General features: G+C 44.3%; 3 protein-coding genes across 9 annotated transcripts; 1 reads left to right on the forward strand and 2 right to left on the reverse strand.

The window, feature by feature from the left end:
* Positions 1-13,528: 13,528 nt before the first annotated feature.
* fam49bb (family with sequence similarity 49 member Bb) lies at positions 13,529-37,219 on the reverse strand. Of its 2 annotated transcripts, none has more exons than XM_069159611.1 (11): positions 37,132-37,219; positions 27,028-27,110; positions 25,688-25,809; positions 24,488-24,593; positions 20,270-20,409; positions 18,653-18,730; positions 16,432-16,548; positions 16,252-16,331; positions 16,047-16,173; positions 15,888-15,958; positions 13,529-14,381 (listed from the first exon to the last, which is right to left on the reverse strand). In XM_069159611.1, the coding sequence occupies exons 2-11, from the start codon at positions 27,098-27,100 to the stop codon at positions 14,318-14,320; spliced, it is 978 nt and encodes a 325-aa protein (XP_069015712.1). In that variant the 5' UTR covers positions 27,101-27,110; positions 37,132-37,219; the 3' UTR covers positions 13,529-14,317. The 2 variants fall into 2 exon arrangements, with proteins under 2 accessions (XP_069015712.1, XP_069015713.1); XM_069159612.1 differs by lacking the exon at positions 37,132-37,219 and adding an exon at positions 33,700-33,805.
* Positions 37,220-49,245: 12,026 nt separating this feature from the next.
* Positions 49,246-51,634, forward strand: eef1a1l3 (eukaryotic translation elongation factor 1 alpha 1, like 3). The gene is made up of 7 exons (XM_069159635.1): positions 49,246-49,415; positions 49,516-49,695; positions 49,832-50,128; positions 50,224-50,374; positions 50,542-50,798; positions 50,881-51,115; positions 51,204-51,634. The coding sequence occupies exons 1-7, from the start codon at positions 49,272-49,274 to the stop codon at positions 51,311-51,313; spliced, it is 1,374 nt and encodes a 457-aa protein (XP_069015736.1). The 5' UTR covers positions 49,246-49,271; the 3' UTR covers positions 51,314-51,634.
* Positions 51,635-51,642: 8 nt separating this feature from the next.
* On the reverse strand, positions 51,643-112,515 carry asap1b (ArfGAP with SH3 domain, ankyrin repeat and PH domain 1b). 6 transcript variants are annotated; one of them, XM_069159616.1, is made up of 30 exons: positions 112,428-112,510; positions 111,124-111,250; positions 91,947-92,019; positions 88,128-88,273; positions 85,481-85,555; positions 84,979-85,028; positions 84,698-84,827; positions 79,750-79,835; positions 78,116-78,191; positions 76,610-76,696; positions 75,988-75,996; positions 75,545-75,645; positions 75,314-75,383; positions 71,899-71,986; positions 71,583-71,631; positions 68,328-68,494; positions 66,002-66,135; positions 65,693-65,784; positions 65,401-65,587; positions 63,263-63,348; positions 62,376-62,491; positions 62,213-62,280; positions 60,953-61,060; positions 59,305-59,527; positions 57,442-57,510; positions 55,474-55,552; positions 55,281-55,345; positions 54,661-55,196; positions 54,045-54,167; positions 51,643-53,896 (listed from the first exon to the last, which is right to left on the reverse strand). In XM_069159616.1, the coding sequence occupies exons 1-30, from the start codon at positions 112,451-112,453 to the stop codon at positions 53,822-53,824; spliced, it is 3,321 nt and encodes a 1,106-aa protein (XP_069015717.1). In that variant the 5' UTR covers positions 112,454-112,510; the 3' UTR covers positions 51,643-53,821. The 6 variants fall into 6 exon arrangements, with proteins under 6 accessions (XP_069015717.1, XP_069015720.1, XP_069015716.1 ...); XM_069159619.1 differs by lacking the exon at positions 57,442-57,510 and adding an exon at positions 56,699-56,860 and having other exon boundaries at positions 112,428-112,507; XM_069159615.1 differs by lacking the exons at positions 57,442-57,510; positions 112,428-112,510 and adding exons at positions 56,699-56,860; positions 111,813-111,987.
* Between the last annotated feature and the right edge of the window lie 2,913 nt (positions 112,516-115,428).

Consider the following 115,428-nt stretch of genomic DNA (forward strand, 5'->3'; position numbering starts at 1 on the left):
AACAAAACAAACAAAAAACCCTGACGACAGTGAAACTCACGAGAAAATACAAATGCAATGATAACGTTTTCTAGTGGGTTTTTTTTTTGTTGTTGTTTGCTGAGAGAAATCACCCAACAGCCTTTCTTTACTTGGTAACAGTCCATCTTGGTGCTGAACGACGCTTCAAAAGGAGGAAGATCGCGCCATCGCCGACCATCTGGACAGCTCGGAGGTGAGGGATAATTTTTCGGGGATGCATACCAAGGACAGACGGGACGATGCAAGACATTATTGTTGGTGAAAAATAAATAAATAAATAAACAAACAGGGAGCCGGGTGTTCGGCTGCACCACCCGAACAACCGCTCGTCGTTTAACCCGGTTCGGCCACCGGAGGAGTTTCAACACGGCTGTGTTTGCCGAAAACGGTCTTCAGTCCATCTGATGTGAACGTCTTTGGACTGCAGGATGAAGTGGGATCAAACCTTCCCGCTAATGACTTGCTCCCCCACCCTCCCTCCCTCCTCCCCTCCCCCTCCGCCCCGGGGGGAGGGGGGGAGGGGGGACTGGGAACACAAATGAATAATAAATCAAGCACTTCGGAGAGGTGCGAAGGCTCGAGTCCCGTAGGGCAACAAATGGCTCATCAAAGCGCCGTCATCCTCACCGACGTGGCTTTAGAGAGTCGGGAAGGCGTGACCGGAGCCGCTGTCGGACCGGGCCATAAGATAATGAGCGAAGGTGAGGGCCTCGAGATAACTCTGATGTGGCAACAGTGTCTGTTGGAGTAAGGGAAGCGTGTTGTTTTCAAAACAGGAACACAGGTGGTTACTCCCGGCGGCGTGTACGTTCAAGTGATACACAAAGCTGCTGGGCTCGGGCGACCTTTCACCTTTAGGACAACGGTCCAGGTAAACAGTTGTCACAGACAAACGTTGTTTGATGCTCCCCGACCTCGGGACGTAACGACACAGTAGTAGAACCAGAACACGTCAGTCTTTCGAAGATTTCGTCTCTTGAACGTGTGATAAATTAGTGAGTCCACGTTGAGTAATTTGAACATCCACCCTCACCTGTCCCGCCTTGGTGGTTGTAATAAGGAACCAGGGCAAAATCTAAATAAATAAATGATCTGGATATATATATTTTTTTTTTTTTTAACTCATTTTACCTTCATCAGAAATACATATTTTCCTTTACATAAGTTTTCCCCTCATTGCATGCAAGTGGCTCAGATGTAACTATACACCTTTACCCTATTTTAGTATGTGCAGATCTGAGAACATGCAGATTGCCTCCACCTTTCTCTCCACCTACTCTTACACCACTTGCCTGCAGCTCAAACTGCCAGCTCGATAATATAGAAAGCCCCACCCTGCAAGTTGACGAGATATTATTTGAGATTATTCTGTGTTTTTGAGGCTGTCAGACTCCCATGGAGCCCATTTTCCACTCATTTCACTTATGATCTGCCTTATAACATAAAAAAAAAAAAAAAGAAACACCACATGGACATGTTTAACGAGGTTAAAAACTTGATTTTCACTGAACATTAATAAGAAAAGACATAAGGAATGACAGCAAAAGACGTGCACAGAAGAAGAAGAACGGATACAAAGATAAAGGGTATAAACTTGTCTCTATGACCACAGAAAATGACGCCACCTTGAAAAAGGCACAAACAAACACCAACAAAAGGACGGCAGGAATACTGAATGGAAAAAAGGAGCGGCATTTATTTCCAGCCGTCTGTGACAGGGCGTCAGGAATTAAATGCAAATATTTACTTCCAGCGCCGTACTGCCATAAAAAAAAAAAATAAAAAAAAAAGTGCGGTCGCTCTCCTGCAGGGACGTGCAGGTCAAGGACACCTTGTGAGCAGACACAGCGAGCTGCTGCTGATGTCTTTGAGGCCGGCGGGCGGCTCGCGGATCCGGGCAGCAAGCGAGGGGAGATCTGTCTGACTTTGGTGTGAATAAAACATGCCATGGCATGTTGGTAGCGACGACGGAGGAGGCCTCCTGCATTATTCATGTGGAGTAGCAGGGCAAGGATGAGAGGGGTTGGTGGTGGTTGGGGAGGGGGAGGGGGGGGGGGGGAGGGCGGAGTTGTAAATGAGGAAGGAGAGGAAAAGGAAGAGGTAAAAGAGGGGGGGTGGGGGGGGGTCCGCGGGGGGCATGCGGAGGTGTAAGGGTGTTGCCAGGCTGTAAAGACCGGAGAAGGTCGTCCACCCAGCAACTGGGCTCAGTCGGTTATTGTCCCCACCACCACCACCACCACCACCACCCCTCCCGAGGCCGCTCTCACACACAGACAACCATCTCCCTCCTCAACGCCACCGTGAGCAGCAGTTTATGTTCCTGACAACACCGGCAGAGCAACGAGATCGACCCGGGCTTCTACGCTGGCGGAAATTAGAAAAGGGAAAGCAGCACAAAATACCTTTCATTTTTAAAAGGGCAAGAAAATCGTCAGCATCATCAGAAGCCAACTTCAGCCTCATTTTACAGCTAATCAATACCCGTGTCCTTTAAAAAAAAAAAAATATATATATATATATATATATATATATCCTCACGTCGCGTGTGCGATAAGTGTGTCAGAGAGTGATGAGGAAGGGATGCGCGTGTCTTTTAGCGGCGGCGGTGCTATCCCAACCTCGCTAACCCCAGAGACGGGGTTCTCCCATAAGAGCTGAATCAGTGTTTTCTCTCCGCAGCGCAGCAGAGAGGAGGAAATGTGTTCCTGTCAGCAGCTCTTCTCCCAGTCAGGGAGAGGCCGACGAGCCAAAGCTGATGCTACTGCACCACCTGCAGGCTCATGATCAGATCAAGCGTGCCTATGTGTGTGTGTGTGTGTGTGTGTGTGTGTGTGTGTGTGCGCGCGCGTGTGCGTTACGCAGCGGGTGTAAATAAGTCAAAAACAATCTTGACATGGGGAAGTTATCTGCCAAAAGCATCGTTAGAATATCAAGTCAAGAAGGCAGTTGCCGAGTTTTCCGTCGCTCTGCGTCTGACCTACATGTGGAGTTGTGCGGAGTCATGATATGAAATCTCATTTAAAAAAGAAAAAAAAAAGAAAAGACGCTTTTGTTCCAGATTATCGAACGGAAATATTGCGGGGTGGGGTTTTTAGCGCTGGTCGCTCGTGTCCATTCATTTCTCCGGTGACACGCCCGGCGGAGTAATAGGTCAGTGATTAAATTGCTGCTGGTGAAGATGCTGCTCTGCAAAAAAAAAAAAAAAATTAGCATCAGCAAATAGGATGCTGAGTTAAAAAAATAAAACAGGCAAGTAGGACTACCACTAATGATTATTTTCAGTTTTGATCAACTGTGAGTGGACTGTAGAAGAAAAAAAAAAAGATGATGTCTTTAAATGTCTTTTGTGGGAAAAAAAAAGTAAAGATATTCAGTTTACTGTGAAAGATGACAAAGAGAAGCAGCAATTCAGCCGTTTATTTTCACTACTGCTGCCTAAACATGGAATCGATTATGGAAACGGACGCCAAATCCATTTGATTGACGAATCATTTCAGCTCGACAAGAAAGACCGTTTCACGTCTACTTCGATCTTACCTGCAATATTCTTTTAACAACGAGCGAGACACTTACTGAAATAAAACTTAAAATAACTGGAAACAAGTGCAACTGTCACACCCCGTATGTGCAAAAACATGCTCACCCACCAGTTTTTTTTTTGTTTTTTTTTTTTAAAGCTGGACACGAGTTGCGCTTCCCTTTCTAGTAACGTAAGATGACTCCGGCACGGAGAGGAGCGGAGAGGAGCGGAGAGGAGCGGCGTAACCGGTGCCAGCAGGGCTTGATTACAGTAATGTGAACGCTCAGTAGCAGCTGGAGCTCCTCGGCTGAAGTCAGCAGTGCACTGCACCGGCTGACACGCCCCTCCCTTTCCCCCACGGCATCAAACAACGCACACGCTGCCTTGGTTGCCGGCTCAATATAAATACGCTCCATCAGCCTTCGGAGGCAGCGTTTGCAGAGCAGAAGTGTGCCGTGTTGTTGTTTTTTTTTTCCAAAATTTGTAAATCTAAACAGATTAAAGGGATTATCAGTGACACGATCGGAGCCACTTTCAACTCGATAAAGCTTTACTCTGCCCCGAGATCATCGAATTCATTGATGGGTTGTTGTTTTTTTCTAAGCACGGTGAAGCCCTTCAGTATTGTAAATGTCATCAGAGTTGACGGAAAGTGATCTGCACTGCATAAAAAAAAAAAAAAAAAACAGTTCAATGAGCAGATATTTACAGAGAGGAAACGGTAACGATGTTTCCACGTCTCGTGATCACATATTTCCTGATGCTGCGATCACAAAAAGAGAAAACTGATTACGGAAATAATATGTCCGCGATAAGTCAGAACTGTTTAGTTGTGATCGAGCAAAACGTATCAGAAATCATGTGAAAAGGGGAGGGGGACGTGGGATGACACATTCACGGCATCTTATGATGAATTTCAACGAATAGATGGTTATTTATTATCACTGAATGCAGAATATTATTCACACATTGTAAGTGCAAGTAAGGCAACAGCTCGACACTTTGGCAAATGTGAGAAATGTGGAGCCACTTTTCTCAGCTTTTACTTTACTGCCAAAAAAAAAAAAAAAAGTACAGTGGTGTGAAAAAGTGTTTGCCCCCTCCCTGATTTCTTTTTTTTTTTTTGCATGTCTGTCACACTTAAATGTTTCAGATCATCAAACAAAATTTAAACGTTAGTCAAAGATAACACAGAATGCAGTTTTTAAAATGAAGGTTTTTATTATTAAGGGAGAAAAAAAAAAATCCAAACCCACGTGGCCCTGTGTGAAAAAGTGTTTGCCCCCCTCCTGTTAAAACATAACTGTGGTTTATCACACCTGAGTTCAATTTCTCTAGCCACACCCAGGCCTGATTACTGACACACCTGTTCTCAATAGAAAAAAAAAAAAAACTGTGACAAACATGCAAAAAAAATAAGAAATCAGGAAGGGGGGCAAACACTTTTTCACACCACTGTATATTTGTTCTTTTTCTTTGTTTTTGTACCTTGTAGGATATGGGAACTCAACATTGACCTTTAAAAAAGGTGTTTCTAGGCAGATTTTGTTTTCCTGGGACAGAGCCAGGCTAGCCGCTTCCCTCCGTTTCCAGTCTTTATGCTAAGCTAAAAGCTAACTGCGTCCCGGTTCCAGGGTCGTGCCGACCGCTGTCAACCCCGCCGAGAAAAACCGAAGGGCACATTATAATGCCCTGAAACGCAACTTTCATGAGATGTAAAATGTTACTCGGTGAGCTTAAGAGGCGCTGTGAGACACGTTTTTTTTTTTTTTTTTTTTTTTTTTTTCTGTGACCTTCGGACACGGTCGTTCCAGCTAACTTCAGCTTCCAGCTTCATGACAACGTAATGTTCTGCTCTTCAGCGACAAGGTTTATTTATTGAAATATGTCACAAGACGCTGCTTCCATTCAGCTAAGCTGATCAGCCGCCGTCTCCAGCTCCGTAAAGCGTTACAAGGGTCTTCGACATTTCCACACCGTCATACCTCAGACTTCCTGTTACCAAAAATAAAACAAACTGAACTTGTTTCACCACTTCACCAGAAAAAGGACAGCCCCCCCCCCCTCCCCCTGGAGGAGCACGGTAACCTCGGTGAGACCACACCAGCAGATTTCACACAGGGCCGGGCCTCTCATTTGAATGGTGGACCGTTCTGTCGGATATTACTCAGTGACAGGATGGCTGGAGACAAACCTTCGACGGTGGAGACAGCGACCACAGTTGCACAGTCATCAGGACTCGGGGGCCATGATTTATGGGCCGACAGAAAACGGTCGCCTCCCTTCAGGACCTCCGTCCGAGGGAAATTGCAATAGGCAGGGTGTATCAAAACTGCGAGTGGAAGTGGATGTGGGCTTGACAGTTTTGTAGACATGGACGAAAAAAATAAAAAAAAAATAAAAAAAAATGAAGGTCTTAAAAGTCCAAACAAGGCATTAATCTGACCAGACCTTCAGGTTATTCTTGGTTTTGAATCAGAACACATTTGTTGTGAATGACCTGATGAGAGTTTAGCACCTCAATACATCCTTCAAAGCGAATCCATCGCTTGTAAATAATGGCTTTGCTCATTGTTTTTTTTTTTTTTTTTTTTTTTTTTTTTAACCATATTCACGGTTCATGGCGGAGCTTTGTACATTTTGTAATGAATTGGGAAACATTTCTCCTCAGAAAAGACAAGATATTTTGATTCTACTTTCTCGTAGGCAAAACTTATGGTCATAATCAAATGTTAAAAAAAAATATAAATAATCATAATTACTGTGGTTTTTACCGACCGTTAGAAATAACAACATCCGCCTTTGGATTGCTAGATTATGAAAAAATAAATAAAAAATAAATAAATTTGGCCACTCTCTGAAACATGTTTTAGGTGGGCGTTGCTACGGCGACGACGCAATACACAGTTGAAAAAAAAAATATATATATATATATATATATACATGATAGGTGCTGTAAAATGCTGTTTAAGGTGATCTTTAAGGGGAAATCTTTTCTTTTTTTTTGGCTCTTGTTTAACACGCTCAAAAAACGCGTCACGTCATGAACTCACGTGGCCTCGTCACTTCCTGCTCCACCTGTTTTGCACGTGCTGTTAGCCGTTAGCTTGCTCCTCTGCTACCTCGACAAACGTCAGCGTCCCCGGTCACCGTCCGACTGGCGTCCATCAATCCCACGCGCCGCCGGTCCTGGTGTGAAGTTGGCGATTCTGACCCGTAACTTTTTGTTCTTCTTGATGGCTTCATATAAAAATATCCAAAAATTTAAATTAAAAAAAAAAATCGTTCCTCCGCGCCGCCATTCTCTTCAGCTGTTGCGCCTGACCGTGATTTTTGACGTCACTTCCGGCCGGAGAGAACGTTTGGAACTCAAGATGCGCTCTTAATCACCCACTGAAATCAAAATTATAATATGAAGGTTTAATCGCACTTTCGCCCATTTGTATTTACTTTTTTAATTTATGGTTGTGGCCGTGAAGGTCCTCTACCATCCGCAAGGGGCGGGGAGGGGGTGTGGGGGAGTTGTTGTGGCGCCCCGGGCACCCCTCCTTCCCTCGGCCTTGATGGTACGTTCCGTTTGAGCTGGGGAATAAAAACTCGGATTTGCCAGTTCGCATCAACAGCAGTGAAAAGCAATGGGCCACTGTTAAATCAGCAAATCTTCTTATTGTTTCACGGAGGTCAATTGGTCTTTTAAAAGAGCTTTGGAGCCAATTAAGACAAAACAAGTCATTCTTAAACATGTGAATTTACAAACTGCCAATTAAGTCATTTAAACTCACCCCACATGGGGGTCAGCAGCCGTCAATATACCTGCCAAATAATACAATATATATTACTCTGATATAGACCTTAAGTACTTTTACTTTTGGTTCTATACGTGTGTTTTAATACTTATCTACACTGTTGCAGTAAGACAAAGTTCGAGTTCTTCCTCCACCACTATAAAGTATGTTGTTTTTTTAAATTAGAAACCGATACCAATATATTTAGTTAATTAAACACTTTAAGACCATTTGATTTTTTTTTGTTTGTTTCTGCAGCTTTGAACGGCACACTGAACAAACTGCATCAGCTGATGAAGAGCATGAGAAACAATTGAAATGAGCGCACGTGTTCAGATCATTTTGATTCAGAACCAAGAATATCATGACAAAAGTGTCTCTGCGTGTTTGCCTATAAACGAAGCGAGCTTTCTGTGGCACGCCGCGGCGTCCCGACGAGCTGTTGTGCTCAGTTTGTGTGCTGACCAGCAGGCCGGAGGTCAGCGGGGTTCAACGTGCACGGCGTCGCTTCCACTGCTAACGAGGAAATGAAAACCACTGAGGGTGGAACTCACACTTCCACAGCAGCTTCTGACAAAGGTGTGAAGCATGGACACGCGTGTAAAATGTAAACAACACTGCAGAAATAGCGTACAGGTGAGGTTCACAGTGTGGCCGATCAGCATCCGGGGCTCAATGGCACCACTTACTGCTCAGAATAATCAGATTATTTTAAAATACACACAAAAAAAATGTTGTTTTATTGTATTTGACTAATTTTTTTTTAAAAATCCTCCGTAACAGTAGAACTGAATGTCGGTGCCCGTACAGGGAGGTGTCAATGAATTATTAGGGTCAGATGACTTTTAAATCTAATAACAATGTTTGTGTGCAGAAGTTGACTGAAACCAGAAGAACATCTTTCTCTTGCCGGCAGTGTGTTAGAGGAACTTGGGCCGTGTCCTCGCGCTCCAGTGTAGCAATACTTTCACTGACACTCTTAGTTCCTGATAAAGCGCTGAAGCTTTGCCCAAGCAAATGGTCCTATCTGCTCAACGGACCGAGATTACAGCACCCTTGGTTCAGTTTCGCTGGCATGAAACGTGATCCTCAATAAGCCGTTGATGTTTTGACACGACTGATTAACTAAGACTCCCCCGATTAAGGCAACGTGCAGGAGGAAGTGGGATTTTGAAGGGAGGGGGAGGGGGGAGGGGAGGGGCGGGGAGGGCTGTGCATCTGTGGCAGTGTGTTTGTGTGTGAAGAGGGTGGTCTCAGAGGATAGCCGTTGTCTTTCTCAGAAAAGTGAACTTGTTTCACCCAAGAGACAGATGAGCAATGTGTTAGGGCCTTGTGGTTTATGGACGGAGCTCAGTTCTCAGGCTGCCGGGGTTTTCACTAGAATAAAAGAAGAAACTCTTTACTTGGAAACAAGTGACAGTTGTGTCAGTTCGCTGCGACGCACAATGGTACAAATGTCAAACCGTCGAGCATCACTCAAGACTAAAGGTGTCTTCGGAAAAGGATGATATCTCTGACTCTCTGTGGCATCTTCAGTCATTGTGAAATATACTTCAGCAGCCACAAGCTGTAACACAGTAAACCAGGTGGTGTCAACTGTCCTGAAGCCCTCTGAGCGACTGCAGGGTGAAGAGAGGGAAATGCTCTCACATGAGGTGTGACCAGCAGCACAATTCACTTCCTCTGCACGTTCCTCCGTTACGGCGCCGAGCGTTAACTCATCTTCAGGAGGCCGCCGTGTAAAGGTTGCGATAAGAACACGACGTTTTCGTCTTATCTTATTCGCAAAGGAGGAATATATCCTGCAATGTTTTGTTTTTGATTCTCTTAATGTTAGAGGTCACAGGATCCTTGGGGAAGAAAGTGAAGGCTACTTGTTTATCGGTATTATTACGACGCAGCTTTTATTTCTCGTGGAAAATTGGCGTAAAAAGAAAATAAGAAAAGAAAAGAAAAGAAAAGAAAAGAAAAGAAAAGAAAAAAAAAAAAGGAAGAAATTTACACAGGTGCTTCCATAAGATCCACAAGATCTCAATCCAAATGAAGACCAGCACACCAGTATGATCAAATCATCAAAGTTAGGAAACATCTTTTGAAAATATAATCTAAGCCAAAAACGTTTTTGTTTTTTTTTAAGTTTTACTTTTATTTTGTCCTTTAACTGTGTATACCATTAGAAATAGAAAAACGACTGCCTCCGTAGAGACTAACTAAAAATTTATTTTTTTTAAAAATGGAAATCTTATTAAAATCCAAACAAATCAAGAGTCGGCGTTCCAACTGGGTCAGTGCAGAAAATTGAGAAAAGATTTGTTAAATTATTTTTTTTTTTGCACAAATTCAGGTGCAAAGAGGGAAAAGGAAGATAAAACAGCTCAGAAAGGCCCCTACTGTGATCAGAGGTGCAAACACATTTCATTTCTGGCACTCTGCCTCTCGGTGTCCGTAACCGAGCACACTGAAATTAGGCTTGTTTTTGTCACTTCGTCTCCTGTTGTCCAAGGATGTGCCAGCTCAAAACACAATGAAATCACAATACCAGTACCTTCCTTACCACTGAAAAACAACAACGTATTTCACCGTTGTTAATGCAGTGAAATATGATGCAATATGATGCAGTTGTCGAGGTAGCAGCGTGAACAAATCCAGTAAGTCACATAAAGAATCACAGATCACTTTCAAGACCATAAATTCAAAGGACAAAGGAGGCAGTCCAAACATTCATGGTCAACATCCCTGTCAGGAAACACGCCTGATATGATTTCATATTTGCCATTTAAGGCCAAGTGTTGCCTCATTAAATTTTCAAATACCTTTAATAAAAAAAAGAAAAAAAAGAAAAAAGATTCAAGACTATATATTCTCTTATTTGCTTTGTACGCTGCTTCTCTTCTGCACCTGAACCTGACAACTGGATGTGGGAAGTGTCGCCGTCCTCCCTCCCAAACCAGCTTCTAACGTCACAATAGTGACCGCATCCAAATATGAATAGCCCGAATATTCAATGAAAATACACTCGTGCACTCAGGCTCACATAAACATAAAGACGATAAAATGTGTTTTTACAGGACTTTTCTAAACAGATTTACAGAGTTTAACCCCGGAATTATAAACATTTCAAGACAGCAATGAGGCAAATAAAACTGTCCATAAAAATGACACAAACGTAAAAGTAAAATAAAATATAAAACAGTATAAATAAGTTAGAGACAATAAAACAATAATACAAAAAACACATAAGAAATGTTGGCAATAAAACTAAAAAAAAATAAATCTAAAAAAACCCCATTTGTTTGAAGACGTGACTTGAAAGACATCACAAACAAAACCCAAACAAAGAACAATCTACGTTTGTGCGTCACTTCAGTCACCACAACTGAAAGACTGATTTATGAAAAGATAGTCTGTAAACTGTAGAAAGTATGACGCTTTTATCCATCGTGTCATTTTTCTCCCGACACTGTCAAAGAGAAGTCCCTTTAATCCCTTAAAAAAACATCCCCAAATTCAGTCAGTCACAGCTCCGCACATGCAAAACTAAAATAAACAACATCGTGGATGAAACTCAGATCGGTTCCATTTTATTTATATATAGTGGCAAATCGCAACACACAAGTACCTCAAGGCACTTTACATGGTAAAAGTTCTGACAACGTAACAATTCAACAATTCCCATACGAACAACAGCTGGAAGGACAAAAATCGGAACTCCGGCAGAACCGGGCCCAGAGGTGGGCGGGTATCCGCCTCGACTGGTCGGGGTGAGAGGAGAGCAGAGACGGAAAAGAACAGCATAGAGACACAGAAAACATCAAACTGTTGTGGGGTGCCAGAAACACGCAGCTCTGGAGATACTTGGTCAAAATAAACGCGTTAAAAAAAAATTGTTTTTTAAACTACAGGAGCAAGAAGAACTGCATGGAGAAATAAAATTTAAAAAAAAAACAATAAACAAAACAACAGGAGGGAGATGGCGTAAAGATCACGAGACGCAACGGTGGCATTTAAATGCATGGAGAGCAGAGACAGAAAAGAACAGCGTGGAGGTACAGCAAACACGAAACTGATGTTGGGGGGGGGGCAGTAATAGACCAGGGATACCCGCCAAAATAAAAGCACAGAAATATAGGAGAACTGCGTAGAGAAATAACAAACAATAAACAAAACAAAATAAGAGAGAGAAGAATACAAAGATGATGAGTGGCATATGAATACATGGAGAGTGAAGGAGAGAGAGGAGACTCCTGGGAGAAGCTCGCGGACCTTCAGGGTGGAGGAGGTTCAGGCACCATCTTCATATTTAATAGCAACTGGAAATCAATACATGACAGACAGCAAAGAAGACAATAACTTCTGTTTGGCAGCCCAAAAGCCAATATTCACAGATCCCCTGATCCTGCAGCTTCCAGCATGAATCTGTAATAAGATCTGAGGTGCATTTATCAAGTTCTTTAAAAAACTTGGGTCAGTTTAGATTTCTCAGCTCCGGTCACGCCTCCTTATCTGTGCTCCGTGTTCGGACGCGCTTTTCAGGGCGAGATCAATCTTAAAACACCTCCGAAGAAAGGTTGACCCTGTGGCGCCAGATTAAATACAGCAGCACCCCCCACCCCACCCCCACCCACCCACCCCTCACGGAGAGGGGGGGTTCATTCATCTGGGTAGCAGAGTCGCCGTCTCCGCCTGCAGCAGCTGATGATGCAGCGTGAGCGAGAGCTTCTGCAGCGACGGCGGGAGATCAGCTGGCAGGAGAACAAGGTCGCCGCTGCCCACCGAGAAGAAGTCACGGCGACTTAACAGGCAGATTTTTCCGTGAGCTCTGCGGGCTCTACAACCACATTCGAGCTGCATTCATTCATTTTTTTTTTTAAAAAAGAAAGAAAATACAACAGAAGCTACACCCCATCTCCCCCCTCCTTTTTTTTTTTTTTTTTTTTTTTTTCTAGAACTCTCTCCCTGAAGGACTTTAAAACTCAACCAGGATTAAAGCACTCTCCTTCCTCCCGTCTCCTCCCTCTCGTTTTCCCTTCCTCTCTCTCCCTGTCTGTTAGTGCAGCGATGCTGCAGCGGACACACCCATCCACTCTCTGCTGTCTCTCTTTGACCCTGAGAAGTTGTGCTGATGGTGCTGCAGTGGCCACACTGGAGCGGGCCTGAAGCAAGACCTAAAAAAAAATTTTTTTTTTTAAATAAAGGGAGGCTGAAGAAATAGAACGAAAAAGAGGAGTGAAATGGATTAAAAGGGCGTTTCGGTTGGTTTTTCTGATCAGCAGGAAACCTTCGATTTAATGTGGAGGGAACAAATAATGGATCCTGAAAAGCTTCTTTTTTTTTTTTTTATTTTATTTTAATGAAAAAAAGATGAGCACTTGTCATTGCCATCATGTAATTATGTTTCTTAATGAGCCATTAACTGCAGTAGACTGGAAGTGGTCATAAAAGGCCAAAATAGGACGGCACAAATGAAAAATAACATTCAGTGAATGTGCAACTGGAAAATTGAATGTTTTTCATTAGCAGGAAGAAAAAAAACATGACTTGTCTGGTTACTCAGCCTTCACAAGGGTGGATCTAAAACATGGATGTTGACTCATTTAAAGGTTTTCTTTTGGGGGGGGGGGGGATAACACTCCCTCGAGGTAAATGTGAAGACGAGGCTTTCTAATTCAGTACTTTCATAATTGTACACCAAATGTGCCTTACAATGTGTCACTTCCTGGTTTTTGACCAACGGGCACGGTGCACACCAACCGGGATCTACCGTTTCCTCTCAACTCATCAGCACAACACAGTAAAAGTGTGCGAGCTTGGATTGTTTTGAAGGCAACTTGCAGTTTAGATTTTGGACTTCAGGATATTGAAGAGACACCCTTCTCTTAAATATTGATATTGAAACTCTCTTTTAACTCTTTCCACGAAAGCGAATAAAAGGTATTTCGCCACTTATGTCAAAATTAGTTATTTGAGGTACTGAAATGAAAGAAGCCGATCTCGTTTCAAAGAAGAAACATCTGCCCGCGCCACATTTAATCGAGGCATCTGATCTGAAATGTGTTTTCCTCGCTGCCCGTTTTCTTGGTCAAAAGAGAGAATCTCGCTACTTTTCACGCGAGAAAAAAAACAACCAAACCTTTCGCAATGAAACTTCCTCTCAGCCATCCGGAGACGACTCGAGATAAGAGGACAAACCCAACGAGGCGGCTTGTAGAAAACAAGAGTTCTCCTTTTAATTTCTTCAGCCACAACATACTGCTCATTTACAGTACAGACTCCCAATTTAATCTTGATTTTGCAACACATCACAGTTTAAAGTTTTCAAATGAAAAATACAACACAACTATGAAAAAGAGGACATATGCACAAATTAAAACCTATAAAAAATATAAAAACAGTATCTTAATCTCATTTTGACAAGTACCATTTCAATAACAAAACATTTCATAATGCATAACAGAGCAGACAATGAAACTGAACCATTAGTTTTCTTTTTAAATAGAAGGAAAAGACATCATTTTCATCATGCAGAGGATGTAATTAAATAACGAATCAAACAAAAATAATATATACTTCTCTATATATCTCTCTCTCTCTTTTAAATTTTCAAGTCAAAGCACTCGGATCCCTTTTATAGGGAAAAACAAGACAGGTTGAAAAACACCGGAGGATCCGCAATGCTTTCATTAGCTGCCATCGTCGCATGGCCTTTTATCCAAAAACATTACATCTCCGCAACATCTTTTTGGCACAGAAAAAGACGTTCATAATGGCAGTAGCATTTTGCATTATAAAAGAGGGCGGAGCTGGAGCTCTTTTTTTTGTGTGTGTTTGGTTTCCATAAAAAAAAAAAAAAAAAAAAAAAAAAATAGAAAAGAAAAAACAACCTCCCCCCCCCGCCCAAAAAAAACAAACAAACGGATAAAAACATTCTGTGCAGCGACATCAGTCAGGAGAGCGAGTGGTGTCTCCCCACAGCAGTCGCAGCAGCTCCGTCCTACTGCAGCATGCTCTTGATAGTCTTGTTGGTTGAGTCATCATTCAGATGCTTGGTTGTGTACCTGCAGGGGAGAGAAGGTGCAAATTAGCAGCGCAATATCGTATTAACTTAAGCACCAAGCTATTGTCAGCAGAGATATGCTTCAGTTTTCAAAATAAAAGTCTTCTTTTGGCTCAAAAATGTCACTTGCAGATGATGCATCACTGCCGCGTATTTATTTACGCGGCAATACTGATGCATCAGCTTTTCACCGTCGTATCATTTTGAACTATTTGTAAACTATTAGTCCAGTGGTTCCCAATCTAGGGTTCAAGCCCCTCCAAAGGGGTCAAAAAATAAATCTAGAGGTCGTTAAAAAAAAAAAAAAAAACGGTTCAAGAAGAAAACACAACTTTTGCCTTTTTTTTTTTTTTCTTTTCAAACTTTTTTTGTATTCCACCGAATCCTTTCACCTCTTTGGCCTCGAAAAGTTAATTAAAACAAACCATCTGATGGGAAATCACACTCCGACGCACAAAATCCTCTGGTTTCAGCTTCTGAAATGATTATTTTTGCGTGTTTTTAAATCAACTGAATATCATTGAGATTTAATGTTCACCCTTTTTCTTCTTTTTTTTTTTAAATAAATGAGATTAAAACCTTGGAATGATTTTTTTTTTATTCGCTGGACTCTTGTGGCGTAAACAGAGAGCAGCACACAGTTATTCAACTAGTTTGTGCCCCCTACAGAGAAGATAAGAAACGACTTCTTCTGTTTACACACCGGAGTTGCAAAGTACAGAACTATTGCTGCCGTTACATGTTGTTCTGTCTGCAGACATTTTACAGACTAAATGATTCATTAGGAAAATGATCTGCATATTAATCATTAATGAAAACAACTGTTGGCTGCAGAGCCGCTTTGACGCAACTAACAAACATCTTGAAACATGATTTAGGACCGCGATCGGACACAGCTTCATCTGAACAGTATCAACGCCCTTGAGCAGATCTACTTACGTCCCACCACCGCACGCACCTACAGCATTTGCTCACCCTTCTGATGTAATCACAGAGAAGACAATCTGTCGGCTTTCGCGCGAAAAATGACCTCGCCGCGGCCGGCCCCGCCCTCCAGGCCCCGCCCTCCAGGCCCCGGCACGCGGAGCGATCGGAGGTCGGCGGAGGAGGCGGCCGCGAGCGTTGGAAACGGGTCGGGGTGTCGGACGCAATCGGCCTTTCGACACCCAAACCGGACGGAGAGTCACAGCTGACCCGAGTCCTCCCCACGATGGAGCGCTCCGGAGGAGGATGAGTCGCGGCGCTGGAGGCGCGGAGGGGGAGGAGTAGGAGGAGGAGGAGGAGGAGGAGGGGAAGTGAAATAAACCGAGAGGTCCGTCCGCCGCTCGTGAACGGGCACCGAAAATCATCCGGCGAGCAGCGCGAAGCAGCCGTTTTCCCTTTTTTGCAGCGAGGAGTGCGCTCGCTGCCACACTGCAGCCACAATCACATTACACGCTGGGCAGCAGGAGGAAAGGAGGAGGAAAAAAAAAAAAGAAAGGACAATTTCATTTCAATGCGAGCTGACCTGAGAGCGTTGAGAAGGCCTTCTACGCTGTTCGGAGGCTGATCTTTGAGGACTTTGATGCAGCCTTTCATCTGCGGACCCAGAAAGCAGCACGTTAGCGTCGGGAAGGAGGCGGCGAGCGGGACCGCGGAGCGTGAAAAAAAAAAAAAAAACACTCACGTCGATTTTGGACGACTTGGCGAACGCTCCCACGGGATGGACGTAGTCGTACAAGATGATGACCCCGACCATCACCCGCAGGCAGAAGGACACCGTCTCCTCGCTGGTGAAACGGCTGCGGTACTCCCTGGCAGGGCGAGCGGGAGGGATTAGACGCGTGCGAGTCCGGGACGGGATATTGAAACGGGCGCAGGAGGTCACTTACGGCGTTTCCAGCATGACTTTGCACACACTCGCCATTGTGCTTAGGCAGTCTGTCGTGTTCTCGATGGGCAGGTTCTTGTTCTGCGGAACGATGAAAGGAATGAGCTTTCATGGAACCGCTTCAAAAAAAAAGAAGAAGAAGAAGAAAACAACAACTCCCTGCTCGTCCTGAGAGTCTCACCTCGGATACAAACTTCGTTGTGCCGTCACTTAATGTCTTCAGCATGGGAGTGGCGTCGGCGTAGAAGAGAGATATCCGATTGGCCAGTTCATTGTTGACTTCATTCTCACCGTCTGCCTGAGAAATCATGAAAAAAATAAAAAAGAAATAGAACATTTTAAAAACTTCTTTCTGGTAACAGGAAAGTGTGTTGTTTTTTTTTTGTTTTTTGTTTTTCACCTCCAAGCCAAGCATCACGATTTAACCTGGTGGCCTTTTTGTTCTTTGTTTTTCCACCTCTGACCTCATTAAATGCATATAAGGACTTTTACTAGACTGTGAAATAGAAAGCAGAAGATTTGCTGCCAGTGGAAAGGACCCCTTAACATGTGCAAAAAGAAAAAGTAAAAAAAACACAAAAGGTGCCACTGATCACGCGTGTGCGTGTGCGTTTTCAAGGAAAACAAAACCCATTTGCTTCAAGAGAAAGATTTCTCTCCCGTCACAAATGAATGAGGCAGAAGACATGAAATATCACCCGGAAGCATTTGAAGTTTTGTTTGGCATCAAGCGGCTTCAATGGATTTGTTTTTGTGCAAACGAAAAGCCGTTTCATTAAATCAAATCATGACAGGAAAACACTGATATGAACCCGATCACCGAGCCCTCCCGCCCCTCCCGGTCTCCCAGCTGGCTAACGCATCCTGCTGCTTCAGACGCAGCGAGACACTGAAAACACCTGGCGGATAACAAAAGGATAAGGCGTCTCTTGAACAGCCTGTTCTAAATTTGTCTGCGTATTTAAATAACAAGAACACTTTCTGCTTTTCAAGAGACAGGATATGAATAACGGGCCCCAAACTTTCGAACCAATTTCGTGTTTTAACAAATGATGACACGTGAGCTCAAAGACTGTTGTGAGCGGGACGGATGCGTTTCATCTGGGATGTCTCCGTGAGTCAAGTTGTCTGAGCGGTGACTAAACCCGCGTTACTGACTGAGCTCCGAGGAGCGACGGCAGCCGGAGCGTCTCCCCGGCAGTGACAGGTCCCTGACGACGACTTGTCAGAGCCCATTTGCCTAATGGCACATTCGGGTTTGAAGGATTAAAAAAAAAAAAAAAAAAAAACGTCCCGTCAGCCGCAGCCGGGTCAAAGCGGAGAGCGGCTCCGGTTCATTCTGCTCGCACGCCAAGAAACGCTGGAATCGAGCTTCTTTTTTTTTTTTTTCCTGCTGCTGCAGAGGATCTTTCAGACACGCTTGAACGACACAGGAGAGTCAGTGGGTCCATAAATTACAATTTTAAGAGCCGATGTTCACAAAAACAAAATATAGAAAACGTCCTCCGGCACGCAAAGAGCACTTAAGGACATCTTCTCTCTGAGGTTTAAGGTCTCGGACCTTTTAGGGTGCTTTCACGTCCGCGGTTTGTTTACTTAAACGGACTGCACCTCACGTCAGCGGTGACGAGACGCCAACGTAACGCAGAGCTTTCCGAGCTTTCGCACATGCAGCGTATTTTCTTGGTCCAAACCAAAAGCAGAAAACGACGCGCTGTCGCGTTTTAGTCCCGGTTCACTTCGCATGCGCCATTTTTAACACCGAAGCGAAGGGAGTCTGGGATCGCTTCTGGAATAACGCGCTGGGCTAAATGTGCTCGTGGGATTTGTGTTGTTGGTATTTATTTTTTTTTTTTAAAATCAGCTGAGAACACTGAAGTCCTAATAACGGAGTTAAAACAACAGCAGGGATTTATGACCGAGCATGAATATCACACCCCCGACTTCCGGTAGCGTCACCTTTTAAGCAAACAGTTGTTTATTTACACATCAGGCAGCCGCAGAACCACACGAGTCGTGTTTCTGACCGCCTGATCAACCCAAACTTTTTTCTTTTTTTTGCGACCTTATATCTAAATTTCAAGCTGCTAACTGCTCCACTTTGGTCAGCAGCTCGTCTCTAACTGTGTTTGTGTGCTGCAAAGAGATAACAGCAGGAAGCGCAAAAACGTGTTTTTAGGGTCGTTTCCTGCAGCAGCTGGGTGAGACCGAATCCAAAACATTGAAGCCTGCGAAACCAAAACAAAGAGCGTCGAGGCGCCAAAAAAAAAAAAAATGCTCTATCGAGTTGAGGAATGAAGCACAAGTAGGGAGTGATTAGGTCTCCGCGTCTCCGTCCCCACGTGGGACACTTCTCTATTCGCAGCGTCCTCGACCGCAACGGAGGGGCTTGACGTGCTCACCGGTACGTTGTTGATCCGCATTCGGCTCAGGGTTCTCCTGTAGTAGCTGAAGTCGTTCTGAATGGCAGGATTTGTCATCTGGAAAATAAATAAATAAAAAGGCATCTTAATACAGAGAGAGAGAGAGAGAGAGAGAGAGAGAGAGAGAGAGAGAGATAAAGACTTGTCTGTAGGTGGCACAGCCTGCAGCGGGACAGTCGGCTCTGGATCAAACACGGCATCGTCGTGACAGGATGTTTTAGCCAACAAGGCAGAAACGTAGCTTTGGGGGGAAATGACATAAAAAAGAGCACTGATACAATAACAATTTCATTTTGCTGAACTGGATTTGAATCGTCTGACACTCATCCCACCCCCCCCCCCTCTCAACCCCCCACCCACATGCCCTCTCCTCCCTCTTTACAGTCGAGCGGAGCATCGGCGCAATTTCTGACCAGAGGGTTAACAATTACGAAGCTGACAAAACACTACAAAGGGTCTCATTAAAGGAGAGGCGAGGTCGGAGAGAACGCCGGACGAACGCGGGACTGGAAAGCCTCGGATAAAAGGCCACGAGAGTCGGTTAACTTCTTTGACACGGCTCCCTGCGAAATATGAATCGTGTGGTCTCAACGTGGAGCCAAAACTGGTCACTTAAAAAAAAAATAGAAGGAAGCCGGCCAACCAGAGCGCTTCTTTCAAACGTCACCACCAGCGAAGGCTCATCATGTGGTTAATTATCCTCATTCCTGTGTGAGCCTGTCACAGTCAAAGCTGCACTGGCAGCATGCTAATCCCCGCTACAATAGACTGGTACTCGGTCTGTGTCCACTGTGTCCACCAGGAGAGACAGGCTGCTTCGCCAGGGAGGGGCTGCACACCGCCCAGACACTTTAACTAGGTCAGAAGCCCGTGTATGGGTGTGAAAGATTGATGAATAGGCCTGGCATGGCACCTTGTATGCCCCCCCCCCCACCCACCCTCCTACCTTCGTGTTTTTTTTTTTATCTTGCCAGCCTGGGTAGTGGGCACTAATTGGGACGTTGCAGCGAATCGCCTCGGGGAGCTGAGTGGTTGTTTTTTTTTTTTTTTAAAGTTTTCGTGTCAAAGGAGCAACGCCGCAGTCCCCCCCCCCCCCCCCCCCCCCCCCCACACACACACACACTGTCTGAACCGATGAGCACTCACACAGCTCTGTTTTTCTGACAATGGGGCGTTCGACCAATGCTTCGATTCCTGGTGTTTTCTGGGTTGCACGTCTGCAGTTTGCGTCTCGACTTCGAGCCGAATCGAAGCGCCGGAAGTTTGCTCCTCCAGTCAATGACAAAAACCTGCCACGGTGAGCAGAAGTCGACGACGACGACGACTTGCGGACTTCTTTCCCCCGCAATAACCCTCGTTAGCCATTCCACTGACGCCCACTGTGTTATAAAACAGCCGAGCGGTGTCAGGATTCTAATTAAATGTTAATCACGCGCTCACCGGGGCTGCCGTTTGAAACCGCAAAGAGCTCAAACAAATTAAATAAATAAAAATCAATTCGGGGGGGCATCGGTATCGCAGCAGGGGAGCGTCGGGGCCAAAAAAGGTGGGGCTGACGATGGAGGACACGTCGGAAGAAGCGAGACAAAGTCGTACTTTCAGCTCGTCGAAGCGCAGAGTGAAGTGCAGGATCTCGGCGAACTGCCTGGCCAGCGCCTGCTCCCGCTCCAGGTGCTGAGTCGGGTCGCTGTACGTCTCGCTGGTCAGAGCTCCCAGGAGGCTGTGCAGCGCCGCCTCTGTGGGGTGGGAGGGAGGGAGGGAGGGAGAAAAAAAAAAGAAGACAGATTTGTGTGATGAATGTGCGGCGCTGTCAGAGGACGAGAAGGTGGGGGGGGGGGGGGGGAGAGAGAGAGAGAGAGAGAGAGAAAAATGCGCCTTTTAGTCAGATATATCGACTCATCTTATAAAGGCCTTGAGGTGAGACACTTCAGCTGATGTTTCGTCTTCCAGGTCATCAGTTAGAGCTGCTGAATAGTTTAACGCTTGTTTTTTTTTTTTGTCATTCGAGCAGCCAGTTAACAGCTCCGGTGGCACGGCATGCAAACGGTGCAAAGGTCAGAAGGAAGAAGAAGAAGAAGAAGAAGAAGAAGTGATGGGGGTCGCGGGGCACGGCGGTGAACACTCTGGTAGAAAATGCAGAGGAGCGCAGACACGGGCGAAACGACGCGGCGGCTGCTGCTGCTGCTAACGATTATATTTCTTATTGATTAACCGGCCAATTATTTGTGTAGTTTCTATGATTTGACCAGAAAATTAACGGAGTGTGTGCTTGTTTGCTGCTTCTCTCCGTTTCGTCGCAGTGAAAGGGAATAGCCTCAGATTTTAGACCGCTGGTTGCGTCTCCTGCTGCTCTGGTGAAGTGAAATCTAATCAATAATCACGTAATTGGAAAAAAAAAAAAAAAAACGAATATTATACAATTGGAATGATTATGTAAAAATAATCATTAGTCGCAGTCCCAATGCGTAACAACGAGGTATAAACTGAATGTGTGTTACACCAGCAACCCTCAAACTGCATTGACTTTCATACACATTTGACCTGCATCAACAGCAAAGTCACATTTCTTTCAATACCCCCGCAAAGTTTGCCTCAAAAGAGCTTCGCAATCGGTGCGGCGCAAAACACCCTTTACTCGCCCACCCCCGCCCAAAAACTGGAAGGAAAGTCAAACGGCGAAATGGATCCGACTCGGTCAGAGGACCTGCTCTCGACGTGGATTACGGCGAGATGTACGCGAGCAGAGCCGAGGCGTCCTGATTAGGGCAGCGACAGATAATGGGGCAGCGGTGGTGCCCAAACTGCCCAGGGCCCAGTGCCAGTCTCTGGAGGGTGGAGGGACAGGGACGGGGACAGGGGCAGCCCATCCCCCCCCCCCCCCCCGCCCCCCCCCAGAGGCTTTCCTGCTCAGATGCAGATGAGACATGGGACTAATTATCTCATTGGCATGAAATGAGTGTGTGTATGTGAGGGGGGGGGGGGGGGGTGCAGGGGACCAGGATTGCATTCAAGCAGGATTACACTCATTGTTTTGACAGTAAGTAAATACAAAGCCTGCGCCCATGCCTTGACACGGCATACCCATAGACCCACCATTCGGCATGCGTGAGGAGCAGCGGCAGGGAAATGAGGAAAAGATGAAGTGAAATATGGTGAACAACTTCCAGGAAGAGTACGATTATTAAAACAGACATGTCTTGTTCAAACACCTAGTTTTGAAAAAAAAAAAAAGAAAAGAAAAGAAGAAAAACGAGAAAACCGTCAAAGCCCAGAGGGAATATTTATTTATAGATGCAGACGGTGCTCAGAATTCAGTCTAGACGCTGAACGAGTGGCTTCAGCAGTGATATAACCCAGACCGGCTGAACATCTGACGCAATAAGCTGCGCCGAAACGAGCCCTTTAAATAGATCGGTTCGGGGTGTATTTTACAGTTCTGGCCGGTTGCAAACGACGACGCAACATGCTCGACATAACCCAGAAGATTCGGGGCCGATTCGGGGCAGCGGCCTACTCAAGATAACCGTGAGAGGCCTTTTAGGAGACGGACGGCGAGCTGGCAGTGCGGCGCGGTAAATTGAGCACGTCTGCCATTCGGTAATGACTCCCATCTGCTCGGGCCGGCGATCGCAGCGGAGCAGCTGATTAAAAATGGCCTTAGTGGTGCAGGTTTTTTTTTTTTTTTTTTTTTTTCTCCTCTCTAGATCGCAGTCAAAACAGAAGTTAAGATGGAGCTGCTTTCAGGGACCTCAGAAATGAGTCACTCTAGTATGTCGGGAAGTCGGGGAGGGGCGGGGAGATGTCTGATCTCATCAGGTCATGGCGGAGCAGGCGAGCAGAATGAGGGCATGCAGGCGCTTTACTCGCCGAGAGGGGCGTGTCAGAGGACGGCGGGACTCCAGTCTGGATACCCTGCAGTCTCTGACGGACCGCACTCAAAAAGTTTCTGTTATTATTGTTATTATTATTATTATTATTATTATTATTATTATCAGATCTGAATTTAAGTTACAACAAATCTACAAAATCGCAAACAACCGTGTCACTGATCGGTTTGTTTCGTTTATCAAACATTTTTTTTTATATTTGCTCGTCAGATTAATAATTTAGGTGCTTTTCTTTGTCAAATTTATATTTCAGTGTGAAGTATCATGGCGTCGAGCAAGGTGCGCGTGTCTTGTCCTGTCAGCAATATTCGATCATTTGAGGTGTCCATGGAGGAGCCTGTAGTTTGAGCAGGATTAATGTGTCCCTCAACTTTACATCCGTCGTCTGGCGCTTATTGGGAGTCGGGTTGCCGTGGCGACAGGTTGAGAAAGGTAACCTTCCTCTAGTCTGAGCTTTACAAAAATACTTTTTACGCAACTGGTTAATCATTTAAGTCTTTTATCAACCGAAAGTGTTAAACTGTGCTCATTCCAGTTTCTCAATGTTAAGTGCTTTACTGAATATTAGACGGTTTAAACGTCGGACAAAAAGCGACATAAAGGATCCGTCCGTTATCCTGCCGAGTTCATCCAACACGAAAACACAGACACCCATTCACACCTACAGCCAATTTAGAAATCAGTTTACCTGACCCGCACGTCTTTGGACTGAACAGTACTAATCGCTGCACCACCGGGCCGCCCCGATATAAAGACACGAGGTTACATTTTGAGTAGGTTTAATGCCAGAAAACTTATATTGTTTTGTCATAAGTGTTAAATTGAAGTGTAATTTGGGTGTCAGTGCAGGAAGTAGTTACAGGAGCATTTTATTATCAACAATTATTATTATTATTATTATTTTTTTACATATTTGCCTGCTTCAGCCTCTCGTGAGATTTCTGCCGATTTCGGGAGGTTTGTTTTGGCGGGGAAACGTCTCCCCTTCTTTTAAACGCAAAGCGAATTACGTAATCCGCTCTCCTCTGCAGTCGCGCTCTGGAAATCCCTCCACCAGCCTGCAGTAAAAGGACTCTCAGCTTCATGGGTATCGGGCGGGACAGCGGGGTGCGGATGCCGCCGTGGCCCCTGAAGCCAAAAGTCAAGGCAGTGAAATAGAGCAGCAGCGGAGGCCGGGAGGTGACCTACTTTGTTGCATAACAGCCGTCGCCGGGCTGCGGTCGCCCGCCGCCGCCGCCGCCGCCCACCGCTTCCCTAGACTACCTTCTCCTCCGCCGGGATCGCGGGGTCGAGGGCGTTGAGGCACGTCGGCCATGGCTTCGCCCCCTCCTCGCCCTCAGGGTCATAAGAAGATCAGGGAGCAGTAAGCCTACGTCCCACCCCCACTTGCATCCACGCTAATTAAATAACCTGCGGTGCCATCCTGCACAGAGGTCAGTGCAGCGCAAGCAGCGCGTGGAGAAATGTGCGGCTGTGGCGGGTTTTCAAAGCGTGTTTGTACAAGGCCGCCCGTGCGTGCTGTGCGCGTCTGCGTCGCAGCTATGTTGACTTTTACAGGTCAGCGGTCGATACTGCAGATGCACTTGCAAACAATTAAGGTCATGTGCGGAGGTTGTGTCTGGGCGAGGGCGCGACAGAAGACGTTTCTCATGAAGGACGTCGCCTCTCGTCCCTCGCGGGTATCAAATTGGGAACTTCAAAACGACAAGCGGCATTTAAACGTCCCGGCAGCTCGCGCTAATGCACATTACAGAGTGCCGGCGTCACTCACGGCATCGCTTTGAGTTTGAGGGAGATCTCTCAGGACACCCGAGCTCGCTCCGCTTGAAACAGTAGATGTGTGAGTCTCGGTCTTGGAGCCAGTGATGTAACTTTTTCTGTCCTCCATTATAACGTTCTTGTGGAGACAGAGCAGGCGGGTACATACCTAATCTCTGAGAGAACTGGTAGAACTTCTTCAGTTTTCCCACCAAGGGAACCACAGCCGCCCACGCCTGCTCCTGTAACGCCTCATCGTTCGGGTTCTGGATGGCCTGGAAAGAAATACAACGAAATGACTGGTTCGGAAAAAGTTTGGAGGTCATGACATATTTACATTTCATCGGTAAAAAGTCTATTTATCGGAAGGTTTAAGTCTAACGCAATCAATGTAACCTGAATTTGTGTGGAGGAGCTCAACTGATTTTACACAGCAAAGGTTTTGGAGTGCGTATATGAAAAGGCCTTCAGTGGCTCCAGAGGGAGCCGCGCCGAGTTCAACTGGGTATGAAGACCACAAGTTTGAAAGTGAAACAGATGTTTCGGCTGTGAAGTTAGAAAGACCTGGAGCCCGGCCCTCATCTCCACTTGCGGCTGGTGGTTCAAGGAACTATTAGCTGCTACTCTTATAAGTCTGAATCTCCAATCAAACAACTGGAGGGTGTGTTGCATTGTGGGTACTGTAGGAACCAGCTTTTGAACAAAAACAACAACGCAGTGGAAAAAAATAGACCTCCGATCTTGTTTATCTTTTTACTTTTACTGAGACCTGAATGTATTGCCAAACGATTGAGGATTTTTAAAAAGCTAAAGTTCCCTTTCTTTTGGATATAAGAGATGGTAAAAACATTATTTTCCTCCTGAACTTGCCATGAAAGTTGAATAATGCAGGGATCCTTAAGGCGATTTAAGGTACTTAATTCCACCCTATGGTCACAAAGCTACTGCTCTCCTTCCTTAGTTTGAATTAAGAAACACTGGAAGCCATAATGGGATGATGACACTTCTTCAGCCTCACATTAAATACATTTAATTGCTTCATTTGTAGGTCAGGGCTTAAAGAAATAGACTGAGGCAAGTCCAAACTGATTTAATAACTATGCGACACGTGTGAAGGTTATTCATTTGACTTTAAAGCTGTATTAGCAGTTATATATGGCGGACAGACTGGCCAAGGGGACGCAGTTTGTCAGAAAGAACGTGCAATGTATGCTGCAAATTACAGATCAAAAAGATGATAAGATTAGAGGGAAATCATGATCCAGTTTCCAGGCAACGATCCTAAATGCGGCTGTTCCGTAGTGTGACGAGACAGTCTGCTCTGACTCTGCAGCCGTCAGTCAGGGGTGAACAACTCCATCAGGTGTACCTCTCTGATCTCCTGCCCCGCTCCCTTGTAGGCCTGCAGCTCATCCAGGATCTCTTTGGCGTCCTTCAGCACCACGTCCACCTGCTCCCACACCTCTCGCTCCGCTTCTGTGGGCTGGGCATCTGCAAGGGACGACGACGACAACAACAACAACGACGACAACGACGAGGTCAACGGGGCAAATCTGATCGCAATCTAATCCACATCGACTCAACATACGGTTAAATACAGCTCTAGGAAATCCACCAAATCCTCCGATATCACAGTTTAATAAGCAACTTCCTATTATGTAAATGAAAGTTCAGTGAAATCATCTCATCTCCCCGCTGCTTCCCATTAAGGTTTGACACCGCCTACTTTACCGGCTGTGAGAAGGGAAATGGAGCAAGAGAAGAGAAGACAAATGGAGAGGGGTTGTGCGCACTCTTGTAGCTTTGTAACCGCTCTGGGTATTGAGTTGGATTTGTTTCAGAGTTTTTATTTAGGCTTGAGAGACGTGGCGGTGCAGAGGGGGGAGGGCAGCACCGTGAACCTTCCTCCACCCCCTGGAGCGAGAACACCTTGCCAAGTGTGATGACTGCAACGAACCCCCTGCTTAAGAAATACATAAAAACACAGCTCATATTAGCTGCTATTGTCTGTCAGCTGCCTATTCTATTTCTTATTATCATTTATTTTCATTTAAAATCATGATTTTTATTAGGTGTGAGCCCTTCTGGGTCTAACAGCCTTCTGAAAACATAACTGCAAGGCTGAAAAAGTGGTTCATTTAGAGAAAACTTTGGAATACTTAGCAATGATGAATAAAGGCATCTCCAGGATACAGCACTGTGATGTTCTTTTAATATATATATATATATATATATATATATATATATATATATAAAAACACCTAGAAAGAGTGTGAGCTGTATGAGAAATTGTTTTCTCTGAAGGTATGACTGCGTCTCTGGGTTTGCCAAGTGTGAGAATAGTACAGTACAGGTTCAAGCCGTGTTAAGGGGGCCTTAGGCTACACGGCAGCTGAACTTCAGTGCTTGAGATTTGAGGAGGGGGCTCTGCTGCAACTCTGCCCTGATTGATATTCTGCACACACTACAGCATGGAAAAGGCAGGTTGATGGAAAAGTGCAGAAGCTCTAGTGGTAGATTTGATTCTTTTTGCCGCTGGGAGGAACATAGTGTAAAAGATAAGGGGAGGAGGGGGGAGGGGTGTGTGTGTGTGTGTGTGTGTGTGTGTGTGTGTGAAAAGACTTAAGAGTTGGGAGTTGATAATGTTATGGAAAGATATACGCGTGATCAATATCAGGAGTGGGAGCAATTACTTGAAAAGAAACTCACTTTCAAAATCGAGGAAAAAATTGGGCTCCTGTTCCAGATCTGTGCATGTCAAAACTTTTAGTAGGTTCCCCATGTTATGATACCTGTTGAGGGGGAAAAAAAGAAAGAAAAGAGTGAGACAAATCAATAAAAAAAAAAAAAAAACAAGATAAAGAAGAAGAGTGCAGCGGTAAAGAGAGCAGGTGGTGAAACAGTGCTGTATCCATGGCACCTCCTGCTCTGCTTCACTGCTCCGGTGCCTCAGACGTGCCCAGAGCTCAGACACCAGCACCCCCCCCTCCCTCCCTCTCCTCCCCTCCCCCCTGTGAGACTGTGTGTTGTTTGTGTGTTGTTTGTCTGTGTGTGTGTGTGTGTGTGTGTGTGTGTGTGTGTGTGTTTCCTGCGCCCCGGCTCCTACCAGCCAGATGTCAAACCAAAAAGTACCAAAAATAAAAAACGCAGTTTGAGTTTTTCTGCTTTGCTGAGCTTCTTCCCAGCATTTGTACCAGTTTACGGGCAGTTGCATGCAAAGCAATCCATTTTACTGTCCTCCACAGGGATACCACTTATAATCTAATCTCGCACGAAGTAGGCAGCTCTTTGCCGCACAATAATGCATCCAATTAAACATTCATGAAGGAAGTTGTCATGTAAATGTGTGTACGAGAGAGTCTGCTCTGTTCATAAAGTTCAGCGTTTGTATGTGAATCGGACCTGCGGTTGTATTTGCGGGCTCTGAAATTGACCTGATCATGTCTGCAGGAAGTGCAATGCAGTGTCTTGGTTAAAAGGGATGAAACGCGACGGCAATATTTAACATGCCTTAGCAATGCAAGTACTTACAGAGCATGTGGTGGAGTAACAACACCCTCATATTTACAGCAGGAGTACAGCGCAACACGGCAACACAATACAGGAGCCCGCAGTTTATTAACACACTATTCAAATGTGTTCTTTGAGCAGAGTTGGACAACAGATGGGGGGAAAAAAAAAAAAGTTCTCCCCATTGATGCCAATTTATCATACGAAGCATGCAAAGCCTTTAATAATGAAGCTCCATTTTACATTAAAAGATCTCCGAGTAGAAAAGGAAGCGGAGCCTTCAGCTCCTCTCGCGCGGAAGCAGCTCCCAGTTTGGGTTTGCGAGGCAGACACAAGCTTCTCTATTTCCAGGACGAAGCATAAAACTTTCCGTTTTCATAAAATGTGTAATTAGCCTATTCATTTTGCTCTCTCTCTTTGCATTTTTACACCGCTAATGTCGTTTAATATTTCGCCGACATTGCTTTTTAAATGTGGTTGTTTCTCTCTGTTTTTTCTGTAATTGTAAAGTGTATTGGGGCTGTGCTTCATGGTGATTTTGCACTATGAATAAAATTGAATTGAAAATAATTAAATCATTTAAGCTATAAAATTAAAAACAAGAAGGGCGCTCGGAGAGCGCAGACCTCCACCAGGGCAAATAAGCCCACTCTTCTTTGTTATGAAAATCTGAACCCTTTTAGCAATTTATACAAAATTCAGGCTGGTCGTTTTTTTCACAATCATGTAGACAAACAGAAACGGGACAGAAAGCATAACCTCGTTATGGAGGTAATAATGACCTTCACACCGCGCCAAAGCTTGAAGGTATCAGCTATTGTGTCCAATAAATATAATATAAAACCATCTATATATATATATAAAAAAAAAAAAAAAAAGGATATTTATTCAACAGAGTTAGGTGAGAAACAAAGAATGTAAACAACTTCTCCACTCAGTATCGTTTTTTGTTTTTTTTACTCTGTTAAGCAACTTAGACTTTTAACATTAGGTCCTTTAAGGTAATTTAAAAGTGACTAACCAGCAGAGGAGTGCGCAGGGAGCCGATATGATCCTCCACCAAAACCGACTGTGCACCATGAGGTGAGCCCCGTGGGTTTCGACCTAGAAAATGACTAACCGAGCAACACACCACTGCTACGCAGCATCTGTAGTATTGCCGTGGCCTGTCGAAACTTTCACACTTAAAGTGGATTTGAAAAGCGTTCAGTAGCATCTGTGCTGATAGTGGCCGAACAACTGGACCGTTGTCACACCTATGAGAAGTAGTAAATGATCCTCAGGTTACAGGAGAGGACGACGGGACTGTCCAGAACTTTAGCGGTCGTACTACACCCACATCTCCCCCTCCGAGCTACACAACACACACACACACACACACACACACTGTACATCTGTACACCTCTCAGCTGTGAGCAATGAAAAGTGACAGACTGGCTGCGCTCTGTCGACCCTCCGACTCCTCGAAAGCAAAGACGCGTTTCTGTCCTCAGAAGCGGAGGTCAACAGACATATGACAAGTCGGGAGATCTGCGGGAGTTCGTGGGGAGAAAAGAGGTTTCAGGCTTAACCCTTGGTGACGGAGCGGAGACGGACGGGATGTTCTTTGAGAGGGCGAGAGAGAGGGGGGAGTGCCGAGCCGTACTTTGGCAGGCAGATGTCACCTGAGATGAGTGACAGGTGAAAAGCCAATGCGGGTGAGTGAGGGGCCGGTGGTGGTGACAGGGCAGCTCATGGCAACGCGGGTAATGCGGGGAGACAGGGGAGGTGCTGCGACAACAGCAAAGTACACGCTCAGCAGTCAGCAGCGCAGGGTTAGACGAGGTGGCTTTTAAAATGCATGAGATGCATTGGTGGGCGGAGGGAAGGAGGGAGGGCACGTGTATTCTTGAATACCTAGCAGTGGATCATGTCCTCATTTTTTTTTTTTTTTTTTTTAAGGAGAGAATGTTTATGATGAACAGGCAATTTTTCCCTGACTGTTTGAGCACGAGTTCAGAGTTGGAGGCAGAACGAAGACTGACGAGGTATTCCAGATTATTAGCATCTATTAAACGTCATTTTAAAGCCCCAAAAAAAACCAACCTGAAATTCTCTGGTTTCTGCTTTTCAAAAGTTATTTTGATATTTGCCTCAGGATGCCAACAGATGACATTTTTCTGTATTTTTTTTTTTTGTGGCATTTCCAAGACAAAATAAGCAATATATTGATCAAAAAATGTATCATCAGATTGATTATATACAAATTCCATCACATCCAATGTTTTTTTTAACTTTTGATGTTAATGTGGTTACTATCTTTTTCCGTTGCAGCTAATTGCATTTCTCATTTAATCCTGCCCCCGGCACGAAAATAGGATTATTTTCTTTTCTTCTCTTTACTTAAAAAAAAGCTCCTTTAACAACCGTTTCTTACTCGTCAAACCGAGCGACCACCTGCAAGGACCCACCTGCCTTGTCCAGCCCCGTCTCCTTCCCCTGCTCTAATGTGACCTGAATGTCTGACTGTGCCAACGCTGGCACCTCGCTGGCTGTCGGAAAGCAGCACCTGATGCAGCCTCAGAAGGGATGAGACCTGTCACTGACCTCACCCTGCTGGAGGATGTGGGCACTGGCCGTCATCGCCGGGCCCTTCCTCCGGTCCTCTACTGCCACCTTCCAGCCGCTCGCTGACTGGACTCGCCCTGCCAGGCTGGCTGGCTGGCCGGCTGGCCGGCAGGCAGGCAGGCAGGCAGGCAGGCCCGGCGGCCCGGTCTCGCAGGGATTCATCGAGGGCACTGGCAGCCCCACCGATGCCCCCTCGTGCCGTTTGAAACGAGGTCATTTTAAGGACGGGGGTTTCAGGGGCTGCATTTCAAAGTCCACCAGAGTCCAGAGAGTCTTCAAGTGCACCAGAAAAATAGCAGATTACACTTGTAAATCTGGCAGCTTATTATATCTCACTTTTCCCGTTTAAAATTCATCCTGAGAGTCATTTGCAAATCACATTCAAATTAAGTTTAAAAACCAAAACCGACTTTGCCGCTCATATGGACTCACTTCAGAGGCATTTATGACAATTCGTACTACTAAGTGTAACTAGTTGCTTAGTGATGTGAGTACAGTGACAGTGTGGATATATAGATACTGTGTCAGAGAGAGGAACAGAAGCTCCCCCCCACCGCCCCTCCCTCGGTGGCTCCAGTAGCACCAAGGAGCCCTGGCGGGTCCCGGGCACCACAGAGAGCCCGACGACAGCCTTGTTGTTGTTTTGAACCCCCCCACTGAGCCATCGCGTGCTCTCAGGGAGGGAGGGAGGACTGCTTCCAGGGCCCGGGGCAGAATCTGACAAGCCGGAGCCCGCGCAGCTCTCCCATTGGCTGAGCTGATCTACCCAACAGCTCACTGTATCCATGGAGTCCAAAAAAATTTGGTGCCATTGAAAACATTGCAGCAGCCAATCAGGAGCAATCTCCGGGTGAAGAGCGAGTACAGTAGTAGTAGGACTTGAAAGCACATGAATATATTAATACAGATGAGGTAATGCGCCAAAAACAGCGGATTAGTCGGGGAGTGAAGTCAACTGGAGACGATGGAGAAATGTTTAATTCCACCACTGAGCACTTTGTGTTTTTATTCGATTTGACTTTTCTGTGCAGCTCAGCAAATTCACATTTTTATGATTCTTTGTTGGGTTTTTTTTTTAAATGAAAATAATGAATAATAATAAATCATATACTGACGAATATGAGCAAATTATTGCATTTTAAGTAGAGATAAATACAAGAATACATGTTGTCGCTATTACATTTATTAATAAAATGTCATAATGTTGGATGCATAATAGCAAAAAAAAAAATAATAATAATTCAAATTAAAAAAAAATTCAAATCCTGAATATTTGCAGGTTGCAGATGGTGCAGAGGAGGTTGAAACTTATTTTTTGGGGGGGAAGAAGACACCAAAACAGTGCCACGCCCATGCAGCAGCCTGACCTCTGGATGGCACTGCCTTTTAACGTGTCTCCCCCGTGCTCCGCGCCGCCTCCTTTTATTAAAGCGCACCGACAAGCAGGCCACAGCTGAAACCGAGCACTGCGGCAACGTCCTACAAAAACACGGCTCGGGGGCTGATGGCTGGCTGATGAGAGGGGAGGGATAGTGCTGACATTCCACTACTCGGCTGCAGCATGAGGATCCACGTGCCCCGCTGCTTTACTATGGAAGGAAAAACAACGCCCTCCCTTCACCAGCCTCGGCTCGGAGCGTCACGTGGGCTCCGCCGTGGACAGGCTGGGAGCTCGCCTTGGGTGTAGGAGGAGGAGATGGGAGGAGGGAAGAGGGAGGAGAAGGAGGAGGGAGGAGCGGGGGGGGTATGGGGCGAGGCAGGCAGACAGCCGTGTGTGTGTGCGTGTGTCTGTGTGTGTTTATGTCTGAAATTATGTGGGTCTGAAAGGGGGGGGGATGCGTTGCTCGTTTTTTTATCATTATACAAATATTTGAATTGAAAACAATTTTTTTTTTTTCCCCCATGTAGCCGAGGAGGTGTGTTGGACATTTATCGCGTGCGTGGAAGGGGAGGGATTTGAAGCGTCACACTGCGGCAGAGGCGGGCAAGAGCAAGGCAGCTTTAAACTTGACCTAGATTTCCCGGGTGACATGCCACATCGCATTAGCCCACTCGGCCAGACCTGGACCCGCCGGAGCTCGCTGACACTGGCCCGAGTCGACAGGCAGAAAATGGGGGAGCACTTCCCAAATGGGGATGGCATGTATCAACCCCTACAGTTCCCCCCCCCCTCCCCTCCTCAACTTCTCCTCACACCACAATCTCCTGCCCAGCTGACTAAAAATGGCTTAGCGGGGGTGAGTGGCGACAAGGAAAGAGGAGGAGGAAGAGGAGGGGTGGGAGGAGGGGGCGGGGGTGGGGTTATTCCATTTGTTTGTTTATGGGGGTGAACTGATTACCTCGTAGCCACGCCTCTGTACGGCTGCACCCGCGTAAACATCAGATAATACCTCCCTCACCCAGATTCAGGCAAATCAAAACAAACCCTCAGCAAGACTGAATCATGACAACTGACGGTGACACTTGAGGTGACGTCCGGTATCGGCTGTCTCATCTTTATTCCTGCGACTAAAAATACTCCCTCTATTAAAAAAATTTTTTTTTTAAAAATTAAAAATGTACAAAGCATCACCACAACCGCGATGAACCCAATCACACCACGTGAAGAGGAAACGCAGAACATGAAACCGGCGGTCGGTCCGGAGAAGCAGATCAGAGAGGAGGATGAAAGTGGGAGCGCCTCATCCTCGGCTAAGCTCCTCTCTCTTTGGACGGCACCTGATGAAAGTTGGAAACCATGGCAACAGGCACATACACAAGAGTCAGCTAAAAAAAAAAAACGCCGGCTCCCATTGAAACGGAGCTCTATGGAGAGGCTCTCAGCGCTGCTCTTCAGCCACACCGATACAACACTTTATACCATCAACACACACACACACACACAGACACCCTGCTCAGTGTTCATTTCAGATCAATGCATTTAACCGAGGCTGCAAGTGGACTTGTGCGCCAACACCACGCGGGCCTCTATGATCATCTCAAGTGAGGATGCTGCTCCGCATTCAAAACAAGACTGGAAATATTTAGTGACAGATGAATCTGAGAAATACGAGGAGATGTAGAGAAAAAAAACAAAAAACACTCGGTGGTGTTCGTATGAACTTTACTGCAAATTTACCACTTTGATTCTCCGCTTTGAACATCTGCCTCTGAAAGAAGCCTTACCCCACCCACCCACCCTCCCTCCCCTCCCTGCCCTTGTAAGTCCTCTGACTCCTTCCTGAGATGTGTTAGGGAATCATTAAGGGGGGCATATTGACTCACTGTCGTCGGTCTAAGCAGCACTCTCCCTCCGGGGCAGCTGCCTCCTAAATCCATTCACACACAGATCTGCCATTCTTCTGCAGAAACAGCCCCGAACCATCATCACTCGACTGACCTTCTGACTGAAAGTGGCTCACCAGCTTCAGCGCATCTTTAAAAAAAAAAAAAAAAATCTCACTTGTTTGTGTCAGCGCTCGGTCGGGAGCAGACCTGTTTACATTAGAGCGCGTTAAGACAAATAGAGCCGGACTTAAATTTAAGAAACACAGTGAAACGTGACCTGAAATGTATTTTTTTCCTGCTCAGTATTTACCCTAACAGGATTTTGGGTGGGGCACGGAGGAGGTTTTTGGAAGGATGATAAGTGTCAGATTGAAGAGCGCCGGGCGTTTTCATTCAGTAGGAGACGAGTGCCATCTGGAGGATGGAAACAGCTGCGCATGCAAGGCGGGGAACATTTCAGGACAACCACTCCCCAAACCTTAAACCAGCATGTGGTGGCTTTATGGATGCTTCTGCTTACAATTTACAAATGCAAATCACAAGTGACAACTTTTAACAATGAACTGAGTTTGTCGAAATCTGTCGCCTTCCACAAAACTCTTTCGGGAAATTACTACAAAGAATACAAATTTCTGACTTGGACAACATGTCATCGTGCTTAGACGAGGAGAAACGCTGAGATCCAAGAGCACCATCCAGTGTTTACATTAGGCCATTTCAGGAGAGGTGCTCATATGGTAACGCACGTGAAGAGTATAAGTGTTCATTCTGTGTTTCAAAACTAGTCTGCCAGGCATTAAGTTTTTCTACAGGAGCGGCGGCAGTCGGCGAACTCCTCAAGGAAGCCTGGGCAGGAAGTTACACGGTGTCAACCCCCCCCCCGGCGGCATTAATAATAGATACCCGAGGAGAAGCTGGGAGCTTTTAGCTGACATAACAAGCCACTGTGCATATTACACCCACTCAGACGTATCATCTCCAATTACATATTCAGAGGGTGGGGCGGCGAGTGGGAGGCCAGAGCATCTTCCGTTATGCCGAGACAAGTCTGGATAGCTCTGAATGAGCGGTGACATATTATTATGCATTCTAATGCGAAAGCGAAAAATACAAGTTTCTGTCTCTAATATGGTATAATTTTAGAGCTATAAATCTAACAAAATACACTATAGTTTCAGTGCACAGTCCTTCTTCACCTGCAACACTACCAGGCTTCCCCAGCTGGGGGCAGTGTCGGCCTAAATATGAGAGTAAAAGAAAAGCTTCACCTCAGGCTACTGTACCACACCTCCCCCTGGCTTAGCGAGGCTAATCCACGCTGTTTCTATTCACACAAAAACTCAGGCTGTTGTGTCAACTCAGCCCCATTCTCCATGTACAATGCAACGCGTATACTGTTCCCCTGTCCCGCCACAGGGGCTGTGTACTGTGCGACAACCTAAATAGCTCGGCATTCGGGCTATTTCAGTGAACGGATTTGAGTCTTACTGACGGCACCACGGCTTTATGGCATGAGCCTAAACACACGCACACACGCATTACGTGGGGACACACTGACTTCGTGATCCTATATACGAACCACCTGAGGCCGAGCTGTCAAAACGTCGCCGCATTCCAGCACCAGAGCTCAGCCAATCGAACGATGGCTGTGTGTCATGGTAACAATCTCCAAGGAGACGCAGAGGAAAATACAACAGGGATGGGCAGACGCGCGAGGAGGGCGAAACGGTGGTATGTTTAACGGGGCGAGGTGAAGTAAAAGACAACCTGAGGGCACAGAAATGGCTCCTTTTTACTTTGAAGGGAAATGTAAACAGGCTCGCTTTAAAACTACACAACGGTCAAATATTCTTGTCCAACATCGGGCGCATGTTGGGTCATCCGGGAGCGTGAATCCAGTTAAAAGGTCAAGACCACAAAAGTAGCCAAAACATCTCTGATGTAACTGTACGAGAAGAAGCGTGGCGTCCGAGCTGCCAGCTTGTCGTGTGAGCGGTGACCCTGTGACCCTGTTACATAAACACGCTGGCCTTGAGGGGGAACAGGAAGCTGGGAGCACCTACATTACTCAACTCCCTTTTTATGGCCCACAATGCACTTCATTTCCTGAGCCGGCATTGCGCATACACCCACAGCACAGAACATTAAGGCTATAATAATAGGCATAGGTGCACCACAGGCGGTCTTGCATAATGACATGTCTGTATCTGAGCACACGGGCTACTAATGCAGCTCTGAAATGGGAGTTTTTCAACATGTTTAACTCTCCGTAAGATCATGTGAGGCTCATAAATCGTATTATCACAGGCCATTAGATGACTAGTTATGCAAGTAACTACACTAAAACCCTAAATTGTACAGGAAGAAGAAAAACTGTCACAACTAAAAAAAAAAATTAAAAAAAAACTGGCAAGGTTTAAAGAATTATTTAAGTAAATGCACCTCTAAGTCTTTTTCTTTGCTAAATTTAGAGAGCAGGAGTTGAAATGACACGAGGGACAGGATTTAAATTCGCATCGGCTGAGACTCAATGTCCACAGAGAGAAATGTAATGTTACATTCAAACTCAAGTACCAAAAAGTGACTAAATTTCCCCCTAAAAATGTGATATATAATTTTTTCTAGTTGGTATGGAAACTGAATGAGCTGCATCCTCTAATCTCTGGGCCAAATGTATACAAGGAGCAATAACAGAGTGCCAGTAATGGAGCAAACAACCCGTCTTTGGGATTTCAACCAAACTTTGCATTGAAAGCAAAGCAGTCACGACAGAAGTCATCCAATTTTTTTTTTTCCCCTCCCACCTATACCGAGCACACATAAGCATGGAAAAGACGACCAGTGGAAAGAAAACAAATTAACTGACTGAACTGCCATTTAGAGAATCGCCTGCATTCATTCGGAGTCCTTCAGCAAATACGATGACTTATACTGGTTTGAAAACAATGAAATAAAATCGCAGGCGCACCAACCTGACTGATGTACAGTAATTTGCATTTTAAACAATCTTCTATTCAGACATAGTGGTCGATTCAAATCAGGAATGAGTAATGTCTTTCGACATAAATAAGCACGTAAACAACTAACAGCAGACATGTAGATCGTTATCTGGGATGGAGGGGAAAAACCTGTTGCATGAAAATAACCTAAAGGTCAAACTTTGCATTGATGAATATGCAGACACTTGTGGCCTTAAAAGGAGGGGGGACCTTTTTACCCGAACTATGTCCTTTAAACAGTAATAAGATACCCACAGTATGTGTTCATTGAAAAAAAAAAATAGCCTGGATGTGATCACAGATGCAGACGAAGTGGAGAGGATTCCAGTGAATACTAAAAATGATTGCGGTCCACTCAAATAATCCCCGTCAGGTAATTATGTAACAACCGTGGCGGGCCTACAGGTAAAGACTTGGTATGAGGACTTACCGGCAGTGGAGCCGTGTGACTGGCGGTCAGGAGCAGGGAGGCCCGGCCTGGCAGGTGGCCCCGGGGTCACAGTCCTCCAGCTGAGGTCAGCCTCTGAAACACACGGCAACGATAAGAAATCATCAAAACTCTGGGAAAAAGAAAAAAAAATTAAAGAAAACAAATTACTCCTTAAGTCAACTAAATCTCTTGAACACACAAGTTCTCGAAATGAAATACCTGAAGAAATACTTTTTTGCATTCTCACTGGAGAAAATGACATTTAACTTGCATTTGACAAATACGACTGGTGCACAATTCACACATACTCGTTACACCCAAAAAAAAAACAAAAGATCGCATGTCATTTTGGTTCCCTTTTTAAACTCGCTTGTAAAACACAAAATAAATCACACAAAAGGGAAATATATTGTTACCAGAGACTTCAGATAACACGTTCAGTGTTCTTCTGGCCTACTGTATCTACCTCGTGTGAAATACAGGCTGATTGTAGAGTCTATAAAAAAAAAACATGGAACAAGCAGACTCAAACAAAAAAGAAAAAAAGCAGACCACTTCCTATTGTGTAACACTTCCTCTGATTCAGCTCAGGTTTTCGACAAGGCTCCCCGCTTCCTCCCGTTACGCAGCTACGACACAATTGACTCAATCCAGCTCACGTTTATGTGACAAAAACAACCAAAAAAACTTAATTCGAACTAAATGGGCAGATCAAAATATGATTAAAGTATTGCGTTTCTGTCTGAGGGAAGGGAGGAGTGCCGTTTTAGGATTCAACACTGTCTGCAACCACCGGCTCGTTTTGCAAGTTGTGCTGCCCTGACAGAGAGGACGAGCTCAGTAGACTGAGACCATTAGGACCAAGGCATCTCTGCCCTCGCCGGACTGCATACAAATGCACGGCCACAGCGGCGGTGTTGGTCATGCGTGAATGTGATCAGACTTCAAACCCTGAAACTTCAAAAAAAAAAAAAAAACTAGAACGGTGAGAGCTGCGGCGGAAGGGAACATGATGGAATAAGACACCGTGAAAAGGGCATAAAAAAATTTAAAAAACGACAACTGAATGCTGAAATAATAATAAATACAAAAAAAACCATCTTTGTGAACCTGGAAAAAAAAAAAGAAGAGGGACCGCGACTCGCTCCGAATCCAATAGAGGCGCCGTGTCACAGGGGACGTGTCACAGGTGACATCTGTGGCAGGGCATCACGGGAGTCAATTATGCAGCACATCTACAGCTGGGGGCCACGACATACGGCCAAATCGGTGCTTGATTAAGCACACAAGGTTTCAGAGGTTGCGGTTAAGCCTGCGGTATTTGGAGCAGAATATTAACATTTAAAAATCCTTCTCACGCTTCAACAGACTTGTATTAAATCACGGGAGCAATTCGTGTTTTGCTTTTATAACATCACGTACTTCGAACTAAAAAAAAAAAAAGTTTAAGTTGAGAAAGATTCGGTCAGTTTTTTTTTTTAGTTCTTGGCACTCGTCATTTTTCCAGTCCCGGTCCCGTAAGATAATCAAGTCTGACATTAATTCTTCTCTTACTTTCAGGAAGAAAAGCCACCAAACCTCCTAAATGTTCTTCTCTTAAGAACATCAGTCTCATAAACTTTGCATAAATACAAAACAAATGAAGTCAGCAAAATTGAGGAAGCATTCAATGGCACCTTTAAGTACTTGACAATTTTTGGTACTTGGTACTTACTTGTGTATGTCCCACACAAAACTACCACTGTACTGCTGTTGGATTGAAGCTATGAGCATTTGAATTTTTTTTTTTAATTTGTGTGCTTCAAATAGGACACAAAAACAACATTCATATTTAGGTCAAATAACCAAACAAAGCCAGCAGATATGTTTATGGGTGTGGCATTCAAATGTTACAGTCATTTCCGGTAAGTGCAGAACAGCAGTGCCCCGTTAACACGCGTGTGTACGCGAACATGGAAGTGTACTAAAAGAAGTGCATGAATTGAGGCTCAGCAGGAGTGTTGACCTAAACAAGAGTCAAGTTAGCATTTCTGTGAGTAGAGCTTTTGCGCTACATGCCAACCCACACACACACAAAGAAAATGCTAACAGAGCTGAAATTAGCAAGTATAATGTTTGGCCACATTCATGTCGTCATGCTTAACATTTGCAAATTAGCGCTAGACAGGAAGCAGAGCAGAGGCTGATGGGAGTCTCGTTAGTTCGGTCGACCTGACGGGCAAGTTAAGGAATCCAACCGGAGTCGGTACGACTAATCCTGAGCGCCCAAACTTCATCAACGCGTCAGTGTCGGCGATGTCACAAACAAAAATGGAAGAGGAACATAAGAGTTGTATAAAATTTCACGACAATCCATTAAATAGTTGAGATATTTCAGTCTGACCTACATTTCTATTCCTGCAGCAGAGTGAATGCTTTTTCAACGCTGCTTTAATCTCTTCCACAGCTAATATAATAAATCAGAGCTCTCCATCTCCGTTTTGTTTGAAAAAAAAAAAAAAAAAAAAAAATATATATATATATATATTTTCCAGTCTGCTATAAAATCGATTACGTGCTTAACAACACCACCGCTCCCAACCGTCCTCGTGCTTTTGAGGTTTATGGCCTCGCGCTGTGTATGTAGGCCCGCTGTCATTCAGCTCAGTGCTGCTGCAGGGAAAAAAAAAAAAAGAAGAAGAGCCACATGATGAGATCATTCAGAAGCGTGTGCGTATGTGCGTGTGCACGCGTGTGTGTGTGCGTGTGTGGTGATTCAGCCTTGCTCATTCCTCCAAGCAACAATTACATCCAGGCAATCAGAGTAAAAAAAAAACTACAGCACAGCTCCCCCGGTGTCACACGTGTGGGGGTGGGGGAGGTGGGGGTGAGGGAGGTGGGGTGGGGTGGGGTGGGAGGCTTTGGTGTTCAACCTCGGCCGTGTCGGCTCGTCACGTGAGAAGTTCTTTAACCTAACAAAAGGTTTGAAAGGAGTCGTTTGAGTCAGAGGAGGAGATGAGTAATGGAAGGATGTTACGGTTTAAGAAACACACAGCATGCTTATGTTAAACAGTCAGAGAGGCAATAAAGTAATGGTTTCATTCTCTAAACTGAATGCTCACTTCCTGCCGTGCTTCTTATTTCCTTAAATTTGATTCGTCGCTTCCTCGTCGCCTACATATCCAAACTGGATTTCAACGGGTTTTCTTGTTGTTGTTTTTTTGTATCGGGAATGTTTGAGACGATTTTCATGTTAAAAAAAAAAACACATCACGAGCGGCGACGATCAGAGTAGTAAACTCGCATCCTCGGTTTGTCGGAGCAGTAAGCCGACACTGACAAAGGGCTCGGTGAAGGCGGGCCAGCATGTGTGGCCCTGCTGCCGACTGCGTGTGCAACAAAACAACCCAACATGTGCTGCATCTGAGTGCAGAGCAGGTCACGAGGTAATCGATAGCATCTCCATATGAGGGCGCGTCCAGCTGTCACGCACATGGATGAAGGCAGATCTTCTTTTCCTTCTTCTGTCAATCGTATGTTTACATCCACATCGCACAATCGAGATTATTCAGCAGATATAAAGTTACCAGGTTGCCGTGGAAATGAACACGTGCACATTTTCATTTGTTTAAAACCCGTTTCAGGTCTTCTCGCTCGCACCGGCTTCAAATTTGAATTGTAAGACGGACCTCGTCGCCTCCGGATTATTTCTTTGACCGCTGCTTCAAAAGGTTGGAGATTCATTTTCATTCATAACCTTTAAGGCCACAGATTTGAAAGGACCCTCGAGTGCCTGGGAACGAACCTGCGCGATGCAATCAGAAATACCCAAAGCCAATGGACCTTGTCATGCAGGTCATGGTGTCCAAAGAATGACTTTCACTCACACCAGAGGAAAATGTCCATTTATGTATATATATATATATATATAAAACACACTTTAGCTCTAAAATTACATCAGTATTTAGACATACGGTTGCAGTAATACAAATTTTCATTTGTTTTTAGTTAATTTGGGTGCATAACTGTAAAATTCAAGGCTGTATAGCGGAGAGTTTTACACTTATACAGCATTTAGTATGTAATTGTGAAAATAAAAGTCATTTTATACACAGACAGAGAGGATTCCTTCAGACTTGTGTGTGTGTGCGAGAAGATGACGACCAAAATGAGGTAAATAACACTGGCATTTAAAAAAAAAGAAAAAGAAAATCAGTCCTTGTGGTCTCAACACCACCGAGTGAAACTTTCATTAAAACTTGGGTTGCCATGACAACTTGTAATGTATTGTATAATGTATGTAAAATGTGCCTAGGATGGGTTTAAATAAATGTTGAGAGTGGGACAAAACAGGTTTATATGACGGTTTTGGGCGAGGGGAGGGTGGAGGACGGAGGGTGGAGGACGGAGGAAAGAGGAAGGAGGATGGAGGATGGGTGCGGGGGCAGCGCAGCAACAGTTTCATGCAAAAAAAACCAACCCACTGAATTTTCTAGCATGCTGATTTGCCATCTGTGGTAACGCGCCGGCTCCACGTGTTCGCCGACATGCGGGCGGCCACGCGAGGATCTCACGGTTTTAACGAGCTGTAATGAAATCGTCACCGCGCGCTTTTGATGATTTCACAGGTTCGTGATTTCTTGTAACGAGGCGGAACGATCGCCGAATCTGCTTTGAGGGTCCGTGAAAGGAAAAAATCCTCAACGCTCGAGAGTCTTCTGTAGATTTTTCTTTGCCCCGAAGGTTGTTTTTTTTTTTGTTTTTTTCTCCTGTGCATGTGTGAAAGGTGTGGAGGCAGGAGCACGCAGGGTCACAGCTTTTTCCTCTTTTTTTTTTTCCCCTTCTTTCGAGTAGGCCACGTTATTTATAGCTCGTATGTTGGGAGATTCAATGCGAAACCCACTTTGCTCTTTACTCCGAAGACGCTGCTGCTGCACATCATTAAATGAAAGCATCCTGTCGGAGGCCTTCGGGCCGTCTGCCTGCAGGAGGAAGAAGATACAAGGCTGCTCTCTCTTCTCGTTATGTTCTCGCTCAGGGCTTCAGATAAGCCAACATCACAGCACGGAAGTGAGACGGTTGAGAGGGATGCTCGAGTCGACCTGCGCGGCCAGCGCTGCAAATCAGAAACCGGCGCGCACGCACACACACGTATCAAAAGTATAGCAGTCGAGCACAAAGCACCAAAGCCAAACCCCCACCGCCATCTCTCTCTCTCTCTCTCTCTCTCTAACTCGTTTCATAGGGAGAAAAAAAACCAGTCGTCATGTGTTTTTTTTTTAGCACACAAACAAATCTGTCTGTGGGCCAAACGGCAGCGACTATGGTGACGCTTGCCACACGGCAGCAAATGAAATCAAAGCATTGTTTGCAATGCGTGTGATGCTATATTTAAGCAGAAGTGTCTTGCGGAGAAAAACAAAACAAAGAGGCTGCGAAAGGCCACGCAAACCGAAAGAGATTAAGATAAGATGAGGGGAATGTTCAAGTGTCAAACGGATGTAATCAAAGAGAGTGAAATCCATGAAATCAGTCAAAGCCAATGCTGCCTTTTTAGAGAACACGGACAATCATCTGATTCATTTATGACACATCCATGCCATAAATCTAAACGTCGGCTCGCTAATAATTCAGCCGGGTGCAGAACAAGTCAGCTTTTCCTGCCGAGTGACTCAAGCAAGTCAAACTCTGATCTGCTTCTGGACAAGAGCAGACATGCAAAAGCGATGGAAAGGAGAATTGTGTGCACTCAAGAGGCAAAACGAGATTTCTCGTAGCACAGAGCAGTCCATGAACTCATGTCTGTGCCAATTGTCGAAGAGTGAACTTTCCATAACTGTAAACAAAGCAACGCACTTAACTAGATAGTGAATGAATAAAAAAAAAAAAAAGAATAATACTGCAATTATGAGTCAAGTACCTTTTTAGTAACACAGTATGGCTAAAAAAAAAAAAAAAAAAACATTCCTGAAAGTGAGTGATGCCGAAGTGGGCAGAGCTCCTGGATTAAGCCGGGTCATGATAATGGTGTTAGAGCGGCATGCTGAACAGGCCAGATCAGTTAGAGGAAGTTAATCCAAATAACTGCACAAACAGCATTACGCCAGGGAAAGGGATCAATACAGCTCCTTTCCGCATAAGACGCCACAGCTATGCATGCTCACTTCAGTACATGAAATACAGGCGGGGGGTGTGTGTGTGTGTGTGTGTGTGTGTGTGTGTGTGTGTGTGACCTGTGGTTTTAAACATGTAGTTATATTTCAAAGCGCTTGCATGATGTCACACGGTTGCTCATGTTATTAAAAATTGTATTATTTACTTTAAAAATATATAATCGCAACTACAAAAAGTGTTCTAGATTGGTTAAGTCATCTTAAACATAAAAGCTTTTGGCCACCGCCCCTTTTTTTTGGGGGTGGGGGGGGGGAGGAGCAAAAGGCTCTTTTCCGCTGCTGGGAACCGGTTGTACTTTACTCGAGTACTCGCTTTTGGAGGCAGCAACTTCTCTGGATGTAATTTTCCACTGCAGCTACTAACTAACTAACACTTCCTGTTCGGGATGCCGCGTGACACCATCACGACGTCATCCCAAACGTTACAGGAACGGACGCAGGATACGGAGGGGACGCTGTACTCGAGTCTGCGCTGTACCTTTTTTTTTTTTTTTTTTTTTTGTGGCCGTTTGTCGCGGCAAGAAGTGTTTAAAGATCGTGCCGATTCTCTCCGACCGATCAGAGGCCTGCGGTGTTTTTGCGTCCCCTTTTAGTATCGCCTCAGTTCTATTAGAACGGATGACCTCGGACGGACGAGAGTCGGGCTGAGTCGTTACCGGCGGATGGAGAGGAGCCCGACTCCTCGCTCGCTGCGTGTCGTCACGTTACGTTGCGCCATTACGCTGCGTAATAAAATGACGTAAGATCACATCAGCAAGTCGGAATAATGCCATCATTACCAAATGAGGAACCGCGAGGACGTAATACGGCACACCCGTACCGAGCTTAGTGATACTAATCTGAAAATGACATCTTGAATTACAATATCAAATTTGACTTGACTCGCACAGCTGGTATCATGAAACATATTCAAGTATTCGTCACACGCTGCGTTACAACTCCACACGAGCCGAACACGTTACAACAATGACTCGGCTCGACCGGGCGTTCGGCGCGCTGCCGGGAACGCAGTGTATCACGTCGTCCGAGTGTCAGCTGGAGAGTAGAGGGAACCTCATACCGGCGATAACTGCAGTAACCCAACCTGAAAGCCGACGGGTCAGTGACACGGGGTGTGTTCAAGGGAGCAGGCTGCATGTGTTGGGAGAGGCGGGGGGCGGGGGGGGGGGGGGGGGGCATGACATTCCCGTCATGTCAACAATGCATTCCCTAAAACTTAAACTTAAGTGCTTCCTCTCTCTCTCTCTCTCTCTCTTCCCCCTTCTTCAAATCATAAATAAAATGTTTCCTCGTTCTGACGTGGCCCGTTTGCAGACCTGTGACGAGAATACACCTGAGCAGCTTCTGCCTCTCGAGGCCCCGCGGGACACGCCTGGAAACATCATCAATAATTCACATTAACCACCACCACGCTCTCTCCACGCTCGCGCTATCGCACCAGCTATAGGTAGCCACGACTGCCCGGACTAGAAAGCACTTTTCTTTTTTTTTTTTTTTTTTTTGCAGGAGAAAGCATGCAGAGAATCATCCTCTCATGGGCTCGCTCTGGAGCTCACGGTTTCAGTGGATCAGATCAGAGAGGTGCATCTTGTTTATTTTTGTTTTTTTTATGTTATGACTCTTTTTGATCGCATTGTCTGCAACACACACACACACACACAAAAAGCAGAATTGGATTGAGTAATACATAAAAAGCCAGACAATCAAAAGAGAATGCATCGGTTACCACAGCATCGGTTACCACATTACACCTCAATAAAAATGTTTTAAACTGAAAAATATATATACAGTTTCCTAATCTGAAGGGCTCATAACATTTATTTACAATGATATTGGTGACGAACAGCAGCTTTAAATTTGTAAGAAAGGTCAAGCCGGAGCACACATGCAAGCCCAGACCCGAATTAAACTGCAATTTGTCGAGCCATATTCTCATTTCACGGTTCTTTCACAAACCAAGATTGAGAAAAACGCTCACCATTTAACTTCCTGAACCCATAAAAAAAAAAGTTTCACACCAGGTTTCATGTTCTTTGTCGCGAGTGGTTTTTTTTTTTCACCTCAGTAAAATTCCTCACGCAATTCACGTTAATTCTGCCGTGACTTTTACACTCCAAAAAAGGAGAGATTTCTTCATTTGTTATTCGATCCGTTCACAGGGAACAGACAGGGATCGGGACAAGTTTAAACATCTTATCGCGCCAGTCAGGTACCGTCAAGTCTTTCAGCTCGTCTTCAGAGGTCGAGACTGAAGAGGAGCAAATCGCAAGTGAGTAAAAAAAAAACTCAGATAACCTGGAGGAATTGTTTTGGGTTTTTTTTCTTTTCTCACAACTGTATCTGGTTTGCCACAAAGATCTGAGATGTGGACTGATTTTCACACCAGATTGACTGACGCAAAAAGATGCACAGAGGAGCCTCATCACCCACTTCGCCACACAGACACACCTTCTTAGAGCCACGCCTGAGGTGATAGTTCTGTTTTTGAAACTAAAAGTCACCGTAAATAGCCACAAACTAAAAGCACGAGTCAACCTGACATGCAATGACATCAATTCTGCCATCTTGAAAGGTAGTGGTCAAAGTGGTTGGGAGTAACTTTTGAATTGCCTACAGAGCGGCTACTTGTCTCGTTGTCTAAAGATAGCTAGATAGATAGATAGATAGATAGATGGATAGATGGATAGATAGATAGATAGATAGATGGATATGCACCAGTAGAGAACGTGAGACCGTTGAGACACTTTCCTGGCACGCCATCAAGAAATCCGTCGCTCTGGACGTTTTCACTTCCACTTTCGGGCACCTATGTCGAGACTGGGCGGAAAGGAAACGACACGCACTTCCGTGCTACGGTTCTGCGATCGTGCAGACAAGTGATGCAAAGACAGTAAGCCAGTTTTAAATCAAATGGTGTCGTCTCAGTAGATCGCAGGAACAAAGTGGTGGATTGTAAGCCAGTAACTTTTACGCTTCTTTTTGTGCCACAACATTTGATAACTGAAGCTACCAGTCATTTAAAAAACAAAAAAAACAAAACAACGACACTATAATAAGCATATAAAGCATGCAGTAAGTTAAACTACACATCATATTCAACTGCAACATTAAATCGATGGTTGCATCTTATTGCTTCAGTAATAAAAATAACTTTTGCACTTTTACTGAATTTTGGACTTTTCCTTGTAGAATATGTATGCTTTAATACATATCATATGGTACAAACCTAAAAAGCAAACGATTTTTCTCAACACATAATGAAAAAACTGCAATCTTCAAAGTAACTACAGCTGTCAGTCAAATGTAGTGAAGTAAAAAGTACAATATTTACCTCTGATTTATTGGGAGTGCAGGTATAAAGTTGCATAAACTGGAAATACTCAAGTAAAAATACCTCACATTTGTTCTTAACTGTATTAATTACCTTCCACCACTGATATGTGTTAAGTAAAAAGTGTATTTATGTTTTTCTACCTGTATTTCCTCTCCTGAAACCGCTCTGGTAACTGAGGTGTGGGGAAGTCTTAAAAGACCATTTTTATATTGTAGTAATGCTACTTTTACCAAAGTAAATGATTTTTAATACTTATTCTGAACCTGCACTGCAGGATTCACACTTTTAAAAATTGCCCAAATATATATATATATATATATATATATATATATATATATATATATATATATATATATATATATATATATATAAAAACCTGCCCCAGCTGTCAGTATGTGCATTTCCTTTAATGCAGCTTTGATGATACTGCATGTGACCGAGCAGTCTTAATCCAAGCCATACGGTTAGTTTAAAACCGTGCCCATAATCTCGCTGTACGGACAAACACAGCTGATAGCCGGCGGTCGGTGATGCGTTCGCGGGCCCACGCGTGTAACATTCACTGCCTCCGGCCAATTAAAAGAGACAAATCCAGCTCGCGGTGTCGCCTAAACGTCTCCTCTGAAGAAACCAGCTCTTAAAAAAAAAAGGGGAAGTTAACGGTCCGTCGAGGATGTCGCACATTACTCCGGATATTTCCCACTAATTTTTTTTTTTTTTAATTTGATAATAACTTAACAATACGTGAGGTTTGACTCCACCTGAACGCGTTTGAGATTTTTTTTTTTTTTTTCTAGGAACAACATTTTAACACTCAAAACAAGCTCCGGTTGAATGGCAACCGGTGGGTAACAGAGAAGATAACAAAAAGAGTGGAGATAAAGTAGTAATTAATGCTTTTTTTTTTGGTTGTTTTTTTTTTTTTTTACCTTTGATGCGCGCAGGCAAAACACGGGAGTCGATGTCTGGATACCACGCTTGAAACAGCGGTGCGGAGCTGAAAGGAGAAGAAAACCGATTTGCCGCCGCTGTTTCCGGGTTGGTCGCCCGGCGTCACACTGGCCGTCAAACGAGAGGGGAGTTTGGTTTCATCCCCCTTGAAGCGCGGACGGGGGCAGTTCCCTCGCTGGAGGTTAAGCCCCGCCCGTTCGGCTGACAGCCGCTGAGTTTTTTCAACTATCACTTTCACCAGACTGAACTAGCGTGGAAATAATGTTTTACCGCCGTTTAAATTAGGATTATTATTATTATTTTTTTTTTTTTAAACGTCAGAAGAAGCTCAGGAATAACGTCTTTGAACCACGTCAAAAGGTTTAAGTTACTCTACCGGAGTGTCGTTGGGCAAGGAGCTAATTCAGAGCCTCCAGGAGGCGCTGTTAGGTTATATGAACTCCTAATTAATGATTGCCTGTTTATGCTCAATTTACTTTCACCTAATCTGGAAAAAAAAAAAAATGCAGAATACAGATTGATTGAATATGACAAGAAATTCGCGCTATTAATTATTTTTGACAGTTATAATTCATAAATAGGGGTTGGGCAATACCACAAAGTTTGGTTTTGATCTTATCCAAAGTAATACCAGGACCACCTAATATCGAAAATGACAGGTAATGTAATGCAAGATGGTTTATGGGCTATTTTTAAGATATTTTGAACAACTATCTAAATATTAGACACTTCTATTTACTCATGCAAATCACAATGCATGTTTTGAGCGGTGTCCATAATGTGAATCATATATGCATAGACTATATATTTTGAAGTCAAGAGATGTTCATGCATGTATGTAACGGCAGCAGCAATTAAAATATTGTCATACTAAGAGCACAGGAGGTAAAGGATTGATTTTTAATTGATTTAGTTATGGCCTCAACTCTATTGACATTTAAAAAAACAACACTTTGCATCTGTACTGTAGATCCTACGGGGATCAGTCCATCTGCCTCTACCCATAAAAATAAAAGAACAAATTTAGAAACCAAGTATTGTTTTTTTTCTTGTTTTGCACCATTAGTGACGGCATCTTCTTCTACTATCTAATAATAGTAATATCTTTACCCTCATATTTGAGCCTCAACAGCTCGCGTAAAAACAAAAAAAAAACTCCTCAATCAGCAGCACAACTCTATTTCTGTTTTGGTTTCTCTTCAAATGCTTTCGTGGCCGATCGTTGCTTGCGTGATAAACAGGGAGAGGCTGCTGAATTAATGCTGCTTCAAAGGCTTCCCGGCTCCAGATGACGCGACACACCTGTTTGTAATCTGAGCTCAGGAGGAGCTCCGCGGTTGAAGTCCTGAACCGGCGGGTCGCTGCACGCTCATCAAACATTTGTTAATTTCAGCACTTCTCACTGTTGTCCACAAGAAATATTTCTAAAGAATTCTTCAAGCTTTTAAAAAAAATATATATATATATTTTGTTTTGCTCTTTTCACAAATTGACACCAATTAAGGTTAATTAAGCAGCACACCTGTCTCCAGTTATGCGAGACCCATAAAGGCCTCGCGAACGAGGCCGGTCAGACCTATTTGATAGAAGAATTTGAAAGAGTCACGTCGGTGATCTCTTTCTTGTCTGAGGTCTCCAGTTTACCTGAACTTTAAAAAATCATCACTCGACCCCGGGGTTACCAAACCTCCAAACCTCCGGTCATGGCGAAAGAGAAGGCTCACGTTAACGTGGTGATCATCGGCCACGTCGACAGCGGCAAGTCCACCACCACCGGACACCTGGTCTACAAATGTGGAGGCGTCGATCAAAGAAAAGTGGAGAAGTTTGAGAAAGCTGCGGCTCAGGTGAGGGAACGAAACGGGAACGAAACGGGAACGAAACGGCTCTTTTAATGTTAAAACTGTCGTTGAACTTGTCGTTTTTTTTTTTGTTTTTTTTTTGCAGATGGGGAAGAGCTCCTTCAAATTCGCCTGGGTGTTGGACAAGCTGAAAGCTGAGCGCCAGCGAGGGATTACCATCGATATCTCGCTGCTGAAATTCAGCACTCAAAAATACACCATGACTATCATCGACGCTCCGGGCCACCGGGACTTCATCAAAAACATGATAACCGGGACGTCACAGGTTAAAAATAAATAAATAATTTTATTAAAAAAAACAAGCACCACTTATTTTCTTGTGTGCACGTCGTGTTTTTTTTTATCCTATGGAAGAAGAAGGAAAAAAAAAAAAAAAAAAAATGTCATGAATGTCATTTCAGGCTGATGTCGCCCTCTTGGTGGTCTCCGCAGCTAAAGGCGAGTACGAGGCCGGTGTGTCCCGGAGCGGACAGACCAGAGAGCACGCGCTGCTGGCCTACACCCTGGGCGTCAAGCAGATCATCGTCTGCGTCAACAAGCTGGACGTGACCGAGCCGCCTTACAGCCAGAACCGCTTCGAGGAGGTGGTGCGGGGCGTGAGCGGCTTCCTCAAGAAGATCGGCTACGAGCCCGCGGCTGTGCCTTTCGTTCCCATCTCCGGCTGGACCGGGGAGAACATGATCACGGCCACTCAGAAGGTAAAAGGTGTCTCCGGATTAAAAACAACAACAAAAATCACCCTGAAGTTGATGTGCAGTAAGTTTTTTTTAATAAGTGACGTGTGCGTGCGCAGATGCCGTGGTTCCAAGGCTGGAAAGTGAGACGAAAGGAAGGGATCGCAAGTGGGAAAACTCTGCTTGAGGTCCTGGACTCGATTCATCCACCTGTGCGCACGATCAACAAGCCACTGCGGTTACCTCTGCAGGACGTGTACAAAATTGGAGGTAAACTGCGGTCCTGTAATTTGAATCAGCGTTTTGTCTTGACTCGAGCTGCCGCATCCTTGATTTTTCAGGCCTCAAATCAGTTGCATGAAGTCCAGGTGTGCAGCCGTGTGTCTGCCAGAGAATCTCACCCCCACATCCCCTTTGTTTTTTGTTTTTTTTTCCAGGTGTTGGGACCGTCCCAGTGGGCAAGATTGAAACCGGTGTCCTCAAACTGGGCATGTCCCTGATGTTCTCCCCCGCCAAGATCACAGCAGAGGTCAAGTCCATCGAGATGCACCACCAGGGGCTGCAGACGGCTCTGCCGGGCCACAATGTTGGCTTCAACATCAAGAACGTGTCCGTGAAGAACCTGCGACGTGGAGATGTGGCCGGGAACGCCCAGCAGGACCCTCCGTCGGACGTCCACAGCTTTGAGGCTCAGGTTGGGTTCAGAAGGGAGAAAGAAAAAAACAAACTCGGCTTGTCCCTTTTTAAATAAATAAATGGATGTTTCTGTCCTCCAGGTGATCATCCTGAACCATCCGGGCAGGGTGAAAACCGGCTACTCTCCCGTCCTGGACTGCCACACCGCCCACGTCACCTGCCGCTTCGTCGAGCTGAGGGAGAAGCTCGACCGGCGCACGGGCAAGAAGCTGGAGGACCACCCTCAGACGCTGATGTCCGGCGACGCCGCCACGGTCAAGCTGGTTCCCATCAAGCCCATGTGCGTGGAGAGCTTCTTCACGTACCCTCCTTTAGGTACGGCCTCCCGTTTTCAACTCCAAAGTTTCCCCCGCGCCGACTTTGTACGTCTTTGTCTGACGAAACGACCTCTCGTCTCCCGCAGGTCGCTTCGCAGCCAGAGACCTGAAGCAGACGGTCGCTGTCGGCGTCATCAAGTCGGTGGAGAAGGACCAAGGGTCCAAACCACAACCCAAAGCCCAAGTCTGTATATAAGTTTCTTTTTTATTTACCGGTATTCTGGTAATACTGCTTCACGTGTTTTATGAAACAGTTTTATTTGGTAAGATGCTTTTTTTTTTTTGTGTGTGTGTGTGTGCGTGTGTTGCGACACAACGTATTTATGTTGTCTTTAAAGTATACAGTGTCCCTGCGTTGATAAGAAGTCCAAAAGAGACGGAAAAGTTGGATGGTTTATTTTGGTTGAAATGAAATAAAACAGTTTGGAGGAAAAAAACTTTATCTGGAAAATTGTCTTTAATGTTGTATTAAGGTGGAAATGCTTTTTGAACGTCTCCAAAAAGTTGAAATGTTAAAGAATTTGAAACTGCAGTAAACCTTCAGTTTTGAACACAGCTTTTTTTTTTTTTTTTTTAAATAGTTTGTCACTAATGTTATAAAATCAGGATTTCCTTCAGGTTATTGGGTTTAGTTTCCAAACTGAGCTGATAATTGAAGTTTAGACTTTTTTTTTTTTTTTTTTTTCATGGCAGACTCGTCACAGTAGGGAAAGCATGGTTGGAATTAATGATGGTTCTCTTTCATTAAGTGTCCCTGTAAGCCATGAAAGCAGACCAACATCCTCCCCCTGAGTGGGATGCAGCGCTCATTAATGCATCCGTGTTGTCGCTGCTGTGAGAAAGGTCAACTCTCAACGATGACAAATGTTACCGTGTACAGATCCATAATTCGATTCGTTCAATCCATAATGATGCATCATATTTTTTTAGTTTATCGTACCGTGTGTTTACGTGAAGAGTGGCTGAGAACTGTGGCTGCAAAATAAATGCACAAAGGCTTAAGTCTAAGCTTTTTGGTACTACTTTTAGGGCCAAGATAATTTCTTTAAGAGTAAAATATTGTAGATGTATCATCCATTTTAAAATCATGCAAAGTACCTAAATATCATACTCCAGTACAGTACTTAAATGAACAGATTGGTATTTCTTAAGTCTTTTTTATTTTTTTAATCTTGAATCTGACTTCAATAAGCTGCTTTCTTTCCCTCTCATGCAGTGTTTGAGATTCCACTGGAAGGCTATCTACTACTTATAAAAAAAAAAAAAAGAAGAGCAGGCTCGGGTTATTTTTTTTTTTTAAGTACAGCACTTTTAATGATACAATGGGTTGATGGGTTTGTTCCTTAACACGGGAAGAGCTGCAAGTCAGTGAGGACCGGGTGAAGTTACATCGGCTCTCCGGCCGTTTCTTTTTTTTTTTTGTTTTTTTTCCTTTTTTTTTTTTTTTTTAAACAAAGTCCCACCCTTCGTCTAAAAGACATCTCTGGTTCACAGGCAAACCTGGAAATGCACCGAATCCAGTAACATGGAATGATAGTACATGACTCAAACTTAAAAACGTAAAATTTCAAGCTCATGAGGTTTTACAAGACACTGAATTGTGAACACAGGTTGTCGTGAAGCCCGTCGGAAAATCAAGTTATTGCTCAGATGTCCTCTTTTAGAGTTTCCCCTCCGTACTTGTCGTTTTAATAGTGGCTTTTTTCTTCTTCTTCTTCTAAACAAAACAGGATACCTTTGTGTGTAGTTCCTGCTTAATATCGATAGTGGCTCTTCAAAAACCCTGAGGTGAGCGTCTTTGAACGCAGCGCTCCACTCATTTCCAGTCATTGTTACACCGTGCACGGAGGAAAAAGGTCAAACGGACTGCGGGGATGGCGGCGAGTTCGCACACGGAGCAAACGTACAGTGAACAGTGTAACAAGGAGTTAAATTAGTGACCTACAGTGAACCACAGGCTTTGATACTCCACCACAGTAGCAGCAGGTTTTTTTTTTTTTTTTTTTTTTTCTCTCTCTATACTGTAAAACAACCATAATACGTGTACACACAAAGCAAGCAAGAACGAGGAGTACATTTAATGGGAGAGGGGAGGGGAGGGCGTCAGTGGGAGACTCCCGCCTCTTCGGTCAATCATGGTGGCAGAAAACGGGGGATGCGAGACACAAATAATGACATGAACTATTTCACATTCCGTTTCATATTTGTCCTTCTTCCAGAAATATAAGCTGATAATTACTTCGAGGGCCGGGAAAAGTAATACAGATAAAATTCAAGCTCTAACCGCCCTGAGGCTTAGTCTGACAGGCAGAGAGCAAATGGTACATGTTTTGTACAATAAAACATGTATATACACTCACACACAAATATATATATTTACATACATATATACACAGGAACAGCATAAACATAGACTTTTAAGGTAAGTGCTAGGGTTTTTTTTTTTTGTTTTTTTTTAAGAGTGGCTTTAGTCACAGCCGTGCTATAGGGTTAAGATAATACTGGTAGAGAGGAAGAGTTACACACATTCTTTGTACAGCATGGATGAGGCATCCATGGCTGGATGAGCCTTCTTGGGGTTTCTTCTTTGTTGTTGTTGTTTTTTTTTCTTTAGGACACTTGTCTTGTGACAAGGGGCGTTAATGATAGCTATTTACAGGACCTCCCAGTTTAGGGAGAGGCGTAGTGCAAGTCTGTCTGGCTGTCAGTCACTCAGGATGTGCACAAAAGACATGGGGAACACCCCTTTTCTTTCCGGGTCTCCTTCAATGTGCCCGATCTGGAAGTAAAAAGGGAAAAAAGCTTGTCAAGAAAAAAACAAGAGTTTCGTGTGTTTTTTTTTGGGGGGGGGGGGGGGTTTCTGTTTTTTTTGTGGCGGTTCAGGAAAACCTTCCAATGAGTGCTAGAGATGTTTAAACTGTACTCACCCACCACTCCTGGTCCTCTTCACCTGTAACTATGATCACCTCGCCTTCGACAAACGTCAGTTCGTCGTCATTGTCAGCCTGGCAGTCGTAGATCGTCTTCACCCGACGGGCTTTGTTCTTCCCCTGGACACACACACACACACCCAGGAGAGCACAACTATTACAGCTGTCAACACAAACATCTAATGGGTTAACTGAACTTTCCTTTAGGTTAATAGTCAAAGGTGTCCAGAGAAATCTATTCTAAAAATAGACCTGGAAAAAAAGCCGATTCACATAAAACTTCATCTGGCTCACTTTGTGACCAGCAGGTTCAGAGATGATACACTTTAAAGGTCCCGTATAGTTATAAGTTCAGATTTGTATTTCTTATTTTGATTATAAAGCAGGTGAAGGTGCTAAATGCTAAATACTGTGGGAGTGTCAAAATGCTCAGTCCACGAAGATAAGCACACCGTTTGACTGTTTGGACTTCCGAAAGTTCGTGATGTCCTCCCAAAAACACGGGCCTTAAAAGTCAGTACCTGCGGGATCTAATTTACACCGAAATGTTATAAGATTGCCCTCATAAAACGCCAAAGTGTGTTTGATTAAATCTCAGCCAATATGCTCATACCGTGTTGATCTTCCTCGGGAGGGGCACAGGAGTCTCTGCGGTCCCCGCCGGGGTCCCGTTGGTGTCTTCGGCAGGTTGTTGAGATGGAGTCGGGACGTTCGCCTGCTGATTCGGTGACGGCGAGTCTCTCGGCTGCGGCTGAGTCTGAGGTGGAGGCGGCGGTTGCGATTGAGGCCTCGGCGTCGACTCCCCCGGAGGCGGCCTGGGAACGGACTCCGCCGTCCCCGGCTTGGGGGGGATGTCGGCGAGGTGCGGCTTGGGAGGGAGGTCTTTGAGCTGGGGTTTGGGCGGCAGGTCTCCCAGCTGAGGTTTAGGAGGGAGGTCGGAGAGCTGCGGCTTCGGGGGAAGTTCTCCGGGCTTGGGGGGAAGATCGGAGACCTGCGGTTTGGGGGGCAGGTCTCCCAGATGAGGCCGGTCCGCCAGAGGGGCCTTCTGAGGGGTTTCAGCTGCCGGCGGGGACTTCTGGAAGACCTCTGGAGGAAGGCTGGGCTTATCCATAGACGGATGGTGAATGGTGTCAATCTTACGCAATGCCACTGGAGAGAAAACCGCACAGTCAGTAACTTCACTTCAACGGCTTGCATTCAAATTAAAATGTGCCAAAAAAAACTAAAACGCACCTTTCTGAGGTAGTTTGGGAAGAACCCTTGGACCGAGTGTTGACTTTGTGTTGCTTGAAGTAGTGCTGGGAAAAGATTTTGGATGAATAAAAGACCAAATGAAAGAGGAAACCCGCCCCTTCTGACCTGGAAAACATTTTCGAGAGAAAAAAAAAAGGCTCCGACATGCACGGAGAATTTCTGTCTGTGGTACCTCTGCTGTTGAGGAATGCCTTCAAACTTGTTGGAAATGGGCGACATCTTACTGACCGGAGGAGGGGTGGAGTCGCTTCCTACAATAGCAACAATCGATGGCGACAAACAGATTATTTGACAGCGTTTCAGAGCAACAACCGAGAGATTAATTTGATATAAATGTTGGAAGTAAATCAACATGCTTGTGATGGTTTAAAAAAAACAAAAACAAAAAAAACAATGAGGGAGGCGTCGTCTGGCTGAGCTTTCCATGAGCCCGTGCCGTTTGGAAAAGATGAGGTTGTTGTGCAATAAAGTGCCATCGTGTAATTAAGTGGTCGTGTGTGACACAAACATAACAGAGGACAAATGATAACAAGCACAGCAACGCTATAAATATTCCAATCGAAGCCATGAAGGACGTGAGTGCAGGTAAAAAGAGTGAGCGAAGCTTTATTTGTTGACAAATTTGATGTTTTTCTAACAAAACCCAGAGTGAAACAAACACGTTTGTCTCTTTATACACTTTGAAAGTATGTTGGTGACTTGTGCTTAATTTGTGGATGTCAGCAGGATCATTTTTGTCTTGTAAAGTAGTGAAATACTTCCTCTATAGCGATGCATTTCTTTAATACAGGGGTTGCCGTAGTTACGAACTTAATTTTCTATGATATATATTTTTTTTTGTAAAGATTTGGAAACTTTTATGTTTTATATATTAGTCAATAATGAGAAACATTTTTCAGAAGCACCCTTAAACAAAACATAAAATGTGCTCAGCTCGGTAAATCTTCAAACTGCATAAAGAGACATAAAAAAAAAAAGGAACAAACTCTGTCAAACTCCGGGTAAAATTAAACACAACTTAAGCTCTTAACAAATCTTTATACATGTAAACGTGTCAGACAGACGTTTGGCGAGAAATATTAACTCGAAGACCACTTACAAGCTCTTTTCGGAGCTTCAAACCACTTGTCACTGTTTAATTAACAAGTGGAGTTTGCTCAGTGGTCACATGACCAACAAAACTTTGGATAACAGATTGTAAGCTCTGGAAGAAGCTAGAGGCGGACTTAAAGTTAACATTATTTTGCCAAAATCTCTAAAAATGTTCTTTTGTTTTTTAAAAAAAAAAAGGAAATTAATTAAAAAGTAAAAAGTCGCACATCTTTGGAGAACCATGATACGGAGCCCCGCCTGAGTGAAACCAGCCCTACTGTTTTTACGTGTGCTTTGCATCTCACCCCCAGTTAAGCCCCCTTTACTGTGTGGACTGTGAGAGAGCGGGCTGGGTGGGTCGGACAGGGTGCGTTTGTGTCCAGGAGGGGGGGGCGGAGGTCTCTTCTTGGACAGGGTGGAGCTGCCTCCTGGTGTGAGTGCAGAGGGAGGGCCGGATGGGGGAGGAGCTGGAGGAGCGATACACAAGACACATGAGGTGACCATAATAATGAAAAATAAAAAAACTTTCTGTTGATCCCCGAAAACAACAACAACAAAAAAAAAAAACAACAGCCAGAAAATGTAGAAGGAGAAGATGATGAAGTATTGAAGAGGAGAGGAGGAGCGGACAGAGCGTGGAGACAAGTCAAGTCAAACTGTCAGGAGTGTGCGGACGGGAGTGTAAAATAATAATGATAATTTAAAAACCAGACACTATTTTGTTGGTGTGTTTTTTGAATCCTCCGAAGCAGTCACTGGTCACGACTATAGAGAAAAGCAGCTAATAGAGAGCTCAGCCAGAGAGGGATCAGCTGTGGTTGAGAGTTTACAGCTCAAGGATGGTGATGGCGGGACAAAAATAAATTAAATAGAAATCATGTAGGCAAGAAATAATTAAGTGGAGACCGAGCTTGCCTACATGGTCCCGTTATTCACTTTAAATAAAAGGCCACCACCCGGTAAATCTGAGCCGTAAAGGAAGAAACAACTGAGGGACAACTGTATGTGGGAGGGGGTCGGGAGGGGAACGTAAAACCAGGATATTCACTGATGTATGGTCGAGTGCCAGCCAGTGTGGCGTAGTGCGAATGAGAGCCAAGGAATGCCAAGTGTGGAGCTGAAAGAATAAGAGAAACAAAAAAAGAGAAAGAAAACAGAGCGAGATGAGGAAGGTGGGAGAGAATCGAACAGTATGTCAGTCTTATAAAAGAGCTGCTGCTTCCACACACGGGAAAGTAACACCGTGGAATCTTCTCAGTGGTGAAGCAAAGCAGAAAAAAGGAAGGAGGAACGGTGTGAGGCCGGACCCCCGGGGTGGAGAGCGAGCTCTTCAGCACCCGCCGGGAGAGAGGAAGAGGGAGAGAGAGAGAGAGAGGGAGAAAGAAGGAGAGAGAGAGGGAGAGCCGCTGAGGTGCAGCATCTGCAGAGTCAGCATGTTACTCCAAATGCATGTCGGTTGTTTATCCTCTTATTTCATCTTATTTTTGCATAAATCAAACTTAAAAAAATTGACTTGTTTCCAGTGCCGTTGGAACTTTTTAAAGGATCTGAAACGACGGCTGTGACCGATCATAAATATTCGTATCCAACTCCAAGAACTAATCTGAGTTGCTTTTAATGGAGCCGGGAACTAAATTTAGACTCATCTCTCAGTACAGAGATGAAGCGAACGAAGAGCACAAGTCTCTGGTGTGAATTTCTCCATTTTTTTTTTTCTAAATTAAGCATTCAAACCGGGTTATTTTGAAACTGTTCAAATCAACTTTTTAAGATTCTTAATTACATTTTTGTTTATAGTACTTTTATAGCTCTAACTATAACACTGTAGCTAACTACCTTGCAATAAAAATGAACCTTGAGTTAGCATCGATTGCCTAACCCTATCTTGAGATGATATATTTGTGATAAGCATGTACACTTTGGCCCTGTCTTTGTCTACTTTTTTTAAGATCCATTGTTAGAAAAAGGACGTCTAACTTTGATCGCATATCTGCCACATTATGACGTTATAAACAGCATGTGAGGGACGAGCCAACACTCAGCTGAAACGTGTTCTCCTGCACTGGAAACAGGTGAAATTTCACACCCTTTGCTTTAAGAAAAATAAGATTTCAATGTTCAATAGTGGATCAAACAAGTGGTTAAGATGGATGTTGGCAGCTTATGCAGTGTTTTCAACCACGTGCTGTTTCCAAATATCTAAAACAGAGAGGGGGAGTGTTATTGTTAATACTAATACTGCAGCGGCAGCAGGCCCGCAGTGTACTCTGTGTGTACTCTGTGTGTACTCTGTGTGTACTCTGTGTGTACACCAGGCCGAGGCTGATGAGGAATGCCTTCTCCTGCAGCCATGTTTTCTTAAAAGTTTACTGTGTAAGCAAACTTAATGACACCTGCTTCCCGCCTCCCGATCTCTATGCTGACAAATTGCATACCACTGCAGGGTGTGTAAATGTGTGTGTGTGTGTGTGTGTGTGTGTGTGTGTGTGTGTGTGTGTGTGTGTGTGTGTGTGTGTGTGTGTGTGTGTGTGTGTTTGTGTGTGTGTGGAGGCTGCCTGATAGCACACAGAAGAAACTATCCAGTGGAGTGATTACGAAGCATTCCTGTCCTGGACATAATCAAACATTAACAAACCGTGATTAAAGTCTATTTCACACCCTACCGTGCCTTTGCAGTCACCACACACACACACACACACACACACACACACACACACACACACACACACACAGTAGAGCATACACACAACCTTTTACACCATTTGACATTTGCAAAAAAAGAGATATTAGCGGAAAATACGATCTCCTGAGTTAATTGACCAATTGGCGGTTAGAAGCTACAAACTGATTCAAGTGGATGAAACTCGTCTGCAGGTGGATGCAGAGGACACTCGGAGCAGGCAGGTCTGACCTTTGCCCTGGTTCCTGGGCGGCAGCGGCGGCCCGTCGGCCACCGGGGAGGAGCTGAGGTCGGTGGAGGCGCTGTACATCTGGAAGGCGCTGTAGGAGAGACGCTGCTGCTTGTCCCTCTGGCTGATGAAGCCCGGCAGGGAGAGCTTGTCGTGGGGGGAGAGGCTGGAGGAGTGGCAGAAGCTCTGAGGCCTCGGGGAGCGGTCCTTCTTGATGGGACTGGGCTGGAGGAGGAGAGGGGAGGAGGGGGGAGGGACGCAAGGGAAGATGAAGTCCTTATTCTCTCAACCTGCAGACAGTGTAACCTGACGTGCGAGAACTCGAAACCTCGGACACATTTCAAGGAAAAATCCACTCGTGCTGTGTGATAGTCAAGAAACAATATTTCTAAATGTCCAACTGTGGTTTCCAACAGCACCAGTTTCACGTTAAAGTATAGTCGGAAAAATGTTGTTGAATTTTAGAAAAAAAAAATAAAAAATCAAAATTCACGCAAACTGAACCCAGATTTAACCGACATGTCTAAACGTCTGTCGACGTCTAAAAAAAAAGAAAAAAAAAAGAAAGAAAAAAAAAAAAAAGTTTAGTCTTTATTGTTCATTGTAGTCGGCTTCCTTTCGCTCGACGCTGTTATGTCTTCACGCACACGTTTCCTGGTTGGTTTGTTGAAGCGACTGCAGCACAATGAAATTATGCATCATGGAGATCTACCGTTATATTCAACATGTGAAGTTTGGTTGTTGCAAAATCATCGATCTGGAAGTGAAGTTTCACTTTGGATTCTGTAGAACTGCGGCCCACAATACGTCTGCTTATGCTCCAAATGAACAGAAAATCGATCTGAATCAAATAAATTGAACCCTGATCTTGGTAACGTTAAAGGAACGCTCTTATAAACCCAGGTCACACTGATGTAGTAGATTGTAGGTCAGAAAATCTTTTTCGTTTACACATCTAGATGACAAATAAATCAAGTTTGAATGAGATTTAAATGACTATTTTAAGAAGTTAGAATCTGCTTCTGAGGATTTTTTTTTTTAAATAAAAAATAATACCCAAAGTCTTGATATATTTTGACCTAAAAAACACCAGATAGATGAAACTTTCTGGCTTTTCCACAGCAGAAACCCTGACAGAGACTCAGGCTGCATTACACCGAGGTGAACCGAAGCTACTCTGAATAGAAGACATCTGCATCCACTGTTGATTTCTGCCTCGTCGTGCATGAAAGTTCAGTCGGTGAGGATCTACGGGGAAACCCGTCTGATGATGATGATGATGATGATGTGGGATTGGAAACATCTTACTGTAACACGTCACGTGAGTTCAGATAAGAGCAAAAATAAAGCAAGAAGCACCCCGAGAAGATAAAAAGGGAAACTAAAAATAAACTGAATCCACATGAGCTGTAGAGAAATCTCTGATGAGTCATAACTGAACGTCGGTTTAACTCAGATGCAGGTTTCTTATTATTTAAATAGCATGGCACAAAAAAGAGAAATGAATGTCTTTAATTGACTTTTTTAACATGTTTTTATGTTCCTAAATATCAGTTTTTATGTGAAGCACTGCATGTAGTTTTCTTGCTGTAAATAAACTCTTGAGCTGCATTTCCTGTATGAAAGGTGCTGTTCAAATAAAGTTGAAACCTTGTCATCCAGGTCGTCATCGCTCTCGTCCATCTCCTCCAGTCTGAGGCTCCACTCATACTCCACGTGGATGTGAGGGTTGAACTTCCCCTCGGCAGCCTGCACAAGCTGACAGACACAAACAAATCAGTTATAGACATGCAGCCCTACAATCCATCTCCCAAACAAACAATTATGAATTAACGGAGGTTCCCACGACAGCCAAAAGAAAATCTGGAGATGCAGCTTTTGTCGGTTCTGCTCCAAAAGTTGTGTGGAAAACACTTTCCGTAGATATCAGGGGAGCTGGTGCAGTAAATACTTTTAAAAGAAAGCCTAAAACATCTCTTTACTTTAGCCTTTAACTAACTACACCTGAAGCTCTTTTGCCTTTTAAATGCGTTCTGCTTTATTCTATATTATAACTCTGTGTTGTCTTGTGTTTAATTTGATCTGTTCTAATGCCATAGATGCATTTTTCTTATATCTAAAACACATTTTGACATCCTTTGTCTGTTTTTGTGTGAAGCATGTCATTTTCTTGCTGTGAAGCACTTTAAGCTTCATGTCTTGTATGAAGGGTGCTACACAAATAAAGTTTATTATTATGATTAATATTAATTCAATTTTTTTAGTAAATTACCTGTCTTATTTAATTGTATTTTTTTGAATTGTCTATAAAACACACATTTATATATACAGCTGTAAAAATAGAAAAAAAAGAATAGAAAAACAACTGGCTGGCATTGGAAAAAAAACTGCTTCAAAACAACGACAATGAGATGAAGGTATGTCGAAACTGGCTGCTCATATAAATAAAGGCCAAACAAACACACAATACACTGACGTCATAGGTTACAGCGACACTGAGTCAGGGTGTTGACACTAAACACACATCAGTCATTCTCCCTTTCTAAATATGAGGAAAATATTCTGTTTATAGAGGAAAGGAAATGAGAAGTAGTTAAAAATTCTAACGTACAAATAAATGTACTTATTATTATTAGAGAATCTACACTGTATTTAATGTGTTTTCTTTGTCTGCTTGCTCATATTTGCGTTAATAGCAAACATACATCTGCCATTACTTCCACTCTGCTGCCACTGTTGCCCGAGGCTGGAGACAGACCTTAGACTGCCATCTAGTGTTCTCACCGGACCGCACAATAACCGCTCCGCATACAGTCTCTCCGAGAGACTTAAAATCTATCTGACCACATTAGTGTGTTTTGTGCACGTTTTATTCCGTCGACTGTGATGTCCGGCGGCTCCCCTACTTACTGCCTCCTCGCACTGAGTGTTCCTCAGTCGCCTGGCAACATCCAGCGCCGTCTCTCCGTTCTGATTGGCTAAAGGGGCGAAGGAAGGGATAATCAACAGTTAGGAGCCTGATGCGTGCGCGCGAGGAGACGACGCGAAGGATGAACCTCGGCGTGGGACTCACTGATGTCGGTGGCCGGCTTGCCCCTCAGGAGTAACTTGAGGCACTCGGGCTTCTCGTACATGCAGCAGTAATGCAGGGCGGTGTTCCCCCACTCCGTCTGCTTATCCAGGTTACCGCTGGGGTTAAAAAATAAATGCATAAACCAGAGTGAGAGCACAGGTCACATGCCTGAGGATGTTTTCCCACAGTCCTGCAGCTGCAGGTTAATATGCTGTGAACCAGGATTTCGTGATTTAGCACGAAAGAGAAGACACATTAGACGTCTTTGAGATGAGGCGAGCACTTAAATCACTCATAAAAACAAAAATCCCAAACTGTGTATCAGACAGATGCTCAGAAAAACAAGCTGACACAGTTAGAGCTGGTAAACTATTCTTAGATCCACTGCATTTCCCCTAAAAATTAAAAAAAAATAAAAAGCCAGGAAAAGTATTCCAACTAACGAGAGCTAAGCGTGATATCGCAGGAGCGATTAATTAATGAGAGGGTGTTCTTCTTGTGGAGGCCGTGTGCAGTCGGAGCAGCGGTGGGTAAACAATTGAAAAGAGGGGAATAAATTAAGGCAGAGAACAAGTGCTTGACCCATTTCTGTTTGCCTTGTGGGAATCTGAGCTGAGCTGAGCTGTGCGGCGCTAAGCTCTCTCCTCTGCACTTCCACCGCTTCCTCGCAGACCGAGGAAGACTCGCAGCACACAGACGCATCAAATTTAACAGAGCATCCCACAAAACTGTGTCGTTTAACACGGAGTTTTCCTCTAAAGCGGCGATGTGTTTTCAGTAATGTTGGCGGCTTTTTAATTCACCGAACCGACGCGAATCCAACACGAAAATAATTGTATTTAATGTAAATGAGTCCAAAAAAAAAATTTTTTAAAAATTAAATGTACCTGTTCTGCACGAGGAAGTCCACCAAGTGCAGCGAGGTCTGGTCAGCAGTCCGTACGGAGTAGTGCAGTGCCGTCTCCCCGGATTCCTGCAGGGGGCCATCAAACACAGCAAAGACATGGTGAGGCAATCTTGGGCAGCATCCATTCTGTATTCTCTCCCCGTCTCTGTGTCTCTTTCAGCATTTTAACAAGCTGCAGTAAACAAAATGGCTCCTAAAAACAATATTTCTGCAGGCATGACAGCGGGTTTTGTATATTTATGGGAGACTATTGCGTTAATTTGAACTGATTAGACGTATTAAAACTGGACCCGGGTGTTATTCTGTGAGATAAAAGGTGGAAATATATGAAAGTACAATACATTTACTGTGTTTTTGTGGCATCTGTAGGGTAAAACAGAGGCTCTATTTAACCATGCACTCCTGTCATGCCTCTCTGTCTTGGTTTGGGGGGAGAGGGGTTGGGGTGTCACCGCGCAGCCCTTCCGATGTACTGACAGCAGCAGATCAGATATCGGTGAGTCAGACTTCATAGCGCAGACAGCAGCAGCAGCAGCAGCAGCTCCGTCACCAAACGCCATCCACTTTAATTCCACTGCAGCGTTCTTCACTTAATTTTTCATTAGAGAACGCCCGTGTTTTTTTTTTTTTTTTTGTGTGTTATAAAACCGTGACCCATTTACGTCAGATTAAGTCTGATCATGCATGTTGTTTACGGTACAGCGTCTTCACCATCCACTGCTCGTCATTGCACTTCCACTCGTGGGGACCGACAGCTGCGGCGTGAAAAAGGCAACAAAGAAACAAAGAAAAACAGAAAATAAAAAGCAGACACATTGGACTGAGCCGCCGCAGATGTCGCCCGTCTTAAATCAGATGGTGCCCCCGCAATGTGGCGGAGGTTGCTGGCTACCACCACCTGCTGGTGAAGCTATCCTCGCATGACTCACATTTTTCCAAACCGTTCCACCCATTTCCGAATAATTCAACCGGCGAGGCAGAAATGTGTCAGCGTCGGTCGTCCTGCTGGGAATAAAACCTCACGCGAGGGCGAACCGCTGCGGCAACATGTGCGGAGCTCCCGGCAGGAGTTTCCTGGGCTGCGTAGTCCGGTGTGAGATCATTATGTGTGTGATGGAAATGTACTGTATATGTGTTAGTGTGAATACGTGGAGGTTACCGGGCCAAGCTGACAGATTCCAGACATATTTTCGCACTTCTTTCTCTCTCTCTCGCTCTCCCCCCCCTCCCACCCCTCCAAGTGGTATCAAGAAGTGCAGATAGTTTTGGATTTCTTTCTTTCTTTGAAACTTGCACTGATACTCATTGAATTTAAATTTGCATATCAAAACATTTAACAGCGCTCCTTTTCCCTGTCATGATTTACTGTACTTGCATACAGGGGCTTCAACTATTCATCTAATCTGCTTGTTTTCTCAAAACGAGAAAAATACCCAACAGCCAGTCAAACCTAAAGTTTAGTTTTTCAAATTGCCTCTTTTATCTGACCAACAGTCCAAAACTGAGCAATATTCATTTGCTTATTATGGAAAACCCGGAAATGTTCACATCTAATGAGCTGAAAATGACTTTTTTGGGGGCATTTTTACTGATAAAAATTTGTAAACACGTTGTTTAACTACATGCAAATATCCTTAAAATGAGGTGTGGTCAGGTGCATTGTGGGTGCACTGCTATCTTAAGGAAGCTGAACGTGATTGGACCAACAAAAACCTGGTCTTAAGTCGCTGGCGTAGAATTTAACCGTTTTTTTCAAGGGCGCCGTATTACGACAGTATGAGATAGTACGTTCCTGCACAGGCGGGCGCAGCAGACAAACAGGGTCATGCAGCAGTGCACAAACATGCGAAAGATTAAAAAAAATTAAAATAAAAAGATTAGTGAAGTGAAAGATTATCATTCTGCAGAAGCTAGCCAATCCGTAGTTATATTAGTCGTACACCAAGGTGCAAGCACATCTGGCTTTTAAAAAGGAAATCAGAGATGACGCTCAGCTCGAAACACGATTAATTAAGGGACGGTAATACAACCCATTTGGTCCCGGCACGTCAGATAATCTGCCGTCAAACTAAGAAAAGATGATTCCGACGCTCCCCGATATGCACTCGTGCCACTCACCGGTCCCGTCTCGGGGAGCAGCTCCATCAGCTCCACCCCCTCCGCGTAGACCTGAATGAGAGACAGCAGGTCCCTGGACTGAACCGCCTCGAACAGCTCGATCATTTTAGCCGCCGCGGACGTGCACGTCTTCCTGGCGTACTTGTGGTCCACATACTTCGCGTTGATGAACTCCTTCCTCACCGTCCTGCGGGCAAACACGTTTTGCGGGGTTTTTTTTAAACAAATTTTTAAAAGGGTGTTTTTCAGAGAAGTCGTTCGTTCGGGTGCGAGAGGCGCGGAGAGTACTTACATGTCGCTGGAGGGAGTTGGCTTTGGCGTAGGGGTAGTGAGGTTTCCCTCCATGATCTCATTGAAACTACTGTTCCCGACATTCTTGGCCAGCTGGGTGAGAAAGAGGGAAACGATCAGCGTCGGGGCAGAATAACATCGACGTAGCGGAGCGACGTCCACGTGCGCCGCTTCGGGGGTGAAACTCGGCTCCGTCCCGTCCCGTCCTTTTCCGCAAGTCTTTCATTACTTCTAATATTTCACTGCAGGTGAAAGTAGTGAAGGGCGTGCCCCGAGGAAAGCTGCTCATTCACTCGGCTGTCTGACTCACCAAGAGTTCTGAGGTTCCTAGCTTGTCCAGCTCCATGGACTGGATGCGGGAGATGTGGACCCCCATCTCTCTGTGGATGCCGGAGCACTCGATGCAGGTGAGGATCCCCAGGTTGGTGGACAGCCACTTCGGGTCTACAAACAATGATAAAACAGTGCGAGTTGCTAAAACGGAAATACGAATTGAGCTAAGTTAAAAGAAAAACAAAAAACACATTGTTATGCATATTGAACATTGAGCTACAATCTGCAGTTGAAAGCTCTAACAGAGAAAGTTGCCGGCTCTTACTACAAATCACAGACATTTTATAACTAAGAAATCCCGCAAAGTCGAGTCAGTAAACTTTAATATATGAAACGGGGAAACGAGCTCAGTCAATATTTTTTAAAAGAAAGCTCAAAACACATCTCTTTACTTTAGCCTTCGACGAGCTACTCTCGAAGGTCTCTCACTTGAACTACCGCGCCGTAAAAAAATGCACATTGCTTATTCTATATTTTAAGTCTATTTGTGTTTAATTTTGTGCATTTTACCTTTTCTTATGCATCTCATTTTCAGTTCTATATTTTTAAATGTTCCTTTAGATCTCTTTTTATGCGAAACACTGCGTGTAATTTTCTTGCTGTAAAGCACTTTGAGCTGCATTTCTTGTATGAAAGGTGCCATACAAGCAAAGTTCATTATTATTATTATTTCATTATTACTTCTTTGCACTGATTAGAGCTGATGACACAAGTCTATTTTTACACATTAAATTTCCTTCTAAATGAAGTGGACGCTGAAACCAAAGCCTGTTTTATTGATTTCCCTCATTAATCCACTAGAGGACGGCGCCAGTGATCACCTCACACTGCAGGACGGGAGATTGCGTAACCTACCGCTAAGTAAAGGGCGCGAGCGTGCTGCGATGCGACTTCACACGGCAGCGTCTAAACCGCTGAGACCGACCGGGACCGCTGCCTGACGCTCGGAGATTGAAGCGAGCCTCAAACTCGACTGCGGTGTTGTGACCTCGGCGACGCCGCGAGGCGAGGGGATGCTGCTCGGTCTGAATCCGGCAAGAGGGCGCCGGGCGGAGGCGGGTGGAGACGACGGCCCCCAATAAAACCCAATGAGTCACACACACGCGCGCGCACACACACACACACACAGACAAGCTGGCGACGGGTCAGAAAGTGCATGTTAAGCACGACGGGTGAGTGAACGGTGACCTCTGTAGCTGCTTAATGCTAAAGCTGCAAATCAGTGACGTATATGTCGGACGAGATGAGATGGGAGACCTATTTCTACTCGGAGCGACGGGAACGAAGAGGCGACCTTTGAAAGTCATTACAAAACGACCTTCCGACCACGGAGCTGGTTTTATGTGTCGAGCGAAAAAGGCGTTTTTAGAGCTCGGTGTCATGTCCTCGGGGGGGTGGGGGGTGGGGGGGGGGCAAGACCCACATCTGGAGCATGTGTCGCAACTGAAGCCATGTATACGGATGGATGTGGCAGAGGGAGGACAGACGTGACAGATGACCCCCTCCCCCTCCGCCCCACCACCCTCTGCAGATCGCAGGGGTCGACGGAGTGTGTGTGACTTATGTAACGACGTGACGTAATGATGTTGTTCCTCAAAGCCTTGAAATCTCTCCTCCTCCACCCTCCTCCACCCTCCTCCACCCTCCCCCTCTCGGTGCACAAAGTCCTCCCGTCGGTCGGCCGCCGCGCTGCCGTGTGTGTTTGTGTGGAGCGAGCTGAAGTGTGCGTGTGCATGCGCGTGTGTGTGTGTGTGTGTGTGTGTGTGTGTGTGTGTGCGTGTGTGCGTGTGTGTGTGTGTGTGTGCGCGCTAAGTGTCAGAGGGCCTGAATGTCTGTGGCACTCCTGAGTGCTGACTCTTTGTTTCCCTATTGCGGGGGAGGATCAGGATCGGGTTGTGCCCTGAATGCTAACAACGCCAGCGCACGCACGCACACACACACACACACACACACACACACACACACACACACACACACACACACACACACACACACACACACGCACACACACACACACACACACACACACACTTGTTTGTTCGAAGGCCGTTGGGGGATTTGCAGCGTAGCTCGCTCAGTTGCCGTCCGACTGAAGGACGCAAGAGTTCAAGGCAGCCGCGACACTGCAGAGACATCAAGACTGCCGCGTGGCTTTAAATAAAATATTTGTCCACAGCTGAATCGGAAAGTGCTGATAGCGAAGGTGTTTGTTATTTTCCCTCTCGTAAGTTGACGAAGCACAAAACAGAATGTGTGCGTGTATAGAGAGTCTCTCCGGACACACACCGGCGGCGGCAACACACCTGAAGCTCCACAGTCGCAGCAGATTTCGTTGCCCGGCATGCGCAGCACGTCTTCTATGATGGCTTTAGTCAGGTCCTCCAATCCGTCCTCGCCGCCGCTGCTCTGCTCGCCTCGAAACGCCATGTTTAAGGCCTCCTCCTTACTGTTGGTCAGCACCGAGATCCAGCTGCGAGAGGGAACACATCATTCATAATGTTAGAAAAAAAAAAAAAAAAAAAAAAAAAAGCGATGTACAGTTTTACAGTTCCTGTCACTGAGCACATTTTGATCATTTTTATCCGTAAAATATTTCTCTCCTGTAGAACCAGATCTCAGTTTGAGTTGGGGAGGCAGAAACTTTTTAAGATTAGGAATACAACTTTCTCTTATTCAATAAATCTTATAGTTGAAGATGGTTCAGGATCGCCTGAAGTCAGCCTGCGTTTTTTTTTTTTAATTTATTTAAACGTGTGAACTTTTTGTTTTACCTTTTTAGTGATTGTTAAATTTTCTTGGACCATGTGACATAATGATTTTACACTCAAGATAAAATTGAATTGATTTGAATTTATTCCGAAATCCTTCAAAAAAAATACAAAATACAAAGAAGAGCAGCAAATCCTCACAAAAAGCTAGAATGACTGGGTAGTTTTTCATTTTTGCTTCAAAACAAATGCTTAAACGATGAATCAGTTACATTAATTTTTGGACATAATTTTTATTCCCTAAAAAGTGAAATAATAGTTATTAAGGAATACGGTGTCATTTTCCATTAACTTATTCTAACATGACTTTGTATGAACAAGGTGGAAGAACGAACGTGTCTGCGGTCCAAAAACAGATAGATGCTATCGTTCATACATACAATGCAGTAACAGACAGATAATCTAATCCTCAAAACAAGAGAAAATATAACAGCAACATTACTTCAGCTCATCTGATCTGTAATCGCTCAGATTGATCTTTATGAATTAAAAAAAAAAATGTCCTGATTATGTCTGATTATTTGAGAAAGCAGAGCACACGCACAGATGCACCCACAATTACAATCACAATCACCCCCTCCCCCCTCCACTCCCCTCCCACCCACCCTCCCACCCACACACACACACACACACACACACACACAGGACTGCAGTCATTAACAATCACACAGACAGGAAGCACTGTAGCTGCCTTTGAAACATGGCCTCCTGCAGTTCACTACACAGCACAATCTGGTCCTGCGATCTACAAACTGAACTGACCCTCACGCACACACACACACACACACACACACACACACACACACACACACACACACACACACACACACACACACTGGGCTTTATGAGGCGGACATCAGCACTTCCTCTGTCCCTGTCACTCAACCCGTCTGTATAGGCAGAGCGCAGACAGCGAGTGGGCCGTATGAACCGACGTGTTGTATTGTCTGTATGTGTTATTTTAACCCACTGATGCGTCGGCGTGCAGATGACGAGCCAAAGCGGTTTTGTGTTTACGTCTAAGAGGCATTATAATATGCCAGCAGTCTAATTGAGGTGGGGGGGGGGGGGGGCGTGATTGCACAGAAGCAGGAGCCCTATGGAATAGTCAATATTTCAAGGGAAACCCCGTGAAGACGCTGCTGCCGCGGCAGCAGTTAGAATTGCGTGGCAGAAGCGGAGCCGCGAGCCGGATCCCAAAGGACAACGTTTACACGGAGATACCGAGTGTTTGAGCAGCGCCGAGCGGAGTGGCACAACCGCAGCGAGGCTGGAACAAAGTTTCCATCTTCAGAGGAAGAACATGGCAGCCCGGAACAAAAGCGTCACAAATCAAAGCGGGTTTCCTGCGAGTTTTAGTCTAGATGGCTGCGAAATATTCAGGCAGCAGTTTACTCTTTAAAATTCGATTCATGTGTTTGTGAACGATTCGATGAGATGTTGTTTCCATGACTCTCTTACGAATTGGATAAAAAAAATAAAACCCTCCCTGTTATGATAATCGGAGGCAGCGACACGGCACTCAGCTGCAGTTTGTGATTTTTGTTTTGTTTTTGTTTGCTTGTTTGTCGTCGCTGATATTTGATGTGCTCCTGTTTGTCGGTAAGGTCCAGATATGAAACGAGACAGATCTCAGAGTGAGCTTATTGGTGTCATTGACATGGCCTTTAAATAACATTGGAGCTGTTAATCAATTCGTAGAAAATTAACTGGAGGCCGTTATGACAATAATTAATCGGTGACATCCAACAACCACAGCTTTTTCAATTTTGGGGACATTCTTATTTTGTGTGAAATAACTTAGAATAAATAATATATTTCTCTCCTTCTGCACATATTTGAATAGGAACCCACAGCTGATATTCTTATAACAATGGAGAAACATAAAAATGAATTAACCAACTGAAAAAGACACGAAAGAAGAATCAGGCTGAAAATTCCCAGATTTTTAAACCTGTCTTACTCTCTGACAAACGGATTTTAATACCTTAGCTTTCACCACCTTCTTGTAAAAGTTATTGGCAAAAAAAAAAAAAGCAGCAAAAGCAGCCAGCTAAGCAAATTACCAATTAATCGACAGCAATAACAAACACATGCATTACTTATTGTTTCATATGTAACATGATTGTAATTCAACAAAGGAAAACCGAAAGAAAAAAAAAAGATAAAAAAGCCAATCAAACTAACCGCCCTTGAACCGACATTTCTTTATGTAACACCGACTTCTTTTCCTTTTCGGTCACTACAACAATGTGCGTCGTGAAACTGTGTAAGAAGGTCACCGAAAAAAAACCACCAACTGCTTCACATGTACAGAAAAAAAAAAAGGGGTAAAGTAGTCCAAAAAAAAAACCTCAAATATCTACTGCTCAGATAGAAACTGTGTGCCCGCCTGCGTCACGGCACCGTGGGAAACAACAGTATGTGGTTACAGCGACCTGAATTACTTCAGACCACAAATCCTCACCGCTGCCTTCGCTGCCACCCACTCTGAACACACTCACAATGTTAAACTCTTCCTGTCTTCAACAATGACAATGAGCCGACAAGGCCGCCACCAGCCAACACGCCATTGTTCAAAAAAAAAAAAAAAAGCTTTCAATGACGGCTCGAGATCGCATGGAAATATCTTAAATCGGTCGCTGGATGCGAGTCTTCGGGTTACGTTAGTTTTTAGTTTGTCTGAGAAAATGAGGATTCAAAATCTCTCTAAAGGGGTCGTGAAGTTAAAAAAAAACAACAACAACAAAAACTGAAGGAGATTGTGTATTTTCGAGCAATGTTACTCACATGACAAACTCTTGTTCATCCTCGGCTTGGAAATGATACGTCCGGTTGTCTGTGGAGGGGGAAAACAAAATGTGACGTTTACATATGCAACTTTTCACTTTGGCATTTTATGAAAGGAGGAAGCGACAGCCGGCATTTTGTAAATTATTCAAAAACATCACTTATCTGTGTGATAAAATATTCAAAAAGTGTGTGTCACGCTTCCTTCGGATTTATTTCCCTTGTCGTTCGTACGAGACGGGCATCACCCGCCAAACTGTCGTCATAGTAACACGTTGGTAACCGAACCGTCCCGACGCGCGCGTGTGAAACTTACGGGAAATGAGATCGAAGCACTTCCTGTCCTCGCCGCTCGGCTTCACCTGGCAGGTGAGCAGGTTGAGTTTGACTGGCTGCCTGTTGGACTGTAAGTACAAACAGACTGAGGGTTACCACGGAAACTACACACATCGTCACACCGCAAACAACGAATTATAACAACGCACAATACGACAGTTTCTGTAAATTTGATTTTTTTTTTATTCTGTTACTATTTATCACTTGTTTAGCGTATCAAATGTTCGCAAGGGGATATTTTTAAATAGCTAATGTCTCAAAAACAATCTGAAATTTACAGATCTTTAGTTTAAAGGGATAATAAAACAAAAAAACAACAGATTATTACATGTCAGAAGCAAACATTTGGTGCTTTCTGTATTTATGAGTAGCAATAATTCCATCATTTAATAAATATGCCCCCAAAAAGTTAAAAAAAAAAAAAAAAAAAAAAAAAATTGGGGGCGTGTCCGTTTGACTGACAGGTCAGTGGTGCAGTCAGGTTTCCACTATCGGTGGGCGGGGCATCGACGGGTGACGTCGCTGTCGGCTGCCGCTCGCTAAGTACGCTATTTGTCCACAGCCTTGTTGACGAATCGAATAAGCTCACAAATACAGTGAAATATGTCTCTCAGAGTTCTCGATCACTAAAAATGTCCTTCACATTGATATTTATTTTTTAATCTAATCAACAACAACAAAAAACAAAAAAAACAGAAAAGCAGGAAAAGCTTGCGTTTGAGCCGCTCGAACCACCAGATGGTTGCTATTTTCGCACGATGAAGCATTTGAATAATTGTCACGGCTAAATGTATTAACTCGCGTATGCGTCTCTACTTCTGTGAACTGAGCGACAACACTGTCGCCGAGACAACAGCCCCCCCCCCCCCCCCTTATTAAGAAACAGGACTGTGCTAACTGGGCTGTGTACTGTAATAATGGGCCCAGTTGGCACACGTATGCTGAGCATCGTCTCCCGCCAGTACCCGGGCAGAGGAGGGACGGCGACACGTGCTAATGAAAACGCGAACAGGCTGCGATGAGCCTCGGAGCCCGCTGGCAACGCGCCACGGCAACGAGAGTCACCTAGAGTTCAGCTGCCACGAGGGCTGAAGAAGAAACAGGAGTGCAAGCGGTGGTAAACCGCCCCACGGACAAGAGAGGAATGATTACAAGCTCCAGAACGATTACCGCTCAGCGGGCCGGAGAATAACAGATTTAGCCCCTTTCGTCGCTCGGCAGAACAGAAAGTTTTCCAGTCCCACCCGAGACGACCGCTTCCTCTGAGCCTCTTTTGCAGCAGACAGAAAAAAAAACAACAACAACAAAAAAAAAAAAAACGTGTTTGAGGCAGCGGCCGAGTGAAAGCTCGCGTCACGCTTAACACCTCGGCGCCACAAAAACAAGCAAACGTGAACAACAAAAACCTGCACGGGCCTCCACGTCGGTCACGACGCCAGACATTATCCTCCCTGACGTGTTGCAGCTGAAACGACTGTGTCTGCTGGTAAACGTGACAACTTCCACCGGCTCGGTCACAACAGTCCGACTTTAAACAAACCTTAAATGTTTAAAAAAAAAAACAAAAAAAAAACTTGTTCACGAATACAAGAGGAAATGTTGGTTTAAAGGTACAGCCTGGGCATTTCAAGCAAAAATACCATTCGATAATCATTAGGAACTAATTGACTATTATTAAACTATTACTGCATTACAACCAGGCGCCGGAAATAAAATTGGGGAACTAAAGAAGGACGTAGTTGCGTACACCGACTCATACTCGACTTGGTGCCGATGTAGATGCCGATGTTAGGGAACGTAAAAAAAAAAAAAAAAAAAAAATTCCAGATGTATCATCTGATATATTTTTAGAGAGTGATTAAGTTATCTGAACAACAACAACAAATGTTCAGAACATTGTGCCCTGATTCCGTAACAATGACGTGTAATGGCATATTTTAGAGTTTAACAATAAACTTTATTGTCCAAAAGGACATCAGTGCACGAGAACAGTGAACTTTACTGGGAATTTAATGATTATACATAAATATATACATAAAAAAAACAAAAACACAACACTAATAAATGACTCGAAAGGATCTTTTTCTGCATTATATGCTGTCCAGAAGGTTTTATTGCATTATGTTGCAGCTCTAAAATGAATTAACAGGGCTGAGTTCTCGGAGACATATTTTACTACGTTTACCATCTTAGCTCGGCATGTCAGCCGGCTATCAGCTGCCGCTTAGCACTGAGCTCGAGGTAAAGCTGAGGCCAGTGGGAGCGTCATCAGTTTATGTGTGGGGGTATTTCAGTCTGAACCACAGCGACCGGCAGACGGAGCGTTTCCCTGGAGTCCCTCGTGTTACCATGACAACAAACCACATCCAAGCAAGCACTTACTGCTGCCGTCTTCTTCCAATCGATGTAAAGAAATAGGCCTTAAAATATGATAAATACTAAATACAGATTTAAATTTTTTTTTTTTTTTTAAACACATTTTATTTAAAGACTATTAATTGTTATAGATCATTTTACAAACTTCAGCCTGTTAAAGGTTTGTTTCTTATAGGATCAAGTGGCGATCACAAACTAAGCTTGATCGTTTTCTCGACAATGGATTGAGTCATCTTAGTTTAAAAGATATTTATAGCGCCGCTGCTGGGAGATCAATAAGACGACCTTCCTTACGTAAGAAGTGGTTCATTTATTGGTTTGTGGACGTGAAGAAGATCCTTGGTGTGGCATTTTGAGGAGTATTTATGATTTAACTTTCAAAAACCTTTAAAATTCCTGAATGCAGACTTTTTTTTAAGTCACCAATTGGATTTCCTGCCCATCTGAGCCTGATGAGACACCTGCCGCAGCTCTGCCACAATTAGCTGAATTAACTAATTGCGCTAAACCCCTCGGTCCAGTCGCTCTCTTTGTTAGAAGCTCGCTCTGAGGTTTTAGCTCACTGACCGACACGGTGACAGAAATAACTCGGGATATGGACCCGTTTGTTAGGATTCCTGCATGAAAGAAAAAAAAAAAAAGAAGAGACATCACGCCGAGGCCGCGTCTGCTGCACGAGAGCGGGGACGCCGCCGCACACGCGCCAGCACATACAGTACGCTCGCACTCGCCTCGGAGATGAGTCACCGAGGCGCAGCAGGCTGCAGGGGTAGGGAGAGTGAGAGGGGGGGGGGGGGGGGTGAGGGGAGCGGGGTTGCCATGGCAACCCATCTATGTCAATTCCACTCTGCCAGCCTCCAGATTGAAAGAGCCCAACACACAACCTCCCCGCATGACGCTCTCCCTTTGATCCACACAGTTGCTCGTGAGGGGTCAGGGAGTTCATGTGTGTGTGTGTGTGTGTGTGTGTGTGTGTGTGTGTGTGTGTGTGTGTGTGTGTGTGTGTGTTGTGCACTCACTGTGGCATGAGAGATGGTGAGCATGCCCCCCTTCACTGAGCACTGCCTCCTCTGCCACACCTTCCTCAGCCTGTGTGAGAGAGGGAGAGAGAGAAGGGGGCGTCCACACATTAGTGAAGGGGTTGTCATGTCTTCCTTCCCTGCGAGCGCTTTAAATCTTTAATGCAACATGAACGGCGCACCACAGCGGTTTTTTTTTTTTTTTTAATAGTCTCTGTGTGACCAGCTCACCCGTCACTCTTCTTCAGCAGGTAGCCTTTCTTCTCACTCCCGAACTCCTTGTTCCCCTGCAGCTGGTGCATGCTGTAGCCACCCTGCTTACTCTGCGAGTCCTGTGCAAACCCACCCCGCAAATAATAAAAAAAAAAAAAAAACGACGACGTTAAACACACAGTATGCACAGAGAAGAAGCTGCTTAAAAGACATGCAACACGGACGGACGGACGGACGGACACACACACGCACACACTACAAACTTTATTCTCCAACATCGAAGTTGCAGGGGGCTTTAAAATAAATAAATAAATAAAATGCAGAGAGTGAAAGTGATAACAGAATTAAATAAAAGAAGCCAAGGGGCATGCGCTGGTAAAACACCCCCACGGGGCCAAAACCACGCTACTGTCAAGCAGAACAGACAGATGCCAGCATGCTCCACTTGCACCAGCACTTACTCTTCTAGACTTGATTCCAGACAAGCAGAAGGCAGCGAGAAGGGGGTGGGGGGAAGAGGGGGGGAGAAAGAGGGGAGAGGTGTGAAAGATCCGGCTCAGGTGCAGGCGGTGGGTGTGAAACAAGTGTGTGCGCCGACCAAAAAAAACACAACTATCTAGAAGTACTGCTGAATTACAAGAGAAAGCTACGGAAAGTGTGAAAGGCTGTATAGATGGTTTTCATGCAGGTAGGCGGGCTGAGAGTGTGAACGTGTGAACTGATGGGGAGGGGGTGGGGAGGGGTTTAATTGTAAGCGTGAGTCGGGGCAGTGAGCGTCTCTCCTCTGAGCAGCCAGTGAGGCACAACGCTGGTCACCAGCAAAGCCTACCACACACTGGCTACCAGCATGGTACAGCACTGGGCACTCGCTCCGTGCCGCAGGAGACGAGGCGCCACGCTCGGTCGCGGCCAGAGTGAGAGGAAGTGTGCGGAGGGGTGAGGGGAGGTGTTTCAGTACAGCGCTGGCCGAGAAGCTATCGAGGTCCGCCGCGGCTGTTTTTAGCCCCGACATGTAGCTCGGTTCGGTTCGGTCTGGCCCTGGCGAGAGTTTGGTTTAAATTTGTCTCTGCGTGACCTGCATACCTCCTTCTGGTCCAACTGGAGGGACGACTTGATCAGGTCTCGCAGGGCCGTCAGCTGCTTCTTCTCCTCATCCTGAGTTTGTTTGATCTGTGGAGAGAAAGTGAGAGAAAACGAGTGAGGGGAAGACGCTCCCCAGGAAAAAGCCAAGATTGCACCAGCTGCGTTTACGTGGAACCGTTTATTGCACGAATAAAATATCCTTTGACACAATCTGGTACTTTTTTTTTTTATCAAAACGCACAGTTGCACATTTAATTATCCCTTTAAGAAGATTAATTTATTTTCTTTGACAATTCTGTCATGTACAATCTGTCTCTCACAATGGCATCCAGTTCCTGAGACGCTTTGACAAATGTACACACATCCAAAAAAAACGAACAAACTGATGCAGAGCTCGACAGCAACAGTTGCCATTGGCAACCATTTTGAAAAATTGGCAAGCAATTCTTGGCCTTTGGCTGCAATCAGTGGAAACCAGTTTTTAACAAATGGAAATAGGGACACCAAACAACAAAATGTGCACCTTAATATATAATATATATTTTCATATTTTTCGCATTAGTGATATTTAAATGTCAGTCTAAACAACAGTGCAGCTGTGATGGCGTGTTTACTCGCGTGGACACAGTTTTAGAGATGATGGTAAATAATATTTGATTGTGGGGTGAAAAAATGTTGTTACTTAGGACATCACAAATAAATGCGTAAATTGACTCATTCATAGTTTAATTACTCAAAATATAAGGAGACTAAAAATCTCATTTTCAGTTTTAGCAACGAAACGCTGATGCCCCCGTTGCCAGCCATTTTTAAACGTTAGTGCTGAGCCCTGTGAAGACAAAAGAGCCACACAAGTGCACTGAGAGCTCCCACGACATCTAATGTAATAGAGCGCCTGATGAAGCTCTATGTTAGATCCAATTAGATTAAATTACATTCATTGGGAGCAATCAGTGCAGAGCGGGAGCTCTTTTGTCTGACGTCTACTTTCCAAAGCGCTAAAATCTTCGGACACATGGGGTTCACTGGTTTCTAGAAGATCCCGAATCATGACAGTAGCTGCAGATGCCTCAACGTTTCTGCTTTTAAAACTACAAGGGCATTATTTTAGAATAAAACTGTTGCCTCAGGAAAAAAGCACAGCAGCATTGGAACAAAGAAATGGTGGGCAGCAGTCAGTGCAGGCTCATCCTTTACAAGTGCTAAGTTTCCCTTTACTGATCACGACTTATAACTCGATCATTTGAGCTCCTCCGAATATTTTTTTATTGGAATGTTAAACTGAGACTTCCACTTACTGGCTCTTTTCCTGAGCTTTATACCACGTTATTAAGAGCATCACTAAGAGCAAAACGTCACATTTCATCCTCACAGGACTGCGAGGTGCACGAAAAACAACGAGCCACAACTTCAGACTTCTTTGCACCTCCTCTGGTTCTGCAGAAACTTTAAACTGGTATATGACCAGGAGACAAAATATTAGATGGAGGAGAGGTGGGTATTTACATTGTAGAGATCAGCTGCCAGCTTCTCGATATACTGCTTCAGCTTATCCGCTGTCTTCAAGCCATCTTGGAAGAAACTGGAGGAGGAACAGAGGATGTGAAAGTGAACATTAATGGAGATACAGATCAGCCATTTATGGGAATTACTACTTAACAAATGTCACGTGTTACAGTGTGTGCTCCGTTCGGGCATTATGAAGGTCACAGAGAGAGACAGCGAGGGAGATCGGGGCAGTTTGTGTTTTAATGTATCGCTCGGCTCGTGCTGGCACCTTTGGCTCTTTGGCACAGAAATCCTATCTGGCTGAGCCATCGGCAGATTTGCAGAGGTGCTTAGCACATCCTGAAATCCATTACAGATCCGTCAGCGGTACACACCTCGACGCAGCGCCGCCGCAGCCGCAAATCACCGCTAATGACCTCCCTCCCCTCCCACTGCTCTCTTCCTCTTTGAACATACATCCAGCTTTCATCACTTTCTCTGCCACATCTTTGCTCTGCTTGTTTTCTTTCACTCTGTGCATTGAGGATCCCACGTCTCTCCTCCCACTGCGCCCGGCTCTCCGTGTGAAGAGTTGTTGACTTTGCAAAGTGTCAGAATCTATGGTGTAAGTGTTTATGCTGCAGTTACGGAAAAGGATTCACCTCCCTCGACCTTTACTACGCAGTTAGAAATGCATTAATTTTACTTAGTGTTTAATGGGAAATTCAATACTTTACAGCCATCATGACTATTGGTTATGACAGCCTTTTATTCACCACTTTAAATTGCAGAGACTCGTGGAAGATGGACTCTGGCAAGAATGAGATTAATCGGAGGGAGGAATCATAAAACCTCTAAAAGCTTTTGAGGCAAACTTAACAGAATCATCTCAAACAGGGAAAGCAAGGAAACGTCTGAGTCGGTAACTGCATTGAAACTTTCTGCTCGACTTACTGACTGATTTACATTGCGTATTAATGCACATGCACAATTAGTAGCAGCATGCGTGACGATGTCTTGCGTCTTAATCGTAAAAATTCAATGGCTCCGACTGAAGACAAATTGTTTCCTTTATTCTCGAGCTGTGAGCCGTCGCACACTTTCCTCAGCTCTCCATCGGGCGCCATAACACGTCTCATCCATCACCGCCGTCGCCGCTGCCTCTCCATCCATCGAGTCCCAGGTTGAACTGATTAACCAGGGAAGTGTATTGTTTTGTCCCGGTGTTGCGACAGGACGTGGCAACGGCGAGAGAAAAAAATCTGTCATCCTGTCGGGGGTGAGGTGGGCTGGGGTGGGGTGGCGGGTGGGGGCATCGGGCGGTGGTTCTGGCTCAGAGAGCGGCCACTTTATTTACCCACCAAACCCCGCAGCTGTCAGAACGTATCTGTATGATGAACTGCGCATATTTATGAGAGCTATATATATATGTGACAGTGCACCCTCAAGATCCGTGAATCATACGAAGGGGGGCGGGTGGGTGGGGGAGGGATGGGGGGGGGGGGAATCGACATCAAGAGCTGCACAGAGGGAGAGAAAGAGAAGCAGCAAACGCCTTCTTGTGCGTTTTCTGGAATACTTCTCAGTGGGTGTGATGCATGCGGCGGGGGAGTGGTGCAAATTTGGGTTAGGGGGATTAAGGTGGTACTTACTTGCACTGTGCGTGGTAATACTTAATCAGGTTCTGGAGGAGGTCCACTCCTTTCTTGGTCTTGATCTCATTTACTTTGATCAGGTACTGTGAGAAGAGGAGAGGTGGAGAGTTCAGCCGTGAGTTGAAATTCAGGTTATGTTAGAAGGATTCTTTGGTTTAATGAGGTATAATACTGCAGGTTTTCTGCTTTGCCATAGACACGTATAATATGAGTTGTACTATGTTAATCTTCGTGAAGCCTTTGATGTAAGACCGGAGATTGCCTTGACCCTGCGGGAGTGGCGACCAGACTGGTAAACACAGTGGAATATTCCTCGCGGAACAAGAGAACAGCATCCCTTTGCCTTGATCTAAATAAAGTTTCAAAAGGGCGATGAGAAGTATTTCACATTAGCATTAAAGGAAAAAAAAAAAAAAAAAAAAAAAAGAATAGCCTCCAGAGGAAGTGCTTTGTAGGCTGTGTGCTCAGTCTGGGTGTCTGAGGATTGAAAACAAATGTCTTCAGACAGCGCGCCCACCAAACAAACGAATAAAAGATAATCTTTATCTTAAACTAATCCCACGGCGTGCCAATCCGCATGAGATTTACAAAGAGTCACAGCTAAAGAGCACTTTCAGCTCCGCAGTCAAATTTAATCTATTACACAATACCTCTCTGAAGCTTCTGACGCCGACATGCACTTTCAATTTGCTCCTTATATCGTGTGTGTGTGTGGACGCATGTGTGTGTTAGCATACGCATGAGTGCCTGTTTGTGTGTGTGCGTATGCACGCATGTGCTGTCCCTTTGTCTGCCTGACAGCGCTTGTTGGACGGGAGATTATCCACATTTTGTCTGAGGCTTGTGTGGGTTCAGTGTTTGGGGGAACGCTGCCGCATGTGCGCCTTTGGACTCTTTTGTGTGAGTGAGCAGCGACGTTCGCGCTGCTGCCGTGTCTGGGCAGAACATAATGCAGCCCGCTGAGCCCTGCCTTTCCACACTCCTTCACTGGCAGCGTCGGATGAAAAGGGTGAGAGAGTGAGAGCATCCTGTAATCTGGTGATTGAGTAACATAGAGAGAGAGAGAGAGAGAGAGAGAGAGAGAGAGAGAGTGCACGCAACACAGAGAAAGGAGGTTAAGTGGGATGAACAGATTGCACCGCTGACTGTCCCACACACAACAACAGCAGCGCGGATATTTACAGCACTCGTGACTGTTGATTACGGGAATATCTGATGTTTGTGATTATTCTGGCTCCCTTTTTATTTTCATTGGTAGATAACCTTCAACACTTGCAACATGCTTCAAAATACAAATAAATAACATTATTCTTCCATTGAATGAGACAAAAACAGGAAAAACGCGTATCAAGTCTTAAATCAAAGATATTCATCACACTAATGCAAAAAGTCTGTAAATCAAAAACTGTCATAATTAATAATTAATGCTATTTTTTTTGGGCAACAACAGCACAATAACACCAGTAATGCTGGAAAAATAGAAGCCGCGCTCATCTATCTCCTCACAGCAGATCTTTTTACACAACCTTACAAAACAATGATAAAGATTTCCACTTCCTGACCCATGAAGCCCCTGAAATACATTACATTTAGCTGACGCTTTTATCCAAAGCGACTTACAACACACTGATGGTACACCATCGGGAGCAATTTTAGAGTTCAAGGACACTTAGGCCTGTAGACAGGAGGAGCTGGGATCCAACCACCAACCTTCCGATTAGTGTGCAACCCACTCTACCAACTGAGCTACAGCCTCCCTTTAACTGATTAACATTACATTAACTGATGTGGTTTGATATCTCTGGATCTGAATATATTAGTGTCACTACAGATGCATTAGCAGCTGCTGAGATATCGACTTTGAAAACTCGGAATATTTTTCAACTCTACGCTGAACTACGTACAGAATATGAACAGAAACAAGGCACACACGTTCTTATTATTATGCATTTCGATGTTGTTCAGACAAATATATTCTTGAAACCACAAAATCATCAAATCTGGAATTTCAGAAGCCAACAAAAGAGGAAGCCATGTGTTAATGTAATGTGGGAGCTACGACTTGTTTTTTTGGCATCCTGCATCAAACGGAGGCGGACTGCAAGATTGGATAATGCAGCGACTGATGAGTAGCTTTTCTGAATTCATGCAAAGATAAATCTGTTTCAAGTGCTGGCTCAAACATTTTTGGAACAATGTACGAAATGATAGCGTGAAACCGGAGTCACAGTGTCGATCCTGCACATAATATCACCAAAATCTACTGCTTCTCCAGAGAGCTATGTCCTTTTTTCTTCTTATTCACAGCTCTACTGTTTGGGTTCGCTCTCATCGCTTCCTTGCTGACATTTTCAGCTGCAGCGAGCAGCTGTTTGCAGTAAAAAAACGCTCAGTATAAAAAGTTTAAAGAGACAAAATATTTCACTGAGGAGATGGTGGAGACCCAAAACAGAGCTAAAAGACACTTAGGTGGCTAAAAAAAAAAACTCCAATTTCATGATAATGAATCTCTGTAAGTGCTGTATGTGTAAATAAGCAAGTGTTCTTTAAAAAGTTGGCCATATAATCCTGAAAAGATGCTGGTAATGGTTTTTTTCTTCTCAGAATGCCATGTTTTTCGAATTCAACCCGAACCCATGTCGTATTCAGTGCAAACAGAGCTGGGGAACATGTTTTTCATGTTCCCATTATGTGGTTTGTAGATCATAACACGGTTATGATGACTCCCAAAAATGTGCTAGTTTACCTTTATGTCTTAACAAAGGGAACGTGACTGAGTTGCATTAAAGTTTCCGACAAGAAACTTCTCATGATGGGAGATGAAATGGATGTTGGTCAAAGTCTAAGTGAGGTCAAAACTGTGCTCGCGTCTCCAAACGCTAAGGCATTACCAGCCTAATAGCTGTCACTAAAAGGGCTAAAAAGTATCATAAGAAAAGTAAATTACATTTGATGGCAGCAGACTCACACTTTTCATACATATTAATTCAAATAAATTTGCTTTCAAGCCCAGTTGTGACTGGCACGTGCTAACATGCTAAACTGAGTTGGTGTAACAGGGTTAAAATACCTGCTGAAGCATGTTAGCATGCCGACGTCAGCATTCAGCTCAGCCTCATAGAGATACAAGCACGGCTGCAGTTACTGGAAAACATTTCTGGTAACTAAATGTGACGGAGCCGCACAGAACGTGCTCCGTAACAGAATAGGAAGTTTGAACACAGGTGGAAAATGTGGGCAAGAAAATACCTCGGAGTCACACCGTGAAGAGGGCACAAAGGGACAGCAGCAAGTTTTGTAGTGAATAATTCACACAGCCGACAGCAGTGCAATAGCTATTGGTCCATTATGTAATTTGAGTAAGAAGAAGAAGGGAAAAAAAAAAAACCCTACCAGGATAAAACAGTGAACAAGGCGTAGGCGTCACCACCCACCACTAGAGAGGATTCTGGCAGAGCAGCGTGAGCTCTAACAGTTTGTTCTGATTCTCATGGGCACATAAAGAACTCGCATTTGTTTTACACTTAAATTCTCTCGGTCAGATTTCCTTAAATTCAGCCTCAGTGCACTTAATGGCAAAGACAGTCACACGACGTTAAAAAGCAGCCACGTTTACGCAGCCAGAGGAACATCTGAAAACACTTAAATCAAAAGGCAAACAGTTTGTTTAGTGCGAGCTCAAATATCTGACATATATCGAGAACTGTTTTAGTTTTTTGACTTGTATTTGCTACATTTTCCACTGATCCACTGACAAGTAATCACTGTAAACAGACTGGTGACATACATACCTTTCTCATGAATGAATGTAGACACAGCTGCATCTTTTTGGTGCAACTGAAATCCCTACACGTTGCGCTGCACGTGTTACAGCTTTAATATAAATTATGCAAATCATCTGAGAGAAATAAAATCAGCTCAAGCTTAAAATCTCGCTCAAATACATGCGGTGAAGGGAAATTCACAAACTATCGGATTTCAATTAGAAGAAACGCAAACATTTAACGAGCTAATGGAAGGAGCGGTTTGTTTTTGCCAGACAAACTGTGTTTTTTGTTTAGATGAGGACTCGGTTTTAGATGCAGTGCTGCCGTGAGCATGACCTAAAACAGCATACAGAAAATGTTCAGTGAGTCACAATGAGAAAGCGGCTCCATGAGCTCATGCGAGCGTCATCGGACGGCCCACAAAGCTGCCTTTTCGGGCGAAGTAACCTGTGACCTGACCACAATCGCTGCTCAGAAGCCATGACTAAAATGTCCTCTTGACTCGACTTACCTCTAGTATCAATGTAAGATCTGGATCTGGATCCACCTGCATGTCTCTGGTATTAATAAACATTGTTATCTTCAGTGTGCTTGCAGTGTGGTTGAATCTCAATAAGCCGGGCAGGTAGAGCTCACGGCAGGATGTGGCGGTAGGTAACTTTTCAACTTGTGTGGTGGATTTTTTTTTTTTAGCACAACTCAGTGCTAAACCCAATAACCTTTATTGGAGATAAAGTTTTAGCTGAATTTCAGGAGCAGGACCACGCCTCAACCACTCCCCCACTTCCGGCCACACTCCTATAAATATCCACCCACTCTAAACCTCGGCCTGTTCACGTTTTCCGCATCCCACCCTCCCTCCCTCTTGTTAAACCGTTTCACTTATTGTTATCATGTTTCATAGCCTTTATCCTTCCGTCCCACATGGAGATCTCGGGGATCTGCAAGGCCCGGGAGTCGCAGTGGATCCTCGACTAAGCCTTCCCCAAACCGCGAAACTCTCACCCTGGCTTAATCTCCCCCAATCAATGAAGGTTCGCCCTCGGCCGAGGCGGGGTCCTAGCTGGTGAAAGTATAATGTTATAGCATGGGTTCTGCACACCTTGCATTAACTTGACACAGATACAGAGTCCTATATGTTCATTCCAGGAGTTAAACGAGTAGTAGACTTTACTTACTTCACACATCTGGAGCTGAAAGAGACGTCGCTCCTTCTCCATCTCTTCGGCGATCTCCGCCCCGGTGATCTCGGTGCGGATCATCCCATGCTGCTTGGCGTGCTCTCGCTTCTCCTTCTCTATCTTTGTACTGACACAGAACAGAGGACAAGTCACCTCTCCTCCTGGACGCTCCGAACACCATCAGCGGCGTTTGAGCCATTATTCCCACGACTCTACAATGAGCCTGTGATTGTGCAAATCTGGAGTAAGGCAACAGCACACTTTAATTATCCACTTACAACTTGGCCTCGTAGTCTTTCCACGCTTTGTCAAAGGGCTTCTTTATGTCCTGCAGAAACACAGAAGGACGAGAATCAGCTAACTACAAGGAGGTCACCGTGGGGACGGAGTTATTTGCAGAGTTGGATGGCGACTTCAGGCCCAGAAAATGCCTCACAGCCGCTCAGGATTCATGGCCGGGATGCCCAGAGAGTGAGCACGCCCCTCCATGTACCTCGAACGTCAGGGAGTCATGACCCAGTTTGCTCGCCACGAGCACAACACGAAGGAAGAGTTTACTTTCGCCAGATTTACAGCGAGATCCTGTTGAAGGAGAATTCTTCCCCTGACTCCCCCGTCTCTCTCGTAACTCGCTTAATCACAGACACGGAGGAGGAGACGTGGACGGAGAGATGTGCTGACGAGGCAGATCCACTGTCCCGCTGCTGAGCTGCGCCGTCGGGGGGCCCGGCTGAATCAAAACAGCAGCAGGAAGAGAAACAGTTTCAGTGTAAATCTCACCCCTTTCACGCCTTTCAAATCCCCTTTCAGCAGCGAGTCCAGGGTGAAGATCACATTGTGGCTGAGGCTCTGGAGCTGAAAGAGGACACAGGAGGACAGAGACACAGTGAGTTATGGTTAATATATCACAACACTGTCAGAAGCAAACATTTGAAGGACTGCCGAACCAAAACCACGAAAAGAATCAAAAATAATAGTGAACTATAAAGAAGTGCTGTCTGCGTAGCCAAAGCTTAATCGAAGTCATTCCTCTGCACCTCGGAGCGACACTGTTGTCCAAAAACACATCATGGAGCCTCATTCGCGCTGTTCCTTCTTTACTATGAACATGGGCACTGTAGTTTTATTTCTTTACCACGAATAGTTTACAACATAAACCATCTTGCTGCCAAAACTTCAGTTTGAACCAAATCTCACAGGAGCACCAAATGTGTGAGACGGTTGTCAGTCATCCTGGTCAATCTCAGTTTCATTCAAAGGCAACTGGACTTCTTTTAGTTTCTTGAAGACGTTTGGTTTCTCCGTTCAGAACTGAAAAAGCCTTTCATCTTTAAGGAACTTAAAGTAGTCCATTTGCCTTTGGATAAAATGTAGATTGAGAGCATCAGATGTGGGTTAATCCACAGCTGAAAATAGTTCCCAGTAAATGCACTACCCATTTGCTAAAAACTACTATCCCCAGATTTAATAAAATAAAATAAAATCATAAAAGCAATACAGATTTTGTTGGTCACTAGGGCCCAGTGGAACAGGCTGTAAAAATAAGATTTATATATTATCACCTAAAAAGGCACTTACAAACAGTTACCTGTATACACACATTAAAGTTGAGCCTTATATCAGACAACCTGATGAGTTTGAGTCCAATATTTACTCTCCTTTCAGTTCTGTTTTTGGGTTTGTACACCAAAACAGAAGTAGGAAAAGCTCGGGCAGTGAAACCAAAACAACAAACTGAAAGACGCTAATAGGCTCCATATAGATGAAGGGAACTGCAGAGTCAGGTAATAATTATTGATGTGATACAAACAACCCCGTCCCACATTACACAGTCATTTGAGCTTTTTAAGTTATTGATTAGTTAGCTTTAAAATGCGGGTTTGGGGCTCTGGGGGGGAGGGAAAGGGGGAGGGGGTCGCCAAGTATTGAGAGAAGATCCAGCACACTGTTGGTTTATGGTAAGAAAAACCCAGAAAAACGCCGGCCTCATCCGTTAACCGTCGGTGCAACGCATCGACACATTCGCGCTGCTGCTTCATAGCAAAACCACCTGCCAAAAACAGCAGCACAAATGCAAGTTAGTCTACGGAAGAATTAGCAAAAGCTTGTGGTTTGCAGCAGCTCGGGTTGCACCAGCTCGGCTCAGCAGCTCTAACCGGTGGGATCAGCGAGGTCATTTACAACCCGTACAAAGCATTTAAGCCCCTGTAGTCGTTCGCCAAGTCCACACCGACGCACGGCAACGGTCAAGGAAGTAAACAACGCTTAATGGGCGCTAATGTGCTCCTTAAGTGCCTGTGTTGCATATAGCTAACATCAGAATCAATCGTTCACTGGCCGGCTGCCGGTGAGCTCGAAATAAAACATCCAGGAAACTGTCGATGTCTCTTTTTTTTTTTTTTTGCTTTTCACTAACCACACAATTCTCAGAAAGGAAAAAAACAAAAAACAAAAACTGAAGTGAAGTCATAGAAACGCTGGCCAAATCGGTTTGTAAAATCCTCACATTTAAGCTGATAACACATGTAGGACATCGAGGACGAGCACTATTCATCGATACTCATTTGTATTACACCTCGGGGCGCAGCTATTGAAGTCTGAAAATCCCACTCAATAAAATACTCGAAATGAAAAAAAAAAAAAAAAAGACTGGGGTCAAAGGCGGAAAGGATGATTTCCCTTTCTCGCAATATGCAGGTAAACCCCGACAGGTGACCGGGAGGTTTCTGCGTTAGACAGACAAACACACCAACATACACGCTGTTGTTGTTGGTGCTGCCAAGTGTATTTATGGGGTGTAATCTCGCTGTCAGCTGCACAGGAAGAGAGAGAGAGAGAGAGAGAGAGAGAGAGAGAGAGAGAGAGAGAGAGAGAGAGAGAGAGAGATGGGTCTGGCTCTTCTTCCAACAACAATCACTCACAGAGGATTCAAACAGGACACATTATTCAACAAAAACGTCAGGGGAAATTCATGGCAGGCGGATAAGAGCATGCCTGGGAGGTGGGGGGAAGGAAGGGGGGGGGGGGGGGTCAAAAAAAAATAATACAAGGCTCCCGAAGTAGATGCAGCCGCAAGTCAGCTAAACTGTCCGGCTGCGATGATGATTTTTACCCTGTCGGCGATTTTGGTACAAGTGTCGAAATTGATGAACATGTCTTCTTCAGCTGAGAACAAACACTTCTGGTGTTACTTTTTTTTTCCGACTACAAAAGGTCCATATCCTCCTCACTTTACTCCACCGCATACCTAACCTCCACCCCTTAACTTAATCCTAATCTTAAAACCCAAATCCTTAAACCACTTACGCAAGTGAAGACGGGGAAAAAAATAAAGCCGCGCCTTGAAATGTTTCCTCCTTCTACCCTGGTGGGGGAAAGACGGTCCCGTAAAGACGAGACAGGCCCGCCGAGCTGTTCAGGGACTCACCAGGTTCTTCAGGAGGGTCGACAGCTCCTTGGTGAGGGAGGAGAACTTGACGAAGGCCGTTCCCAGGTCGGGGTTGTCCCGGCTGATGAAGTTGCTACCGAATTTGTCCAGAGCCTGCGCGTAGTTCTCTTCATTCTGGACGTGGTCTGTGTTAAGAGAGGAAAGGCCGAAACATGCGGTCAGTTTATCTGCGTGATCGGCTTGTATCCATGAACAGCGTTCGAGACTCAACTGAAGTTTGATGTAAAAAAAAACACAAAAAAAACACAAAGAAATTCATGCTTTCCGTGTCTGTGATACCGTTTTCTGTAAGTTTTACCAGTCGTTTATTGAAAGCCTTTTTAACTCTCTCATTTGCTGGCTGGTTTAATGGGTCGTCGGTGAAGGATGAGAATAGTCTGAACAGTACTGTGAAAGTCTGCTCCAAGATAATTGGAGTCCAGCAAAGAGACTTGCGATTCCTCTGGGAGAAACAGGTGACCCAAAAAAAGCTGAAAGACTCATCAGCCAATCAGATCGTGTTCGGTCCAGTGACCTCGCTGTGATGCCCTCAGGCCCACGTTATAATGTGACCCTGAGTAGAACAAAGTAGAAACTACTCCAAGTCGTTTATTCCCTCTGATATCAGGCTACTAAACGCTGACATCGGGCATTTTAAATGACTGAGACAGGTTTTGAATTTGGCTACTTATTTTTCTCTATAACTTTCCCTTCTTTCGTCCTCTGTATGTTGATCTGTTGCCTCTCACATACTACTAGCCTGTGAGTTTTAAAGTTGTGTGTATGGATTTGGTAAGCTGCAGATTAATTGCCCTTCTTGGGATCAATAGAGTTATCTGAATCTGATAAACTGAAACATCCTGGCAGGGCATACCGCTGCTGAGAACCTGCAGGTATCGCAAGTATAGTCACAGGAGCAATGACAGTGGTCAGGTAGTGTCGGTTTTATACTTTTTTTTGCACTTGGAAAGCTGCTGGTGTTTCGATTTAAACATTTTACAAGTTTGTTTGAAATAATAAATGACTAAAAACCCCTGATGCCCCAAAGAACACGTTTTTTTTTTTTTTTAATGGTTTTAAAAAGCATTTTTTTCATAAAAACGTCAATATACGTGTGATATGCCACTCTTTGTTCTCCACGGTAATGGAGACACGAACCTCCGTGTCTGAATGTGATGTTCATAATAACACAGATGTGCAGTGGAAAGTTCCTCCACCGGAGCGGCGGCACGAGCGATTCAATAACAGACATGTGTGACCTCAGGTCTTGATTTCTGACCAGTTTCAATCCAGAGAGACCTTTGTTTTATAAATTCTGACAATAGCCAGTCGTCTTTACGCAGCGTTAACGTCAGCTTGACACGATGTGCGGTTTTCTAGGTCTGCGAAACTCCACGGGAGCCGTCAAGCCAAACAGCAGCATCCATCTGTCCTTGTCGTTAAGTTGGCGACGAAGAGGAGGTCGAGGGTGTTTATACGGTTCCCAGATCTTTAGAGGAGGCTTGCGAGGGAGGTCAGGTGAGACAAGAAGCCTGCATAGCTTCTTCCTGCAGCAGAACTGTCATCATAGTGGAAACTCAAATACAGTCCAAACAGGGAAGTTACCAATGACGACTGGGTTTTTTTGGGGTTTTTGTTTTTTTTCTCTGTCTTTTCTTACATGATTTACTGGGAATTTGGGGGTTTTAGCAAACTTGTGGTCAGTAATATGAATGAATGGATTCAGTGTTTCTCAATTTTTTTTTTTTGTGCAGGAGTAGTCTTTGGATGAGCTAAAACCTCAAATTTACTTACATTTTTTAAAAACACTTAAAATGATTGTTTTTATAGAAATGAAATCAAGCCTGATATTTGATTCTATTCATGATTTCTATTTTTTTCTACTGTATTTACCGCCACCCATTCTGGCAGCCATTCTCACACCGGATTCAAATTACGCTAATGGTGAGGCACGTAATACAACACTTGTTTTATTGTTAACTGTCCTTTCTTTGTGTCAAAAATGTATTCCAGTTAAGTTCGTGGCTGCTGTAGTCTACGGGTCACGCTAACTTGCAAAACCCGCAGAGTCCCCCCCCCCCCAAAAAAGCCATCATTTTTACATTAACAGTTTTAAACATTTGATTTTCACCCTGACTGAAAATAAACACAGAAAATAGCCGCCTGGAGCGACCATTTTGCAAAGTGCATTAGGTATCTCCATCAGGGGGGAACATGCCAGCTGAACTAATCACCCTGCATATTCATTCATGCGTGTGTGTTTGTTTCCCACTGCTGCTGCTTCACATTACGAGTTGAATTGGTAAAACATGGGACGGCTTTTATTATGAAGGAGACAAAATGTAAAAAAAAAAAAAAAAAAAAAAAAAAAAGACGGTTATTTTAAAAAAATTTCCTCAATGTTGATAGACGAGAAGAAGCGGCTACAGCGAGCCACCTTCAACTCAACAACAAGCCGGCCGACTCCTTTTATTCCACAGCTGTGTGGGAAACTATTTATGTCGTGTGGCTTGAAATCAGACACGTGGACGATGGAAGGCCAGTCCCTGACCAACGTTTTCATTAAAACGCTGCCAGCTTGTCTGGCTGCACTGTAAACAGATAAACCTGTTTTCCTAGCGGAATATCTGACAGTATTTGTGTCACTAAATAAACCAGGGCTGAAATCTGAAGGACTCTTAACATTAAAGGTCCCATATTTTGCACTTTTCTGATCTTTCATTTGCGGTCTTGATATACTCTGGAGCACCACCAAGAACAGGCTGTTTTGTGTCTGTCTCTTTAAGGCACTTTGATATCAATGATCCTCTCTTCTGATTGGCTGACTCCTGTCTGAGTGAAACACAGGACAAACGAGTTTTCTTTGGTCTTGCAGCTTGCTAATCCACAACAGAATGACTACTTTGTGTTTTCTTCCACATTAAAGGTTGGACAGGAGGACAAACATACGACATGAGTTTGTGACATCACAAACTTACACAAATTCAAACAGCACAGTTTTTGAACACCGGCCTTGTGCATTTCTTTGCGCACGGAGTATTTTGACACTTGCATGGTATTTATACAGCACCTAAACCTGCTTTATAAATAGAAGCCTGAATTTATACAATATGGGACCTTTAACTAAATAATTGGGCTGTCCTGTATGTGTACATGTTGAAGGGACTTGTGAATTCTGTCTTTGTAAAGTCCTGCCTAAAGTCCAGAGTGCATCTATGCCTCACTTTTGCATACCAAGACACACAAACATCCCACTCCTGTTTCTATTTCTAGAGCACATAAAAGTATTTGTCTCGCTTTAACTAGACGCTGTACACAGCCAAAGAAACTAACAGCTGTAACGAGCGGCTAACTTATTAAACAGCGGACTTCCAGTTGTTCCAGCTGTTCTTCCAGAAACTCTTGAGAGTTTTGCATCCGAAAGAGTCACAATGAGACAAATCTAAACTTCTTCTTCTGCGGAGAACAAACAAACTTTCTTGTGGAACAAACATCCGAAACTGTCAATTTAAAGGGAGGCGGCTGCGCTCAGAAGTGTTCAGTGGAAAATTACTGAGGATCCATGTCACAGCAACGAGCAAAACAAACTCAGGTGTTGGTTTCTGGGACAGCCTGGATACACACACAAAACACCATCTGTTCCGCAAAAGGCAACGGTCCAGAGGAGAAAAAAATAAAAATAAAATCCTCATTTTTTATTAGGGATATTTATGAAATCCCTGGGCTTTCCTCTGGGGATGTTTTTTTGGAAAGGCTTGTAAAAACTGTACTCAAACATTTGCCAAAGCTCTGATAAATATAGAAACAGCACTCTCTCACCTTGACCTGAATTGTAGATGGCCTTCACTGATTTCTTCACCTTCTGTAGGGAGGTTCGGTCCTGGTCCAGCGCCTGTTGAGAGAGAGGACGCTTTTTAAAACATTTGAAGTGGTTTCAACCCTTAAGACGATGCCGTAAACATTCACATGAAAAGACAGCAGGGACATGTTCGATATTTAAACACGAGCTTTTATTGGTAGAGCGAATCTAAAGAGATTAGGGCAAAAACAACGACAAATATTTGTTCAGTAATTCAAAGCATTCACACTCCATGATGCCAGACTGCTCGCAATACAGTGCTTGACCTGAATGTGGCACAAATCATTATTTCAACACTGCTGACTGGTGGTGTAGCGCCTTTGTGTTCTCCAATAGGCAAAACGAATATGCAGTATATCCAATTTTATCGCACTTAGGCTATTTATTTTTGTAAATTACTGACAAGGAAAATGAGAAATAAACACTGCAGCTGACCTATTGTTTTGTCTCACTTCCTTGTAATTTCAGAGATTAATGCACAGGGGCTGGGGGGGGGTCATTGTTAAAACAATGACTAATATAAATGCAAATACACAGATGCAATAGATCGTGACACCAGTGCTCCCTCAATTCACAATATTCAATATTTATATTCAGAAAAATACAATAAATCTTCACGAGTGTGACCTTTGAACCGATTTACCACCAGAACACGGCTTCACATGAGGAGAATTCATCATCATAAACGTCATCTAAACGTCAAAAGACAAACTCCTCATGTGGAGCATCGTGTTGCTCGGTTCCCTCCCTGCCAGAGAAAATGACAACTACATCTGAAGTGACACCACATTCAAACACTACACGTAACTCACGTATCCACGCTAGAAATCCCAGGACGAACCGACACCGCTATCATCTCATGCACTGCCTGACTGCTGTGCACTGATTAAAGCTAAACATCAGTCACACGCGTTTGGGAGTTTTACTGATGACCACTTAAATAAAATATTGAATATAACCGTTTATATCTTATTGCCTTTTCTTTGTCCAGCAGTCTGGCGAAAACTCTTGTTTTTTTTGTTTGTTTCATCCTTCTGCTTCATAACACTTCTTCATCTAGCACCTATTAAATATTTCTGGAAGTCCCTCTTCTATTAAATTTTTCTATTTCTTTCCCATGTGCTGTATTTCAGATCTTATTTAATTTTTTTTTTTTTTTACTTTAATATACACTAAAATCCTCAATAAACAAAGACAATTATTCCTTCTTTTTTTTTTTAAATAGATTAGAAACCTCTGAAAAGTGCTCCAAAGCTTCCAAGAAACCTCATTTGTTCATTTTTCTTCCATCTCCTGATGATGCATTTTAAAAGGTTGAAACTGTAGCGTCGTCATCCTTTTTGGAGTCACTCCACTCCTAAATATGAATACTGTGAATGCAGTACATTGTCCATCATAAAATGATCAAGTACAAGAGAAATAGAGCCTCTTAAGACTCTCAATTGCCTGATTTAGTGTTGTTTAAACCAAATCTAAACTTAAAGAAGTGTGATTTATTGACCACACTGGCCAATGTTATCAGATTTTTGCATTAGAAATTAATCAGATCAAGAATTATCGGTTAAGAAATGTCTCCTCTGGTTCGTTTGTTGATATTCTGGCGCCAAAAATGCAGTCAGAATTTGTGTGCGAGTTATTTAAAGTCATTTTTTGTTTATAACCCAAATAAAGCCATTGCAAGCAACCACACTGACTGGAAATGATCTTGCAGCCAACAAGGAATAAAACTGACTCCAGGAACCACAATGAGCTCATACCCAATAAATACAGTGGACACCGATCAATGGGGTTTTACTCACATGCATATCATGGTGGTGCCATCCCTATTAATCCAAAATATATGTTTATCTATTCATAATTGGCTGGAGTATTCCAACCCAGCATCTCCTCTGTAATTACGTTTTTTTGTCAGGTATTTACCAATCTTATTCCCCGATGACTGCAAGGGCGGTTTAATAAAATGAAATGTTCGCTTGATGGGAGTTTAATGCTTCACACATGGAGAGAGCAGTGACAGCAATGCTGAGGTCAAGCATTTCCCCCCGCTGCGCTGAGCAAAACAAACCTGGAGACGTTTCTCAGCGCACAGCAAAACAACAACATGGAAATCACCCGTCACACCGCACGCCATCCGTCTGTATACGACATCGATTATCGGTTCATTCGCTGCCGGAGAAGCGGAGATAATCGGGAGGAAAAGTGGACAAAGGAGCAACACAAACACACGTCTGCATTACCTGCCTCTGCTAAATGATTTAAATCCAGCGCTGATGGTTTTCAGAATAATCCATCCTGACAGTTCAAACATTTCTCATTCCATTTTAACCGCGGGGAATGAAACCATAACTCTGCCACGTTCGCTTACAACAGATGATAAACACGAGCAGAAACACTATTACATCAAGGTCAGTCGGTTAAAAGCACAGGCACACACACAACAATGAGCTAATTAAATTTCACAACATAATTAAGCTGTCCTTGGCCTCCCTTGGACAGTTTTACATGGCTCTTCCCCAATTATGGCAGCAGTCGTTAGTTGCCGCAGGGCCTTTTCTGCCAGGGCCGAGCCCTTTGATCCCCCTGCACATGGGAACCCACTCTGCCTCATTACTTAGCCCCATGTGTGTTTGGCTAAACAGTGGACCGAGCAGGCTCGGGCCAATATGAAAATTTAATAGCACCCTTATCTTGGCAATGATGTCTCTGTATATGGCATTATCCTGATAGTTACTATGATAAAGATCTTCAAACAGCATGAAAACGTACTTATATGATGAAAAAGATTCACTCTGAGGTCTGTAACCCCGGTTCTCTGATAACATGACGGAGCCTCATGTCTTCCCTACAAAAGACTTCTGACTGCTAAGGTGAGAGATGCGCTTAAGACCGTAGACTATAAAGATGGACGTCGTCTCCGGGTCTGAAAAGTGAAGCCAGTGCAGAAATGCCGACGTGGAACAGCAATACCACCGAGTGCCACTAGGGGGCTGGCTCCAAAAAAACAAACAAACTTGGGCTTCAATAAACTCCCATTCAAAAAGCATCAACTTCTCTCATGAAATACAAAGTCAACCAATCTCTTCCATAAAGAAATTCACGTATTTCTGCAATCGACCGGGAAGAACCTGATGATAAGGGGGCAACGTGCTCTACTATCTGAGCCACAGCCGCTCCCAAACAACTTGTTTTACCAGAGCTTTAACGCTGCTTTTAAAATGAACAAAAACAACTGTTTAAACTTTGGCGAGTAGCCACGAAGCCACGGAGCCCAGCTCAAGTCATTTAAAGCGGTAATTTGACATTTTGTGAAATAAAATTGTCGTTACTCGTCATGAATTATGATAAAAAAAATTTTAAAAAAAAACACGTTCATATCGGTCTGGTAGATATACTGTAAGTCTATGATTAATAGCTAGCAAAGTTAGCTAAGCACAAAATCTAGAAACAGGGGGATGCGGCTATTCAACTTAAGCATTCATCTTCCATATAAGGTATCAAACGTCTCATCTAACCCTCAGCAAGGAAGAAAATAAATACATTTTCTCAAAATGTTGAGCTACCGTTTTAAGATGGCAACAACAAACTTCTTTAGACTTCTTTCAAGACAAAATTTTGCTTCCCCAAATTTCCCCATGATAAATGTGTCTTTTCCCGGTGTGTTTAAAACTATAACTCTCTTTGCTTAAAATACACAGTATGTAGTTATATTGATTATTATCTCAACCACGGTCACACTCTGGTGTCGAAGTGTGGATTTGAGTTTGAATCATAAACTCACAAAAAATCCTGCATCTCAGGGGTCAGACACGTATAATTTATATAAATAGAAAAAAACATGATGCGGATTTAGTGTAAAAGTCACAGATTAGATCAGCTGACCCGTTCGCTAACAAACCGTGTTTCCTCTCGAAGTGCCTCTTCGCAGCACGCCAAGCCACCCCCATCCCCATCCCCACCCCCACCCCCCGCCTGTCACTCAGCGGATCCATCTGTGATCATTCAGAGGTTCGAGTGGGGTGTGCTGATTAGGATGAAGAGCACGAAACGGAGGCGCAGCAGGCCCGATTGACCTTTGTGGCGCTCATGGTGAGAGCAGCTGGCACCCGCCAAGCCGAGAGTTACCCATAATCCACTCTGTCACAGCTCTCAATTAAATATTTTGGATTTTACGTGAACAGGTTTTCACAGATTCACTTTCTTAGACCTTTTTCTCTTTTATTTAAGTTTCGGTCACACTGTCCAGACATCACCGGTGAAATCTTGATTTATGCTGCTTAGTTTAGAGAACAAGACACATCCAAATCAATATCTTCACACCGGCTGACACTTCTCTGGTGTTGAATGTGATATATGTAACCCGGATATATGGTGTGTTAAAGCTGTTTTTCTCTCCGCTTTTCAGAAAAGAAAAAAAAACTCAATGAAATAGCAGCGTCTTGGCACACGGTCTTTGCAAACCCTTGGCAACGGGCAGGAATGCATCCAGAGTCTGCTCTCCAAAAGGCCGACAACTATTGAATACAGTCAAAGGATTGTTTTTTATCCGCCAGCGACCAATGACGAGCTCCCACTCAACCCGGGGGGAGGAGGGGGGTAGCAAGTGTCACGACGCCAAAACATCTGCGGCCGCTCGTCTCTCCGCCCGTTACGGGCGCGTACGGGCGATTCGTTTAGTGATAGAACGAAGCAGAGGATGCGGGACGTTTCATCCAGACAGCGTGTTATTCGACCGCCGAACGTCCGTCCCGAATAAGCCTTTTGTGCCGTGAAAGTCAACACGAGAGTGTCAAAATGCTTTGAAGGGGAAGTTTGTCAGAGATGGAGCCGAAGAGGTCAAGGGCCGACTTAAGGGAGGTGCAGGGCGGCGCTGCCTCAGCAAGGACAGATTTTTATAACAAGCAGGAGCACCAAGGTTGGCAATTAATATCATTGAAAGTTCAAAAAGTGTTTCATACTGAAAGCCAGGAGCCAGATAACACATTTCTGACAGATTTCAGACAAATATTCACTTTTGAAATTGTTCAGTCCACAGTTGATATTATTCTAAGTGAAATTTGAGGATTTTTGGGCATGGGTCGATAGTTTAAGTGTTCATAGTACTGATACTAAGTCTTGAACGATCAATAAATGATTAAAACTGTTTTAATGCTGTGATTAACATAATACTAGAATACGTGAATTTTTGCCATTTAACACGTCTTACGTTTAACAAGGATGCGATTAGGTAACCAACAGCATCATATGAAACAAAACGCTCAAGGTTTGGTGCGTGATTTGGTGGGAATTAATATCATATATTAATGTGGTATTAATATATTTATCTCAGCTAGCACATTAAAAAAAACACACAAAAAATAACATGAAAAACCCAGACACGACCTCCGGGCAACAAGAAAGGTGAGACAGGTGATTTAGAATAAAAGAAACACGAGAGAAATTTTACAATCTCTTTTTTTATACCATCACAAATGATGTTTGTAGCCAAGTAGTTGACATTTTCCCCTATTTTCTGACTTTTTAAAGACTAAAACCGTAAAACCTGAAAATAATAATGACATAACAATCCTCAGTAATTGCAGCCCTACTTTGCTATCATATAGTAAATAGAAAAATAACCTTCAAAAAGGACCAAACTCCACCCTAAAATGCGACCCATGTGACCAGAGGGGTTAATGGGGCCGACTTCCTGGTTTCCGAACACCACACGAACACACGCAAGTCATGCCCATGAGGTCAAAGCCTTGAGGGGGTGGATGGGTGGGGGAGGGAGGTGTATGTGTGTGTGTGTGTGGAGGGGGGAGGGTGGGGTGGGGGGAGGCTGAAGTGACTGGGCATGACCGACTGGAGGCTGTCTCAGCTTCACGCTTCCTGCCCGAGGCCTTATCCCCCCTCAGCAGCCCTGCCGCTTCCCCTGCAGCCGTCCTATTGACAGGAAGCAGGAAGCGTCCAGGCTTGTCAGTGTCCTGTCCCGGGTCGGCCGCGCTCCGTCTCATGACACCGGCCGCTCTCCGCTGACAGCAGAGGGGTAAAAAAAAAAAAAAAAAAAAAAGACGAAACAACACGCTCTCTGGCTTTTTCTTCACTCAAAAAAACACTCTCTTCTGATTTGGCATCACACGGTGTGTGTGTGTGTGTGTGTGTGTGTGTGTGTGTGTGTGTGAAGGGGGGGAGGGGAAAGGGAGGGGAAGGGGAGGGGAGGACGGCTCAGTGGTTACCAAGGAGATGTCCACATTCTTCACCGCGCGGAGAAGCCGCTCTGACTAACCTGCCAGCTCCCCCGTTTGTCAGCAGCCTTCACCCAGCAGAGAGCGGAAACTAGACTTTGTCAGAACTGGTAATATGCTAATTATTTCCTCGAAGTCAATGGACTTCTCCCGGAGGTCAGAGACTCGGGGCCAAAAAAACATCTGCAGTTTTACTTGTACAGCAAAATTGACAGATTAGGTCATCGTTGTTTTTTTTTTGTTTTTTTAAGCTCCTATGCACCAACTTTGTTTCATTTCTGCTTTCTGCTGCACACATCCAGTTTCATTTCCTCAACAGGCTACTACAGAAACCCACAGGAGAAAAAAAGGCACGTATATTCTCGAGCACATCACAGCGACAGATCTACGCCCGTTCTTCTGCGTTTAATGATGAAGTCCTATAAAAGATAAGTCAGCCTGTTGGTTGAGTCTATGTGGCATGACTCAACCAGGAAGGGCGGGGAGCCGTTTTCATTGGCAGGAAACAAATGCACATCCCATTCTCTGGGCCTGCAGCCGGAGCGGCCTTCAGCTCTCCGAGTGGGATGGGAAAAATGAGAGGATGTAACGTTTCCAAAAGCAGCCGAGCTGAGACGGCTTATTTCTCACACACACACACGCAGAAAAAGAAAGAAAGAGTAGAGATGATCGACTGCCGGTGGTTTTGGTTTTGGTGAAGAGGTGTATCAGGAGAACCACGTGCCTGATGTCGTGTGTCTGACACGGCGACTGGGTTAAGTTGGACGACACCTTTTCCTGAGTTTTGTATCCCAGACAGCGATCGGCGAAAAAAAAAATCTAGTTTTTCCTGAGACCCTTGAAATGGTTTTTGTGCAGCTGTTCTTCAAGCTGCTGAACTGCAATTAATCATCTCGCCGGTTTTATTCAATAAAACGCAAATTAGATTGGAAATAAATAACTGTTACAAAACAAGCAGCTGCAGTGGAATCAATTCCAGCCTCGCAGCTATAAAAAAAAAAAAAACAGCGGCTGGACGCGTTAAAATCAGACCACCTGTGTAATCCCGACAACCTACGTTCGGATTTAACTATACGGTCCGGGCGCCATTTTGCCTTTTAAAAAATGAACAAAAGGATCGTGATGTGTTTTGGCCTGTGACGCCCCGGCCCTCTCTCTCTTTCATTAGATCAGCCCGTCCGGCAAACAAAGCCCGCCGACGCGTCGCCTTTCTGCGGCCAAATTCTCAATTCCTATTTGTGGCAACCTCCCATTAGCATTTGAATGTCCCACAAGGAAGTCCACAACCGCAATGAAATTTCAGCAGTCCCTTCTCTGGACCGCAACGCCACGTGATCACCGCCTTCCTCTGACGCAGGACTGTGTTGAATTAGCAACATCGAGAAAGACTTAAGCCCAATAGCTGCTGGAAAGAAAAAAAAAAAAAAAGTTTGGAATGCTTCAGTCGATTGTTTGTGGGGATATAAATATGCACGGCATGTTGTTAATGGGCCACAACATGCAAAAACTACCAAGTGCACTCCCATTACGGCTGGAAATTATCGCACGGGCTTGTATCTTTTAAACAAATCTCGGGCTGCTAATGAGAGTTTACTCTGCCGTCGTCAGTCCTGCTGTGAGCGTTTGTTGCGCTCCACACTCTCGGAGGGAGGAAGGAGCCGCTCGGCTGCTTCTCTGACTTCGCCGAGGCCTCGCGGCGGACCGAGCCGGCTTCCTGAGCCGCGAGGACGCCGAGACCCTTCGCTGCAGATCTCCGGAGGGTCGGCGCATGCGCGCGGGGCCCGGTGGGGGAGTCTGGCGGTACGTGCCGCGGTGTTACATTCACACGTCGCTCGACAGCTTCCCTCTGCCGACGCTCGCTTTCGCTCAGTCCGCCGCTCGTTCCGGGCGACGTGTTCACGATCACACCTACACACTGCTGCATTAGTCTTCGCCCTGACAATCTAGCACGCAGCATACCTTTAATTCTATTGTACCAGTCAGGAAGTCATTATTCATGTGCAGCAGCTGTTCGGATGTTCTACTAACAGCTGTCAACAGGAGAATAGAGGGAGAAACTCACAGCTAATGATTTAAAGAACAAATAAAACATAAAAAGGCCAGCTAGCTCCCTCTTTCTATCTGACTAGATATGAGAAAAGAAAACAAACAGCAGCAAAGCAAAGAGGATGTTTGCTTCCGGGCAAATTTGAACCTCAAAGGTGTCAAAAACACTTTCTCTTCAAGGCTGCAGTAAACTATCACCAACTGTTCGACTGGTTATGGTTTTGAGTCATCAAAAAGTCCAAACAACAACCAACAGGGCTGCAACAAACACTACAAATCCATCTTCAGGTTGTTTTCGTGATAAAAAAAAAAAAAAAGAAAAGATTATTCATTTGGTTTATAAATGTCCCAGGTCACATCTTCAATTCACTTGTTTTGTCTGACTGACAGTCCAACACCTGAAGACACACAGCTCACTATCATACGAGATAAAGAAATGCAGTAATTCCTCCTAAATAAGAAGCTGCGAGAAGGAAATGTTTGCTATTTTTGCCTAAAAATAAATAAATCGAAAAGTTACATTTCCATTTATGAGCTTTAAAATTTTAATCCGATGACAAATGCAGATCACGACACGATCAGGCTCAGGGTGAAGTGGTTTCTTTCTGAGCAACAATCAAAACCCAAAAGTATCAACTTACTACGAAAAGAAACTGAGAAAAGTAAACAGGAAATGTTTGGTTTTATTACTCTACATTAATAAACCATTCGCTGATGATCAAGAATAGAAAATGTTCCTCTGGATTAATCAACTCGTGAACACACATGTCGATGCTCAGAAACACAAATAGTACTGCCCGCACCGTCTCCGGTCACTCTCATGTGATTCAGAGTCTTTGTTTTAACTTCCAGTTCATAAAGAGAACAAAAAGAAGGTTTTGTTCCCCACAAACCTCAAAAATGTGAAACGACTCCACCGATCGATGATGGTTCTCCAGATAACAAACCGCTGTAAAATAACACGGGGGCTGTTTTTAGACATCTCATTCAAGAGTCACCAAAAAAATTCCCGAATTTGGTTGAAACTGATAGTTCACTCATGAAAAAAGATCTTTACAAGAAGCTCAGCTGTGTAACATGACAGTCAACTTTTTATTAACTTCTCGTTTGCTTTGGCTGAAAAGTTGGGATTTATGTGTTGACCTTTCTAACAGCAGCAACAGCGAAAAAAATAAACATTTTACACGTTTACTGTATGTTCACATGACAATTTGTTGACTTGACAACTATTTTTAGTCATTTTATTTCAGCTAAAATGCCAAAAAATTCACAAGTTCTTATTGCTTAGATGTAAATATTTGATGGCGTTCTTTGTTTGCGATGAGGACACTTCAATTGTGAAATATTTACTATGATTTAGGATGTTATGATGGGTATATTTTGCCTGATAGACCAAAAGAAAATCAACTAATTGAGATAATATTGGAGGGATTCATAGATAATAACCTGCAGCCTTAACAACATTGTTAAACTCACTTTCAAATGGTGAAACTGTTTATATACAAATCTCCATCTTATTAGATGCTCATTAAAGTCTCTGAGTATTGATCATATATAACAGTAAAGAAGAAATAGTACACTAGAAGAGCTGGAAGAAGCCCAGAACTTGTCTTTTATAACACACCGGCACTTTGTAGGTGACTCAAACAGCAGCTGAACTAAACTACTCCCAGCTTTTATCTCTAATCTTTGACTTATTATTGATCAGCTGATAAGCCTGCCAGCTCTGCTTCCTCCCAGCGAGCCACCGGTGTAGTAAATCTTTCGGGGAATGCAGCCAAAGAACGTGCTCCCGTGATTAACACGCACTTGTTAGCGTTACGTTATTCTCCCCGGCACTGGGAGCAACGCCCCTACGCAACGCTCGAGTCACGAGTCCTCGAGTCGCGGGCGCAGATTCTGCAGAGCGCTTTCCGGCATTCCTTCAAGTCTTCCTGCGGGGGAAGTCTCCAATTTCACACTTTTTAATGGGACTCCGCTGGGTGAGAGAGCAGCTCTTCCAAAAAAACACAGGTGTATCCACTCCCACGGGCCATTTGGACGTCCAGACGCTCGGAGCAACTGGACACACGGAGGAACAGCAGCAAGCCTCTGCTGCACGTCCAACAGCGGCTAAACTGCTATCAAAGAACATTTCAGTTCCGATTCCTCCGCGTGGCGACTTTCAGGGGCCGCGGCTCGGGCAGCTGCTGTCGCGATGTGGAAAAAGGATGTGATGTAACACTGATATTAAATGGCATCGGAGAAAAGCAGTAAACAACTGGTCTTAAAGGGCCGTCGATGCCTTTTCCTGCAGGCCTGAATGACCTCAGCGGGCAGTTGGCCGTTCTGGGAAAAGGTAGCATTGAAACTCCACATTGAAAGTCTGTATCAATTGTTTAGCTGCAGCTGCACAAACACACACACACACACACACACACACACACACACACACACACACACACAGAGATACAGTCCAGGGCCAAACGCCAACAAAGCTCGCAGACAAGAGAAGCACTGTTTATCCCTGAGGCCACAACAAGACAGCCAGTCGTCCCAGGACAACACAGTCTCCTGGTTCTGCAGGGCCAGTCCCAGAAGACAACAATGCTACCGCCGCGCTGACGTAATCACAGAAGAAGAGGAGGATGAAGAGGAGCTGCGGGTGCTGGGTTACTGCGAAAATACAGGTACAAACCCAAAAGAGGTGGAAGGCAACACATGATGGGGCTTCTATAAGTCAATATTTGTGATATTTGTGCTGTTTGTATTAGTCTAAACTAAAGTGGGGGGATTGGCGCTCCGTAGAGACACAGCAGATCTTTGAGCTAAATGCTAACATCTGCATGCTGACATGCTTATATTGACAAAGCTAAAAGGTTGATGATTAGCAGGTAACGTTCACCACCATCTAGCAGGGTTCGCTGAGAGCCTATTTTGCGAATTAACACCAAACGCACAGTGGAGCTGAGGCTGATGGGAATGTCATTAGTTTTGAAGATAAACGAGGGAATTGCATAACGTACATTTTGGCCCGACGATGGCATTAAATAAAAAAAGTGGGAGCGTTACCGAAGTGAGTGCAGCTCACCGTAAGGACGATGTGAAAGTCCGTGCCAAATGTCACGGCAATTCATCCGATTTTCGCTCGGCTAAAAACGTGTTATCTACCGTACGAACAAGCATTTATATACATGAAGAACCGCATCTGTTCACTTGGAAAGAGATCAATCGTCCGAATCAGCAGTAAAACACATAATCCATCGCTGCATCCCAAGTCTATAACCCACCTACTTCTGAAAGACATCATTCTCTGCACTTCTGTACGAGTCGTGTAAATCACACTCAGTTAGCGCCACTGACGGCACGCAGTTCTCCATCAGAGGTTAAAATGGCCGTCGACGGAGAGCGGGGCGGGGAAAGAGGGGTGGGGGGGGGGGCTTTTAACACCATCCATCCGTGCGAGAGGAAGGCTGCGGACAGATGTGAACACTGACCCACTCTTCCTCGCCTAAATCTGGGGGAACAGCAGAGGGATCAGAGTGCCCGAGGAGAGCCTGGTCCGCGGCTAATCCGCTGCCAGCTAATAGCCCTTGATGATATACGCCGTGCAGCTGTGGCAGGAAGGTAGGCCGACAGCTGTGGCCCGCAGGCCGATTATCAGATTTCAGCTACAGACGGCAAACAAGCCGACAAACAAGCAACACGACGCAGTCGCACCTCCTGCTGTGGGAGACGCAGAACAAATTAGACGACGGCTCGGCGGTTTACGAGGGACGTTTAAAGGAGCATTCCCCCATTTCCCGATGCTCTCTTATTCACTTTGCCGGCCTTCGGTGACGCTCGGCGCATTCCTGGAGTTATTTTCTGATGATGTGTTACATATACCTATTGTTTTACAAAACCAGACGCCTTTAAATCCAGCTTAACAAAGCAGTGCGGTATACGCTGTCACTGTCCACATTATATTGTACAGACAGCATGTCATTGGTGGCTGATTGTGTCAGCTTTTTGTTTGCAATGTGACTTGAAGGCCGTTCGGATCCCAGCGGGTGAAAGTAAATACAGAAATGTCCAAAACTGCTGGGAAAAAGGCAGCACAGCCACCATCTGTGGCAGTTTTATATTAATAAAATCAACTACAATCAATTCAGCGGATTAAATAGAAACTGTATCCGGTCTCGCTATTGCATATATGGAGCACAATGAAAACTGCTGAATTTTTAAATTGGGAATTGGGAAAATTCCCATTCGGGAACGTCCCACTTCCGAGTCAAGAGTGTTTACAAACGGGCAACATGGCAGCCCTCAGAAAATGTGCTGAGCTGTTTCTACTGTCAGACAGGAAAACAACCTCGTCATAAACCAACACAGGGACCAAATGGAGCTCAGGAGATCTGTGCTATTTGCACACTACTGGTGCGTTCAGGACCCACTGGGAAGTGTGAGAGTTTGGGCTTTTTTTTTCTAATCATCTAAGACAGCTATCGGGGTCGACTACTTAAAAATAATAATGTGGGAACACTTCAAAGTTGGACTGAGGTGACCTTTTCCTGTTCTTAACAATCTTCAGCCTGTAGCATTAGTATTTGTATCATAGCCCTTTGCTAACATGTACAAGTGGCCAAAAAAAACACAACAGCTCGTTCCTTTTTTTAAATTAAGACTCTCCCAAATCTTTTGATTATTTCTGCCACTTTATAACTCGCAGTTTTCCTTTCATGCTTTTGCCCTTTCAATTTCTTTCACTTTAAACACAAATGACAGTTTTATGAACTCTTCCGTGGATGATATGAAAGTTCTGAGTCAAATAATTTGAGTTAGAGAATGATTCACAGCTGCGAGTTTTTCAGCCGTTTAACCGACACACAGCAATTTAAAACAAGAGCTACGTGCTCGAGTCTGAATTTAAAGCAACCGTCTGAAACATTTCCATCAAAACAATATGTCAAGTTTACTTGTTTGCTCCTGACGGATGGAAAAAAAAAAAAAAAACCAAGCCTCTGATAGCCTTTGTGATCAGTGTTATATTCCCGTGTTGCGTCTTGGAAATGCAGTTCAGAACCACCACGACATCAGCTGCTTTGCTTTGCACTCAATTTGTCAAAATCGAGACTGGGAATCTTGGACTTGTCCACTTTCTTTTTTTTTTTTATCGTGCGGTCTAACTGGAACAAGATGTCATGCGAGTTAACGGAGCCAAAGGACTGTGCGATTCACCGGCTTTGGTTAAAAAAAAGAAGAAAAAGGGGCAAATGGCGAATAAAAAGCCATATCTTCATTAATAATTGAGTCTGACACAGCTGTGCTCCTCGACCGCAAATGTTGCCAAAAGGAGCCTCAAATAGGCAGCACTCAGTTTTGTTATGTAAAGCCAAGAATGATAGAAACTCCTCTCCCGCTTTTGAATTATTCATCGTCTTTTGCCTTGTTTTTTTTTTTTTTTTTTTTTTTGGGGGGGGGGGGGGTGTTTTGGTGGGGGAATGCTAAAAAGCGGTCCAACATATCAAAACAAAATCCAGCGAGGACGCTGAAAGAAAAAGTGGGGGGGGGGGGGATAGATCAAAATGTTTGTCAGAAAAAATATGAAATCGTAACCGACAGCACAACAAAAACATAAAAACATTTAATCCTCTAACGGGCTCAACGCAGACGCAGATGTGCTCGGTGTTAATTCAGAACGCAATTTATTCCCCAGCAGGAGAAACAAACACATCAGCATCCACCAATGAAAAATGAGACTTCCTTTCACCAAAACTCCCCACATGACTTTCGGGTCATTTCCACGCGTACAAACGGTCGACGAAAAGCTGCCAACACGCCCTCTTGAAGCTAAACGAGCGAACGTCGGAGAAGAAGGCCGGAATTATCTGCTCTCTGTGCTGCCATTGTTTTACGGCCGAACATACGGATGCTGCATGTGACGTCGGCCGACGCCTCACGTGACGGCGTGTCATCGGGGGTGGGGGGGCTGGGGGGCCCACGGCCTCAGGTGCTGCCGGCTCCGGGACGGACGACTCGGGGCTATTAGCGTTACTAAACGGCGTGTGTTTTAACCCCCACGATCCGCTGCTGAACCCGAGGACAAACAACTCTTTTGTGCGCACCGACAGGCAGCTAGATTTCTTGAAGAGGCGCGTCGCGGGTGTTTTATTGTCATTTGGACTGAAACCAAAGTGCGACTCCAGAAGGTGTTCAGCTTCTGAAGGCGTTTCCTGTCTGTTTGAGAAGCTGTGGTTCGAGAGAGTTTGCTGCCTTTTTGATCACTCTCTCCTCTTTCTCGCGCGGAACAATCGTGTTTTCCTTTGATAGGTGGCGATGACAAGCCTTCTGCACTCGTGCAACACTGATTTTGTGTTTATTTGCGACTTTAAGTTTGAGGCTTGTTTCTTTCAAACAGTCGGATTGATCCTCAGTTCTGTCAATAAGACTAGAAATACGGTTATATTTGAGATAATGCACTCAAATTCCGGCAGCAGACGACATCGTCCAAACTCTGACAACTGTTTCAGAGGTTGTTTTACGTATTTATGAATATATAAAAATGCTGAATATGTATTTTAGAGCTCTAACAATTAGTTCATCAACCAATGACTCGAGTACTCAAAAATTCATCTGAAATTCCTTGACGAAAAAATGTTGTGACGAATCTTCCTCTTTTTTTGTTTGCAGCTCGTCAAATGTGAAAATGTGCGGCCACTCTTTTAAGTTAATAATTGCATTTTAGTTGGTTTACTGGACAATCTGCAGGTATTTCAAGGCGCAGCTTTGGTTTAAAGAAAATTGTGATGGCCATTTTTCACTTTATCCCGATATTCTATAGTCCAAATGTTTAATAGTGGAAAAAAAAACTGGCCATTCGAATTTATTTTTAGTGTCCATTATTGTCTGAGGGATTGAATAAAGAAGTAGAAATAATGACGAATGAACCTCCTGACTGAACATGACGCTGATGTTTTACGCCATCAAAAGTGAAAACTGCCTCGGCTCCCGTCTGCCATATAAATCATTTAAAAAACTGTTTTCAGCTTCACTGCCTCCTGTATTCCTGCTTTTCCCGGTGTTTTGTTACCTTGAAGAGATCAAGCGACTGATTAAAGAGACACCGGCTCATATAAAACCATGTTCTGTAAACAAACAGTGGAGCTTTTAAAAGAATGGTAGGAATGTTAAGTCTGTTCATGGCAAAACTTAAAAAAAAAAATTGGGATTTACACACCGAGTGACGACTTCAGGCAATGATTTTGCATTCCAGCATAAATACACTGTGGTTTGGGGGAAAAAAAAAAAAAAAAAAAAACCCGTCTCATTCTTTCTTTTCTTTCTTTCTCGAATAGACCCGGAGCGTAAAATGCTGCGACTGAAAAGGCTGTTATATAAAAGTACAAAATATAAAAGGCCCCTGCCTATTAGGTCGAACCCAGCCAGGCTTGAATAGAGTGACTGTGAAAAGTCAACATTTTCTCTGGTCCGGCCCATGTGATGTGGTGCGAGAGGCACGCTCAAAGGAATGCCAATGCAGTGAGGGTTTCCCTTGCATCGCCGCTACGGCTCTCTGTGGGTTAGGAAAGCAAACCCAGTGACGCAAAGTGCCATCTGTGGGGTGGAGGGGAGAGACAATACATGACAATCCCCCCTCGGGGGAATAACAAGTGCCTGCTGCTAATATTAACTTACAGCGGAGAGAAACGCAGGAGCGTTTTATGGCAATAATACGCTACGTTTCTTACACAAGTACATGTCAGGTTTGCTGTTTTCAACTGCTGAATAAATAAACTGCCTGGTGGTATATTCTATTACTTATTTGCTCTTCTTTGGGTTTTCTGTCGGGAAACGTTCAGCTGCTTATTATAGCGCCGAAACCTAACTCGAGCTTTTGCTGCCGATCAGTTTCCTCGTTGGACAGAGGGACCGAACGGGCCGCCACCTCGAGGCCGTCTCTCGCGAGACCACAGATTAATCAATCGTCTTGAAGCGCAGTGTCTCAAATCCAAAGGTTTGCTTGGCTTCTCCGAGTCATCGTGAAAATCGAATAAGTCGCAAATGAAGCTGCAACGATTAGTCGAGTTATCAATGAGCTAAACTACGGAAATGTTATATGCAGCTATTCTAATAATCAGGGCCGGTGTCGACATTTTTTTTTTTTTTTTTTTTTTGAACGATACCCAGTCCCGGGCAAAACAGGGTATTTGAAAATGTCTCTGATTCATCAATTAACGAAGAACATCATCTGTGAACGAATCAACAGTAACAACAATAGCTCTTTGCAGCCCTAATGTCCAGCGTGGCCGACCAGGCGACGAGACGAGCGGCACAAACTTCACCGAAAAAGAAAACACACACACACACACACACACACACGCACACGCACACACACACACACACACACAGTGCCCCCTCGCCCCCTTGTGCGTCTCAAACAGCTTAGACCGCAAACCACAGAGGTTATTCTTAAAAACGTTATCTCCACCATCTCCCTGCTCATTGTTTGTTGCTGCACTGATCCAAGTGGAAACACTAAACAGCTCTGACTGGTCTGGAGGAAAAAAAAAAAAAAATCCCAGGGCGGAGGCTGGTGAGTCATGAATACTTTTGTGTCATTATACACTGATCAATAATTGACGTGTGGTGCTGAATTAAGACGATATGATGCCGCAATGACTTCTTTCTTCTTTTCTTTTCTTTTTTTTTTTCCTCCGTCTTCCTTTGCTCCTCCAGATGACTCGGTGGCAGCAAACAGAGAATGACAACTCTCCAGCGGGGTCAACTCTTCCCCTCAGGTTACACTATTAAATATTCACACCGTACCTTTGCATAATTTACCTTGTCAACATGCCAAAGAAATGACTAGGAGAAAAAAAAAAAAAAAAAAGGGGGGGCTGAATGCTTTGAGTTTGAAGGAGAAGAACTCTGAAGCTCAGCAGAACATTTTTTTTTTTTTTAAACAAACTCTTCTTCAGGCAAAGAGACGCCGAAGGCAGTTTACTCCTCTGCGGTGGCTTTTATTCTGTGTGTGATGCAAGTGACTGGCTGCATGTCTATGAAGGGATCAAACAGGGTTTCTAATTTGCTAAAACAGACACTAATCTAACAGTATTCGTGGCTTCAGGCCGTCCTGCTTCCTTGTGTCTGCCGAAAGCCTGCGTCTGACGGGTGTGCCCTCGGTTCCGAAGTGACCCCCCCTCCCCCTCACCCCGCCGACGGGCCGACCGGTCCTCGTCGGGAGTCCCGCGGGCGCATCTCGCCTTTTGTCCCGGCACCGAAGAGCATGTTGCTCGCCCTTGGTGTGCCAGTGTAATGCTCTTCCTTGTCATGTGATCTCTGCAAAAAAATTCCAGAGCGGCTACCGAAGCCCAGCGCACATGGCGGCCCTCTCTCTTTCGAAACAGATGTTTTTCGTTTGCGCTGCTGCAGTCTCTGGGTTCAGGGGCGCGGAGCCAGAGAGGTGATTCATGATGCGAGCCTTTTCCTCGTTGCAGTCAGCAGACAGAAAGTGGGCTCCGGGTTGAGAATAAACACGGGCCCCCGGCTCTGTTTGGGTAGATTTTCTATTGTTACGCTATGATAAACTTGTAGAGGTCTGAAGTTGGAAGTGATGGATAGCACAGGCTGTGAGCTTTAGTATCTGTTGAAGGGAGGCCTGGGCCTGCGTTTTCTCCTTTAAACAAACCGTCTCTGGTTACTATCCCGCTCATTCTGATGTTCACGTGTGACTTCTTAAAACCTCTGTAGTCGCCCTAAAGCGGCGATAACGGAAAATTGGGTAACGCTTTCGGTTCTCCTGCTTTTACATGGCAGATTACACCGAATACTGCCAGCCTGAAGTCATTCGTGTTCGCAGCCGAGTGGGAAATGAGGTCACATTTTGGTGTTAGCGGACAGCGGTGAAGGTGTGCGCCGCTCCCACCCAGCTCCCCAACCCCGGTTTGACGCTCCATTTAACCAAGGGTGAAGATGGGGGGTGGAGGAGGGGAGGGAGGGTCACACATGCCCACCTGCCCGACCTGATCACACTCAGAGGTGGCACAGCATCGAGGAGCATCGCTTCTGTACGACGTTTTTTTTTTTTTTTTTTTACTGAGGAATAAATGAATGAGGTTTAAATCGGGCCTGATGTAAGAGAGCCGAGGAGTGAAACAGTTAAATCCAGATCTGACTGCCAGTGACTAGAAGAGGTCTTTCTCTCTCTGTGTGTCTCACACACACACACACACACACACACACACACTGCTTACAGCCTGGCAGCATGCTCTGAAGCCGTGAGTTATGTAATAGTGAACACAGAGAGCTGCAGGCCTGAGTGCACATCCTTCTATTCCCTGCACTCACCCACCAAAGCCATCCACCCCCTCCTATTATTACTCTATATATCTGGCAAGAAAGACTAACACATGATAACACACACACACACACACACACACACACACACACACACACACACACACACACGATGTGAGGGTTCACCTTCTCACACTTGCTCTGCTTCTCCATGAGTGGGAGAAATGTCTTTTTTTTTTTTTTTTTTTGCATCAGGAATATGTGTGCAACGTTAAAAAATGTGCACTTTAAAAGGCAACAGGTGCAATTCTTTTCTTTTCTGAGTGGACATAATAACGCAGTTGGGCCACTAGGTCTTTTAAAAAAAATTTAAAAAAAACGCTGTCAAACATCACCAGTTGAATTTAAGGTTGATTACATGTAGCTTTGGCTCTATATAAACTGCAACCCAATTAAAAGATGGTGCATTTTCACGTTTGAAATTTAAAAAAGAATAATAATAATTTAGCCTTATGTGTGCGGTTGTGCTGTTTAACGATGCATTTTGTTTGCAATTATCCATTCATCCATCCATCCATCCATCCTTTGCAGGCTGACACTGTGGCCTTACCTCCTCCAGCACATTCACTGTGTTCCTGCAGCTCTGCAGTCGGGTGGTGAAGCTGGACGTTGTCGGGGAATTGTAATCCTCTGTTGTCTCCGAGAGAAACTCGGACACCGATATTTGATCCGGCATCCTTTAACGGGGTGAAGAGACGGGGTGGGGGGGAGAAAAAAAAAAAAAAAGCCCACGGGAGGGTTGGCGATGAATGTTCAGAAAGACAAAACCATGTAAGATTTAAAAAAAAAATAATAATAATGAGAGAGAAAGCAAGGGGAGTCCGGTGAGGACCGCCGGAGCCGCCGGAAAGCAAAGCCGATGTTCCCCGCAAAACTGTGCAAAAAAAAAAAAAAAACCAACAACTATCGAGATGATTAAGACGCGTCTTCTTGTCCGGTGACTTCTCAAATGACTTCACTGTTCCCCAGGGCCCACGGGAGGAGGGAATTAACTCAAAAAAACAAACACAAAAAAAAAAATTCTGCAGGCTGGGTCCCCTTCGGTGTGTCTTTTCTGTGAGAGGATGTCTAAAAGCGACACATTTATAAATAGTGTCACTCTGCGTCTGGCTAAACCTCGGAGGAAAAACCACCGTAAAGAATAGCGGATGCCCTCATTACGCTCTACAGATGTGCAATAAAGCCGCTTGTCGTCAAAACAGCGCACCGTTACCAGCCTCTGTTTAAAACCTATCGTACTCCATGGTCTGCCGAGGTCGTCTGGAAGTGCAGCGGGGCTCGGTCCTCTCGTCTTCAGCCGTAGTTTTCGGGGTTATTATTATTTTTTTTTTTTTTTTTTTTTTTTTTTTAAAAGCTAAACGCTGCCGCAGACACACTCGCTGCTACTCTCTCCTGCTCGGCCGCGCTCAGAGCTGCTCAAGGGGGGTCGTCAAGTCAGCGGCACGAAACGGCGGGACGTCCGGTCAAGAGTTTCAGCGTAAAAAAAACCCAGAGTGGACGCTTAAATGATCTAAATATAATTATTTAATTAATTACGTTGTTTTTTTGTTTTTTTAAAAAAGAAATTAAAATTCAGAATATATGTTCTTAAAATGTCTACGTATGTACTTATAAAAGATTTGCGCAGCCAATTATGTTTACAGCCTACGTACACCTTGTTTTTATGGTTGCATTTTGTTCGTGTGTTAGTGAGCTGCAGCCACTGCAGGTTTGTAAATTATCACAGATATGATACTGCTTTGATTTAAAATAAACAAATAAATAAATTAAAAAAAAAAAAAAAAAAAAAAAAAAAGCAAAGGGGTCTATTTACGATTAATACAAGTTCATGATTTTAATGTGAAAACCAAATACCCCATGTTCCGGTGTTCTGTTTCCATTGATGGCAGCTTGACGAAGTTCTCTCCCACCCACCTCGCCTGGTTGACGGAGACGAGAGGCCACTGTACGCATGCGCGATCTGGACTCTGACTGCAGAGTGAGCTGTTGGACTGTTGGCCTGCGACAGAAAACAACGACGTCAGAAAAAAAACAAAAAACATCAGTAATGGTTAATGGTTTCACTTTAAGCGGCGGTTTGCGGGATTTCAACTGTTGTGGATATAATTTGAAAAGTAGGAACCTGTCGATCTATTGTCAGCTGCCTTCAAAAGTCACACAATTCAACACAGATGACATCACCTATTTTAACCAGTGTTAAAAATACAGTGCAGGACTTAAAGTTAACGTAATACGGATTACACCTATCACTACCTGATCAATGCTTATGTATTTTAAAGTATGCAGAGTTGTTGTTTTTTTATCTGGTGGACATCTGGTGTCTGGTGAGACAGAGGAAAGCCCACCCTATTTGGGCAGAGCCTTTCTACTTCGAAGTGTCAGCCAGCTGGCTTCCGGTTCAACCCCATGCTGAAGTGAACATGGATTAAATAATAAAATAAATACATTTCTAAAAGTGAAACAAGTCATTTTGCTGGCAATGAGTTTGCACAAGTGTCCCCTGTCATCAGAGTTTATCCTGCAGTTTAACGAATTAACTGTCATTGGGAAAAGTGGGAGTATTAAAATGATTTTACTTGGAACTGACTGGGTGTGAATATATTAATGACAGTCAACGGTGAAAGAAAAATTCAGGCCCTTTACTTAAACTATAACTATTAATACCACTACAATTAAAAGTCCTGAATTCAAAATTTTACTTCAGTAAAATGTGTATCGGCAAATTTTTGTTTAAAGTAAAAAATAAATATGTGTGCATTCTGTAGAAAATCCTCCATGTCTCTATTTTTCTGATATTTCTGGATTAATATTACTGATTAGGGCCCGAGTATAGCATACTATAGTATGATGGGTTTTTTTGGCCCAAATTTTTTTTAAATACTTAATACTTTAGTATGTTGTCTAAAATATGAAGAAAAAGTCATGCCGTAGTGTTTCGTCCACAACGTTATACTATAGTATAACTTTTTGTTCCTCCCAAAAAAAATCACCAAACCATCATACTATAGTATTACTTTTTTTCATATTTTGGACGACATGCTATATTAGTGACTTTTACGTAACGTAACGTAACATTACATTACATTTCATTTAGCTGACGCTTTTATCCAAAGCGACTTACAATAAGTGCATTTCAACCATGAGGGTACGAAACCCAGAACAACAAGAATCAAGAAAATACAATTTCTTCAAGAAAGCCAAACTACAAAGTGCTATCAGTAAGTGTCATTTTAAGCTACTAAAGTTCTACTGTTCAAGGTAAAGTCTGAAGAGGTGTGTTTTTAGTTTGCGGCGGAAGATGTTCAGAGTTTCTGCTGTCCTGATGTCGGTGGGGAGCTCGTTCCACCATTTAGGAGCCAGGACAGAAAACAGTTGTGATTTTGTAGAGTGTTTAGCTCGCAGTGAGGGAGAAACAAGCCGATTGGTAGAAGCAGAGCGGAGGGAGCGGGCTGGGGTGTAAGGTTGGACCGTGTCCTGGATGAAGACTGGACCCGATCTGTTCGCAGCACGGTACGCAAGTACCAATGTTTTGTTACTTTGTTGCTACGTTACTTTAAGTAAGCACTTTAAGCAGTAATGGATGTTTTCTCAGAAAAAGATAAAATCAGATAGAAAACAGTTTGTCCTCCATTTTCCAAGGAATTAGTGTGTCACAGAAATATATTTACACAACTGCAACATTAATGAAACAATAAAAGGGTCAAATCAGGTACAAACATTGTTTTTCCAAAATAAGAGCACAGGATGTAAAGGAACACGGGAAGTCAGTTAAAATCCTTCCTGTAATGCTGCAGGTAGATTTTCAGGTGGATTATGGGTCATCGACGAGTCAGCACCAGAGGTCACAGTTCAAACTAAGGTGTATAAAACCAGGAGTGTGACGAGCTCTCAGTGTACAAATATAAAACATGATATTCAGCTTTAAAACACACCTGCACAGGTAACACAAGGAAACGTCCGAGCTTCATTTTTTTGTTTGTTTTAAACGCAGTAACTTCTGAGCGCCGTCGTTACTTTGCGTAACTTTGCTTCGGGGAGGCGGCGCGCGGGAGTGCGAGGGCCCGTACATCACTGCTTGCAGTTTTAATTCATTGTTGTGTTTGTTGTATTTTACTTCTGTAGTTGTTTAAGTTTGAGCTAATTTAAACAATTTCACAGGAATAGTTTTAAAACTGTAATCTGAAAAGTAACCAGCGGCTGAAGCAGAGTTAAGAAGAAAAAAAAAGTACATTTGCCGATGAGATGTAGTAGGAAGTATAAGGCTGAATAAAATGGAAATACTCAAGGAAAGTACAAGTACCTCAAATCTGTATGTAAGAACAGTACTTGAGTAAATGCATTTGGCTACGTTGCACCACTGATGACAGTTTACAAGTTTGTCAGTGTCAACAGACTGAATATAATTATTTTTTTTGGACTGGAGAGATTATGGTAAAGATAACTGATAACCTCTTAAATAAATTCACTTCAGCTCATTTAAAACGGACTTTTGTTCAATAAGGTTTACAAACAACAAAGATACATGTGATATAGCCAAAAATTGATTTTAGGTTTGCCACACACTACTTCTTTTATTATTCTACCAATTTCACAGCTGTGTCTCATTTAATCCACAAATGTCTGGAGGCAATGAGCCGTATTCTCAACCCTCAAATTGGACAGGAACGTGCATGATTTAAGTTGTTTATCTCAAAGTATATTTAGATATTTGTTAAATCATTTTAAACCTCCCTACAGTTTTTATTCACTGATGTTCACTTTCGCTCCCTTTTCAAAACCGCAATCTGTGAATACACCACAATAGTTTTACCTGGGATAGTTGGTAAATAAGTAAAAATACAGAAGACATTATTGT

The sequence above is a fragment of the Embiotoca jacksoni genome, unplaced genomic scaffold (assembly GCF_022577435.1).
Source record: "Embiotoca jacksoni isolate LCO1_2020_lvr unplaced genomic scaffold, fEmbJac1.0.p SCAF_25, whole genome shotgun sequence".
NCBI classification, from domain to species: domain Eukaryota; kingdom Metazoa; phylum Chordata; class Actinopteri; family Embiotocidae; genus Embiotoca; species Embiotoca jacksoni.

Bases quoted from the DNA above. Each gene is read 5' to 3' on its own strand.
- fam49bb (XM_069159611.1), bottom strand. From the start codon at position 27,100: ATGGGGAACCTACTAAAAGTTTTGACATGCACAGATCTGGAACAGGAG. The intron at 25,810-27,027 runs GTGAGTTTCTTT...CGTCCCTTGCAG, and splicing joins TTTTTTCCTCGATTTTGAAA to ATGCCCAGCCCACAGAAGCG. The intron at 24,594-25,687 runs GTACACCTGATG...ATTTCTTTCCAG, and splicing joins CGGGGCAGGAGATCAGAGAG to GCCATCCAGAACCCGAACGA.
- eef1a1l3 (XM_069159635.1), top strand. From the start codon at position 49,272: ATGGCGAAAGAGAAGGCTCACGTTAACGTGGTGATCATCGGCCACGTC. The intron at 49,696-49,831 runs GTTAAAAATAAA...ATGTCATTTCAG, and splicing joins TGATAACCGGGACGTCACAG to GCTGATGTCGCCCTCTTGGT. The intron at 50,129-50,223 runs GTAAAAGGTGTC...GTGCGTGCGCAG, and splicing joins TGATCACGGCCACTCAGAAG to ATGCCGTGGTTCCAAGGCTG.
- asap1b (XM_069159619.1), bottom strand. From the start codon at position 112,453: ATGGAAACAGAACACCGGAACATGGG. The intron at 76,697-78,115 runs GTAAATACCCAC...TTCTCTCCACAG, and splicing joins TGGCAGCTGATCTCTACAAT to ATCAAACAAACTCAGGATGA. The intron at 71,987-75,313 runs GTGAGTGCACAA...TTGTACTTACAG, and splicing joins TCACCATCTCTCATGCCACA to TCCAACAGGCAGCCAGTCAA.